The sequence below is a fragment of the Petromyzon marinus genome, chromosome 80, assembly GCF_048934315.1.
Source record: "Petromyzon marinus isolate PM22_M1 ecotype Great Lakes invasive population chromosome 80, UKy_Petmar_22M1.pri1.0, whole genome shotgun sequence".
NCBI classification, from domain to species: domain Eukaryota; kingdom Metazoa; phylum Chordata; class Hyperoartia; order Petromyzontiformes; family Petromyzontidae; genus Petromyzon; species Petromyzon marinus.
In genome coordinates, this window is record NC_133746.1 from 1 (window position 1) to 110,126 (window position 110,126).

General features: G+C 48.8%; 1 protein-coding gene across 1 annotated transcript; it reads left to right on the forward strand.

Annotated features, from left to right (window-relative positions):
- Positions 1-10,935: 10,935 nt before the first annotated feature.
- LOC116958614 (dynein axonemal heavy chain 1-like) lies at positions 10,936-53,641 on the forward strand (the record flags this gene model as incomplete). Its single annotated transcript, XM_076057273.1, has 7 exons — positions 10,936-11,214; positions 19,276-19,406; positions 22,382-22,526; positions 29,778-29,987; positions 34,924-35,215; positions 38,988-39,112; positions 48,978-53,641. Coding segments are annotated over 6 exons (1,179 nt in total), but the record flags the coding sequence as incomplete, so codon positions are not given.
- Between the last annotated feature and the right edge of the window lie 56,485 nt (positions 53,642-110,126).

Consider the following 110,126-nt stretch of genomic DNA (forward strand, 5'->3'; position numbering starts at 1 on the left):
CAACCCACCACCACCCACCCCCCACCCAACACCAACCCACCACACCCACACCCACTCACTCACCTACACACCCCCCACACCACACCACCCACACACCACCACACACCACCACCCCACACCACCCACCCACCACCCACCACCACCACACACCACCCACCACACACACCCACCACACACCACACACCACACCCACCACCACACCACACACACACACACCCACCACCACCACACCACCACACACCCAACCACCACCACACACCACCACCACACACACCACCACTCACCACAACACACCACTCACCCACCACACACCACCCACCACCCACACTCACTCACTACTCACCTACATCCACACACCTAACACTCACCCCTACCACTCTCACCACTCACCTACACACTCACTCACCTACACACATCACATCACTCACACACCACACACACACTCACACACCACACACACACACTCACCTACACCACTCACTCACACACACACACTCACTCACCTACACACCACTCACTCATCCATACACACTCACTCACTCACCTACACACTACTCACTCACCTACACACTCACTCACTCACCTACACACTCACTCACCTACACACTCACTCACTCACCTACACACTCACTCACTCACCTACACACTCACTCACCTTCACACTCACTCATTCACCTACACACTCACTCACTCACCTACACACTCACTCACTTACTCACCTACATACTCACTCACTCACCTACACACTCACTCACCTACACACTCACTCACCTACACACTCACTCACTCACCTACACACTCACTCGCTCACCTACACACTCACTCACTCACCTACACACTCACTCACACACCTACACACTCACCTACTCACTCACACACTCACCTACACACTCACTCACTCACCTACAAACTCACTCACTCACCTACACACTCACTCACTCACCTACACACTCACTCACCTACACACTCACTCACTCACCTACACACTCACTCACCTACACACTCACTCACCTACACACTCACTCACTCACCTACACACTCACTCACTCACCTACACACTCACACACCCACACACTCACTCACCTGTGACGTGTATAGTAATGAGTGTATAGTGTTTAGTAATGTGTGTAGTGTATAGTAATGTGTGTGTAGTGTATAGTAATGTGTGTGTGTAGTGTATAGTGTAGTGTATAGTGTAGTGTATAATAGTGTATAGTGTAGTGTATAGTTATGTGGGTGTATAGTGTAGTGTATAGTGTAGTTTATAGTAGTGTAATAGTGTAGTGTATAGTAGTGTATAGTGTAGTGTAGTGTGTAGTGTATAGTGTAGTGTATAGTAATGAGTGTGTGTGTGTAGTGTATAGTGTAGTGTATAGTAATGTATAGTATATTGTATAGTGTAGTGTAGTAGTGTATAGTGTAGTATAGTGTATAGTAATGTGTGTGTGTAGTGTATAGTGTAGTGTATAGTGTAGTGTATAGTAATGTGTGTGTGTGTGCGTGTAGTGTATAGTGTAGTGTATAGTGTAGTGTATAGTGTAGTGTATAGTAGTGTATAGTAGTGTATAGTGGAGTGTATAATAGTGTATAGTAATGAGTGAGTGTGTGTGTGTATAGTGTAGTGTATAGTAATGAGTGTATAGTGTAGTATATAGTGTAGTGTATAGTAATTTGTGTGTGTGTGTAGTGTATAGTGTATAGTAATGAGTGTGTGTAGTGTATAGTGTAGTATATAGTAGTGTATAGTGTAGTATATAGTAATGAGTGTATAGTGTAGTGTAGTAGTGTATAGTGTAGTGTATAGTAGTGTAGTGTATAGTGTAGTGTATAGTAGTGTAGTGTATAGTATAGTAGTGTAGTGTATAGTGTAGTAGTGTATAGTGTAGTGTATAGTGTAGTGTATAGTGTAGTGTATAGTGTAGTGTATAGTGTAGTGTGTAGTGTATAGTGTATAGTAATGTGTGTGTGTATAGTGTAGTGTATAGTGTAGTGTATAGTAATGAGTGTGTATAGTGTAGTATATAGTGTAGTGTATAGTAGTGTGTAGTGTAGTATATAGTAATGTGTGTGCGTGTGTAGTGTATAGTGTATAGTAATAAGTGAGTGTAGTGTATAGTGTATTGTAATGAGTGTGTGTGTAGAGTATAGTGTAGTGTATAGTGTATAGTAATCTGTGTGTGTAGTGTATAGTGTATAGTAATGAGTGAGTGTAGTGTATAGTGTATAGTAATGTGTGTGTGTGTAGTGTATAGTGTAGTGTATAGTGTATAGTAATCTGTGTGTGTGTAGTGTATAGTGTATAGTAATTTGTAGTGTATAGTAATGTGTAGTGTATAGTGTAGTGTATAGTGTATAGTAATTTGTGTGTGTAGTGCAGTGTATAGTGTATAGTAATGTGTGAGTGTAGTTTATAGTGTATAGTAATGAGTGAGTGTAGTATATAGTGTAGTGTATAGTGTAGTGTATAGTGTATAGTAATGTGAGTGTGTAGTGTATAGTGTATAGTAATGAGTGAGTGTAGCGTATAGTGTATAGTAATGAGTGTGTGTAGTCTATAGTGTAGTGTGTAGTGTATAGTAATCTGTGTGTGTAGTGTATAGTGTATAGTAATGTGTGAGTGTAGTGTATAGTGTATAGTAATGAGTGTGTGTGTAGTGTATAGTAACATGTGTGTGTGTAGTGTATAGTGTATAGTAATGTGAGTGTGTGTGTGTGTGTAGTGTATAGTGTATAGTAACGTGAGTGTATAGTGTAGTGTATAGTGTATAGTAATGAGTTTGTGTGTGTAGTGTATAGTGTATAGTAATGAGTGTGTGTGTACTGTATAATAGTGTAGTGTATAGTGTATAGTAATGAGTGTGTGTGTGTAGTGTATAGTAATGTGTGTGTGTGTAGTGTATAGTGTAGTGTATAGTAATGAGTGTGTGTGTGTATAGTGTATAGTAACGTGAGTGTGTGTGTGTAGTGTATAATAGTGTAGTGTATAGTGTATAGTAATGTGTAGTGTATAGTGTAGTGTATAGTGTATAGTAACATGAGTGTGGTGTATAGTGTAGTGTATAGTGTATAGTAATGAGTGTAGTGTATAATAGTGTAGTGTATAGTGTATAGTAACGTGAGTTTGTGTGTGTAGTGTATAGTGTATAGTAATGATTGTATAGTGTAGTGTATAGTGTATAGTAATGAGTGTATAATGTAGTGTATAGTGTATAGTAATGTGTAGTGTATAGTGTATAGTAACGTGAGTGTGTGTGTGTAGTGTATAGTGTATAGTAACATGAATGTGTGTGTAGTGTATAATAGTGTAGTGTATAGTGTATAGTAACGTGAGTGTAGTGTATAGTGTAGTGTATAGTAACATGAGTGTAGTGTATAGTGTAGTGTATAGTGTATAGTAACGTGAGTGTAGTGTATAGTGTATAATAACGTGAGTGTAGTGTATAGTGTAGTGTATAGTAATGAGTGTAGTGTATAGTGTAGTGTATAGTGTATAGTAACGTGTGTGTGTAGTGTATAGTATAGTGTAGTGTATAGTGTAGTGTATAGTGTAGTGTATAGTGTAGTGTGTAGTGTATAGTGTATAGTAATGTGTGTGTGTATAGTGTAGTGTATAGTGTAGTGTATAGTAATGAGTGTGTATAGTGTAGTATATAGTGTAGTGTATAGTAGTGTGTAGTGTAGTATATAGTAATGTGTGTGCGTGTGTAGTGTATAGTGTATAGTAATAAGTGAGTGTAGTGTATAGTGTATTGTAATGAGTGTGTGTGTAGAGTATAGTGTAGTGTATAGTGTATAGTAATCTGTGTGTGTAGTGTATAGTGTATAGTAATGAGTGAGTGTAGTGTATAGTGTATAGTAATGTGTGTGTGTGTAGTGTATAGTGTAGTGTATAGTGTATAGTAATCTGTGTGTGTGTAGTGTATAGTGTATAGTAATTTGTAGTGTATAGTAATGTGTAGTGTATAGTGTAGTGTATAGTGTATAGTAATTTGTGTGTGTAGTGCAGTGTATAGTGTATAGTAATGTGTGAGTGTAGTTTATAGTGTATAGTAATGAGTGAGTGTAGTATATAGTGTAGTGTATAGTGTAGTGTATAGTGTATAGTAATGTGAGTGTGTAGTGTATAGTGTATAGTAATGAGTGAGTGTAGCGTATAGTGTATAGTAATGAGTGTGTGTAGTCTATAGTGTAGTGTGTAGTGTATAGTAATCTGTGTGTGTAGTGTATAGTGTATAGTAATGTGTGAGTGTAGTGTATAGTGTATAGTAATGAGTGTGTGTGTAGTGTATAGTAACATGTGTGTGTGTAGTGTATAGTGTATAGTAATGTGAGTGTGTGTGTGTGTGTAGTGTATAGTGTATAGTAACGTGAGTGTATAGTGTAGTGTATAGTGTATAGTAATGAGTTTGTGTGTGTAGTGTATAGTGTATAGTAATGAGTGTGTGTGTACTGTATAATAGTGTAGTGTATAGTGTATAGTAATGAGTGTGTGTGTGTAGTGTATAGTAATGTGTGTGTGTGTAGTGTATAGTGTAGTGTATAGTAATGAGTGTGTGTGTGTATAGTGTATAGTAACGTGAGTGTGTGTGTGTAGTGTATAATAGTGTAGTGTATAGTGTATAGTAATGTGTAGTGTATAGTGTAGTGTATAGTGTATAGTAACATGAGTGTGGTGTATAGTGTAGTGTATAGTGTATAGTAATGAGTGTAGTGTATAATAGTGTAGTGTATAGTGTATAGTAACGTGAGTTTGTGTGTGTAGTGTATAGTGTATAGTAATGATTGTATAGTGTAGTGTATAGTGTATAGTAATGAGTGTATAATGTAGTGTATAGTGTATAGTAATGTGTAGTGTATAGTGTATAGTAACGTGAGTGTGTGTGTGTAGTGTATAGTGTATAGTAACATGAATGTGTGTGTAGTGTATAATAGTGTAGTGTATAGTGTATAGTAACGTGAGTGTAGTGTATAGTGTAGTGTATAGTAACATGAGTGTAGTGTATAGTGTAGTGTATAGTGTATAGTAACGTGAGTGTAGTGTATAGTGTATAATAACGTGAGTGTAGTGTATAGTGTAGTGTATAGTAATGAGTGTAGTGTATAGTGTAGTGTATAGTGTATAGTAACGTGTGTGTGTAGTGTATAGTATAGTGTAGTGTATAGTGTATAGTAACGTGTGTGTGTGTGTAGTGTATAGTGTATAGTATAGTGTATAGTGTAGTGTATAGTGTATAGTAACGTGTAGTGTATAGTGTAGTGTATAGTAACGTGTGTGTGTAGTATATAGTGTATAGTAATGAGTGTGAGTGTAGTGTATAGTGTTTATTAATTTGTAGTGTATAGTCTATAGTAATGTTTAGTGTATAGTGTAGTGTATAGTGTATAGTAACGTGAGTGTAGTGTATAGTAGTGTATAGTGTATAGTAATGTGTAGTGTATAGTGTAGTGTATAGTAATCTGTGTGTGTAGTGTATAGTGTAGTGTATAGTGTATAGTCATGAGTGTAATTTGTAGTGTATAGTGTATAGTAACGTGAGTGTAGTGTATAGTGTATACTAATGTGTAGTGTATAGTGTAGTGTATAGTGTATAGTAACGTGAGTGTAGTGTATAGTGTATTGTAACGTGAGTGTGTGTGTGTAGTGTATAGTGTATAGTATAGTGTAGTGTATAGTAACGTGAGTGTGTAGTGTATAGTGTATAGTAATGTGTAGTGTATAGTGTAGTGTATAGTGTATAGTAACGTGAGTGTGTGTGTGTAGTGTATAGTGTATAGTAATGAGTGTGTGTGTAGTGTATAATAGTGTAGTGTATAGTGTATAGTAACGTGAGTGTAGTGTATAGTGTAGTGTATAGTAACATGAGTGTGTGTAGTGTATAGTGTATAGTATAGTGTATAGTGTAGTGTATAGTGTATAGTAACGAGTGTGTGTGTGTAGTGTATAGTGTATAATATAGTGTATAGTGTAGTGTATAGTGTATAGTAACATGAGTGTAGTGTATAGTGTATAGTAATGAGTGTATAGTGTAGTGTGTAGTGTATAGTAACGTGTGTGTGTGTGTAGTGTATAGTGTAGTGTATAGTGTATAGTAATGTGTAGTGTATAGTGTAGTGTATAGTGTATAGTAACGTGAGTGAGTGTGTGTAGTGTATAGTGTATAGTAACGTGAGTGTAGTGTATAGTGTATAGTAACGTGAGTGTGTGTAGTGTATAGTGTATAGTATAGTGTATAGTGTAGTGTATAGTAACGAGTGTGTATGTGTAGTGTATAGTGTATAGTATAGTGTATAGTGTAGTGTATAGTGTATAGTAACGAGTGTGTGTGTGTAGTGTATAGTGTATAGTATAGTGTATAGTGTAGTGTTTAGTAACATGAGTGTGTGTGTGTAGTGTATAGTGTATTGTATAGTGTATAGTGTAGTGTATAGTGTATAGTAACGAGTGTGTGTGTGTAGTGTATAGTGTATAGTAATGTGTAGTGTATAGTGTATAGTAACGTGTGTGTGTGTAGTGTATAGTGTAGTGTATAGTGTAGTGTATAGTGTAGTGTATAGTGTAGTGTATAGTAATTTGTAGTGTATAGTGTAGTGTATAGTGTAATGTAATGAGTGTGTGTGTGTAGTGTATAATAGTGTAGTGTATAGTGTATAGTAATGAGTGTGTGTAGTGTATAGTGTATAGTAATGTGAGTGTGTGTGTGTAGTGTATAGTGTAGTGTATAGTGTATAGTAATCTGTGTGTGTAGTGTATAGTGTATAGTAATGAGTGAGTATAGTGTATAGTAATGTGTGTGTGTGTAGTGTATAGTGTAGTGTATAGTGTATAGTAATCTGTGTGTGTAGTGTATTGTGTATAGTAATGTGTGAGTGTAGTGTATAGTGTATAGTAATGAGTGTGTGTGTAGTGTATACTAGTGTAGTGTATAGTGTATAGTAACGTGAGTGTGTGTGTGTGTAGTGTATAGTGTATAGTATAGTGTAGTGTATAGTGTATAGTAATGAGTGTGTGTGTAGTGTATAGTGTAGTGTATAGTGTATAGTAACGAGTGTGTGTGTGTGTGTAGTGTATAGTGTATAGTAACGTGTAGTGTATAGTGTAGTGTATAGTGTATAGTAACGAGTGTGTGTGTGTAGTGTATAGTGTATAGTAACGTGTAGTGTATAGTGTAGTGTATAGTGTATAGTAACGTGAGTGTATAGTGTAGTGTATAGTGTAGTGTATAGTGTATAGTAACGAGTGTGTGTGTGTAGTGTATTCTAGTGTAGTGTATAGTGTATAGTAACGTGAGTGTAGTGTATAGTGTAGTGTATAGTAACGAGTGTGTGTGTGTAGTGTATAGTGTATAGTAACGAGTGTGTGTGTGTAGTGTATAGTGTATAGTATAGTGTAGTGTATAGTGTATAGTAATGTGTGTGTGTGTGTAGTATATAGTGTATAGTAATGTGTAGTGTATAGTGTAGTGTATAGTGTATAGTAATGAGTGTGTGTGTGTAGTGTATAGTGTAGTGTATAGTGTAGTGTATAGTGTATAGTAACGTGTGTGTGTAGTGTATAGTAATGTGTATAGTGTATAGTGTAGTGTATAGTGTAGTGTATAGTAACGTGAGTGTGTGTGTAGTGTATAGTGTATAGTAACGTGAGTGTGTGTGTGTAGTGTATAGTATAGTGTATAGTGTAGTGTATAGTGTATAGTAGTGTAGTGTATAGTGTATAGTAACGTGAGTGTGTGTGTGTAGTGTATAGTATAGTGTATAGTGTAGTGTATAGTGTATAGTAGTGTAGTGTATAGTGTATAGTAACGAGTGTGTGTGTAGTGTATAGTGTAGTGTATAGTGTATAGTAACGTGTATAGTGTATAGTATAGTGTATAGTGTAGTGTATAGTGTATAGTAGTGTAGTGTATAGTGTATAGTAACGAGTGTGTGTGTAGTGTATAGTGTAGTGTATAGTGTATAGTAACGAGTGTGTGTGTAGTGTATAGTGTAGTGTATAGTGTATAGTAACGTGTATAGTGTATAGTATAGTGTATAATAGTGTAGTGTATAGTGTATAGTATAGTGTAGTGTATAGTGTATAGTAACGTGAGTGTAGTGTATAGTGTATAGTAACGTGAGTGTAGTGTATAGTGTATAGTAACGAGTGTGTGTGTGTAGTGTATAGTGTATAGTAACGTGAGTGTGTGTGTAGTGTATAGTGTATAGTAACGAGTGTGTGTGTGTAGTGTATAGTGTATAGTAACGTGAGTGTGTGTATAGTGTAGTGTATAGTGTATAGTAGTGTAGTGTATAGTGTAGTGTATAGTAGTGTAGTGTATAGTGTATAGTAACGTGAGTGTGTGTGTGTGAGTGTGTGTGTGTGTAGTGTATAGTGTATACTAGTGTAGTGTATAGTAATGAGTGTGTGTGTGTAGTGTATAGTGTAGTGTATAGTGTAGTGTATAATAGTGTAGTGTATAGTGTATAGTATAGTGTATAGTAACGTGAGTGTGTGTATAGTGTAGTGTATAGTGTATAGTAATGTGTAGTGTATAGTGTATAGTAACGTGTGTGTGTAGTGTATAGTGTATAGTAACGAGTGTGTGTGTGTAGTGTATAGTGTAGTGTATAGTGTATAGTAACGAGTGTGTGTGTGTAGTCTATAGTGTATAGTAACGAGTGTGTGTGTGTAGTGTATAGTGTATAGTATAGTGTAGTGTATAGTGTATAGTAATGTGTGTGTGTGTGTAGTATATAGTGTATAGTAATGTGTAGTGTGTAGTGTATAGTGTAGTGTATAGTGTATAGTAATGAGTGTGTGTGTGTAGTGTATAGTGTATAGTGTAGTGTATAGTGTAGTGTATAGTGTATAGTAACGTGTGTGTGTAGTGTATAGTAATGTGTATAGTGTATAGTATAGTGTAGTGTATAGTGTATAGTAACGTGTGTGTGTAGTGTATAGTGTATAGTATAGTGTAGTGTATAGTAACGTGTGTGTGTAGTGTATAGTGTATAGTATAGTGTAGTGTATAGTGTATAGTAACGAGTGTGTGTGTGTGTGTGTAGTGTATAGTGTAGTGTATAGTGTATAGTAACGTGAGTGTGTGTGTGTAGTGTATAATAGTGTAGTGTATAGTAGTGTAGTGTATAGTGTATAGTAACATGAGTGTGTGTGTGTGTAGTGTATAGTGTATAGTATAGTGTATAGTGTAGTGTATAGTGTATAGTAACGTGAGTGTGTGTGTGTAGTGTATACTAGTGTAGTGTATAGTGTAGTGTATAGTGTATAGTAATGAGTGTGTGTGTAGTGTATAGTGTAGTGTAAAGTGTAGTGTATAGTGTATAGTATAGTGTAGTGTATAGTAACGAGTGTGTGTGTGTAGTGTATAGTGTAGTGTATAGTGTATAGTAACGTGTGTGTGTGTGTAGTGTATAGTGTAGTGTATAGTGTAGTGTATAGTGTATAGTAACGAGTGTGTGTGTGTGTAGTGTATAGTGTATAGTGTAGTGTATAGTGTATATTAACGAGTGTGTGTGTGTGTAGTGTATAATAGTGTAGTGTATAGTGTATAGTAACGTGAGTGTAGTGTATAGTGTAGTGTATAGTGTAGTGTATAGTGTATAGTAACATGAGTGTGTGTGTAGTGTATAGTGTATAGTATAGTGTAGTGTATAGTGTATAGTAACGTGTGTGTGTGTGTAGTGTATAGTGTAGTGTATAGTGTAGTGTATAGTGTATAGTAACGAGTGTGTGTGTGTGTACTGTATAGTGTATAGTGTAGTGTATAGTGTATAGTAACGTGTGTGTGTGTGTATAGTGTATAGTGTAGTGTATAGTGTATAGTAGTGTATAGTGTAGTGTATAGTGTAGTGTATAGTGTATAGTGTAGTGTATAGTGTATAGTAACGTGAGTGAGTGTGTGTATAGTGTATAGTGTAGTGTATAGTGTATAGTAACGAGTGTATGTGTGTGTGTGTGTAGTGTATAGTGTATAGTGTAGTGTATAGTAACGAGTGTGTGTGTGTAGTGTATAGTGTATAGTATAGTGTAGTGTATAGTGTATAGTAACGTGTGTGTGTAGTGTATAGTGTAGTGTATAGTGTAGTGTATAGTGTATAGTAACGTGTGAGTGTGTGTGTGTGTAGTGTATAATATTGTAGTGTATAGTGTATAGTAACACGAGTGTGTGTGTGTATAGTGTAGTGTATAGTGTATAGTAACGTGAGTGTGTGTGTGTAGTGTATAGTGTAGTGTATAGTGTAGTGTATAGTGTAGTGTATAGTGTATAGTAACGTGTGTGTAGTGTATAGTGTAGTGTATAGTGTATAGTAATGTGTAGTGTATAGTGTATAGTAACGTGAGTGTGTGTGTAGTGTATAGTGTATAGTAACGTGAGTGTGTGTGTAGTGTATAGTGTATAGTAACGTGAGTGTGTGTGTAGTGTATAGTGTATAGTAACGTGAGTGTGTGTGTAGTGTATAGTGTATAGTAACGTGAGTGTGTGTGTAGTGTATAGTGTATAGTAACGTGAGTGTGTGTAGTAGTGTATAGTGTATAGTAACGTGAGTGTGTAGTGTATAGTGTAGTGTATAGTGTAGTGTATAGTGTATAGTAACGAGTGAGTGTGTGTGTGTGTAGTGTATAATAGTGTAGTGTATAGTGTATAGTATAGTGTAGTGTATAGTGTATAGTAACGAGTGTGTGTGTGTAGTGTATAGTGTATAGTATAGTGTATAGTGTAGTGTATAGTGTATACTAGTGTAGTGTATAGTGTATAGTAACGAGTGTGTGTGTGTAGTGTATAGTGTATAGTAGTGTAGTGTATAGTGTATAGTAACGAGTGTGTGTGTGTAGTGTATAGTGTAGTGTATAGTGTAGTGTATAGTGTATAGTAACATGAGTGTGTGTGTGTAGTGTATAATAGTGTAGTGTATAGTGTATAGTAGTGTAGTGTATAGTGTATAGTAACGAGTGTGTGTGTGAGTGTGCAGGGCTACTTGCAGTACGCCCGCAGCCTGCCGCTCAGCGACTCCCCGGCTGTGTTTGGCCTCCACCCCAACGCCAGTGTGGCCCTGGCCCGGAGCGACACGGCGGCCTTGCTCGTGGCGCTGCTACGGACGCAGCCGCAGGAAGCAGCCGGCGCCGGTGGTGCCGGTGGCGGTGGTGGTGGTGCCGGTGGTGGTGCCGGTGGTGGTGGTGGCGGTGGTGGTGGCGGTGGTGCCAGGTCACGCGACGAGGTGACGCAGACTGTACACTGCACACTACGCTGTACACTACACTGCACTATACACTACTATACACTACACTATACACTACACTACTATACACTACACTACTATACACTACACTATACACTACATTATACACTGTACACTACACTATACACTACACTGTACACTACACTGTACACTACACTGCACACTACGCTGTACACTACGCTGTACACTACGCTGTACGCTACACTGTACACTACGCTGTACGCTACACTGCATGCTACACTGTACACTACACTGTACGCTACGCTGTACACTACGCTGTACGCTACACTGTACGCTACGCTGTACGCTACGCTGTACACTACACTACACTATACACTGTACGCTACGCTGTACACTACACTACTATACACTACACTGTACACTACACTATACTGCACACTACACTGTACACTACACTGTACACCACACTGTACACTACACTGTACACTACACTATACACTGTACACTACGCTGTACGCTACGCTGTACACTACGCTGTACACTACACTGTACACTACGCTGTACACTACACTGTACACTGTACACTACGCTGTACACTACACTGTACACTACACTATACACTGTACACTACGCTGTACACTACACTGTACACTACACTATACACTGTACACTACGCTGTACACTACGCTGTACGCTACGCTGTACACTACACTGTACACTACGCTGTACACTACGCTGTACACTACACTGTACACTACGCTGTACACTACGCTGTATACTACGCTGTACACTACACTACTGTACACTACACTGCACACTACACTGTACACTACACTGCACACTACACTGTACACCACACTGTACACTACACTGTACACTACGCTGTACACTACGCTGTACACTACACTGTACACTACGCTGTACACCACACTGTACACTACGCTGCACGCTACACTGTACACCACACTGTACACTACACTGTACGCTACGCTGTACACTACGCTGTACACTACACTGTACACTACGCTGTACACCACACTGTACACTACACTGTACACTACACTGCACACCACACTGTACACTACACTGTACACTACGCTGTACACTACGCCGTACACTACACTGTACGCTACGCTGTACACTACACTGTACACTACACTATACACTACACTATACACTGTACACTACATTACACTGTACACTACACTACTATACACTACACTGCACACTACACTACTACACTGTACACTACACTATACACTACACTACACTATACACTACACGTTACACTACACTACGTTACACTACACTACTATACACTACACTGTACACTACACTACTATACACTACACTGTACACTACACTATACACTACACGTTACACTACACTACTATACACTACACTGTACACTACACTATACACTACACTGTACACTACACATCTATACACTACACTACACTATACACGACACTATACACTACACTGTACACCACACTATACACTACACGTTACACTACACTACTATACACTACACTGTACACTACACTAAACACTACACTGTACACTACACATCTATACACTACACTACACTATACACGACACTATACACTACACTGTACACCACACTATACACTACACGTTACACTACACTACTATACACTACACTGTACACTACACTATACACTACACTGTACACTACACATCTATACACTACACTACACTATACACGACACTATACACTACACTGTACACCACACTATACACTATACACTACACTATACACTATACTATACACTACACTATACACTACACTACTATACACTACACTACTATACACTACACTACTATACTGAGACGACTGGCTGGTGCACCACCTGTGCCCCCTACTGTGCCAACCTGCTGTGCTTTAGCCACCCGGCGCTCCGCTCGTTGTTGTGAGCGTCACTCCTCCACCCTCCATTGTTGTTGGAGGACGACTGCCTCCAACTGCCCAGTAGCGTCCTTCACGAGCCTCCTCCACAGAGGTCGATCTTGACACCGCTTGTACCAGTCATCAGCAAGTCCACTCAGCTCCACGTCCTCCTGTACCACGTCACTCCATCTCTTCTTTAGCCCATGCCGCTCCCGTTTAGCCCCCTCAATCCGGCCGAACAAAAGCTGTTTCGGGCATGCGGTGGCTGGGCATGCGGGCTACATGACCCAGCCAACGCAGCCTTGCCTGCCGGAGGAGCTCACCGATGGGACCTTGTCCAGATCCTTCAAGGATTTGTGAGCTCCTCACACAATCCAGCCTGGTTAAACCCAGGATGAATCGTAGGCAGGCCAGCCTAAATGTTTCTAACCGGCGAAGATGTTCCATTAGGGGGGTTCACGTTTCACAAGCGTAGAGAAGGGAGGGAATGACCGTGGCCGAGAAGACCTGAAGCTTAGTGCGGAGCGACAGACCAGGTAGCTTCCACACAGCATTACGCAACCGATGAAAATATATTGCTGGTCGACTGATTCGGAGTGAGACCTCTGCTGTTAAACTGGAGCCAGTCATAAGCACACTGCCCAGGTATGGGAAACTCTCCACTCTCTCCACAACTGCCCCATCACCGATTGGGAGTTGTGGGGGTGGAGTGTCCAATGCTAAATAAATATCCAGGCAGGTGCTTCGTTTTGGTGGGGCTGATGATAAGGCCCCACCTCTTAGTGGCACACTCCAGGTTCAGCAGCAGCGCCTCCAACTCCTCCTCTGAGTGAGCAGCAATTACCAGATCATCGGCATACATAACGTGGTTGACCATTAGGGAACCATCCCTTGACTGTACCCTAGCATCGATCAGCCTCCCATTATATCAATAATTTTATTGTTTTATATTTTTATCATTTCATTGTTTCCCTTCTACGTGGCGGTGACTTTACCGAAAGAACCAAGAATAATAATTTTATTGTTTTATATTTTTATTATTTTATTGTTTCCCTTCTACGTGGCGGTGACTTTACCGAAAGGATCAAGAATAATAATTTTATTGTTTTATATTTCGATTTAAAGCTTTCGTGACTGCAATGATTCATCTTCTTTGGTTCTTTCGGTAAAGTCACGTAGAATGAGAATAAAATAATAAATTGATAAAATAAAATAACAATAATATTCTCACGACGTTTCGGCCACAACACAAGCGGCCTTCATCAGGTGAAGGGAGCGAGACTGTCTGGTAGGACAGCGCTGGAGTGAGAGAGCCACGTTCAGATCACGGCTTTTAAGCTGTGTGAGAGGAACAAAGAGCCTTGACGAAGGAATTAGCATAAAATTTAGCATTGAAAAGGCTGAATGATTAGCTTGTGACTGGTCACAGAAATAGCTATGTTAAAAGTTAAAGCATACACATCCGCAGAGGCACCCATTGTTAAAAGGAATTAGCATAGAATTTAGCATTGAAATAGCTAAATTAAGGCATTCGCTTGTAACTGCTACAGAAATAGTTACGTTGAAGTCAGAGCATACACATTCACCGATGCACTTAGTACAAATCAAAACAGGAGAATTTAGCATTGAAATAACTAGGCGAATTTAGCATGGAAATAACTGGGTGATTTGCTAGTGACTGGTCACAGAAATGACTACAAATCTGAGCTATTCACAGTACTATATAGTGAACCAATAAAAACTAAAATATAAATTACCTTCATGTTATCAATAAACTCTATATTCTCCAATCAGCTAAGCTACCAACCATAAGTCGTTATATAACACAATGCTATATGGCGAAAAAATGGGTGGATTCTTACCCTCAAATTTCCGTACCACGGATAGCTACGGGCCCCGTTCAGACGGACGAGTTCGTCCATGGTCGGAACAGCGGAGGGGGAGAGAGACAGCTGCGAAGCCCTAGTATACTCCATGTTGTAAACCATACCATTAACCGTGGTGTGAGAGGTATTAAGAGGCAATGCTGGCGAAAGAGCTGCGGTCTGAAGGTCATCGTAAAATTACAATTAATTAAGAACAGAAATGATTTAACACATCTTTCCAGTGGTTACTGAGCCTAAATCCATCTTCTCGGTTGAAATTGTCTCTGTGCTTGTATATGTGAATGGCCTCATGAACGAATCTCTCATGGTAGCCAGTTGGTTTGCAAAGAACCTCCGTCTTGGAGAAGTCAATGTCATGTGAGCCCACTGAATTGTAACAGTGATCTGCCACGGCAGAGGAGTTCGTCTTACCGTGTTTCAAGTCTGCTTTATGTTCGCGGATGCGATCCGAGATATGTCTTTTGGTTTCTCCAATGTAGCTACTACCACAGAGGCACTTTAGTTTGTAAACGCCCGGGTACTGTATGTCTGGAAGAGCATCTTTTACAGATGGAACTAAATCACGGATTTTGTGTACTGTGTTGAATCGGACCTGGATCTTGTGTTTATTCAGGATTTTGGAGATCTTTTTAGTGACCCCTGCAATGTAGGGTAAGGTGATGGTTTTGAGTGGCTCCACAAGAGGATCCTTCTTCATGACTGGAGTGATGGCTTTGCGGATTGTGTAGTCGGAGTAGCCATTAGCCCTGAGAGCCTGGTGTACGTGTTTGAGTTCACTGGTAATGTGTTCCTGGTCGGAAATGCATTGGGCTCTATGGTATAGAGTCTTGATGAGGCAGTTCTTCTGGGATGGATGGTGGTGGGAATCCGGTTTCAAGTAAGCATCTGTATGGGTAGCTTTCCTGTAGACAGAGTGGCTCATTGAACCATCATGTCTCCTTTTAATTAAGACATCCAGAAAGGGTAGTTTGCCATCTTTTTCGACCTCCATGGTAAATCTGATGGCTGGGTGTATGGAATTGATGTGGTCGCGGAATTGGTCTAGAGCAGGCTGGCCATGTGGCCAGATGACAAAGGTGTCATCAACGTACCTCTTCCATAAGGTCGGGCGTAGAGTGGCAGTCTGGATGGCGTCAGTTTCAAATTTTTCCATGAATACGTTGGCTACAACCGGAGATAGGGGGGAGCCCATTGGGGTGCCCTCAGTTTGTTTGTAGAAAGTTCCATTCCAGGTGAAGTATGTGTTGGTTAAGCAATGTCTCACCAGGGGGGGTACATCAGTATGCAGTCCTTGATGAACCAGGTCTTCAATGATAGCGATGGTGTCAGGTACCGGGACTTTGGTGAACAAGGACACCACATCAAAACTGACAAGCAGGTCGTTTGGGGACAGGGAAATGTCTTTGATTGTCGATACCAGGTGAGTAGAATTTAGTACCGCAGAGGTGGTTTTTCCAGTGAAAGGTCGCAGTATATCAGCCAGAAAACGTGCCAGTTTGTAGGTGGGGGAGCTGATAGTAGAGACGATGGGACGAAGGGGTGTATCTTCTTTGTGTATCTTTGGAAGGCCATATAATCTTGGTGGTCTGGCAGCAGAGGGTTTCAACAAGAACTGTTTGTTCTCATCAATTAATGCTGTTGAATCAGAGATAATTTTGTTCGTTTTGGTGACCAGGCTGTTGGTGGGATCTCTTTTTATTTTTGTATAGCTGCCATCGTTGAGTAGTTCTTGAATTTTGTTGTTATATTCTGTTTTGTCCATGATGACAGTGGCATTGCCTTTGTCAGCTGAGAGAACGACAATATCATCCCTCTTTTTTAATTGAGATAATTCAAAACGTTCGTCTTTGCTGATGTTGCTAGGTGGCAACTTAGCGTTTTTGAGGGTTGCAGCGATTTCAGATCTTGCTACGTCTGCAGAGATGTGACTCAAGCCCTTGAGTGCAACGTCGACATGGGCAATGATATCATTAACCGGTAAGTGTCTCGGTGTGACAGCAAAGTTTAGACCTTTAGCTAAAACGGATTTCAGACCATCAGAAATGGAACTGTTACTGCGATTAATTACGACTTTGTTGACGTCTATCTTTTCGGTGTGTGGATCCGATTTTTTGCTGGAGAGGTGATTGAATTTGGAAATCAAATTGTCCCTACATTTGTTCGACATAGTGGCAGCCGAAGAGGTAGTCATATTGTCTACATGTTCCCAATCCGATGTAGACATTGTTGCTGTCAATTTTAAGTGTGATTTGTAGAGTGTCTTGTCTAACTGATCGAGTTCGGTGCGTGTAAGTCTGATTTTTTCCGAGATAAGAGCGAAGCTAGTTCTAGCTAGAATTCGTTTTGCATTGAGAGAAGTTGCAACAGCAGAGGTTAGTGTAAATGCGGTTGGTATTACCTTAGAGTCGCGGCATCTCTTCAGAAAGGTGAGAGACTCGATTAGTTGAGCCTTCTTATCCCGAAGTCTGTTGAATGATCTTAAGGATGTGTGGAATCCCTCCCCGTAGAGGCGGTTAAATTTCGATTTAAAGCTTTCGTGACTGCAATGATTCATCTTCTTTGGTTCTTTCGGTAAAGTCACGTCTCGCTCCCTTCACCTGATGAAGGCCGCTTGTGTTGTGGCCGAAACGTCGTGAGAATATTATTGTTATTTTATTTTATCAATTTATTATTTTATTCTCATTCTACGTGACTTTACCGAAAGAACCAAAGAAGATGATAAAATAAAATAACACAATAATATTCTCACGACGTTTCGGCCACAACACAAGCGGCCTTCATCAGGTGAAGGGACGAGACTGTCTGGTAGGACAGCGCTGGAGTGAAAGAGCCACGTTCAGATCACGGCCTTTAAGCTGTGTGAGAGGAACAAAGCGTCTTGACAAAGGAATTAGCATATAATTTAGCATTTAAATGGCTGAATGATTAGCTTGTGACTGGTCACAGAAATAGCTATGTTAAAAGTTAAAGCATACACATCCGCAGAGGCACCCATTGTTAAAGGAATTAGCATAGAATTTAGCATTGAAATAGCTAAGTTAAGGCATACACATCCGCAGAGGCACCCCTTGACAATGGAATTAGCATAGAATTTAGCATTGAAATAGCTGAGTGATTAGCTTGTAACTGCTACAGAAATAGCTACGTTAAAGTCAGAGCATACACATTCACCGAGGCACTTAGTACAAATCAAACAGGAGAATTTAGCATTGAAATAACTAGGCGAATTTAGCATTGAAATAACTGAGTGATTAGCTAGTGACTGGTCACAGAAATGACTACACATCTGAGCTATTCACAGTACTATATAGTGAACCAATAAAAACTAAAATATAAATTACCTTCATGTCATCAATAAACTCTATCTCTCTGTGTGTGTATCTCTCTGTGTGTGTCTGTGTGTGTGCGTGTCTCTGTGTGTGTATCTCTCTGTGTGTGTCTCTCTGTGCGTGTCTGTGTGTGCGCGTGTCTCTGTGTGTTTATCTCTCTGCGTGTGTCTGTGTGTGCGCGTGTCTCTGTGTGTGTATCTCTCTGTGTGTGTCTGTGTGTGTGCGTGTCTCTGTGTGTGTATCTCTCTGTGTGTGTCTGTGTGTGCGCGTGTCTCTGTGTGTGTATCTCTCTGTGTGTGTCTGTGTGTGCGCGTGTCTCTGTGTGTATCTCTCTGCGCGTGTATCTCTCTGTGTGCGTGTGTCTGTGTGTGCGTGTGTCTGTGTGTATCTCTCTGTGTGTGTATCTCTCTGCATGTGTCTGTGTGTGTATCTCTCTGTGTGTATCTCTCTGTGTGTGTCTCTCTGTGTGTGTGTGTCTGTGTGTGCGCGTGTCTCTGTGTGTATCTCTCTGTGTGTATCTCTCTGTGTGTCTGTGTGTGTGCGTGTCTGTGTGTGCGCGTGTCTCTGTGTGTATCTCTCTGCGTGTGTCTCTTTGTGTATCTCTCTGTGTGTGTCTGTGTGTGCGCGTGTCTCTGTGTGTATCTCTCTGCGCGTGTCTGTGTGTGCGCGTGTCTCTGTGTGTGTATCTCTCTGTGTGTCTGTGTGTGTGCGCGTGTCTGTGTGTGTGTATCTCTCTGTGTGCGTGTCTCTGTGTGTGTATCTCTCTGTGTGCGTGTCTCTGTCTGTGTATCTCTCTGTGTGTGTATCTCTCTGCGTGTGTCTGTGTATCTCTCTGTGTGTATCTCTCTGCGTGTGTCTGCGTGTGTATCTCTCTGCGTGTGTCTGTGTGTGTATCTCTCTGTGCGTGTCTGTGTGTGTGCGCGTGTCTGTGTGTGTGCGCGTGTCTCCGCAGGTGGTGGAGGAGGTGGCGAGGCACGTGCTCCACGAGCTCCCGGAGCCGCTGGCCGAGCGCGAGCTCATGGAGAGGTTTCCCGTCCGCTACGACGAGTCCATGAACTCGGTGCTGGTACAGGAGGTGCTGCGGTGAGTCGCGACCGGGGCCGAAGCTACCCCAGGGCAGCCCCCTAGCAGGGCTGTGGAGGGTCGTGGGTGCCGCGGTGGCTATGAGATGTGAACTACTACCTCGCCTGGTATGCAGGAGGCCGTGGGTTCGATCCCAACCCTGTAGATGCCTGCTGTGTATAGTTGTTGTGGCTATGAGATGTGGGCTACTACCTTGCCTGGTTTACAGGAGGCCGTGGGTTCGATCCCGACCCTGACGACACCTGTTGTATAGTTGTGGTGGCTATGAGATGTGGGCTACTACCTTGCATGGTTTACAGGAGGCCGTGGGTTCAATCCCGACCCTGTAGATGCCTGCTGTGTATAGTTGTGGTGGCTATGAGATGTGAACTACTACCTTGCCTGCTATCCGGGAGGCCGTGGGTTCGATCCCGACCCTGTAAGATGCCTGCTGTATAGTTGTTGTGGCTATGAGATGTGGGCTACTACCTCGCCTGCTATGCAGGAGGCCGTGGGTTCGATCCCGACCCTGTAGATGCCTGTTGTATAGTTGTGGTGGTGGCTATGAGATGTGAACTACCTCGCCTGGTATACAGGAGGCCGTGGGTTCGATCCCGACCCTGTAGATGCCTGCTGTATAGTTGTGGTGGCTATGAGATGTGAACTACTACCTCGCCTGGTATGCAGGAGGCCGTGGGTTCGATCCCAACCCTGTAGATGCCTGTTGTATAGTTGTTGTGGCTATGAGATGTGAACTACTACCTCGCCTGGTATGCAGGAGGCCGTGGGTTCGATCCCAACCCTGTAGATGCCTGTTGTATAGTTGTTGTGGCTATGAGATGTGAACTACTACCTCGCCTGGTATATGGGAGGCCGTGGGTTCGATCCCGACCCTGACGACACCTGTTGTATAGTTGTTGTGGCTATGAGATGTGGGCTACTTCCTCGCCTGGTATACAGGAGGCCGTGGGTTCGATCCCGACCCTGTAGATGCCTGTTGTGTATAGTTGTGGTGGTGGCTATGAGATGTGGGCTACTACCTCGCCTGCTATGCAGGAGGCCGTGGGTTCGATCCCGACCCTGACGACACCTGCTGTATAGTTGTTGTGGCTATGAGATGTGAACTACTACATCGCCTGCTATCCGGGAGGCCGTGGGTTCGATCCCGACCCTGTAAGATGCCTGTTGTATAGTTGTTGTGGCTATGAGATGTGGGCTACTACCTCGCCTGCTATACAGGAGGTCGTGGGTTCGATCCCGACCCTGTAGATGCCTGTTGTATAGTTGTTGTGGCTATGAGATGTGAACTACTACCTCGCCTGCTATGCAGGAGGCCGTGGGTTCATTCCCGACCCTGACGACACCTGTTGTATAGTTGTTGTGGCTATGAGATGTGAACTACTACCTCGCCTGGTATACAGGAGGCCGTGGGTTCGATCCCGACCCTGTAGATGCCTGCTGTATAGTTGTTGTGGCTATGAGATGTGGGCTACTACCTCGCCTGGTATGCGGGAGGCCGTGGGTTCGATCCCGACCCTGTAGATGCCTGCTGTATAGTTGTGGTGGCTATGAGATGTGAACTACTTCCTCGCCTGCTATACAGGAGGCCGTGGGTTCGATCCCGACCCTGTAGATGCCTGCTGTATAGTTGTGGTGGCTATGAGATGTGAACTACTACCTCGCCTGGTATGCGGGAGGCCGTGGGTTCGATCCCGACCCTGACAACGCCTTGCTACAGCCTGCAGGACCCGTGTCTCCCCGTGTCTCCTCGTGTCTTCCTGCGTCTCTCTGTGTCTCCCTGTGTCTTCCTGTGTCTCCCTGTGTCTCCCTGTGTCTCCCCGTGTCTCATCCCCGCGTCTCCCCGTGTCTCCCTGTCTCCCCGTGTCTCCCCGTGTCTCATCCCCGCTTCTCCCCGTGTCTCCCTGTGTCTCCACGTGTCAACCTGTGTCTCCCCGTGTCTCATCCCCGCGTCTCCCCGTGTCTCCCCGTGCCTCCCTGTGTCTCATCCCCGCGTCTCTCCGTGTCTCCCTGTCTCCCCGTGTCTCATCCCCGCGTCTCCCCGTGTCTCCCCATGCCTCCCCGTGTCTCATCCCCGCGTCTCCCCGTGTCTCCCTGTCTCCCCGTGTCTCCCCGCGTCTCCCCGTGTCTCCTCGTGTCTACCTGTGTCTCCCTGTGTCTCCCCGTGTCTCCCTGTGTCTCCCTGTGTCTCCCCGTGTCTCATCCCCGCGTCTCCCCGTGTCTCACCGTGTCTCCCTGTGTCGCCCTGTGTCTCCCCGTGTCTCCCGGTGTCTCCCTGTGTCTCTCTGTGTCTCCCCGTGTCTCCCCGTGTCTCCCTGTGTCTCCCTGTGTCTCCCCGTGTCTCATCTCCGCGTCTGCCCGTGTCTCCCCATGTCTCATCCGCGCGTCTCCCCACGTCTCATCCCCATGTCTCCCCGCGTCTCCCCGTGTCTCATCCCCGCGTCTCCCCACGTCTCCGTGTGTCTCTGTGTGTCTCTGTGTGTCTCCGTACAGCTTCAACCGGCTGCTGGAGGTGGTGCTCAGCAGCCTGCAGGCCCTGTTGTGCGCCCTGCAGGGCCTCGTGGTGATGTCCCCCGTGACTCCCCGTGTCTCCCCGTGTCTCTGTGTGTCACCCCGTGTCTCTGTGTCACCCCGTGTCTCTGTGTGTCTCCGTGTGTCTCTGTGTGTCTCCTCGTGTCTCCGTGTGTCTCCGTGTGTCTCTGTGTGTCTCCCCGTGTCTCTGTGTGTCTCTGTGTGTCTCTGTGTGTCTCTGTGTGTCTCCCCGTGTCTCTGTGTGTCTCGGTGTGTCTCCGTGTGTCTCTGTGTGCAGCTACAACCGGCTGCTGGAGGCGGTGCGCTGCAGCCTACAGGCCCTGCTGCGTGCTCTGCCGTGTCTCATCCCCGTGTCTCCCCGTGTCTCTGTGTGTCTCCCCGTGTCTCCCCGTGTCTCCCCGTGTCTCCCCGTGTCTCTGTGTGTCTCTGTGTCTCCCCCTGTGTAGCTACAACCGGCTGCTGGAGGCGGTGCGCTGCAGCCTACAGGCCCTGCTGCGCGCCCTGCAGGGCCTCGTGGTGATGTCCGCCGAGCTCGAGTTGATGGCTCACAGCCTCTACAGCAACGCCGTGCCGGCACTGTGGCAGGCCAAGGTGGGACACTACGGAGACACTACAGGGACACTACAGGGACACTACAGGGACACTACAGGGACACTACAGGGACACTACAGAGACACTACGGAGACACTACGGAGACACTACAGAGACACTACAGAGACACTACAGGGACACTACAGAGACACTACAGGGACACTACAGAGACACTACAGGGACACTACAGGGACACTACAGAGACACTACAGGGACACTACAGAGACACTACAGGGACACTACAGAGACACTACAGGGACACTACGGAGACACTACAGAGACACTACAGAGACACTACAGGGACACTACAGAGACACTACAGGGACACTACAGAGACACTACAGGGACACTACAGGGACACTACAGAGACACTACAGGGACACTACGGAGACACTACAGGGACACTACAGGGACACTACAGGGACACTACAGGGACACTACAGGGACACTACAGGGACACTACAGAGACACCACAGGGACACTACAGAGACACTACAGAGACACTACAGGGACACTACAGGGACACTACAGAGACACTACAGGGACACTACGGAGACACTACAGAGACACTACAGAGACACTACAGGGACACTACAGAGACACTACAGGGACACTACAGAGACACTACAGGGACACTACAGGGACACTATAGATACACTACAGGGACACTACAGGGACACTACAGAGACACTACAGGGACACTACAGAGACACTACAGGGACACTACAGAGACACTACAGGGACACTACAGAGACACTACAGAGACACTACAGAGACACTACAGAGACACTACAGGGACACTACAGGGACACTACAGAGACACTACAGAGACACTACAGAGACACTACAGGGACACTACAGAGACACTACAGAGACACTACAGAGACACTACAGAGACACCACAGAGACACTACAGAGACACTACGGAGACACTACAGGGACACTACAGGGACACTACAGGGACACTACAGAGACACTACAGGGACACTATAGATACACTACAGGGACACTACAGGGACACTACAGAGACACTACAGGGACACTACAGAGACACTACAGGGACACTACAGAGACACTACAGGGACACTACAGAGACACTACAGAGACACTACAGAGACACTACAGAGACACTACAGGGACACTACAGGGACACTACAGAGACACTACAGAGACACTACAGAGACACTACAGGGACACTACAGAGACACTACAGAGACACTACAGAGACACTACAGAGACACCACAGAGACACTACAGAGACACTACGGAGACACTACAGGGACACTACAGGGACACTACAGGGACACTACAGAGACACTACAGGGACACTACAGAGACACTACAGAGACACTACAGGGACACTACAGGGACACCACAGAGACACTACAGAGACACCACAGAGACACTACAGAGACACCACAGAGACACCACAGAGACACTACAGAGACACCACAGAGACACTACAGGGACACTACGGAGACACCACAGAGACACTACAGAGACACTACAGAGACACTACAGGGACACTACAGAGACACTACAGAGACACTACAGGGACACCACAGGGACACCACAGAGACACTACAGAGACACTACAGGGACACTACAGAGACACTACAGAGACACTACAGGGACACTACAGAGACACTACAGAGACACTACAGAGACACTATAGATACACTACAGGGACACTACAGGGACACTACAGAGACACTACAGGGACACTACAGAGACACTACAGGGACACTACAGAGACACTACAGGGACACTACAGAGACACTACAGAGACACTACAGAGACACTACAGAGACACTACAGGGACACTACAGGGACACTACAGAGACACTACAGAGACACTACAGAGACACTACAGGGACACTACAGAGACACTACAGAGACACTACAGAGACACTACAGAGACACCACAGAGACACTACAGAGACACTACGGAGACACTACAGGGACACTACAGGGACACTACAGGGACACTACAGAGACACTACAGAGACACTACAGAGACACTACAGGGACACTACAGGGACACTACAGAGACACTACAGGGACACTACAGGGACACTACAGAGACACCACAGAGACACCACAGAGACACTACAGAGACACTACAGGGACACTACAGAGACACTACAGAGACACTACAGGGACACTACAGAGACATAGATACACTACAGAGACACTACAGGGACACTACAGGGACACTACAGAGACACTACAGAGACACTACAGGGACACTACAGAGACACTACAGAGACACTACAGAGACACTACAGGGACACTACAGGGACACTACAGAGACACCACAGAGACATCACAGGGACACTACAGGGACACTACAGAGACACTACAGAGACACTACAGAGACACTACAGGGACACTACAGAGACACTACAGAGACACTACAGAGACACTACAGAGACACCACAGAGACACTACAGGGACACTACAGGGACACTACAGAGACACTACAGAGACACTACAGAGACACTACAGGGACACTACAGAGACACTACAGGGACACTACAGAGACACTACAGAGACACTACAGGGACACTACAGGGACACCACAGAGACACTACAGAGACACCACAGAGACACTACAGAGACACCACAGAGACACCACAGAGACACTACAGAGACACCACAGAGACACTACAGGGACACTACGGAGACACCACAGAGACACTACAGAGACACTACAGAGACACTACAGGGACACTACAGAGACACTACAGAGACACTACAGGGACACCACAGGGACACCACAGAGACACTACAGAGACACTACAGGGACACTACAGAGACACTACAGAGACACTACAGGGACACTACAGAGACACTACAGAGACACTACAGGGACACTACGGAGACATAGATACACTACAGAGACACTACAGAGACACCACAGGGACACCACAGAGACACCACAGGGACACTACAGAGACACCACAGAGACACTACAGAGACACTACAGAGACACTACAGGGACACCACAGAGACACTACAGGGACACTACAGAGACACCACAGAGACACCACAGAGACACTACAGGGACACTACAGAGACACTACAGGGACACTACAGAGACACCACAGAGACACCACACAGACACCACAGAGACACTACAGGGACACTACAGAGACACCACAGGGACACTACAGAGACACCACAGGGACACCACAGGGACACCACAGGGACACTACAGAGACACTACAGGGACACTACAGAGACACTACAGAGACACCACAGGGACACTACAGAGACACCACAGGGACACCACAGGGACACCACAGGGACACTACAGAGACACTACAGGGACACTACAGAGACACTACAGAGATACCACAGGGACACCACAGGGACACTACAGAGACACTACAGGGACACTACAGAGACACTACAGAGATACCACAGAGACACTACAGAGACACCACAGGGACACTACAGAGACACTACAGAGACACTACAGGGACACTACAGAGACACTACAGAGACACCACAGGGACACTACAGAGACACTATAGAGACACTACAGAGACACTACAGAGACACTACAGAGACACTACAGGGACACTACAGAGACACTACAGAGACACTACAGAGACACTACAGAGACACTACAGAGACACCACAGGGACACTATAGAGACACTACAGAGACACTACAGGGACACTACAGGGACACCACAGGGACACTACAGAGACACTACAGGGACACTACAGAGACACTACAGAGACACTACAGAGACATAGAGACACTACAGAGACACTACAGAGACACCGCAGAGACACTACAGAGACACCACAGAGACACTACAGAGATACCACAGAGACACTACAGGGACACTACAGAGACACTACAGAGACACTACAGGGACACTACAGAGACACTACAGGGACACTACAGGGACACTACAGAGACACTACAGAGACACTACAGGGACACTACAGAGACACCACAGAGACACCACAGGAACACTACAGAGACACTACAGAGACACCACAGAGACACCACAGAGACACTACAGGGACACTACAGAGACACTACAGGGACACTACAGAGACACCACAGAGACACCACAGGAACACTACAGAGACACTACAGAGACACTACAGGGACACTACAGAGACACCACAGAGACACTACAGGGACACTACAGGGACACCACAGAGACACTACAGAGACATAGAGACACTACAGAGACACTACAGAGACACTACAGAGACACTACAGAGACACTACAGGGACACTACAGAGACACTACAGGGACACTACAGGGACACTACAGGGACACTACAGGAACACAACAGGGACACTACAGAGACACCACAGAGACACTACAGGGACACTACAGAGACACTACAGGGACACCACAGAGACACTACAGGGACACTACAGAGACACCACAGAGACACCACAGAGACACTACAGGGACACTACAGGGACACTACAGAGACACCACAGAGACACTACAGAGACACTACAGGGACACTACAGGGACACTACAGAGACACTACAGAGACACCACAGAGACACTACAGAGACACTACAGGGACACTACAGGGACACTACAGAGACACCACAGAGACACTACAGAGACACTACAGGGACACTACAGGGACACTACAGAGACACTACAGGGACACTACAGAGATACTACAGAGACACTACAGAGACACTACAGAGACATAGAGACACTACAGAGACACCACAGAGACACTACAGAGACACTACAGGGACACTACAGGGACACTACAGAGACACCACAGAGACACTACAGAGACACTACAGGGACACTACAGGGACACTACAGAGACACTACAGGGACACTACAGGGACACTACAGAGACACTACAGAGACACTACAGGGACACTACAGGGACACTACAGAGACACTACAGGGACACTACAGGGACACAACAGGGACACTACAGAGACACCACAGAGACACTACAGGGACACTACAGAGACACTAGAGAGACACTACAGGGACACCACAGAGACACTACAAGGACACTACAGAGACACCACAGAGACACCACAGAGACACTACAGGGACACTACAGGGACACTACAGAGACACCACAGAGACACTACAGAGACACTACAGGGACACTACAGGGACACTACAGAGACACTACAGAGACACCACAGAGACACTACAGAGACACTACAGGGACACTACAGGGACACTACAGAGACACCACAGAGACACCACAGAGACACTACAGGGACACTACAGGGACACTACAGAGACACTACAGGGACACTACAGGGACACTACAGAGACACTACAGAGACACTACAGAGACATAGAGACACTACAGAGACACCACAGAGACACTACAGAGACACTACAGGGACACTACAGGGACACTACAGAGACACCACAGAGACACTACAGAGACACTACAGGGACACTACAGGGACACTACAGAGACACCACAGAGACACTACAGAGACACTACAGGGACACTACAGGGACACTACAGAGACACTACAGGGACACTACAGGGACACTACAGAGACACTACAGAGACACTACAGGGACACTACAGGGACACTACAGAGACACTACAGGGACACTACAGGGACACTACAGAGACACTACAGAGACACTACAGAGACATAGAGACACTACAGAGACACCACAGAGACACTACAGAGACACTACAGGGACACTACAGGGACACTACAGAGACACCACAGAGACACTACAGAGACACTACAGGGACACTACAGGGACACTACAGAGACACCACAGAGACACTACAGAGACACTACAGGGACACTACAGGGACACTACAGAGACACTACAGGGACACTACAGGGACACTACAGAGACACTACAGAGACACTACAGGGACACTACAGGGACACTACAGAGACACTACAGGGACACTACAGGGACACAACAGGGACACTACAGAGACACCACAGAGACACTACAGGGACACTACAGAGACACTAGAGAGACACTACAGGGACACCACAGAGACACTACAAGGACACTACAGAGACACCACAGAGACACCACAGAGACACTACAGGGACACTACAGGGACACTACAGAGACACCACAGAGACACTACAGAGACACTACAGGGACACTACAGGGACACTACAGAGACACTACAGAGACACCACAGAGACACTACAGAGACACTACAGGGACACTACAGGGACACTACAGAGACACCACAGAGACACCACAGAGACACTACAGGGACACTACAGGGACACTACAGAGACACTACAGGGACACTACAGGGACACTACAGAGACACTACAGAGACACTACAGAGACATAGAGACACTACAGAGACACCACAGAGACACTACAGAGACACTACAGGGACACTACAGGGACACTACAGAGACACCACAGAGACACTACAGAGACACTACAGGGACACTACAGGGACACTACAGAGACACTACAGGGACACTACAGAGACACTACAGAGACACTACAGGGACACTACAGGGACACTACAGAGACACTACAGGGACACCACGGAGACACCACGGAGACACGGAGACACAGGGACATGGGGACATAGAGACAAAGAGACACTACGGGGACACCACAGAGACACAGAGACACTAAGGAGACACAGAGATACAGAGACACCACGGGGAGACAGAGACATGGGGATGTGGAGACACGGTGGTGATGGTGGTGATGGTGGTGGTGGTGATGGTGATGGTAGTGTGACGCTGGTGGTGTGACGCTGGTGGTGTGATGATGACGATGATGACGGTGATGACGCTGGTGGTGGTGTGACGCTGGTGGTGTGACGCTGGTGGTGTGACGGTGACGGTGATGACGCTGGTGGTGTGACGGTGACGGTGATGACGCTGGTGGTGTGACGGTGACGGTGATGACGCTGGTGGTGTGACGCTGACGGTGATGACGCTGGTGGTGTGACGGTGACGGTGATGACGCTGGTGGTGTGACGCTGGTGGTGTGACGCTGGTGGTGGTAGTGACGCTGGTGGTGTGACGGTGATGATGTCGATGATGACGGTGATGTCGCTGGTGGTGTGACGCTGGTGGTGTGACGGTGACGCTGGTGATGATGACGGTGATGACGCTGGTGGTGTGACGGTGACGCTGGTGATGATGACGGTGATGACGCTGGTGGTGTGACGCTGGTGGTGGTGACGGCGATGATGATGATGGTGATGACGCTGGTGGTGGTGTGACGCTGGTGCCGGTGGTGCCACCCTGCAGGCCTACCCCTCCCTGAAGCCACTGGCTGCTTGGCTGTGTGAGCTGTGTCGCCGCGTCGACTTCGTGGGCCGCTGGGCGGCCTCCGACGGCCCTCCGGCCTCCTTCTGGATCGGGGGACTCTTCTTTCCGCAGGCCTTCCTGACGGGCACCCTACAGAACCACGCCCGCCGCACCGGCACGCCCATCGACACCCTCTCATTCACATTCCAGGTCACTCCGTGGGTCTCTGTGTGTGTCTGTGGGTGTCTGGGGTGTCTGTGGGTGTCTGTGGGTGTCTGTGTGGGTGTCTGTGGGTGTCTGGGGTGTCTGTGAGTGTCTGTGGGTGTCTGTGGGTGTGTGTGGGTCTCTGTGTGGGTCTCTGTGAGTGTCTTTGTGGTGAGTCTGTGGGTGTCTGTGTGGGTGTCTGTGGGTCTCTGTGGGTGTCTGTGGGTCTCTGTGTGTGTCTGTGGGTTTCTGTGGGTCTCTGTGTGGGTGTCTGTGAGTGTCTGTGGGTGTCTGTGTGGGTGTCTGTGGGTCTCTGTGGGTGTCTGTGGGTCTCTGTGTGGGTCTCTGTGAGTGTCTTTGTGGTGAATCTGTGGGTGTCTGTGGGTCTCTATGAGTGTCTATGGGTGTCTATGAGTGTCTCTGTAGGTCTCTATTAGTGTCTATGGGTCTCTATGGGTGTCTATGGGTCTCTATGAGTGTCTATGGGTCTCTATGGGTGTCTATGGGTCTCTATGGGTGTCTATGGGTCTCTATGGGTGTCTATGGGTCTCTATGAGTGTCTGTGGGTGTCTGTGGGTGTCTGTGGGTCTCTGTGGGTCTTTGTGGGTGTCTGTGGGTGTCTGTGGGTGTCTGTGTGGGTCTCTGTGGGTCTCTGTGGGTGTCTGTGGGTGTCTGTGTGTGTCTGTGAGTGTCTGTGGGTCTCTGTGGGTCTCTATGAGTGTCTATGGGTGTCTATGGGTCTCTATGAGTGTCTATGGGTCTCTATGGGTGTCTATGGGTCTCTATGAGTGTCTATGGGTCTCTATGGGTGTCTATGGGTCTCTATGAGTGTCTATGGGTCTCTGTGGGTCTCTATGAGTGTCTATGGGTGTCTATGAGTGTCTATGGGTCTCTATGGGTGTCTATGGGTCTCTGTGGGTCTCTGTGGGTCTCTATGAGTGTCTATGGGTCTCTGTGGGTCTCTGTGGGTCTCTATGAGTGTCTATGGGTCTCTGTGGGTCTCTATGAGTGTCTATGGGTGTCTCTGTGGGTCTCTGTGGGTCTCTATGGGTCTCTATGGGTGTCTATGGGTCTCTGTGGGTCTCTATGAGTGTCTATGGGTCTCTGTGGGTCTCTATGGGTGTCTATGGGTGTCTCTGTGGGTCTCTGTGGGTCTCTATGGGTCTCTATGGGTGTCTATGGGTCTCTGTGGGTCTCTATGAGTGTCTATGGGTCTCTATGAGTGTCTATAGGTCTCTATGAGTGTCTATGGGTGTCTGTGGGTCTCTATGGGTGTCTATGGGTGTCTCTGTGGGTCTCTGTGGGTCTCTATGGGTCTCTATGGGTGTCTATGGGTCTCTGTGGGTCTCTATGGGTGTCTATGGGTCTCTGTGGGTCTCTATGAGTGTCTATGGGTCTCTGTGGGTCTCTATGGGTCTCTATGGGTCTCTGTGGGTGTCTGTGGGTCTCTATGGGTCTCTGTAGGTCTCTATGGGTCTCTGTGGGTCTCTATGAGTGTCTATGGGTCTCTATGAGTGTCTATGGGTGTCTGTGTGAGGTGAGTCTGTGTGTGTGTGAAGTGAGTCTGTGGGTGTCTATGTGGTGGTGAGTCTGTGGGTCTCTGTGGGTGTCTGTGGGTGTCTGTGTGGTGAGTCTATGGGTGTCTCTGGGTCTCTATGGGTGTCTATGGGTCTCTGTAGGTCTCTGTGGGTCTCTGTAGGTCTCTATGGGTGTCTATGGGTCTCTATGGGTGTCTATGGGTCTCTATGGGTGTCTATGGGTCTCTATGGGTGTCTATGGGTCTCTATGGGTCTCTGTAGGTCTCTGTGGGTCTCTGTAGGTCTCTATGAGTGTCTATGGGTCTCTGTGGGTCTCTGTGGGTCTCTATGAGTGTCTGTGGGTCTCTATGGGTGTCTATGGGTCTCTATGAGTGTCTATGCGTCTCTATGAGTGTCAATGGGTCTCTATGAGTGTCTATGGGTCTCTATGGGTGTCTATGGGTCTCTATGAGTGTCTATGGGTCTCTATGGGTCTCTATGGGTGTCTATGGGTCTCTATGGGTCTCTATGAGTGTCAATGGGTCTCTATGAGTGTCTATGGGTCTCTATGGGTGTCTATGGGTCTCTATGGGTCTCTATGAGTGTCTATGGGTCTCTATGGGTGTCTATGGGTGTCTGTGAGTCTCTGTGGGTGTCTGTGAGTGTCTTTGTGGTGAGTCTGTGGGTGTCTGTGGGTGTCTGTGAGTCTCTGTGTGGGTGTCTGTGGGTGTCTGTGAGTGTCTGTGGGTGTCTGTGAGTGTCTGTGAGTCTCTGTGTGGGTGTCTGTGGGTGTCTGTGAGTGTCTGTGGGTCTCTGTGGGTGTCTGTGGGTGTCTGTGAGTCTCTGTGTGGGTGTCTGTGGGTGTCTGTGAGTGTCTGTGGGTCTCTGTGGGTGTCTGTGGGTCTCTGTGGGTGTCTGTGTGGTGAGTCTGTGGGTGTCTGTGAGTGTCTGTGGGTGTCTGTGGGTGTCTATGGGTGTCTTTCTGGGTGTCTCTGTGGGTCTCTGTGGGTCTCTATGAGTGTCTATGGGTGTCTTTGTGGGTGTCTCTTTGGATGTCTGTGGGTGTCTATGGGTGTCTATGGGTCTCTGTGGGTCTCTATGGGTGTCTATGGGTCTCTGTGGGTCTCTGTGGGTCTCTGTGGGTCTCTATGAGTGTCTATGGGTCTCTGTGGGTCTCTATGGGTGTCTATGGGTCTCTGTGGGTCTCTATGGGTGTCTATGGGTCTCTGTGGGTCTCTGTGGGTCTCTGTGGGTCTCTATGAGTGTCTATGGGTCTCTGTGGGTCTCTATGGGTGTCTATGGGTCTCTGTGGGTCTCTATGAGTGTCTATGGATCTCTATGGGTGTATGTGGATCTCTATGGGTGTGTGTGGGACTCTTTGGGTGTCTGTGGGTCTCTGTGGATCACTGTGGGTCTCTAGCCACCTCAAATATCCAACAGGCATCCTTAGGATTAGGATCGAACCCACGACCACCTGCGTACCAGGTGAGGTAGTTAACATCTACCCTCGGGGAGAGAGACAGAGACACGCAAACTCCAAATTTTCAACGGGCATACTCACGGACGGGATTGAACCGTGCAACCTCACGCGTTTCAGGCGAGGTAGTCAACATTTCATCGTGGTATTGATTGAGCTGACGACCTCCTGCATACACGTTGAGGGAGTTAACATCTCGTCAAAGCCGGGATCGAACCCACGACCTCCCACATACCAGGCGAGGTAGTTAACATCTCATCAGGGTCTTGATCAAACCCACGACCTCCTGTCTACCAGGCGAGGTAGTCAGCATCACGGCAGTGTCGGGATAGAACCCACGACCTCCCGCGTACCGGGCGAGGTAGTCAACATCTCATCAGGGTTGGGATGAAACCCACGACCTTCTGCATACCAGGCGAGGTGGTTAACATCTCATCAATGCCGGGATCAAACCCACGATCTCCCGCGTACCGGGCGAGGTAGTTAACATCTCATCAGGGTCTTGATCGAACCCACGATCTCCCGCGAACCGGGCGAGGTAGTGAACATCTCATCAGGGTCGGGATAGAACCCACGACCTTCTGCATACCAGGCGAGGTGGTTAACATCTCATCAGGGTTGGGATGAAACCCACGATCTCCTGCACACCAGGCGAGGTAGTTAACATCTCATCAGGATCTTGATCAAACCCACGATCTCCCGCATACCGGGCAAGGTAGTTAACATCTCATCAGGGTCTTGATCGAACCCACGACCTTCTGCGTACCGAGCGAGGTAGTTAACATCTCATCAGGGTTGGAATCAAATCCACGACCTCCTGCGTACCGGGCGAGGTAGTTAACATCTCATCAGGGTCTTGATCGAACCCACGACCTTCTGCGTACCGGGCGAGGTAGTTAACATCTCATCAGGGTTGGAATCAAACCCACGACCTCCTGCGTACCAGGCGAGGTAGTTAACATCTCATCAGGGTCTTGATCAAACCCACGACCTCCCGCGTACCAGGCGAGGTAGTGAACATCTCATCAGGGTTGGGATCGAACCCACGACCTCCCGCGTACCGGGCGAGGTAGTTAACATCTCATCAGGGTCTTGATCAAACTCACGACCTTCTGCGTACCGGGCGAGGTGGTTAACATCTCATCATAGCCGGGATCGAACCCACGACCTCTCACGTACCAGGCGAGGTAGTTAACATCTCATCAAGGTCTTGATCAAACCCACGACCTTCTGCGTACTGGGCGAGGTAGTGAACATCTCATCAGGGTCTTGATCAAACCCACGACCTTCTGTGTACCGGGCGAGGTAGTGAACATCTCATCAGGGTCGGGATCGAACTCACGATCACCTGCATACCAGGCGAGGTGGTTAACATCTCATCAGGGTTGGGATGAAACCCACGATCTCCCGCGTACCGGGCGAGGTAGCGAACATCTCATCAGGGTTGGAATCTAACCCACGATCTCCTGCACACAAGGCGAGGTAGTGAACATCTCATCAGGGTCTTGATGGAACGCGCGACCTCCCGCGTGCCGGGCGAGGTAGCGAACATCTCATCAATGCCGTGATGTAACCCGCGACCTCCCGCGCACCAGGCGAGGTAGTGAACATCTCATCAGGGTCTTGATGGAACCCGCGACCTCCCGCGTACCAGGCGAGGTAGTTAACATCTCATCAGTCGGGATCAAACCCGGGATGGAACCCGCGACCTCCCGCGTACCGGGCGAGGTAGCGAACATCTCATCAGGGTCTTGATGTAACCCACGACCTCCCGCGTACCGGGCGAGGTAGTTAACATCTCATCAGGGTCGGGATCGAACCCGGGATGGAACCCGCGACCTCCCGCGTACCGGGCGAGGTAGCGAACATCTCATCAGGGTTGGAATCAAACCCACAACCTCCCGCGTACCGGGCGAGGTAGCGAACATCTGTCGCTGTCCCCCCCAAGGTGATGCGCGAGTCGGCCGAGGCCCTGGTGCGGCCGCCAAGCTCCGGCTGCTTCGTCTGGGGCCTCTTCCTGGAGGGCGCCCGCTGGGACTCTCCCAGCGGCCTCCTGGCCGAGTCACTGCCTCGGCAGTTGCACACCGCCATGGCCGTACTGTGGCTCAGGCCTAGTGAGCACCGCCGGCAGCAGCAGCAGCAGCAGCAGCTGCAGGGAGGGCTCAGCGGCGATGGCGGTGATGGCGACGCAGAAGCTGGAGTCTACCGCTGCCCCGTCTACAAGACACTGGCACGAGCCGGTGAGCGGGGAGAACGGTGGTGGTGGTGGTGGTGAGGGTGGTGGTGGTGGTGATGGTGGTGGTGGTGAGGGTGGTGGTGGTGGTGAGGGTGGTGGTGATGGTGATGGTGGTGGTGAGGGTGGTGGTGGTGGTGGTGAGGGTGGTGGTGGTGAGGGTGGTGGTGGTGAGGGTGGTGGTGGTGATGGTGGTGAGGGTGGTGGTGATGGTGGTGGTGGGGGTGGTGATGTTGATGGTGATGATGGTGGTGGTGAGGGTGGTGGTGATGGTGGTGGTGGTGATGGTGGTGGTGATGGTGGTGGTGGTGGTGGCGGTGTTGGTGCTGGTGGTGATGGTGGTGGTGGTGAGGGTGGTGATGGTGGTGGTGGTGGTGGTGATGGTGGTGGTGTTGGTGGTGATGTTGATGGTGATGATGATGGTGGCGATGATGATGGTGGTGGCGGTGATTGTGGTGGTGGTGGTAATGGTGGTGATAGTAGTGGTGGTGGTGATGATGATGATGCTAGTGGTGATGATGATGGTGCTAGTGGTGGTGATGATGATGATGGTGCTAGTGGTGGTGATAGTCTGGTGGTGAAAGTGGTGGTGACAATCCGCTTATTGCCACTACAGCAGCTAAATGGGGGCTCTGGATGGGTGCACGGGGCTGGTAATCCCTCCACCTTCAACCTATCACTAAACCACGTGTTACAAATCTAACCAAACTTGTGCCGGAGGCCCCGGGGGGACAGGCGTCTCTGACGTCTCCTGGCCAACCCCAAATTGGCGGAGCCAGGAGATTGAATCTCTACCCTCGGGGCTCCTCCAGAAACAGCAAAAAGCCACTTCGTGTGGCCACGTGGAATGTTCGAACGCTCACTGCGGATGAGAGGTTCCTCTGTCGGGAGCTGGACCGGTACCGCCTAGACCTCTGTGGTATTCAGGAGGTGTGGGAAGCTGTAAGCCCCAGTGTGGGAAGCTGTAAGCCCCAGGCTACTTTGGGCTCGCCTTCCCGTCAACCGGAGGCGAGGAATGGTGGTCATGGTTACTTATGCCCCCACCGAAGATGAACATCCGTGGAGGGATGCAGGCAAAGCCGATGAGTCAGATGCCTTCTATGACCTCCTGTCACTGGTGCTGGCTAAAGTGGCCCCTCGGGATAGAGTCATCTCGTTGGGTGACTTCAATGCCCGAGTTGGTCATGATGCTGGCACCTGGTCTGGAGTGATTGGAGGGCATGGGCCAGATCAGCTCAATAACAACGGTAGGAGGCTGCTAGATTTTTGTGCAGCCCATGGGCTTGTAATTACCAACACGCTGTTCCGGCATCGGCACGTCATCTACGCATCATGGATGCATGCCGGGTCCAAGCAAGAACATCTGCTGGACTACATAGCGACGGAACAGTGGATACTGGACCCTGTAGTTGATTGTGTGAGGAGTTAACAAATCCTTGAAATATCTGGACACAGTCTAATCGGTGAGCTCCTCCGGCAGGCAAGGCTGCGCTGGTTGGTAGCCAGCATGCCCAGCTACCGCATGCCCGAAGCAGCTTCTGTTTGGCCACATTGAGGGGGCTGAACGGGCACGACATGGGCTGAAGAAGAGATGGGATGATGGTTGAGTTAGTGCGTGGGTGAGTTAGTGCGTGGGCGAGTTAGTGAGTGGGCGAGTTAGTGAGTGGGTGGGTGAGTGAGTGGGTGAGTTAGTGCGTGGGTGAGTTAGTGAGTGGGTGAGTGAGTGAGTGAGTGGGCGAGTTAGTGCGTGGGTGAGTTAGTGAGTGGGCGAGTTAGTGAGTGGGTGAGTTAGTGAGTGAGCAAGTTAGTGATTGGGTGAGTTAGTGCTTGGGTGAGTGAGTGAGTGAGTGGGCGAGTTAGTGCGTGGGTGAGTTAGTGAGTGGGTGAGTGAGTGAGTGAGTGGGCGAATTAGTGCGTGGGTGAGTTAGTGAGTGGGCGAGTTAGTGCGTGGGTGAGTTAGTGAGTGGGTGAGTTAGTGAGTGGGTGAGTTAGTGAGTGGGCGAGTTAGTGCGTGAGCGAGTTAGTGAGTGGGTGAGTTAGTGAGTGGGCAAGTTAGTGCGTGGGTGAGTTAGTGCGTGAGCGAGTTAGTGAGTGGGTGAGTTAGTGAGTGGGTGAGTTAGTGAGTGAGCGAGTTAGTGATTGGGTGAGTTAGTGCTTGGGTGAGTGAGTGAGTGAGTGGGCGAGTTAGTGCGTGGGTGAGTTAGTGAGTGGGTGAGTGAGTGAGTGAGTGGGCGAATTAGTGCGTGGGTGAGTTAGTGAGTGGGCGAGTTAGTGCGTGGGTGAGTTAGTGAGTGGGTGAGTTAGTGAGTGGGTGAGTTAGTGAGTGGGTGAGTTAGTGAGTGGGCGAGTTAGTGCGTGAGCGAGTTAGTGAGTGGGTGAGTTAGTGAGTGGGTGAGTTAGTGAGTGGGTGAGTGAGTGAGTGGGCGAGTTAGTGCGTGGGTGAGTTAGTGAGTGGGTGAGTTAGTGAGTGGGCGAGTTAGTGCGTGGGTGAGTTAGTGCGTGGGTGAGTTAGTGAGTGAGCGAGTTAGTGAGTGAGCGAGTTAGTGAGTGAGCGAGTTAGTGAGTGGGTGAGTTAGTGAGTGAGCGAGTTAGTGCGTGGGTGAGTTAGTGAGTGGGTGAGTTAGTGAGTGAGCGAGTTAGTGCGTGGGTGAGTTAGTGCGTGGGCGAGTTAGTGAGTGGGCGAGTTAGTGCGTGGGTGAGTTAGTGCGTGGGCGAGTTAGTGCGTGGGCGAGTTAGTGCGTGGGTGAGTTAGTGCGTGGGCGAGTTAGTGAGTGGGCGAGTTAGTGCGTGGGTGAGTTAGTGCGTGGGCGAGTTAGTGAGTGGGTGAGTTAGTGAGTGGGTGAGTTAGTGAGTGGGTGAGTTAGTGAGTGAGCGAGTTAGTGCGTGGGTGAGTTAGTGAGTGAGCGAGTTAGTGAGTGGGTGAGTTAGTGAGTGGGTGAGTTAGTGAGTGAGCAAGTTAGTGATTGGGTGAGTTAGTGCGTGGGTGAGTTAGTGAGTGGGTGAGTGAGTGAGTGGGTGAGTTAGTGAGTGGGTGAGTGAGTGAGTGAGTGGGTGAGTTAGTGAGTGGGTGAGTTAGTGAGCAAGTTAGTGAGTGGGCGAGTTAGTGAGTGGGTGGGTGAGTGAGTGGGTGAGTTAGTGAGTGAGCGAGTTAGTGCATGGGTGAGTTAGTGAGTGGTTGAGTTAGTGAGTGGGTGAGTGAGTGAGTGGGCGAGTTAGTTAGATGGTGATGATAATGGTGACGATGATGGTGATAATGGTGATGATGGTGATGATGGTGATGATAATGTTGACGATGATGGTGATAATGGTGATGATGGTGATGATGATGGTGATGACGATGGCGATGGTGATGGTGATGATGATGGTGATGATGGTGATGACGATGATGGTGATGATGGTGATTATGATGATAATGGTGGTGATGGTGATGATGATGGTGATGACGATGATGGTGATGATGGTGATTATGATGATAATGGTGATGATGGTGATGATGATGATGGTGATGATGGTGATGATGATGGTGGTGATGATAGTGATGGTGATGATGGTGATGACGATGGTGATGATGATGATGGTGATGATGATGGTGGTGATGATAGTGATGGTGATGATGGTGATGACAATGATGGTGATGACGATGGTGATGATGGTGATGATGGTGATGATGATAATGGTGATGATGGTAATGATGATGGTGGTGATGATAGTGATGGTGATGATGGTGATGGTGATGACAATGACAATGTTGACAATGATGATGGTGATGATGGTTCCAGGAACCCTGTCCACCACCGGCCACTCCACCAACTTCGTGCTGGCTATCGACCTGCCGAGTGACCGCAGGCAGAGCCACTGGGTCAAGCGTGGAGTTGCCTTGCTGTGTGCACTCGACTACTAACAGGTACTCACAGGTACCAACAGGTACTCACAGGTACCAACAGGTACTATAGTGGTCAAGCGTGGAGTTGCCTTGCTGTGTGCACTCGACTACTAACAGGTACTCACAGGTACCAACAGGTACTCACAGGTACCAACAGGTACTATAGTGGTCAAGCGTGGAGTTGCCTTGCTGTGTGCACTCGACTACTAACAGGTACTCACAGGTACCAACAGGTACTCACAGGTACCAACAGGTACTATAGTGGTCAAGCGTGGAGTTGCCTTGCTGTGTGCACTCGACTACTAACAGGTACTACAGTGGTACCAGCAGGTACCAGCAGGTACTACAGTGGTCAAGCGTGGAGTTGCCTTGCTGTGTGCACTCGACTACTAACAGGTACTCACAGGTACTACAGTGGTACCAACAGGTACTATAGTGGTAGTACAGGTACTATAGTGGTACTAACAGGTACTATAGTGGTCAAGCGTGGAGTTGCCTTGCTGTGTGCACTCGACTACTAACAGGTACTACAGTGGTACTAACAGGTACTACAGTGGTACCAGCAGGTACTACAGTGGTAGTACAGGTACCAGCAGGTACTATAGTGGTACAGCAGGTACTACAGTGGTACAGCAGGTACTATAGTGGTAGTACAGGTACTACAGTGGTACCAGCAGGTACTACAGTGGTCAAGCGTGGAGTTGCCTTGCTGTGTGCACTCGACTACTAACAGGTACTACAGTGGTACTAACAGGTACTATAGTGGTACCAGCAGGTACTACAGTGGTCAAGCGTGGAGTTGCCTTGCTGTGTGCACTCGACTACTAACAGGTACTCACAGGTACCAACAGGTACTATAGTGGTCAAGCGTGGAGTTGCCTTGCTGTGTGCACTCGACTACTAACAGGTACTACAGTGGTACCAGCAGGTACTATAGTGGTACCAGCAGGTACTATAGTGGGAACCAACAGGTACTACAGTGGTACTAACAGGTACTATAGTGGTCAAGCGTGGAGTTGCCTTGTTGTGTGCACTCGACTACTGACCAGCTACTAACAGGTACTACAGTGGTACCAGCAGGTACTATAGTGGTACCAGCAGGTACTACAGTGGTCAAGCGTGGAGCTGCCTTGCTGTGTGCACTCGACTACTAACAGGTACTACAGTGGTACCAGCAGGTACCAGCAGGTACTACAGTGGTCAAGCGTGGAGTTGCCTTGCTGTGTGCACTTGACTACTAACAGGTACTCACAGGTACTACAGTGGTACCAACAGGTACTATAGTGGTAGTACAGGTACTACAGTGGTACTAACAGGTACTATAGTGGTCAAGCGTGGAGTTGCCTTGCTGTGTGCACTCGACTACTAACAGGTACTCACAGGTACTATAGTGGTACCAACAGGTACTATAGTGGTAGTACAGGTACTACAGTGGTACTAACAGGTACTATAGTGGTCAAGCGTGGAGTTGCCTTGCTGTGTGCACTCGACTACTGAGCAGGTACTAACAGGTACTATAGTGGTACCAGCAGGTACCAGCAGGGCCTACAGTGGTACCAGCAGGTACTATAGTGGTAGTACAGGTACTACAGTGGTACCAGCAGGTACTATAGTGGTACCAACAGGTACTACAGTGGTCAAGCGTGGAGTTGCCTTGCTGTGTACACTCGACTACTAACAGGTACCAGCAGGTACTACAGTGGTACCAGCAGGTACCAGCAGGGCCTACAGTGGTACCAGCAGGTACTATAGTGGTAGTACAGGTACTACAGTGGTACCAACAGGTACTACAGTGGTACTACAGGTACTACAGTGGTCAAGCGTGGAGCTGCCTTGCTGTGTACACTCGACTACTAACAGGTACTACAGTGGTAGTACAGGTACTATAGTGGTACTAACAGGTACTATAGTGGTACTAACAGGTACTATAGTGGTACCAACAGGTACTATAGTGGTCAAGCGTGGAGCTGCCTTGCTGTGTACACTCGACTACTGAGCAGGTACTACAGTGGTACTAACAGGTACCAACAGGTACTACAGTGGTACCAGCAGGTACCAGCAGGTACTAACAGGTACTATAGTGGTACCAGCAGGTACTATAGTGGTACCAGCAGGTACTATAGTGGTCCTACAGTGGTACTAACAGGTCCTACAGTGGTACTAACAGGTACTAACAGGTACTATAGTGGTACCAGCAGGTACTATAGTGGTACCAACAGGTACCAACAGGGCCTACAGTGGTCAAGCGTGGAGTTGCCTTGCTGTGTGCACTCGACTACCAACAGGTACTATAGTGGTACTAACAGGTACTATAGTGGTACTAACAGGTACTATAGTGGTACTAACAGGTACTACAGTGGTACCAACAGGTTCTACAGTGGTACTAACAGGTACTACAGTGGTACCAACAGGGCCTACAGTGGTAGTACAGGTACTACAGTGGTACTAACAGGTCCTACAGTGGTACTGCAGGTACTATAGTGGTACTAACAGGTACTACAGTGGTACCAACAGGTACCAACAGGGCCTACAGTGGTAGTACAGTGGTACTGCAGGTACCAACAGGTTCTACAGTGGTACCAGCAGGTACTACAGTGGTACCAGCAGGTACTACAGTGGTACGAACAGGTTCTACAGTGGTACCAGCAGGTACTACAGTGGTACCAACAGGTCCTACAGTGGTACTGACAGGTCCTATAGTGGTACTAACAGGTACCAACAGGTCCTATAGTGGTACTAACAGGTACTACAGTGGTACTGACAGGTCCTATAGTGGTACTAACAGGTACCAACAGGTCCTACAGTGGTACTGCAGGTCCTACAGTGGTACTGCAGGTACTACAGTGGTACCAGCAGGTACTATAGTGGTACCAGCAGGTACTACAGTGGTACTAACAGGTACTACAGTGGTAGTACAGGTACTACAGTGGTACTAACAGGTACTATAGTGGGACCAACAGGTACTATAGTGGTACCAGCAGGTACTACAGTGGTACCAGCAGGTACTATAGTGGTACCAGCAGGTACTATAGTGGTACTAACAGGTCCTACAGTGGTACCAGCAGGTCCTATAGTGGTACTAACAGGTCCTACAGTGGTACTGCAGGTACTAACAGGTCCTACAGTGGTACCAACAGGTACCAGCAGGTACTACAGTGGTACTACCAGGTCCTACAGTGGTACCAACAGGTCCTACAGTGGTACTGACAGGTCCTATAGTGGTACCAGCAGGTACTACAGTGGTACTACCAGGTCCTACAGTGGTACTAACAGGTACCAACAGGTCCTACAGTGGTACCAACAGGTACTACAGTGGTACTAACAGGTCCTATAGTGGTACTACCAGGTACCAACAGGTCCTACAGTGGTACTAACAAGTCCTATAGTGGTACTAACAGGTCCTACCTCGCCTGGCCTACAGGAGGTCGTGGCTTAGACCCTGACACCAGAGTGGCTAGGAGATGTTGACTACCTCGCCTGGTCTACAGGAGGTCGTGGCTTAGACCCTGACACCACAATGGCTATGAGATGTTGACTACCTCGCCTGGTCTACAGGAGGTCGTGGCTTAGACCCTGACACCACAATGGCTATGAGATGTTGACTACCTCGCCTGGTCTACAGGAGGTCGTAGCTTAGACCCTGACACCACAGTGGCTATGAGATGTTGACTACCTCGCCTGGTCTACAGGAGGTCGTGGCTTAGACCCTGACACCTCAGTGGCTACGAGATGTTGACTACCTCGCCTGGTGTGCAGGAGGTCGTGAGTTCGATCCAGGTCCTCAGTATGTCTGCTGGTTGTGTATTTGGAGTCTACGTCTCTCTCTCTCACTCATCATCAACATCACGGTGGCTATGAGATGTTGACTACCTCGCCTGGTCTACAGGAGGTCGTGGCTTAGACCTTGACATCACAGTGGCTATAAGATGTTGACTACCTCGCCTGGTGTGCAGGAGGTCGTGGCTTAGACCCTGACATCACAGTGGCTAGCGAGATGTTGTCTACCTCGCCTGGTCTACAGGAGGTCGTGGCTTAGACCCTGACACCACAATGGCTATGAGATGTTGACTACCTCGCCTGGTCTACAGGAGGTCGTGGCTTAGACCTTGACATCACAGTGGCTATGAGATGTTGACTACCTCGCCTGGTCTACAGGAGGTCGTGGCTTAGACCCTGAGACCACAGTGGCTAGGAGATGTTGACTACCTCGCCTGGTCTACAGGAGGTCGTGGCTTAGACCCTGACACCACAATGGCTATGAGATGTTGACTACCTCGCCTGGTCTACAGGATGTCGCGAGTTCCATCCAGGCCCTCACTATGTCTGCTGGTTGTGTATTTGGAGTCTGCGTCTCTCTCTCTCACTCATCATCAACATCACGGTGGCTATGAGATGTTGACTACCTCGCCTGGTGTGCAGGAGGTCGCTGTTGCTGCTGCTGTATATTTGGAGTCTGCGTCTCTCTCTCTCTCACTCATCATCAACATCACGGTGGCTAGCGAGATGTTGACTACCTCGCCTGGTGTGCAGGAGGTCGTGGCTTAGACCCTGACACCACAGTGACTATGAGATGTTGACTACCTCGCCTGGTGTGCAGGAGGTCGTGGCTTAGAGCCTGACACCACAGTGGCTAGGAGATGTTGACTACCTCGCCTGGTGTGCAGGAGGTCGTGGCTTAGAGCCTGACACCACAGTGGCTAGGAGATGTTGACTACCTCGCCTGGTGTGCAGGAGGTCGTGGCTTAGAGCCTGACACCACAGTGGCTATGAGATGTTGTCTACCTCGCCTGGTCTACAGGAGGTCGTGGCTTAGACCCTGAGACCACAGTGGCTAGGAGATGTTGACTACCTCGCCTGGTCTACAGGAGGTCGTGGCTTAGTCCCTGACACCACAGTGGCTAGGAGATGTTGACTACCTCGCCTGGTCTACAGGAGGTCGTGGCTTAGACCCTGACACCCACAGTGGCTAGCGAGATGTTGACTACCTCGCCTGGTCTACAGGAGGTCGTGGCTTAGAGCCTGACACCACAGTGGCTAGGAGATGTTGACTACCTCGCCTGGTATGCAGGAGGTCGTGGCTTAGACCCTGACATCACAGTGGCTAGGAGATGTTGACCACCTCGCCTGGTGTGCAGGAGGTCTCTGCTTAGACCCTGACAACACAGTGGCTAGCGAGATGTTGACTACCTCGCCTGGTCTACAGGAGGTCGTGGCTTAGACCCTGACACCACAGTGGCTATGAGATGTTGACTACCTCGCTTGGTCTACAGGAGGTCGTGAGTTCGATCCAGGCCCTCAGTATGTCTGCTGGTTGTGTATTTGGAGTCTACGTCTCTCTCTCTCACTCATCATCAACATCACGGTGGCTATGAGATGTTGACTACCTCGCCTGGTCTACAGGAGGTCGTGAGTTCCATCCAGGCCCTCAGTATGTCTGCTGGTTGTGTATTTGGAGTCTACGTCTCTCTCTCTCACTCATCATCAACATCACGGTGGCTATGAGATGTTGACTTCCTCGCCTGGTGTGCAGGAGGTCGCTGCTGCTGCTGCTGTAGATTTGGAGTCTGCGTCTCTCTCTCTCACTCATCATCAACATCACGGTGGCTAGCGAGATGTTGACTACCTCGCCTGGTATACAGGAGGTCGTGGCTTAGACCCTGACACCACAATGGCTATGAGATGTTGACTACCTCGCCTGGTCTACAGGAGGTCGTGGCTTAGACTCTGACACCACAGTGGCTATGAGATGTTAACTACCTCGCCTGGTGTGCAGGAGGTCGTGGCTTAGACTCTGACACCACAGTGGCTAGGGGATGTTGACTACCTCGCCTGGTATACAGGAGGTCGTGGCTTAGACTCTGACACCACAGTGGCTAGGGGATGTTGACTACCTCGCCTGGTGTGCAGGAGGTCGTGGCTTAGAACCTGACACCACAGTGGCTAGGGGATGTTGACTACCTCGCCTGGTGTGCAGGAGGTCGTGGCTTAGACCCTGACACCACAATGGCTAGGAGATGTTGACTACCTCGCCTGGTCTACAGGAGGTCGTGGCTTAGACCCTGACACCACGGTGGCTATGAGATGTTGACTACCTCGCCTGGTCTGCAGGAGGTCGTGGCTTAGACTCTGACACCACAGTGGCTAGGGGATGTTGACTACCTCGCCTGGTATGCAGGAGGTCGTGGCTTAGACCCTAACACCACAGTGGCTAGCGAGATGTTGACTACCTCGCCTGGTCTACAGGAGGTCGTGGCTTAGTCCCTGACACCACAGTGGCTATGAGATGTTGACTACCTCGCCTGGTCTGCAGGAGGTCGTGGCTTAGACCCTAACACCACAGTGGCTAGCGAGATGTTGACTACCTCGCCTGGTCTACAGGAGGTCGTGGCTTAGACCCTGACACCACGGTGGCTAGGAGATGTTGACTACCTCGCCTGGTGTGCAGGAGGTCGTGAGTTCGATCCAGGCTCTCACTATGTCTGCTGGTTGTGTATTTGGACTCTACGTCTCTCTCTCTCTCACTCATCATCAACACCACAGTGGCTAGGAGATGTTGACTACCTCGCCTGGTATACAGGAGGTCGTGGCTTAGACCCTGACACCACAATGGCTATGAGATGTTGACTACCTCGCCTGGTGTGCAGGAGGTCGTGACTTAGACCCTGACACCACAGTGGCTACGAGATGTTGACTACCTCGCCTGGTGTGCAGGAGGTCGTGAGTTCGATCCAGGTCCTCAGTATGTCTGCTGGTTGTGTATTTGGAGCCTACGTCTCTCTCTCTCTCACTCATCGTCAACATCACGGTGGCTATGAGATGTTGACTACCTCGCCTGGCTACAGGAGGTCGCTGTTGCTGCTGCTGTATATTTGGAGTCTGCGTCTCTCTCTCTCACTCATCATCAACATCACAGTGGCTAGGAGATGTTGACTACCTCGCCTGGTATACAGGAGGTCGTGGCTTAGACCCTGACACCACAGTGGCTAGCGAGATGTTGACTACCTCGCCTGGTCTACAGGAGGTCGTGGCTTAGACCCTGACACCACAGTGGCTAGGAGATGTTGACTACCTCGCCTGGTCTACAGGAGGTCGTGAGTTCGATCCAGGTCCTCAGTATGTCTGCTGGTTGTGTATTTGGAGTCTACGTCTCTCTCTCTCTCACTCATCATCAACATCACGGTGGCTAGCGAGATGTTGACTCCCTCGCCTGGTGTGCAGGAGGTCGCTGCTGCTGCTGCTGTAGATTTGGAGTCTGCGTCTCTCTCTCTCACTCATCATCAACATCACAGTGGCTAGGAGATGTTGACTACCTCGCCTGGTCTACAGGAGGTCGTGGCTTAGATCCTGACACCACAGTGGCTAGGAGATGTTGACTACCTCGCCTGGTCTACAGGAGGTCGTGGCTTAGTCCCTGACACCACAGTGGCTAGGAGATGTTGACTACCTCGCCTGGTCTACAGGAGGTCGTGGCTTAGACCCTGACACCACGTTGGCTATGAGATGTTGACTACCTCGCCTGGTCTACAGGAGGTCGTGGCTTAGATCCTGACACCACAGTGGCTAGGGGATGTTGACTACCTCGCCTGGTGTGCAGGAGGTCGTGGCTTAGACCCTGACACCAGAGTGGCTAGCGAGATGTTGACTACCTCGCCTGGTCTACAGGAGGTCGTGAGTTCCATCCAGGCCCTCAGTATGTCTGCTGGTTGTGTATTTGGACTCTACGTCTCTCTCTCTCTCACTCATCATCAACATCACGGTGGCTAGCGAGATGTTGACTCCCTCGCCTGGTGTGCAGGAGGTCGCTGCTGCTGCTGCTGCTGCTGTAGATTTGGAGTCTGCGTCTCTCTCTCTCACTCATCATCAACATCACGGTGGCTAGCGAGATGTTGACTACCTCGCCTGGTCTGCAGGAGGTCGTGGCTTAGCCCCTCGCACCACAGTGGCTATGAGATGTTGACTACCTCGCCTGGTCTACAGGAGGTCGTGGGTTAGACCCTGACACCACGGTGGCTAGCGAGATGTTGACTACCTCGCCTGGTGTGTAGGAGGTCGTGGCTTAGACCCTGACACCACAATGGCTATGAGATGTTGACTACCTCGCCTGGTATACAGGAGGTCGTGGCTTAGATCCTGACACCACAGTGACTAGGAGATGTTGACTACCTCGCCTGGTGTGCAGGAGGTCGTGAGTTCGATCCAGGTCCTCAGTATGTCTGCTGGTTGTGTATTTGGAGTCTACGTCTCTCTCTCTCACTCATCATCAACATCACGGTGGCTATGAGATGTTGACTACCTCGCCTGGTATACAGGAGGTCGTGGCTTAGATCCTGACACCACAGTGACTAGGAGATGTTGACTACCTCGCCTGGTGTGCAGGAGGTCGTGAGTTCGATCCAGGCTCTCACTATGTCTGCTGGTTGTGTATTTGGAGTCTACGTCTCTCTCTCTCTCACTCATCATCAACATCACTGTGGTTATGAGATGTTGACTACCTCGCCTGGTGTGCAGGAGGTCGCTGTTGCTGCTGCTGTATATTTGGAGTCTGCGTCTCTCTCTCTCACTCATCATCAACATCACAGTGGCTAGGAGATGTTGACTACCTCGCCTGGTATACAGGAGGTCGTGGCTTAGACCCTGACACCACAGTGGCTAGCGAGATGTTGACTACCTCGCCTGGTCTACAGGAGGTCGTGGCTTAGACCCTGACACCACAGTGGCTAGGAGATGTTGACTCCCTCGCCTGGTCTACAGGAGGTCGTGAGTTCGATCCAGGTCCTCAGTATGTCTGCTGGTTGTGTATTTGGAGTCTACGTCTCTCTCTCTCTCACTCATCATCAACATCACGGTGGCTAGCGAGATGTTGACTACCTCGCCTGGTCTGCAGGAGGTCGTGGCTTAGCCCCTCGCACCACAGTGGCTATGAGATGTTGGCTACCTCGCCTGGTGTGCAGGAGGTCGCTGCTGCTGCTGCTGTAGATTTGGAGTCTGCGTCTCTCTCTCTCACTCATCATCAACATCACGGTGGCTAGCGAGATGTTGACTACCTCGCCTGGTGTGCAGGAGGTCGTGGCTTAGACCCTGACACCACAGTGGCTAGCGAGATGTTGACTACCTCGCCTGGTGTGCAGGAGGTCGTGGCTTAGACCCTGACACCACAGTGGCTAGCGAGATGTTGACTACCTCGCCTGGTGTGCAGGAGGTCGTGGCTTAGACCCTGACACCACGTTGGCTAGGAGATGTTGACTACCTCGCCTGGTGTGCAGGAGGTCGTGGCTTAGACCCTGACACCACTAGCGAGATGTTGACTACCTCGCCTGGTCTACAGGAGGTCGTGGCTTAGACCCTGACACCACGTTGGCTAGGAGATGTTGACTACCTCGCCTGGTGTGCAGGAGGTCGTGGCTTAGACCCTGACACCACTAGCGAGATGTTGACTACCTCGCCTGGTCTACAGGAGGTCGTGGCTTAGACCCTGACACCACGTTGGCTAGGAGATGTTGACTACCTCGCCTGGTGTGCAGGAGGTCGTGGCTTAGACCCTGACACCACTAGCGAGATGTTGACTACCTCGCCTGGTCTACAGGAGGTCGTGGCTTAGACCCTGATACCACAGTGGCTATGAGATGTTGACTACCTCGCCAGGTATACAGGAGGTCGCCACTGCTGCTGCTGCTGCTGCTGCCGCTCCTGTTATTTCCCAAGCGCCGACGATGACGTCAGCCGCTCTGTGAGCTGCTGACGTCATTGTTGTGATGGCGAGGGGAGGGCTTCACAGCCGAGCACGTGGTGCAATAAACACACACACAGAGTTGAATAGTTTAATAAGTGTGTGTGAGTGTGAGTGAGTGTGAGTTTTATATCTGAATCTCCCCGTCTCTCTCCCTAGGGTGAAGACCTCTCCCATCCCCCCATCCCACTCCTCCCTCCCCTCCCTCCTCAACCTGGGATCTCACAGCAGCGATCGTCATCATCGTCATCATCGTCATCATCGTCATCGTCATCATCGTCATCATCATCGTCGTCGTCATCATCGTCATCATCATCATAATCGTCATCGTCATCATCATCATAATCGTCATCATCATCGTCATCATCGTCATCATAATCATCGTCATCATCGTCATCATCGTCGTCATCGTCATCGTCATCATCATCATCATCATTGTCATCATCATCGTCATCATAATCATCATCATAATCATCATCATAATCATCATCATCGTCATCGTCATCATGGCTTCCCACTCGCCGTCCTCCCGTGACTGGCCCCGTCCCGGGCGCTTCGTCTTCGTTGTGTCACTGAAGGAGTCCGTGGGGTTCTGTGACGCTCCACGCCACTGCTGTTACAACGAGCGCTTACAACAACAACAACAACGTCATGATCAATATCACACAACAACAACAACAACGTCATGATCAATATCACACAACAACGTGATGATCTATATAACACAAATACATGATGATCAATATCACACAACAACATGATGATCTATATAACACAAATACATTATCAATATCACACAACAACAACAACAACGTCATGATCAATATCACACAACAACAACGTCATGATCAATATCACACAACAACAACATGATGATCATTATAGCACAACAACAACGTGATGATCAATATAACACAACAACAACATGATGATCAATATAACACAACAACAACATGATCAATATAACACAACAACAACATGATGATCAATATAACACAACAACCTGATGATCAATATAACACAACAACATGATCAATATAACACAACAACATGATGATCAATATAACACAACAACATGATCAATATAACACAACAACAACATGATGATCAATATAACACAACAACAACATGATCAATATAACACAACAACAACATGATCAATATAACACAACAACAACATGATGATCAATATAACACAACAACAACATGATGATCAATATAACACAACAACATGATCAATATAACACAACAACAACATGATGATCAATATAACACAACAACATGATGATCAATATAACACAACAACATGATGATGAATATAACACAACAACATGATCAATATAACACAACAACATGATCAATATAACACAACAACAACAAGATGATCAATATAACACAACAACAACGTGATGATCAATATAACACAACAACATGATCAATATAACACAACATTATCAATATAACACAACAACGTGATCAATATAACACAACATTATCAATATAACACAACAACAACATGATCAATATAACACAACATGATGATCAATATAACACAACAACAACATGATCAATATAACACAACAACAACATGATGATCAATATAACACAACAACAACATGATCAATATAACACAACAACAACATGATGATCAATATAACACAACAACATGATGATCAATATAACACAACAACAACATGATGATCAATATAACACAACAACAACATGATGATCATTATAACACAACAACAACATGATCAATATAACACAACAACATGATGATCAATATCACACAACAACAACATGATGATCAATATAACACAACAACATGATGATCAATATAACACAACAACAACATGATCAATATAACACAACAACAACGTGATGATCAATATAACACAACAACAACATGATGATCAATATAACACAACAACGTGATGATCAATATAACACAACAACATGATCAATATAACACAACAACAACATGATGATCAATATAACACAAATACATGATGATCAATATAACACAACGTCATGATCAATATAACACAACAACATGATGATCAATATAACACAACAACAACATGATGATCAATATAACACAACAACATGATCAATATAACACAACAACGTGATCAATATAACACAACAACATGATGATCAATATAACACAACAACAACATGATGATCTAAATAACACAACAACAACATGATCAATATAACACAACAACATGATGATCAATATCACACAACAACATGATGATCAATATAACACAACAACGTGATGATCAATATAACACAACAACATGATGATCAATATAACACAACAACAACATGATGATCAATATAACACAACAACATGATCAATATAACAACAACATGATGATCAATATAACACAACAACAACATGATCAATATAACACAACAACAACATGATGATCAATATAACACAACATGATGATCAATATAACACAACAACAACATGATGATCAATATAACACAACAACATGATGATCAATATAACACAACAACAACATGATCAATATAACAACAACATGATGATCAATATAACACAACAACATGATGATCAATATAACACAACAACAACATGATGATCAATATAACACAACAACAACATGATGATCAATATAACACAACAACATGATGATCAATATAACACAACAACAACATGATCAATATAACACAACAACATGATGATCAATATAACACAACAACATGATCAATATAACACAACAACATGATGATCAATATAACACAACATGATCAATATAACACAACAACATGATGATCAATATAACACAACAACAACATGATGATCAATATAACACAACAACAACATGATGATCAATATAACACAACAACAACATGATGATCAATATAACACAACAACAACATGATGATCAATATAACACAACAACATGATGATCAATATAACACAACAACATGATGATCAATATAACACAACAACAACATGATCAATATAACACAACAACATGATCAATATAACACAACAACATGATCAATATAACACAACAACATGATCAATATAACACAACAACAACATGATGATCAATATAACACAACAACATGATGATCAATATAACACAACAACAACATGATCAATATAACACAACAACATGATCAATATAACACAACAACAACATGATGATCAATATAACACAACAACATGATGATCAATATAACACAACAACAACATGATGATCAATATAACACAACAACATGATGATCAATATAACACAACAACATGATCAATATAACAACAACAACATGATCAATATAACACAACAACAACATGATGATCAATATAACACAACAACAAGATGATCAATATAACACAACAACATGATCAATATAACACAACAACAACATGATGATCAATATAACACAACAACATGATCAATATAACACAACAACAACATGATGATCAATATAACACAACATGATCAATATAACACAACAACATGATGATCAATATAACACAACAACAACATGATGATCAATATAACACAACAACAACATGATGATCAATATAACACAACAACATGATGATCAATATAACACAACAACATGATCAATATAACACAACAACATGATCAATATAACACAACAACATGATGATCAATATAACACAACAACAACATGATGATCAATATAACACAACAACGTGATGATCAATATAACACAACAACATGATGATCAATATAACACAACAACATGATGATCAATATAACACAACATGATCAATATAACACAACAACAACATGATGATCAATATAACACAACAACATGATGATCAATATAACACAACAACATGATGATCAATATAACACAACAACAACATGATGATCAATATAACACAACAACATGATCAATATAACAACAACATGATGATCAATATAACACCAACAACATGATCAATATAACACAACAACAACATGATGATCAATATAACACAACAACAACGTGATGATCAATATAACACAACAACATGATGATCAATATAACACAACAACATGATCAATATAACACAACAACAACATGATGATCAATATAACACAACATGATCAATATAACACAACAACATGATGATCAATATAACACAACATGATCAATATAACACAACAACATGATGATCAATATAACACAACAACAACATGATGATCAATATAACACAACAACATGATGATCAATATAACACAACAACAACATGATGATCATTATAACACAACAACATGATGATCAATATAACACAACAACAACATGATGATCAATATCACACAACAACATGATGATCTATATAACACAAATACATTATCAATATAACACAACAACATTATAAATATAACACAACAACAACGTGATGATCATTATAACACAACAACATGATCAATATAACACAACATGAATGTAACACAACAACAACATGAATGTAACACAACAACAACATGAATGTAACACAACAACAACATGAATGTAACACAACAACAACAACATGAATGTAACACAACAACAACAACATGAATGTAACACAACAACATGAATGTAACACAACAACAACAACATGAATGTAACACAACAACAACATGAATGTAACACAACAACAACAACATGAATGTAACACAACAACATGAATGTAACACAACAACAACAACATGAATGTAACACAACAACATGAATGTAACACAACAACAACATGAATGTAACACAACAACAACATGAATGTAACACAACAACAACATGAATGTAACACAACAACACGATTAATAAACAACATAAAACGATAACATTGCCCGTTGTTGTTGTTGTGATTCATGATTAAACTTCCCCTGCCCCTTTCATCCACCGCGGTGACGTCTCATCACCTACAGGAGAGTGATAAGCCGTGTGGTGGTACAGGAAAGTGATCAGCTGTGTGGTGATACAGGAGAGTGATCAGCTGTGTGGTGATACAGGAGAGTGATCAGCTGTGTGGTGATACAGGAGAGTGATCAGCCATGCAGTGATACAGGAGAATGATCAGCTGTGTGGTGATACAGGAGATTGATCAGCTGTGCAGTGATACAGGAGAGTGAGTTTAACACGTAGGCTTTCGCGACCAATATTATTCATAATAAAGGTTCTTGGGTTAGATCGCGTTTATTTATAAATGTGTCGTAACCCTCCACCACCCGACACGGCCAATCAGCAAAAAAAGTGTCACGTTGACAAAGACAAATAATTCACTACTTCAGCCCACCGGTGTGTTGAAGAGTTAATCCACATTTACAGTTTGAGTACGACGTTTCGCTGGTAAATACTTCCAGCATCATCGGGCAATTCGCCAGAATGGTAAAGCCCTCGCTTGCTCCCGGTTTTATATAGGGCAGCAGGGTGACGTCATCACTTAACTCATCAGGTGCAGTGATTAGAGGCGGAGGGGGGGGTGTAATGTAATTATATAATCGATTAGTAATCAGTCATTGGTTATGATTAGTAATGAGTTGTAGATTAGTAATTCTTTAAATCAAAATGTAATGTGTATTATTTAATAATACGCTTCCAGGCCGCACTAAGCCGGTAGCTGTCAGAGCGATTAAAGTTATTCTTGTTCCTCTCAATTTCAATGGATTCTCTAATTAGTCTTTGCCAGTAATAATTAGTTTTACATACCACTGCAACATTGTCAAAATCAATTGAGTGTCCTTGTTGACAAGCATGTTCTGCCACTGCCGACAGTTGTGTTTGAGATAATTTAATATTTCTCTGATGTTCTTTTAGTCTTACGCTGATGTTACGTCCCGTCTGCCCAATGTAGCAGCTGCCACATGAACAATTAATCCGATATACACCTTCTGTTGATAGTTTAGGTAATGCGTCTTTAGTGCAAGATACTAGTTTTTGAATTTTGTGTACTGTACCAAATCTTACTGTAATGTTTTGCTTTTGCAAAACACGGGCTAATTTGTCAGTTACTCCTGAGATATATGGAATTTTTGTTGTTTTAACAATCTGGTCGCTTTCAGTAGTATTGCTTTGCGATCGTGACTCTATGGACTACCAAAGATCCATAAAATCGGCATCCCATTACGACCCATAGTCAGTACAATTGGCTCTGCCACATACCAATTAGCAAAATATATAACCAAACAAATACAGCCCTACATCGGTAAGACATCTTCATTCATAAAAAAATTCAGAACATCTTGTGAATGTGATTAAAGATATTAAACTTACTCCTGATGATATTCTGGTAAGTTTTGATGTGATTTCTCTATTCACTAAGGTTCCAGTGGACGAATCGCTTAAATTACTTGATACACTAGTAAAGAATACCGGTTTACAAAAAGATATTCCGAAACTTGCTGGCCATTGTTTAAATAACACTTACTTCTTATGGAGAGGGGATTTCTTTAAACAAAAGTAAGGAGCAGCAATGGGTTCTCCTTTATCCCCTGCTATAGCAAATTTGTACATGGAAAACTTTGAAATAAGAGCACTTGCCTCGAGCACATTAAAACCATCCTTTTGGTTTAGGTATGTGGATGACACTTTGGTTGTCTGGCCACATGGTAAAGATACACTTAATGATTTTCTAAATCATCTCAATGCACAAAACCCGGACATCCAGTTCACCATGGAAATGGAGGTGAATAACACACTCCCATTCCTAGATATTTTGCTTGGACATGGCCTAAACGGTAAAATAACACACAGCGTTTACAGAAAGCAAACGCACACTGATGCCTATCTGAATGCAGAATCACATCATCATCCAGCTCAAAAATCCTCTCTTATCAAGACGCTCGTACATCGGGCGAAAACAGTGTCAGATGGTGAGAGTCTAGTGAGAGAGATTAAACACGTTAAAGACGCACTACGACAGAATGGCTACAATAATGCTCAAATTAACAGAGCACTGAATGCCAAATCACGATCGCAAAGCAATACTACTGAAAGCGACCAGATTGTTAAAACAACAAAAATTCCATATATCTCAGGAGTAACTGACAAATTAGCCCGTGTTTTGCAAAAGCAAAACATTACAGTAAGATTTGGTACAGTACACAAAATTCAAAAACTAGTATCTTGCACTAAAGACGCATTACCTAAACTATCAACAGAAGGTGTATATCGGATTAATTGTTCATGTGGCAGCTGCTACATTGGGCAGACGGGACGTAACATCAGCGTAAGACTAAAAGAACATCAGAGAAATATTAAATTATCTCAAACACAACTGTCGGCAGTGGCAGAACATGCTTGTCAACAAGGACACTCAATTGATTTTGACAATGTTGCAGTGGTATGTAAAACTAATTATTACTGGCAAAGACTATTAGAGAATCCATTGAAATTGAGAGGAACAAGAATAACTTTAATCGCTCTGACAGCTACCGGCTTAGTGCGGCCTGGAAGCGTATTATTAAATAATACACATTACATTTTGATTTAAAGAATTACTAATCTACAACTCATTACTAATCATAACCAATGACTGATTACTAATCGATTATATAATTACATTACACCCCCCCCTCCGCCTCTAATCACTGCACCTGATGAGTTAAGTGATGACGTCACCCTGCTGCCCTATATAAAACCGGGAGCAAGCGAGGGCTTTACCATTCTGGCGAATTGCCCGATGATGCTGGAAGTATTTACCAGCGAAACGTCGTACTCAAACTGTAAATGTGGATTAACTCTTCAACACACCGGTGGGCTGAAGTAGTGAATTATTTGTCTTTGTCAACGTGACACTTTTTTTGCTGATTGGCCGTGTCGGGTGGTGGAGGGTTACGACACATTTATAAATAAACGCGATCTAACCCAAGAACCTTTATTATGAATAATATTGGTCGCGAAAGCCTACGTGTTAAACTGACTAACCTCTATGGGGAGGATACTTTTCTTAAAACCAGAAAATTGGAGAAGCTTCGCATTAAGCGGATGAAATTGATATCTTCACTGGCGTTCCTCAAAAGGTGCAGAGATTCAAAGGTAATACCAAACGCAGTTAAAATAACACATCACATAAAGTCTTCTAAAGCTAACCAAATACTACACAAAGCTAGCGAATTATTATTAATAGAGAGAATACAGCACAATAGGAGTGAATTATCTTACATTTCGGAATCGCTAAAGCAGTTACACTTAGATATAAGCAATAGTGTATCTATGCATTATTGGAATATAATCGATAACATAACACAACAATCGGCTGATAATGTGTTTAAACTAACAAAAACTAACCAAATTAATAAATTTTCTAGACTACATAATAAACAAATCCCTACTGAAAGCCAAAAATGTAAAAACAAAACTGTACTGAACTTGACCAACACTGTATTAACCGGTGACATGGTCTCTATCCTTTCTAAAGGCCTTAACTTTGCCGTTACCCCACGCACAATTCCAGTGGATGAGATAATTGCTGAGGTAGAATCAGCAGTTAGACTCCTTCCACATAATGAGGCAGAGATGACTAGACATGAGGTTGCTAAAATAATTGAGAATAGCAAAGTTCCAAAAGTAAATATTAGCTCTAACGAGGCAAAAGCCTTAAGAGAGCTGCGTGTAAATAAGGATATCCAAATCCTAGCAGCTGATAAAGGCCGCACTACTGTAGTGATGTCACGAGCCGATTATGATAATAAAATTAGAAATTTACTAGAGGAAAGTACCTACATTAAAATTAAACGAGATCCCACTAATACTTTAGAACGTAAGACCACTGCAATAATTGCAAATTCATTAATCCCTAAAAATGAGCAATACCTAATTAAGCCAAGGGCCTCAAAACCACCTAGACTCTGGACTACCAAAGATCCATAAAATCGGCATCCCATTACGACCCATAGTCAGTACAATTGGCTCTGCCACATACCAATTAGCAAAATATATAACCAAACAAATACAGCCCTACATCGGTAAGACATCTTCATTCATAAAAAATTCAGAACATCTTGTGAATGTGATTAAAGATATTAAACTTACTCCTGATGATATTCTGGTAAGTTTTGATGTGATTTCTCTATTCACTAAGGTTCCAGTGGACGAATCGCTTAAATTACTTGATACACTAGTAAAGAATACCGGTTTACAAAAAGATATTCCGAAACTTGCTGGCCATTGTTTAAATAACACTTACTTCTTATGGAGAGGGGATTTCTTTAAACAAAAGGAAGGAGCAGCAATGGGTTCTCCTTTATCCCCTGCTATAGCAAATTTGTACATGGAAAACTTTGAAATAAGAGCACTTGCCTCGAGCACATTAAAACCATCCTTTTGGTTTAGGTATGTGGATGACACTTTGGTTGTCTGGCCACATGGTAAAGATACACTTAATGATTTTCTAAATCATCTCAATGCACAAAACCCGGCCATCCAGTTCACCATGGAAATGGAGGTGAATAACACACTCCCATTCCTAGATATTTTGCTTGGACATGGCCTAAACGGTAAAATAACACACAGCGTTTACAGAAAGCAAACGCACACTGATGCCTATCTGAATGCAGAATCACATCATCATCCAGCTCAAAAATCCTCTCTTATCAAGACGCTCGTACATCGGGCGAAAACAGTGTCAGATGGTGAGAGTCTAGTGAGAGAGATTAAACACGTTAAAGACGCACTACGACAGAATGGCTACAATAATGCTCAAATTAACAGAGCACTGAATGCCAAATCACGATCGCAAAGCAATACTACTGAAAGCGACCAGATTGTTAAAACAATAAAAATTCCATATATCTCAGGAGTAACTGACAAATTAGCCCGTGTTTTGCAAAAGCAAAACATTACAGTAAGATTTGGTACAGTACACAAAATTCAAAAACTAGTATCTTGCACTAAAGACGCATTACCTAAACTATCAACAGAAGGTGTATATCGGATTAATTGTTCATGTGGCAGCTGCTACATTGGGCAGACGGGACGTAACATCAGCGTAAGACTAAAAGAACATCAGAGAAATATTAAATTATCTCAAACACAACTGTCGGCAGTGGCAGAACATGCTTGTCAACAAGGACACTCAATTGATTTTGACAATGTTGCAGTGGTATGTAAAACTAATTATTACTGGCAAAGACTAATTAGAGAATCCATTGAAATTGAGAGGAACAAGAATAACTTTAATCGCTCTGACAGCTACCGGCTTAGTGCGGCCTGGAAGCGTATTATTAAATAATACACATTACATTTTGATTTAAAGAATTACTAATCTACAACTCATTACTAATCATAACCAATGACTGATTACTAATCGATTATATAATTACATTACACCCCCCCCTCCGCCTCTAATCACTGCACCTGATGAGTTAAGTGATGACGTCACCCTGCTGCCCTATATAAAACCGGGAGCAAGCGAGGGCTTTACCATTCTGGCGAATTGCCCGATGATGCTGGAAGTATTTACCAGCGAAACGTCGTACTCAAACTGTAAATGTGGATTAACTCTTCAACACACCGGTGGGCTGAAGTAGTGAATTATTTGTCTTTGTCAACGTGACACTTTTTTTGCTGATTGGCCGTGTCGGGTGGTGGAGGGTTACGACACATTTATAAATAAACGCGATCTAACCCAAGAACCTTTATTATGAATACAGGAGAGTGATCAGCTGTGCAGTGATACAGGAGAGTGATCAGCTGTGCGGTGCTACAGGATAGTGATCAGCTGTGTGGTGATACAGGAGATTGATCAGCTGTGCAGTGATACAGGAGAGTGATCAGCTGTGCAGTGATACAGGAGAGTGATCAGCTGTGCGGTGGTACAGGAGAGTGATCAGCTGTGCAGTGACACAGGAGAGTGATCAGCTGTGCGGTGGTACAGGAGAGTGATCAGCTGTGCAGTGATACAGGAGAGTGATCAGCTGTGTGATGGTACAGGAGATTGATCAGCTTTGTGGTGGTACAGGAGAGTGATCAGCTGTCTGGTGGTACAGGATAGTGATCAGCTGTCTGGTGGTACAGGATAGTGATCAGCTGTGTGGTGATACAGGAGATTGATCAGTTGTGCGGTGATACAGGAGAGTGATCAGCTGTCTGGTGGTACAGGATAGTGATCAGCCATGCAGTGATACAGGAGATTGATCAGCCATGCAGTGATACAGGAGAGTGATCAGTTTGCTTGTTTCTCTCTCCACGTGGCGAGGATTGGGAAGACCCTTGCCACGAATCAACCAACCAACCATCACCGACACTCCACTCATCCTCACAGCAGCAGGAGAAACAGCAGCGGCTTCTGGGTGGCTGTTGAACAAAGACAGTCACCACATCACTTCGCTGCTTTCAGATACTAGATCCACTACTATACACTACACTATACACTACACTATACACTACTATACACTACACTATACACTATACACTACACTATACACTACACTATACATTACACTACTATACACTACACTACTATACTACTACAGTATACACTACACTATACACTCCACTATACACTACACTATACACTACACTACTACACACTACTATACACTACTATACACTACACTATACACTACACTAAACACTACACTATACACTACACTACTATACACTACACTATACACTACACTACTATACACTACACTATACACTACACTATACACTACACTATACACTACTATACACTACTATACACTGCACATTACACTACTATACACTACACTATACATTACTATACACTACACTATACACGACACTACTATACACTGCACTACACTATACACTACACTACTATACACTACACTATACATTACACTACTATACACTACACTACTATACTACTACAGTATACACTACACCATACACTCCACTATACATTACACTATACATTACACTACCACACACTACATTAATATACTACTACACTATACACTACACTACTATACACTACACTATACACTACACTATACATTACACTACTATATGCTACACTACTATACATTACTACTACTATACACTACACTATACACTATACTACTATACACTACACTATACATTACACTACTATACACTACTATACACTACACTATACATTATACTACTATACACTACACTATACACTACACTACTATACACTACACTACTATACACTACACTACTATACACTGCACTACTATACACTACACTACTATACGCTACACTACTATACACTACACTATACACTACACTAATATACACTACGATACACTACAATACTATACACTACACTATACGCTACACTACTACACACTACACTATACACTACACTACTATACACTACACTATACACTACACTATATGCTACACTACTATACACTACACTATACAATACACTATTATACACTACACTACACTAATATACACTACACTATACGCTACACTACTATACACTACACTATACAATACACTACTATACACTACACTATACACTACACTACGATACACTGCCCATAGACTAACACTGCCCATAGACTAACACTGCCCATAGACTAACACTGCCCATAGACTAACACTACCCATAGACTAACACTGCCCATAGACTAACACTACCCATAGACTAACACTGCACATAGACTAACACTACCCATAGACTAACACTACCCATAGACTAACACTGCCCATAGACTAACACTACCCATAGACTAACACTGCCCATAGACTAACACTGCCCATAGACTAACACTACCCATAGACTAACACTGCCCATAGACTAACACTGGACCCATAGACTAACACTGCCCATAGACTAACACTGCCCATAGACTAACACTGCCCATAGACTAACACTGCCCATAGACTAACACTACCCATAGACTAACACTGCCCATAGACTAACACTACCCATAGACTAACACTACCCATAGACTAACACTGCCCATAGACTAACACTACCCATAGACTAACACTGCCCATAGACTAACACTGCCCATAGACTAACAGTACCCATAGACTAACACTGCCCATAGACTAACACTGGACCCATAGACTAACACTGCCCATAGACTAACACTGCCCATAGACTAACATTGCCCATAGACTAACACTGCCCATAGACTAACACTGGACCCATAGACTAACACTGCCCATAGACTAACACTGCCCATAGACTAACACTACCCATAGACTAACATTGCCCATAGACTAACACTGCCCATAGACTAACACTGGACCCATAGACTAACACTGCCCATAGACTAACACTGCCCATAGACTAACACTGCCCATAGACTAACACTGCCCATAGAATAACACTACCCATAGACTAACACTACCCATAGACTAACACTGGACCCATAGACTAACTCTGCCCATAGACTAACACTGCCCATAGACTAACACTGCCCATAGACTAACACTGCCCATAGACTAACATTGCCCATAGACTAACACTGCCCATAGACTAACACTGGACCCATAGACTAACACTGCCCATAGACTAACACTGCCCATAGACTAACACTGCCCATAGAGTAACACTACCCATAGACTAACACTACCCATAGACTAACACTGGACCCATAGACTAACACTACCCATAGACTAACACTGCCCATAGACTAACACTGCCCATAGACTAACACTGCCCATAGACTGACACTGCCCATAGACTAACACTGCCCATAGACTAACACTGCCCATAGACTAACACTGCCCATAGACTGACACTGCCCATAGACTAACACTGCCCATAGACTGACACTGCCCATAGACTAACACTGCCCATAGACTAACACTGCCCATAGACTGACACTGCCCATAGACTAACACTGCCCATAGACTGACACTGCCCATAGACTAACACTGCCCATAGACTGACACTGCCCATAGACTAACACTGCCCATAGACTAACATTGCCCATAGACTAACACTGCCCATAGACTAACACTGCCCATAGACTAACACTACCCATAGACTGACACTGCCCATAGACTAACACTGCCCATAGACTAACACTGCCCATAGACTAACATTGCCCATAGACTAACACTGCCCATAGACTAACACTACCCCATAGACTAACACTGCCCATAGACTAACACTGCCCATAGACTAACACTACCCATAGACTAACACTACCCATAGACTAACATTGCCCATAGACTAACACTACCCATAGACTAACACTGCCCATAGACTAACACTGGAACCATAGACTAACACTGCCCATAGACTAACACTGCCCATAGACTAACACTGCCCATAGACTAACACTGCCCATAGACTAACACTGGAACCATAGACTAACACTGCCCATAGACTAACACTGCGCATAGACTAACACTGCCCATAGACTAACACTGCCCATAGACTAACACTGCCCATACACTAACACTGGAACCATAGACTAACACTGCCCATAGTCTAACACTGCCCATAGACTAACACTGCCCATACACTAACACTGGAACCATAGACTAACACTGCCCATAGTCTAACACTGCCCATAGACTAACACTGTTCCATAACCTGCTGCACCTAGCCGGGCTCAGCAGTCAACCCACACACCCTGCACACACCCCACACACACACCACACACACCCTGCACACACACACACCCTGCACACACGCACACACGCACACCCCATACACGCACACCCTGCACACACGCACACACACACACCCCACACACACGCACACCCCACACACACGCACACACACCACACACACACCCCACACACACACACACACCCCACACACACGCACACCCCCACACACACACCACACACACACACTGCACACACACACACACACCCTGCACACACGCACACACACACCCCACACACACACACTCCACACACACGCACACCCCCACACACACACCACACACTGCACACACACACACCCTGCACACACGCACACACACACCCCACACACACACACCCCACACACACGCACACCCCCACACACACACCACACACACACACTGCACACACACACACCCTGCACACACGCACACACACACCCCACACACGCACACCCCACACACACACACTGCACACACATACACCCCACACACACCCCACACACACCCTACACACCCTACACACCCTACACACACCCCACACACACACACACCCTACACACACCCTACACACCCCACACACACACACCCTACACACCCTACACACACCCCACACACACCCTACACACCCCACACACCCCACACACACACACCCTACACACCCCACACACCCTACACACACCACACACACACCCCCTACACACCTTACACACACCCCACACACACACCCTACACACCCCACACACACACCCTACACACCCTACACACCCCACACACACACCCTACACACACCCTACACACACCCCACACACACACACACCCTACACACACCCTACACACCCCACACACACACACCCTACACACCCTACACACACCCCACACACACCCTACACACCCCACACACACCCCACACACACACACACCCTACACACACCACACACCCTACACACCCCACACACACACACACCCCACACACCCCCACACACCCTACACACCCCACACACACACACACCCCACACACACACACCCCCCACACACCCCCACACACCCCACACACCCCCACACACACACCCTACACACCCCACACACACACCCTACACACCCTACACACCCCACACACACACCCTACACACACCCTACACACACCCCACACACACACACACCCTACACACACCCTACACACCCCACACACACACACCCTACACACCCTACACACACCCCACACACACCCTACACACCCCACACACACCCCACACACACACACACCCTACACACACCACACACCCTACACACCCCACACACACACACACCCCACACACACCCCCCACACACCCCCACACACCCCACACACCCCCACACACACACCCTACACACCCCACACACACACCCTACACACCCTACACACCCCACACACACCCCACACACACACACCCTACACACCCTACACACACCCCACACACACACACACCCTACACACACCCTACACACCCCACACACACACACCCTACACACCCTACACACACCCCACACACCCCCTACACACCCTACACACCCCACACACACACCCTACACACCCTACACACCCCACACACACACCCTACACACACCCTACACACACCCCACACACACACACACCCTACACACACCCTACACACACCACACACACACCCTACACACCACACACACCCCACACACACACACCCCACACACACACCCTACACACCCACACACACACCCCACACACACACCCTACACACCCTACACACCCCACACACACACCCTACACACACCCTACACACACCCTACACACACCACACACACACCCTACACACCACACACACCCCACACACACACACCCCACACACACACCCTACACACCCACACACACACCCCACACACACACCCTACACACCCTACACACCCCACACACACACCCTACACACACCACACACACACCCTACACACCCTACACACCCCACACACACCCTACACACCCCACACACACCCTACACACACCCCACACACACACACACCCCACACACCCCCACTCACACACACACCCTACACACCCCACACACACACACCACACACACCCCACACACACCCCACACACCCCACACACACCACACACACCCCACACACACCACACACACACCACACACACCCCACACACACCCCACACACCCTACACACCCCACACACCCCACACACACCACACACACCCTACACACACACACACACACCACACACACACACCCTACACACCACACACACACCACACACACACCACACACACACCCTACACACCACACACACCACACACACCCTACACACACCACACACACCACACACACACACCACACACACCACACACACACCCTACACACACACACACCCTACACACCACACACACACCACACACACACCACACACACACCCTACACACCACACACACCACACACACCCTACACACACCACACACACACCCTACACACATACACACCCTACACACCCCACACACCCTACACACCCTACACACCCCACACCACACACCCTACACCCCCTACACACCCTACACACCCTACACACACCCTACACCCCCCACACACACCCTACACACCCTACACACCCTACACACACACACACACCCTACACACCCCACACCACACACCCTACACCCCCTACACACCCTACACACCCCACACACACCCTACACACACACACACACCCTACACACCCTACACACACCCCACACACACACACCCTACACACACCCCACACACACACCCTACACACCCCACGTAGAGCCCGCCGCTGGGGGCGGGCGGGCGGGGCGGGGTCACGTGACCGCCGTGGTTTTCCGTCCAGGAGCCCCTGATGGGATCGTCACTCAGAGCTGGGATCCGAACATCGAAAAGTGCGGGGAAATCCGAGCCCTCCGATTGGACGGGAGGCCGAGATAGGTGGGGGAGGGGTTGGGAGAGAAACGTCGGAATTCCTTCGTTGCAGTGTGGGATAAAGGAAGGAATGGGGGTGGGGTGGGAATTCACGTGATGAGTCTGTGGGTCTCTGTGGGTGTCTGTGTGTGGTGAGTCTGTGGGTCTCTGTGTGGTGAGTTTGTGGGTCTCTGTGTGTGATGAGTCTGTGGGTCTCTGTGTGTGTCTGTGTGTGGTGAGTCTGTGGGTCTCTGTGTGATGAGTCTGTGGGTCTCTGTGTGTGTCTGTGTGAGGTGAGTCTCTGCATGTCACTGGGGTTTTAGTGTGGGTGTCTGTGTGTGGTGAGTCTGTGGGTCTCTGTGTGAGTCTGTATGAGGTGAGTCTGTGGGTCTCTGTGTGTGTCTGTATGGTGAGTCTGTGTTTCTCTGTGTGAGGTGAGTCTGTGAGTCTGTGGGTGTCTGTGTGAGGTGAGTGTGGGTGTCTGTGTGTGGTGGAGTCTGTGGGTCTCTGTGTGAGATGAGTTTGTGGGTCTCTGTAGTGAGTGTGTGGGTCTCTGTGTGAAGTTAGTTTGTGGGTCTCTATGTGAGGTGAGTTTGGGTCTCTGTGTGAGGTGAGTCTGTGGGTCTCTGTGTGTGTCTGTGGGTGGTGAGTTTGTGGGTCTCTGTGTGAAGTGAGTTTGTGGGTCTCTGTGTGAGGTGAGTTTGGGTCTCTGTGTGAGGTGAGTCTGTGGGTCTCTGTGTGTGTCTGTGGGTGGTGAGTTTGTGGGTCTCTGTGTGAAGTGAGTTTGTGGGTCTCTGTGTGAGGTGAGTTTGTGGGTCTCTATTTGAGGTTGGAGTCCTTCAAAGCGTCGAAATCAGCGGGGGAGTTGGAGCCGGCCGTTCGATTTCGTCCGTGTGACGAGCTTCAACGCGGCCGGGCAAGGCCCTCTACGGGGACGGCCTTCGACAGCTTCCGGCGTAGCGGCAGAGTGGAAATCAGCGTAAGTAAGAGAGAGGGAGAGAGAGAGGGAGAGAGAGAGAGGGAGGGCGGTGAGTTTGGGCTAATTAATCAGAGGGTAGAAATCGGAGCGCCAGGCGGGATGAAACAGATCTTCTTTCGTGTCCTTAGTTTTTTTCGGTAAAGTCACCACCACGTTGAAGGGAAACAACAAAATAATAAAATATATATAAAACATTTTGATTTAAAGCTTTCGTGACTGCAAGGATTCATCTTCTTTGGTTCTTTCGGTAAAGTCACCACCACCACCACCACGTAGAATGAGATTAAAATAATAAATTGATAAAATAAAATAACACAACAATAATATTCTCACGACGTTTCGGCCACAACACAAGCGGCCTTCATCAGGTGAAGGGACGAGACTGTCTGGTAGGACAGCGCTGGAGTGAAAGAGCCACGTTCAGATCACGGCCTTTAAGCTTAGAGTCGCAGTCACGAAAGCTTTAAATCGAAATTTAACCGCCTCTACGGGGAGGGATTCCACACATCCTTAAGATCATTCAACAGACTTCGGGATAAGAAGGCTCAACTAATCGAGTCTCTCACCTTTCTGAAGAGATGCCGCGACTCTAAGCTTAAAAGCCGTGATCTGAACGTGGCTCTTTCACTCCAGCGCTGTCCTACCAGACAGTCTCGTCCCCTTCACCTGATGAAGGCCGCTTGTGTCGCGGCCGAAACGTCGTGAGAATTTTTGTTATTGCTTTATATATATTTTATTATTTTGTTGTTTCCCTTCAACGTGGTGGTGACTTTACCGAAAAAAAACTAAGAATATGAATGACTGCAAGTCACGAAAGCTTTAAATCAAAATTTATACGGTATTGTTATGGGTATGACGTAAGTATACCGATTCTAGATTGAAAGCTTTCGTGACTGCTAGGATCCATCATACTCATTGGTTCTATTGGGTAAAGTCACGTAGGTGAAAATGAAACAACAACAAAAAAATCACACGACGTTTCGGCCACAACACAAGCAGCCTTCATCAGGTGAAGGGGACGAGACCGTCTTCCACTCCAGCGCTGTCCTACCAGACAGTCTCGCCCCTTCACCTGATGAAGGCCGCTTGTGTCGCGGCCGAAACGTCGTGAGAATTTTTGTTATTGTTTTATATATATATTTTATTATTTTGTTGTTTCCCTTCAACGTGGTGGTGACTTTACCGAAAAAAAACTAAGAATATGAATTACTGCAAGTCACGAAAGCTTTAAATCAAAATTTATACGGTATTGTTATGGGTATGACGTAAGTATACCGATTCTAGATTGAAAGCTTTCGTGACTGCTAGGATCCATCATACTCTTTGGTTCTATTGGGTAAAGTCACGTAGGTGAAAATGAAACAACAACAACAAAATCACACGACGTTTCGGCCACAACACAAGCGGCCTTCATCAGGTGAAGGGGACGAGACCGTCTTCCACTCCAGCGCTGTCCTCCAGACAGTCTCGTCCCTTCACCTGATGAAGGCCGCTTGTGTCGCGGCCGAAACGTCGTGAGAATTTTTGTTATTCTTTTATATATACTTTTTATTATTTTGTTGTTTCCCTTCAACGTGGTGGTGACTTTACCGAAAAAAAACTAAGAATATGAATTACTGCAAGTCACGAAAGCTTTCAATCGTAAAAAAAGAAGCGATAAATAGAGGCCAGGATCGCCGACGGATAGGCCCAGTCAGGGGTCCGCTGGCCCACTGCAATCACGCGTAGCTTAGCGGGTTACCCACGGCGGCCAGGGAACGGATGGATGGAGGAGTTTTTATTTTGCGTGAACTCAATTACGAAACGACGCGTCAGAAATCATCGCGTGAAAGGATTCGGCCTTCAACAGGCAGCGAAGCGTTTAGGCGCGGGCCAAATTAACGAACCGCACGAACGCGAACGACACAAAAACGTGTCGTGGCTCCCGGTCAAAGTGCGCCATCTAATGGGGAAACGGAGGCATTGCAGGAGAAACGCGGTAGGACCAACACCTCGGCCGTGCCAGATCATTGTTATAATTCAGTAGGCTCACATGCCATTGACTTTTCCAAGACGGAGGTTCTTTGTAAGCCATCTGGCTTCCGTGAGAGATTCGTTCATGAGGCTATCCACATATACGAACACAGAGACAATTTCGAACCGAGAAGATGGATTCTGGCTTAGCAATCATTGGAAAGATTTGATAAACCATTTCAGGTCTTAATTGATTGTTCACGCTTACAGTGGCTTTCAGACAGCATACATTATTAAAAATTTCGTCTCCCCCCTCCTCTTTTCAGAATATAGATGGACTAGTCCTTCTAAATAAACTGCAAAATCGTTGCGCGTGGCGCTAACGTTTTTATAAATAAATAAATGCGCCGTTTAAAAATAAAAATAAATTTATGCGAACCAACACACCTGAAGATGACCGTTTGAGTTATGGTCGAAACGTCGTGAGATTTTTTTTTATTGTTTTATATATATTTATATATTATTTTGTTGTTTCCCTTCAACGTGGTGGTGACTTTACCGAAAAAAAAAACTAAGAATATGAATTACTGCAAGTCACGAAAGCTTTAAATCAAAATGTAATATTTGGACGAGTTCGGTGGGCCGGATTTTTTGTTTTTGTGTTTTTTTGTTGTTTTGCCCGCGTCTGGTGCGGTTGTCTGGAGTCCCGCTAGCAACGCGTGGCCGCTCGGACGCCCTTTAAAATCGGGACGGAGCGACTCCCTCCAATCAGCGGGGCGCGCGCACGGCGGACACGCCCCCCCCCCCTTGCCCTCTGACCCCGACCCCAAGCTCCCTCGCGCGCGATTGGTGTACGGAGCCGGGCGGGTAGCGGAGTCGGAATCGTTGGCGCCCGGGCGCGAGACGAGGTTTCGCTTTGCTTCGCTTTGCGAGCGAGCGAGCGAGCCAGCCGCTGAGCCCGCGTGGCGCGGCGGGGGTGGTGGTGGTGGTGGGATTGCGACGGAAGAGTCGGTGGGGCAGCTAGCGGCCCGCACAACTTGACCAGATTTCCCCTGCTATTCGCCGCGTTACCGAAATTCCAGCGAAATTCTACCAAAAACCAGGGCCTTGAAGATGCGACAGTGACTGGATAGGCCGCTTCCCTTCGATTGCGCATTTTCTGGCCTTGTGGATAACCAGTTTGGCGTCGTTCATGATGAAGTTTGTGTCAACCCCTCTGTATATTCTTGGTTCTTTCGGTATGAAGTCACGTAGAAGGGAAACAATAACATAATAAAAATATATTCTTGGTTCTTTCGGTATAAAGTCACCACGTAGAAGGGAAACAATAAAATAATAAAAATATATTGGTTCTTTCGGTAAAGTCACCACGTAGAAGGGAAACAAAATAATAAAAATATATTATTGGTTCTTTCGGTAAAGTCACCACGTAGAAGGGAAACAATAAAATAATAAAAATATATTCTTGGTTCTTTCGGTAAGGTCACGTAGAAGGGAAACAATAAAATAATAAAAATATATTATTGGTTCTTTCGATAAAGTCACCACGTAGAAGGGAAACAATAAAATAATAAAAATATATTCTTGGTTCTTTCGGTAAGGTCACGTAGAAGGGAAACAATAACAATAAAAAATATATTATTGGTTCTCTGTGTCTCTCCCCATGTCTCTGTCTCTCTCCCCGTGTCTCTGTCTCTCTCTCCCCGTGTCTCTGTCTCTCTCCCCGTGTCTCTGTCTCTCTCCCCGTGTCTCTCTCCCCATGTCTTTGTGTCTCTCCGTGTCTCTCTCCCCGTGTCTCTGTGTCTCTCTCCCCGTGTCTCTGTGGTCTCTCTCCCCGTGTCTCCCCGTGGCTCTGTGTGTCTCTCCCCGTGTCTCTGTGTCTCTCTCTCCCTGTGTCTGTCTCTCTCCCCGTGTCTCCGTCTCTCTCTCTCCCCGTGTTTGTGTCTCTCCCCGTGTCTCTCTCCCCGTGTCTCTGTGTCTCTCTCTCCGTGTCTCTGTGTCCCTCTCCCCGTGTCTCTGTCTCTCTCTCCCCGTGTCTCTGTGTCTCTCCCCGTGTCTCTGTCTCTCTCTCCCCGTGTCTCCGTGTCTCTCTCCCCGTGTCTCCGTGTCTCTCTCCCCGTGTTTCTGTGTCTCTCTCCCCGTGTCTCTGTGTCTCTCTCCCCGTGTCTCTGCGTCTCTCTCCCCGTGTCTCTGTGTCTCTCTCCCCGTGTCTCTGTGTCTCTCTCCCCGTGTCTCTGTCTCTCTCTCCCCGTGTCTCTGTGTCTCTCTCCCCGTGTCTATGTGTGTCTCTCCCCGTGTCTCTGTGTGTCTCTCCCCGTGTCTCTCTCCCCGTCTCTCTCTCCCCGTGTCTCTGTGTCTCTCTCCCCGTGTCTCTCTCCCCGTGTCTCTGCGTCTCTCTCCCCGTGTCTCTGTGTCTCTCTCCCCGTGTCTCTGTGTCTCTCTCCCCGTGTCTCTGTCTCTCTCTCCCCGTGTCTCTGTGTCTCTCTCCCCGTGTCTCTGTGTCTCTCTCCCCGTGTCTCTGTGTCTCTCTCCCCGTGTCTTTCTCCCCGTGTCTCTCTCCCCGTGTCTCTGTGTCTCTCTCCCCGTGTCTCTCTCCCCGTGTCTCTGTGTCTCTCTCCCGTGTCTCTGTGTCTCTCTCCCGTGTCTCTGTGTCTCTCCCCGTGTCTCTGTGTCTCTCTCCCCGTGTCTGTGTCTCTCCCCGTGTCTCTCTCCCCGTGTCTCTGTGTCTCTCTCCCCGTGTCTCTCCCCGTGTCTCTGTGTCTCTCTCCCGTGTCTCTGTGTCTCTCCCCGTGTCTCTGTCTCTCTCCCCGTGTCTCTGTGTCTCTCTCCCCGTGTGGCTCTCCCCGTGTCTATCTCCCCGTGTCTCTGTCTCTCTCCCCCCGTGTCTCTGTGTCTCTCTCCCCGTGTCTCTGTCCCCGTGTCTCCCCGTGTCTCTGTCCCCGTGTCTCCCCGTGTCTCTGTCCCCGTGTCTCCCCGTGTCTCTGTCCCTCTCTCCCCGTGTCTCTGTGTCTCTCTCCCCGTGTCTCTGTGTCTCTCTCCCAGTGTCTCTGTGTCTCTCTCCCCGTGTCTCTGTGTCTCTCCCCGTGTCTCTCTCCCCGTGTCTCTGTCTCTCTCTCCCCGTGTCTCTGTGTCTCTCTCCCCGTGTCTCTCTCACCGTCCTGAACCAATCACCAGCGGGCGGAACTAAATTCATCCGGAACCTAAAAAATCGCGCCGACGTTGCAGCTACGCCGCGTTTCCTGCGGACTCGGACCCTTGACTCTGGGACAAGATGGCGGCCCGCTGTGAGTAGTGACCCCGCGACTTTAACTCAGGGAACGACTCAGGGAGAGACTCAGGGAACGACTCAGAGACTCACGGAGAGATTCAGGGAGAGACTCAGAGAGAGACTCAGGGAGAGACTCAGGGAGAGACTCAGAGAGAGACTCAGAGAACGACTCAGAGACTCACGGAGAGACTCAGGGAACGACTCAGAGAACGACTCAGAGAGAGACTCAGAGAGAGACTCAGGGAACGACTCAGGGAACGACTCAGAGACTCACGGAGAGATTCAGGGAGAGACTCAGAGAGAGACTCAGGGAGAGACTCAGGGAGAGACTCAGAGAGAGACTCAGAGAACGACTCAGAGACTCACGGAGAGACTCAGGGAACGACTCAGAGAACGACTCAGAGAGAGACTCAGAGAGAGACTCAGGGAACGACTCAGAGAACGACTCAGAGACTCACGGAGGGACTCGGGGAGAGACTCAGGGAGAGACTCAGGGAGAGACTCAGAGAACGACTCAGAGACTCACGGAGAGACTCAGGGAGAGACTCAGGGAGAGACTCAGAGAACGACTCAGAGACTCAGGGAGAGACTCAGGGAGAGACTCAGGGAACGACTCAGAGAACGACTCAGAGACTCACGGAGGGACTCGGGGAGAGACTCAGGGAGAGACTCAGGGAGAGACTCAGAGAACGACTCAGAGACTCACGGAGAGACTCACGGAGAGACTCAGGGAGAGACTCAGGGAGAGACTCAGGGAGAGACTCAGGGAACGACTCAGAGAACGACTCGGACTCACGGAGAGACTCACGGAGAGACTCACGGAGAGACTCAGAGAGAGACTCAGGGAACGACTCAGGGAACGACTCGGGGAACGACTCAGAGAGAGACTCAGAGAACGATTCAGCGAACGACTCAGAGAGAGACTCAGAGAACGATTCAGAGACTCACGGAGAGACTCAGGGAACGACTCAGGGAGAGACTCAGATAACGACTCAGAGAGAAACTCAGGGAACGACTCAGAGAACGACTCAGAGAGAGAGACTGAGGGAACGACTCTGAGGACAACACGACCACACCACAGAGACACACGACAGTTACCTAATCACGCAGTCACACAAACACCAGATCACAGTCACACAGATCACAGTCACACAGAGATCACAGTCACACAGAGATCACAGTCACACAGTCACACAGATCACAGTCACACAGAGATCACAGTCACACAGAGATCACAGTCACACAGTCACACAGAGATCACAGTCACACAGAGATCACAGTCACACAGAGATCACAGTCACACAGTCACACAGAGATCACAGTCACACAGTCACACAGAGATCACAGTCACACAGAGATCACAGTCACACAGAGATCACAGTCACACAGAGACCACAGTCAGTCACACAGTCAGTCACACAGTCAGTCACACAGTCACACAGTCAGTCACACAGTCACACAGAGACCACAGTCACACAGAGATCACAGTCAGTCACACAGTCACACCGATCACAGTCACACAGAGACCACAGTCACACAGAGACCACAGTCACACAGAGATCACAGTCACACAGTCACACAGAGATCAAAGTCACACAGAGATCACAGTCACACAGTGACACAGAGATCACAGTAACACAGAGACCACAGTCACACAGAGACCACAGTCAGTCACACAGTCAGACAGTCAGTCACACAGAGACCACAGTCACACAGAGATCACAGTCAGTCACACAGTCACACCGATCACAGTCACACAGAGACCACAGTCAGTCACACAGTCACACAGAGACCACAGTCACACAGAGATCACAGTCAGTCACACAGTCACACAAAGATCACAGTCACACAGAGACCACAGTCAGTCACACAGAGTGACCGCAGTCAGTCACACAGAGACCACAGCCACACAGAGACCACAGTCACACAGTCACGCAGAGACCACAGTCACAGAGTGACCACAGTCAGTCACACAGTCACACAGAGACCACAGTCACACAGAGACCACAGTCACACAGAGACCACAGTCACACAGAGATCACAGTCACACAGTTACACAGAGACCACAGTCAGTCACACAGTGACCACAGTCACACAGAGACCACAGTCACACAGAGACCACAGTCAGTCACACAGAGACCACAGTCAGTCACACAGTCACACAGAGACCACAGTCAGTCACACAGTCACACAGAGACCACAGTCACACAGAGATCACAGTCACACAGTCACACAGAGATCACAGTCACACAGAGACCACAGTCAATCACACAGTCACACAGTCAGTCATACAGTCACACAGAGACCACAGTCAGTCACACAGTCACACAGAGACCACAGTCACACAGAGACCACAGTCACACAGAGACCACAGTCAGTAACACAGTCAGTCACACAGTCACACAGAGACCACAGTCACACAGAGACCACAGTCAGTCACACAGAGACCACAGTCAGTGACACAGTCACACAGAGACCACAGTCACACAGTCACACAGCGACCACAGTCAGTCACACAGTCACACAGAGACCACAGTCAGTGACACAGTCACACAGAGACCACAGTCACACAGTCACACAGCGACCACAGTCAGTCACACAGTCACACAGAGACCACAGTCAGTGACACAGTCACACAGAGACCACAGTCACACAGTCACACAGAGATCACAGTCACACAGAGATCACAGTCACACAGAGACCACAGTCAGTCACACAGTCACACAGAGACCACAGTCACACAGAGACCACAGTCACACAAAGATCACAGTCAGTCACACAGAGACCACAGTCAGTCACACAGAGACCACAGTCACACAGAGATCACAGTCACACAGAGACCACAGTCAGACACACAGTCACACAGAGATCACAGTCAGTCACACAGTCACACAGAGACCACAGTCACACAGAGACTACAGTCACACAGAGATCACAGTCAGTCACACAGTCACACAGAGACCACAGTCAGTCACACCGTCACACAGAGACCACAGTCAGTCACACAGTCACACAGAGACCACAGTCAGTCACACAGTCACACAGAGACCACAGTCACACAGAGACTACAGTCACACAGAGATCACAGTCACACAGAGACCACAGTCAGTCACACAGTCACACAGAGACCACAGTCAGTCACACAGACCACAGTCACACAGTCAGTCACACAGTCACACAGAGACCACAGTCACACAGAGACCACAGTCACACAGAGATCACAGTCACACAGAGACCACAGTCACACAGAGACCACAGTCACACAGAGACCACAGTCACACAGAGACCACAGTCACACAGTCAGTCACACAGTCACACAGAGATCACAGTCAGTCACACAGTCACACAGAGACCACAGTCACACAGAGACCACAGTCAGTCACACAGTCACACAGAGACCACAGTCACACAGAGACCACAGTCACACAGTCACACAGAGACCACAGTCACACAGAGACCACAGTCACACCATCACACAGAGACCACAGTCAGCCACACAGTCACACGGTCACACAGTCACACAGAGACCACAGTCACACAGTCAGTCACACAGTCACACAGAGACCACAGTCACACAGTCACACAGAGACCACAGTCAGTCACACAGAGACGACAGTCACACAGAGACCACAGTCAGTCACATAGTCAGTCACACAGTCAGTCACACAGTCACACAGTCAGTCACACAGTCACACAGTCAGTCACACAGTCAGTCACACAGTCAGTCACACAGTCAGTCACACAGTCACACAGTCAGTCACACAGTCACACAGTCAGTCACACAGTCAGTCACACAGTCAGTCACACAGTCAGTCACACAGTCACACAGTCAGTCACACAGTCACACAGTCAGTCACACAGTCAGTCACACAGTCACACAGTCAGTCACACAGTCACACAGAGACCACAGTCACACAGAGATCACAGTCAGTCACACAGTCACACCGATCACAGTCACACAGAGACCACAGTCACACAGAGACCACAGTCACACAGAGATCACAGTCACACAGTCACACAGAGATCAAAGTCACACAGAGATCACAGTCACACAGTGACACAGAGATCACAGTAACACAGAGACCACAGTCACACAGAGACCACAGTCAGTCACACAGTCAGACAGTCAGTCACACAGAGACCACAGTCACACAGAGATCACAGTCAGTCACACAGTCACACCGATCACAGTCACACAGAGACCACAGTCAGTCACACAGTCACACAGAGACCACAGTCACACAGAGATCACAGTCAGTCACACAGTCACACAAAGATCACAGTCACACAGAGACCACAGTCAGTCACACAGAGTGACCGCAGTCAGTCACACAGAGACCACAGCCACACAGAGACCACAGTCACACAGTCACACAGAGACCACAGTCAGTCACACAGAGACGACAGTCACACAGAGACCACAGTCAGTCACATAGTCAGTCACACAGTCAGTCACACAGTCACACAGTCAGTCACACAGTCACACAGTCAGTCACACAGTCAGTCACACAGTCAGTCACACAGTCACACAGAGACCACAGTCACACAGAGATCACAGTCAGTCACACAGTCACACCGATCACAGTCACACAGAGACCACAGTCACACAGAGACCACAGTCACACAGAGATCACAGTCACACAGTCACACAGAGATCAAAGTCACACAGAGATCACAGTCACACAGTGACACAGAGATCACAGTAACACAGAGACCACAGTCACACAGAGACCACAGTCAGTCACACAGTCACACAGAGACCACAGTCAGTGACACAGTCACACAGAGACCACAGTCACACAGTCACACAGAGATCACAGTCACACAGAGATCACAGTCACACAGAGACCACAGTCAGTCACACAGAGACCACAGTCACACAGAGACCACAGTCACACAAAGATCACAGTCAGTCACACAGAGACCACAGTCAGTCACACAGAGACCACAGTCACACAGAGATCACAGTCACACAGAGACCACAGTCAGACACACAGTCACACAGAGATCACAGTCAGTCACACAGTCACACAGAGACCACAGTCACACAGAGACTACAGTCACACAGAGATCACAGTCAGTCACACAGTCACACAGAGACCACAGTCAGTCACACCGTCACACAGAGACCACAGTCAGTCACACAGTCACACAGAGACCACAGTCAGTCACACAGTCACACAGAGACCACAGTCACACAGAGACTACAGTCACACAGAGATCACAGTCACACAGAGACCACAGTCAGTCACACAGTCACACAGAGACCACAGTCAGTCACACAGACCACAGTCACACAGTCAGTCACACAGTCACACAGAGACCACAGTCACACAGAGACCACAGTCACACAGAGATCACAGTCACACAGAGACCACAGTCACACAGAGACCACAGTCACACAGAGACCACAGTCACACAGAGACCACAGTCACACAGTCAGTCACACAGTCACACAGAGATCACAGTCAGTCACACAGTCACACAGAGACCACAGTCACACAGAGACCACAGTCAGTCACACAGTCACACAGAGACCACAGTCACACAGAGACCACAGTCACACAGTCACACAGAGACCACAGTCACACAGAGACCACAGTCACACCATCACACAGAGACCACAGTCAGCCACACAGTCACACGGTCACACAGTCACACAGAGACCACAGTCACACAGTCACACAGTCAGTCACACAGTCACACAGAGACCACAGTCACACAGTCACACAGAGACCACAGTCAGTCACACAGAGACGACAGTCACACAGAGACCACAGTCAGTCACATAGTCAGTCACACAGTCAGTCACACAGTCACACAGTCAGTCACACAGTCACACAGTCAGTCACACAGTCAGTCACACAGTCACACAGTCAGTCACACAGTCACACAGAGACCACAGTCACACAGAGATCACAGTCAGTCACACAGTCACACCGATCACAGTCACACAGAGACCACAGTCACACAGAGACCACAGTCACACAGAGATCACAGTCACACAGTCACACAGAGATCAAAGTCACACAGAGATCACAGTCACACAGTGACACAGAGATCACAGTAACACAGAGACCACAGTCACACAGAGACCACAGTCAGTCACACAGTCAGACAGTCAGTCACACAGAGACCACAGTCACACAGAGATCACAGTCAGTCACACAGTCACACCGATCACAGTCACACAGAGACCACAGTCAGTCACACAGTCACACAGAGACCACAGTCACACAGAGATCACAGTCAGTCACACAGTCACACAAAGATCACAGTCACACAGAGACCACAGTCAGTCACACAGAGTGACCGCAGTCAGTCACACAGAGACCACAGCCACACAGAGACCACAGTCACACAGTCACGCAGAGACCACAGTCACAGAGTGACCACAGTCAGTCACACAGTCACACAGAGACCACAGTCACACAGAGACCACAGTCACACAGAGACCACAGTCACACAGAGATCACAGTCACACAGTTACACAGAGACCACAGTCAGTCACACAGTGACCACAGTCACACAGAGACCACAGTCACACAGAGACCACAGTCAGTCACACAGAGACCACAGTCAGTCACACAGTCACACAGAGACCACAGTCAGTCACACAGTCACACAGAGACCACAGTCACACAGAGATCACAGTCACACAGTCACACAGAGATCACAGTCACACAGAGACCACAGTCAATCACACAGTCACACAGTCAGTCATACAGTCACACAGAGACCACAGTCAGTCACACAGTCACACAGAGACCACAGTCACACAGAGACCACAGTCACACAGAGACCACAGTCAGTAACACAGTCAGTCACACAGTCACACAGAGACCACAGTCACACAGAGACCACAGTCAGTCACACAGAGACCACAGTCAGTGACACAGTCACACAGAGACCACAGTCACACAGTCACACAGCGACCACAGTCAGTCACACAGTCACACAGAGACCACAGTCAGTGACACAGTCACACAGAGACCACAGTCACACAGTCACACAGCGACCACAGTCAGTCACACAGTCACACAGAGACCACAGTCAGTGACACAGTCACACAGAGACCACAGTCACACAGTCACACAGAGATCACAGTCACACAGAGATCACAGTCACACAGAGACCACAGTCAGTCACACAGTCACACAGAGACCACAGTCACACAGAGACCACAGTCACACAAAGATCACAGTCAGTCACACAGAGACCACAGTCAGTCACACAGAGACCACAGTCACACAGAGATCACAGTCACACAGAGACCACAGTCAGACACACAGTCACACAGAGATCACAGTCAGTCACACAGTCACACAGAGACCACAGTCACACAGAGACTACAGTCACACAGAGATCACAGTCAGTCACACAGTCACACAGAGACCACAGTCAGTCACACCGTCACACAGAGACCACAGTCAGTCACACAGTCACACAGAGACCACAGTCAGTCACACAGTCACACAGAGACCACAGTCACACAGAGACTACAGTCACACAGAGATCACAGTCACACAGAGACCACAGTCAGTCACACAGTCACACAGAGACCACAGTCAGTCACACAGACCACAGTCACACAGTCAGTCACACAGTCACACAGAGACCACAGTCACACAGAGACCACAGTCACACAGAGATCACAGTCACACAGAGACCACAGTCACACAGAGACCACAGTCACACAGAGACCACAGTCACACAGAGACCACAGTCACACAGTCAGTCACACAGTCACACAGAGATCACAGTCAGTCACACAGTCACACAGAGACCACAGTCACACAGAGACCACAGTCAGTCACACAGTCACACAGAGACCACAGTCACACAGAGACCACAGTCACACAGTCACACAGAGACCACAGTCACACAGAGACCACAGTCACACCATCACACAGAGACCACAGTCAGCCACACAGTCACACGGTCACACAGTCACACAGAGACCACAGTCACACAGTCACACAGTCAGTCACACAGTCACACAGAGACCACAGTCACACAGTCACACAGAGACCACAGTCAGTCACACAGAGACGACAGTCACACAGAGACCACAGTCAGTCACATAGTCAGTCACACAGTCAGTCACACAGTCACACAGTCAGTCACACAGTCACACAGTCAGTCACACAGTCAGTCACACAGTCACACAGTCACACAGTCAGTCACACAGTCAGTCACACAGTCACACAGTCAGTCACACAGTCAGTCACACAGTCACACAGTCAGTCACACAGTCAGTCACACAGTCACACAGTCAGTCACACAGTCACACAGTCAGTCACACAGTCACACAGTCAGTCACACAGTCACACAGTCACACAGTCAGTCACACAGTCACACAGTCGCACCCTAGCCACATCGTTAGCTCGGATGCCGACTCCACGGCTTCGCCTGCGTCCCTCATCCCAGTCGCCTTCATCGCCTCCCTCAGCTCTGCATCACCTCATCTCCCCGGCTCCCTGTCTCTCTCCGTCTCTCCTCTCCCCATCCTCGTCTCCCCCTGTGTCCCGCCACCTGTCCCTCCCCATAATCCCCGTGTCTCTGTCTCCGCGTGCTCCTCCCGTGCGTCTGTGTCTCCCCTCCAGTGCTCCGTGCCGTCCGTGCTGCTTCTGCCGCCTCCACCGCCTCTGCCGCCACCGCCGCCGCCGCCCCCTCGTCTCTGTGGTGAGAGGCGCTGCTGTCCGGCCACTCGGCGGCGGTGAACGTCGGGGCCGGTGGTAGGGGGGTGGTAGCGGCAAGGGGGTGGGCGTGGATGCCGATGCGTACACACGTGCGTACGTGTGTACGTGTGTACGTGTGTCCGGAAAAAAACAACAACAACAACAACAACATCAACATCCTGCCTCCTCGGTGGTTGCCGGACGTTAACTCCGCGTGGTGGTTAGCGAGCAACGCCGTGGAGGGAAGGCTTTCACCTCATGGCGCTTGCAGCCACCGCGGCGGCGGCCATTGGGGGGGGCCTCTGGACACGCGTTTTAGTACCACCAAAAGCACGTGTTGAAGGTCCAACTAAGCTCGTGCCGGAGGCCCCGGGGGGTGGGACACAGGCGTCCGTGACGTCTCCTGGCCACACCCCGTTTGGCAGAGCCGGGAGACTGAATCCTTACCCACGGGGTTCCTCCAGAAATAGCAAAAAAAAGTCACTGCGGGTGGCCACGTGGAATGTTCGAACGCTCGCTGTGGATGAGAGGTTCCTCTGTCGGTAGCTGGACCGGTACCGCCTGGATCTCTGCATTATTCAGGAGGTCTGGTGGACCGGCTCTGGCTCCAGTCACCATGAGGGGTGGGCAGTCCTCGACTCGAGGCAGAAGACTGACAAACAACAGGGAGTGGCTCTTCTTTCTGAACAAAAGAACGGAGGGAGCGTGGCGGTGAGGTGTGGGAAGCTGTAAGCCCCAGGCTACTGTGGGCTCGCCTTCCCGTCAATCAGAGGCGCGGTGAGGTGAGGTGGTGGTGGTGGTTACTTATACCCTCACCAAAGATGAACATCATTTGAGGGATGCAGGCAAGTCCGATGATTCAGATGCCTTCTATGACCTGTCACAGGTGCTAGCTAAAGTGGCCCCTCGGGTTAGAGACATCTTGTTGGGTGACTTTAATGCCGGAATGGGTCATGATGCCTGCACCTGGTCTGGAGTGATTGGAAGGAATGGACCAGATCAGCTCATTAACAACGGTAGGAGGCTGCTAAACTTCTGTTCACTCCATGGGCTTGTAATTACCAACACGCTGTTGTGGCATCTCCACATCCACACAACATCATGGATGCACGCCGGGTCCAAGCAAGAACATCTGGTGGACTACATAGTGATGGAACACCAGGACCTACCGTGGAACTGATCTGCCCACTGACCATCGGCTTGTCGTCTGTAAGATGCGCCTGCCATTCTTCCACTCCGGTGGTGATTGTACATCCAGGACCCCATTCAAACCCACAGCGGCCTGGTCTCAGCTAGCTGAAGAAGCTCTCTCTGGACCAATCGGTTTCAAAGACAATGCATATATTTATCAGAGTATGCTTTTTTGTTTGCATTCTGACATGATTCCTTGTTAAAGGTTTCAGTTTGGTGTTTTAACATCTGAACACAGCTGTTTTGTTGCCAGAAAAAAAGGGGAAAGCCTATTGTAGTTTGGTACTGGCGAGGGAGGTCCCATGATGATTGGAAGAAGTCGTCACCAACTGTGAGTGGCTCGCTGAATTACCATCTGGTGGGGAAGTACAAAAGGCGATCCAGAGCCTGAGACCAGAGATGACCTCCCAAGCGAAATGCTGACGGAGGGTGGTGTTTGTGCGCAGACTGCCCCATATGACAAAACAATAACAGACTGCACCACTGGACGGGTTCTGCAGGATTGGAAGGATGCCCTGGTGGTCCCCCTCTTTAAGAAGGGGGACCGTACAGACTGTAACAACTACAGGGGCATCTCACTCCTCAGTGTGCCGGGAAAGGTCCTGGCAAGGATTATTCAACATCGCCTCGCCAGGCACGCTGAGGAGAGGCTTGCGGAGCCCCAATGCGGTTTCAGGAAAGGGCGGCCCTGCACAGACGCCATATTCTCTGTCCGTCTGGTACAGCAGAGGTGTAGGGAATTCCAACAGGACCTCCATCTCTGCTTTATTGACCTGGTCAAGGCCTATGATACCATCAGTAGGCCTGGGCTCTGGGTTGTTCTTCGTGCTTTTGGAGTCCCCTACTCTCTGCTCACAATCAGTAAGGACCCTCATGATGGTGGGCGGAAGTTGGTAAAACTACGTGGCGATTCCCTGTTCACCTTGGTGTGCGAGAGGGATGCCCTCTGGCTCCCACATTGTGTAACCTTTTTTTCTGCCACGTAGTTCTATGGCCGTCCCGGAGGAATCTCCACCTGGTACAGATACAACGGGAGGCTGATCGGTGCCCGGTTGCGGTCAAGGGATGGCTCCGTGTTGGTCAATCGTGTTAAGTATGCCGATGATTTGGCGATCGCCGCTCACTTCGAAAAGGAATTGCAGGCGCTGCTGCTGAACCTGGAGCATCCCATTAAGAGGTGGGGCATTACTATCAGACCCACCAAAACTAAGCACCTGCCCGAGTATGTTGTGCCATGGAGCAGTTGTGGAGAGATTGGAGCATTTCCCATACCTGCGCAGCGTGCTTATGACCAGCTCCGGTTTGACAGCAGAGGTCTCACTCTGAATCAGTTGGACGGAATTATCTTTTCATCGGCTGCGCAACGCTGTCTGGAAGCTACCTGGTCTGTCGCTCCGCACTAAGCTTCAGGTCTTCTCGGGCCACGGTCATGCCCTCCCTTCTCTACGCTTGCGAAGCGTGGACCCAACCTAGTGGAACATCTTCACTAGTTATAAACATTTGGGCTTTCATGCCTACAATCCATCCTGGGTTTAACCATGCTGGATTGTGTGAGTAGCTCACAAATTCTTTAAAAATCTGGACAAAGTCCCATCGGTGAGCTCCTCCGGCGGGCAAGGCTGCGATGGCTGGGTCATGTCGCCCGCATGCCCAGCCACCGCATGCCTAAACAGCTTTTGTTCTGCCAGATAGAGGGAGCCAAACGGGCGCGGCACGGGCTAGAGAGGAGATGGAGTGACGCGGTACAGGAGGACGTGGAGCTGAGTGGACTTGCCGATGACTGGTACCAGCGGTGTCAAGATCGGCCTCTGTGGAGGAGGCTCGTGAAGGACGCTACTGGGCAGTTAGAGGCAGTCGCCCTCCAACAACAACGGAGGACGGAGGAGCGACGCTCACAACAACGAGCGGAGCGCCGGGTGGCTAAGGCACAGCAGGTTGGCACAGTAGGGGGCACAGGTGGTGCATCAGCCAGTCGTCTCAGTCAGTCGACCCGTGGCACCTGCTGGGTCTGCCCCGTGACCTCCTGCCAGCGGGCGTTCGACACTTCACGTGGCCTCAGGGTGCACCTAGCCTGGCACAAGCGTCGTGGTGACGTCACCGCCACCTAAGCTCGAAATGGTGGTTGTTGCGTGTGTGTCCGTGTGTCTGTGCGTGCGTGCGCGTACGCTTACGCGTACGCGCTTGTACACGCCGGCCTTCACAGTCGCTACTCGCTAACGGCACTTGCCCCAACAGTCTGTTGTAAGGGCTGCACGGGGGACCTTTATCTTTGTGCGCGTGCAGGCATGCGGCGGGCGTGCGTGGGGCTGGGTCGCTGGCGTCACTGCCCCCGGCCACCGTCCCCTCGAGCCGCGGGGAGTTTGTGGTGACTAAGCTGGACGACCTCGTTAACTGGGCCCGCAGGGTGGGCCACTCAACAACTCGCTACTATACACTATACACTACACTATACACTACACTATACACTACTACACACTAGTATAGTAGTGTGGTGACTAAGCTGGACGACCTCGTTAACTGGGCCCGCAGGGTGGGCCACTCAACAACTCGCTACTATACACTATACACTACACTATACACTACACTATACACTACTACACACTAGTATAGTAGTGTGGTGACTAAGCTGGACGACCTCGTTAACTGGGCCCGCAGGGTGGGCCACTCAACAACTACACTACTATACACTATACACTACACTATACACTACACTATACACTACTACACACTAGTATAGTAGTGTGGTGACTAAGCTGGACGACCTCGTTAACTGGGCCCGCAGGGTGGGCCACTCAACAACTCGCTACTATACACTATACACTACACTACTATACACTACACTATACACTACTACACACTAGTATAGTAGTGTAGTGTGGTGACTAAGCTGGACGACCTCGTTAACTGGGCCCGCAGGGTGGGCCACTCAACAACTCGCTACTACACTATACACTACACTATACACTACACTATACACTACTACACACTAGTAGTGTAGTGTGGTGACTAAGCTGGACGACCTCGTTAACTGGGCCCGCAGGGTGGGCCACTCAACAACTCGCTACTACACTACTATACACTACACTACTATACACTATACACTACACTACTATACACTACACTATACACTACACTATACACTACTACACACTAGTATAGTAGTGTGGTGACTAAGCTGGACGACCTCGTTAACTGGGCCCGCAGGGTGGGCCACTCAACAACTTGCTACTACACTATACACTACACTATACACTACTACACACTAGTATAGTAGTGTGGTGACTAAGCTGGACGACCTCGTTAACTGGGCCCGCAGGGTGGGCCACTCAACAACTCGCTACTACACTACTATACACTACACTACTATACACTATACACTACACTACTATACACTACACTATACACTACACTATACACTACTACACACTAGTATAGTAGTGTGGTGACTAAGCTGGACGACCTCGTTAACTGGGCCCGCAGGGTGGGCCACTCAACAACTCGCTACTACACTATACACTACACACTACACTATACACTACACTATACACTACACTATACACACTAGTATAGTAGTGTAGTGTGGTGACTAAGCTGGACGACCTCGTTAACTGGGCCCGCAGGGTGGGCCACTCAACAACTCGCTACTACACTATACACTACACTACTATACACTACACTATACACTACACTATACACTACACTACTATACACTATACACTACACTATACACTACTACACACTAGTATAGTAGTGTAGTGTGGTGACTAAGCTGGACGACCTCGTTAACTGGGCCCGCAGGGTGGGCCACTCAACAACTTGCTACTACACTATACACTACACTATACACTACACTGTACACTACACACTACACTATACACTACTACACACTAGTATAGTAGTGTGGTGACTAAGCTGGACGACCTCGTTAACTGGGCCCGCAGGGTGGGCCACTCAACAACTTGCTACTACACTATACACTACACTACACTATACACTACACACTACACTATACACTACTACACACTAGTATAGTAGTGTGGTGACTAAGCTGGACGACCTCGTTAACTGGGCCCGCAGGGTGGGCCACTCAACAACTCGCTACTATACACTACACTATACACTACACTATACACTACACTATACACTACACTATACACTACTATACACTAGTATAGTAGTGTAGTGTGGTGACTAAGCTGGACGACCTCGTTAACTGGGCCCGCAGGGTGGGCCACTCAACAACTCGCTACTATACACTATACACTACACTATATACTACACTATACACTACACTATACACTACACTACTACACACTACTATAGTAGTGTAGTGTGGTGACTAAGCTGGACGACCTCGTTAACTGGGCCCGCAGGGTGGGCCACTCAACAACTTGCTACTACACTATACACTACACTATACACTACACTATACACTACACACTACACTATACACTACTACACACTAGTATAGTAGTGTGGTGACTAAGCTGGACGACCTCGTTAACTGGGCCCGCAGGGTGGGCCACTCAACAACTCGCTACTATACACTACACTATACACTACACTATACACTACACTATACACTACACTATACACTACTATACACTAGTATAGTAGTGTGTAGTGTGGTGACTAAGCTGGACGACCTCGTTAACTGGGCCCGCAGGGTGGGCCACTCAACAACTCGCTACTACACTATACACTATACACTACACTATACACTACACTATACACTACACTATACACTACACTACTACACACTACTATAGTAGTGTAGTGTGGTGACTAAGCTGGACGACCTCGTTAACTGGGCCCGCAGGGTGGGCCACTCAACAACTCGCTACTACACTATACACTACACTATACACTACTACACACTAGTATAGTAGTGTAGTGTGGTGACTAAGCTGGACGACCTCGTTAACTGGGCCCGCAGGGTGGGCCACTCAACAACTCGCTACTATACACTATACACTACACTATACACTACACTACTATACACTATACACTACACTATACACTACACTATACACTACTATACACTACACTATACACTACACTACTATACACTACACTATACACTACACTACTATACACTACACTATACACTACACTACTATACACTACACTATACACTACTATACACTACACTACTACACTACACTATACACTACACTACTACACACTAGTATAGTAGTGTAGTGTGGTGACTAAGCTGGACGACCTCGTTAACTGGGCCCGCAGGGTGGGCCACTCAACAACTCGCTACTACACTATACACTACACTACTATACACTATACACTACACTATACACTACACTACTACACACTAGTATAGTAGTGTAGTGTGGTGACTAAGCTGGACGACCTCGTTAACTGGGCCCGCAGGGTGGGCCACTCAACAACTCGCTACTACACTATACACTACACTATACACTACACCACTATACACTACACTATACACTACACTATACACTACACTACTACACACTAGTATAGTAGTGTGGTGACTAAGCTGGACGACCTCGTTAACTGGGCCCGCAGGGTGGGCCACTCAACAACTCGCTACTACACTATACACTACACTATACACTACACTACTATACACTATACACTACACTATACACTACACTACACAAAACACTACACTATACACTACTACACACTACACTATACACTACACTATACACTACACTACTATACACTACACTATACACTACACTATACACTACACTATACACTACACTACACACTAGTATAGTAGTGTAGTGTGGTGACTAAGCTGGACGACCTCGTTAACTGGGCCCGCAGGGTGGGCCACTCACCAACTCGCTACTACACTATACACTACACTATACACTACACTACTATACACTATACACTACACTATACACTACTACTCACTAGTATAGTAGTGTAATGTGGTGACTAAGCTGGACGACCTCGTTAACTGGGCCCGCAGGGTGGGCCACTCAACAACTCGCTACTACACTATACACTACACTACTATACACTACACTACACACTACTATACACTACACTATACACTACACTACTATACACTACACTATACACTACACAATACACTACACTATACACTACACTATACACTACACTATACACTACACTATACACTACACTACTACACACTAGTATAGTAGTGTAGTGTGGTGACTAAGCTGGACGACCTCGTTAACTGGGCCCGCAGGGTGGGCCACTCAACAACTCGCTACTACACTATACACTACACTACTATACACTACACTACACACTACTATACACTACACTATACACTACACTACTATACACTACACTATACACTACTATACACTACACTACTACACTACACTATACACTACACTACTACACACTAGTATAGTAGTGTAGTGTGGTGACTAAGCTGGACGACCTCGTTAACTGGGCCCGCAGGGTGGGCCACTCAACAACTCGCTACTACACTACTATACACTATACACTACACTATACACTACACTATACACTACTACACACTAGTATAGTAGTGTAGTGTGGTGACTAAGCTGGACGACCTCGTTAACTGGGCCCGCAGGGTGGGCCACTCAACAACTCGCTACTATACACTATACACTACACTACTATACACTATACACTACACTATACACTACACTATACACTACACTATACACTACTACACACTAGTATAGTAGTGTGGTGACTAAGCTGGACGACCTCGTTAACTGGGCCCGCAGGGTGGGCCACTCAACAACTCGCTACTACACTATACACTACACTACTATACACTATACACTACACTATACACTACACTATACACTACTACACACTAGTATAGTAGTGTAGTGTGGTGACTAAGCTGGACGACCTCGTTAACTGGGCCCGCAGGGTGGGCCAGTCAACAACTCGCTACTACACTACACTATACACTACACTACTATACACTATACACTACACTATACACTACTACACACTAGTATAGTAGTGTAGTGTGGTGACTAAGCTGGACGACCTCGTTAACTGGGCCCGCAGGGTGGGCCACTCACCAACTTGTTACTGCACTACACTATACACTACACTACTATACACTATACACTACTACACACTACACTATACACTACACTATACACTACGCACTACACTATACACTACACTATACACTACACTACACTATACACTACACTATACACTACTACACACTAGTATAGTAGTGTGGTGACTAAGCTGGACGACCTCGTTAACTGGGCCCGCAGGGTGGGCCACTCAACAACTCGCTACTACACTACACTATACACTACACTATACACTACACTACTATACACTATACACTACTACACACTACACTATACACTACACTATACACTACACTATACACTACACTACTATACACTACACTATACACTACACTACTATACACTACTGCACTACTATACACTACACTATACACTACACTATACACTACTATACACTACACTACTACACACTACACTACTATACACTACACTACTATACACTACTACACTATTATACACTACACTATACACTACACTACTACACTACACTACACACTACACTACTATACACTACACTACTACACTACACTACTATACACTACACTACTACACACTACACTACTATACACTATACACTACTATACACTACACTACTATACACTACACTATACACTACACTATACACTACACTATACACTACACTACTATACACTACACTATACACTACACTACTATACACTACTGCACTACTATACACTACACTATACACTACACTATACACTACTATACACTACACTACTACACACTACACTACTATACACTACACTACTATACACTACTACACTATTATACACTACACTATACACTACACTACTACACTACACTACTATACACTACACTACTACACTACACTACTACACTACACTACTACACTACACACTACACTACTATACACTACACTACTACACACTACACTACTATACACTACACTACTATACACTACTACACACTACACTACTATACACTACACTACTATACACTACTACACTATTATACACTACACTATACACTACGCTACTACACTACACACTACACTACTATACACTACACTACTACACTACTATACTACACTACACTATACACTACACTACTATACACTACACTACTACACACTATACACTACACTACTATACACTACTACACACTACACTACTATACACTACACTACTACACACTACACTTCTATACACTACACTACTACACACTACACTACTATACACTACACTATACAATACACTATTATACACTACTATACACTACACTTCTATACACTACACTACTACACACTACACTACTATACACTACACTATACACTACACTATTATACACTACTATACACTACACTACTATACACTACACTACTACACACTACACTACTATACACTACGCAACTATACACTACACTACTATACTACACTACTATACACTACACTACTACGCACTACACTACTACACACTACTACACTACACTACTATACACTACACTACTACACTACTATACACTACTACACACTACACTACTACTATACACTACTATACACTACACTACTACGCACTACACTACTATACACTACACACTACACTACTATATACTACACTACTATACACTACACTACTACTATACACTACACTACTACACACTACTACACTACACTACTATACACTACACTACTACTATACACTACTATACACTACACTACTACACTATACACTACACTATACACTTCACTATACACTACTACACTACTATACACTACACTACTACACTACTATCCACTACACTATACACTACACACTACACTGCTACACTATACACTACTACACTATACACTACACTATACACTACACTATACACTGCACTACTACACTACACTACTATACACTACTACACTATACACTACTATACTATACACTACTACCTACACTACTATACACTACTACACTATACACTACTATACTATACACTACTACACTATACACTACACTATACACTACACTATACACTACTACACTACTACACTATACACTACACTATACACTACACTACTATACACTACACTACTATACACTACACTACTATACACTACACTATACACTACACTACTATACACTACACTACTATACACTACACTACTATACACTATACTATACACTACACTATACACTACTATACACTACACTACTATACACTACACTATACACTACACTACTATACACTACACGACTATACACTACACTACTATACACTATACTATACACTACACTATACACTACTATACACTACTACACTATACACTACACTATACACTACTATACACTACTACACTATACACTACACTATACACTACACTACTATACACTACACCACTATACACTACACTACACACTACACTACTATACACTACACTACTATACACTACACTACACACTACACTACTATACACTACACTACTATACACTACACTATACACTACACCACTATACACTACACTACTATACACTACACTATACACTACACCACTATACACTACACACAATCACTTCCTCCCCGGCTACTCAGTGTCTGTGTTGTGTGTTTTCTCCCGGCGCCGTTTCACGCTGTCCCTCATCATCAACCGCTCTGCACCTCCTCCGATTCGTTCCTCTCGGTCTACCCTGGCACCACCCCCGTAGCGAAACGAACAAGAGCACAAATTCTTCGCCCCGGTTGCCCCGTCCGAACGCCCGCAAAGCATTAAAAACATGAATTTTGAAACGGGGGTGCGGGAGCGGTCAGGTTTTGCCGTGCGGCTGGGTGTTTTGGCGCGGACTTGTCCGACCGCCATCGTTCCCCCGGGCGGGGAAATCATCGCGGGGCAAAGCGGGCGGTCGGGCGAGCTAGGCCGAGGCTTGCCGCCCGCCTCAAATGGCAGAGGAGGAGGAGGAGGAGGAAGTCGCCCCCCCTCCTCGCCCCCTGTGAGGTGCCGTCTGGCGGAGCCGGTCCCGGGCATCCGACCCCTAGGTCGACTCGGCCTCGGATCAGTAACGGGCGCGGTGCGTGTTAGTAAACACCGCCACCGGGGAGAGACAAAGGCGGCCGGGGCGCGGTGGTGCTGGCCACCCACACACCCACCTCCGTGTGCCGCAGTGCCGGCCTTCATAGGCGCTGCTCGCTAGCAGCACCTTGCCCCCTACAGCCTGCTGAGGCTACACGGGGGAGCTTTGTCTTCTGATTTTTGAATATGTACGTGTGTGTGTGTGCGTACGCGTGTACGTGTGTGTGCGTACGTACGTGTGTGTGTACGTTTGTACGTGTGTGTGTACGTTTATACGTGTGTGTGTGTACGTACGTTTGTACGTGTGTGTGTGCGTACGTGTGTGTGTACGTGTGTGTACGTTTGTACGTGTGTGTGTACGTGCGTGTGTGTGTGTGTACGTGTGTGTGCGTGTACGTTTATACGTGTGTGTGTGAGCGTACGTGTGTGTGTACGTTTGTACGTGTGTGTGTGTGTACGTGCGTGTGCGTGTGTACGTTTATACGTGTGTGTGCGTACGTGTGTGTGCGTACGTGTGTGTGTACGTTTGTACGTGTGTGTGTACGTGTGTGTGTGTACGTTTATACGTGTGTGCGTGTACGTGTGTGTGTGCGTGTGTGTGTGTGTACGTGTGTGTGTATGTTTATATGTGTGTGTGTGTACGTGCGTGTGCGTGTACGTGTGTGTACGTGTGTACGTGTGCGCGTGTACGTGTGTGTGCGTACGTGCGTGTGTACGTGCGTGTGTGTACGTGTGCGTGTGTGCGCGTGTGTGTACGTGTGTACGTGCGCGTGTGTGTGCGTGTGTGTACATTTCCCACAGAGCTCTCTGTGGCCCATGACGTTTGGACTGGCGTGCTGTGCGGTGGAGATGATGCACATGGCCGCCCCGCGCTACGACATGGACCGCTTTGGCGTGGTTTTCCGCGCGTCTCCGCGCCAGGCGGATGTCATGATCGTAGCCGGGACGCTCACCAACAAGATGGCGCCCGCCCTGCGCAAGGTACGCACAAGCAGGGGGGTGGTGGGACGGTGTCACGGGGAGGAGAGGCGCGGTGGGGGGGGAGAGAGGCACGGGGGGGAGAGACACGGGGGGGAGAGACGGAGGGAGAGATGGGGAGAGACACGGAGGGGAGAGACACGGGGAGACGCGGGGAGACGCGGGGGAGAGACACGGGGAGAGACACGGAGAGACACGGGGGGAGAGACGGAGAGACACGGAGGGAGAGACGGGGAGACGCGGGGAGAGACACGGGGAGAGAGACACGGGGAGAGGCACGAGGAGAGACACGGGGAGACACGGAGGGAGAGACACGGGGAGACGCGGGGAGAGACACGGGGGGAGAGACACGGAGGGGAGAGACACGGGGAGAGACACGGGGAGACGCGGGGGGAGAGACACGGGGAGAGACACGGGGAGACGCGGGGGGGAGACGCGGGGAGAGACACGGGGAGAGACACGGGGGGGAGACACACGGGGGGGAGAGACACGGGGAGAGACACGGAGAGACACGCGGGGAAAGACGCGGGGAGAGATGCGGGGAGAGACACGGGGAGACGCGGGGGGAGACGCGGGGAGAGACACGGGGAGAGACACGGGGGGGAGAGACACGGGGGGGAGAGACACGGGGGGGAGAGACACGGGGAGAGACACGGGGAGACACGCGGGGAAAGACGCGGGGAGAGATGCGGGGAGAGACACGGGGAGACGCAGGGAGAGACACGGGGAGACGCGGGGGGAGACACGGGGAGAGACACGGGGAGACGCGGGGGGAGACACGGGGAGAGACACGGGGAGACGCGGGGAGAGACACGGGGAGAGACACGGGGAGACGCGGGGGGAGACACGGGGAGAGACACGGGGAGACGCGGGGGGAGACACGGGGAGAGACACGGGGAGACGCGGGGAGAGACACGGGGAGAGACGGGGGGAGAGACACGGGGGGGAGAGACACGGGGAGAGACACGGGGGGAGAAACGGGGGTGAGAGACACGGGGAGAGACACGGGGAGACGCGGGGGAAGAGACACGGGGGGGAGAGACACGGGGAGAGATGGGGGGAGAGACACGGGGGGGAGAGACACGGGGAGAGACACGGAGAGACACGGGGGGAGAGACACGGGAGGGAGAGACACGGGGAGAGGCACGGGGAGAGACACGGGGAGAGACACGGGGAGAGACACGGGGAGAGACGCGGGGAGAGACACGGGGAGAGACACGGGGAGAGATGCGGGGAGAGACACGGGGAGAGACGCGTGGAGAGACACGGGGAGAGACGCGGGGAGAGATGCGGGGAGAGACACGGGGGGAGACGCGGGGAGAGACGCGGGGAGAGACACGGGGAGACGCGGGGAGAGACACGGGGAGAGAGACACGGGGAGAGACACGGGGGGGAGAGACACGGGGGGGAGAGACACGGGGGGAGAGACGGGGGGGGAGAGACACTGGGAGAGACATGGGGAGAGACGCGGGGAGAGACACGGGAGGGAGAGACACGGGGAGAGGCACGGGGAGAGACACGGGGAGAGACACGGGGAGAGACACGGGGAGAGACGCGAGGAGAGACACGGGGAGATGCGGGGGGAGAGACACGGGGAGAGACACGGGGAGAGACGCGGGGAGAGACGCAGGGAGAGACACGGGGAGAGACACGGGGAGAGACGCGGGGAGAGACACGGGGGGAGACGCGGGGAGAGACGCGGGGAGAGACGCGCAGGGAGAGACACGGGGAGAGACGCGGGGAGAGACACGGGGAGACGCGGGGGGAGAGACACGGGGAGACGCACGGGGAGAGACGCGGGGAGAGACACGGGGAGAGACGCGGGGGGAGACGCGCGGGGAGAGACGCGCAGGGAGAGACACGGGGAGAGACGCGGGGAGAGACGCGGGGAGAGACACGGGGAGAGACACGGGGGGGAGAGACACGGGGGAGAGAGACACGGGGAGAGACGCGGGGAGAGACATGGGGAGACACACGGGGGGGAGAGACGTGGGGAGAGACGCGGGGAGACACGGGGAGAGACACAGGGAGACACACGGGAGAGACACGGGGAGACACAGGGAGACACACAGGGAGACACACGGGGAGACACAGGGAGACACAGGTGGTGGTGACTGTGTGTGATTGTGATGATTGTGGGGATCGGTAGTGTAGCGGTTAGCGTGCTGCGCTATCAACCCACGATGTGAGTTCCATTCCTGCTCACAGGTCAACACCACCACCCGAGACAATTATCTGAACCAGTCCTGGGCCTCCCCTAGGTCGACTCGGCCTCAAACGAGTACCTTGTGGGGTGTGTAAACATCACCACTGGGGAGACAAAGGCGGTCGGGCGTGGTGCTGGCCACCCACCCCCTCCTGTGCCGTGCCGGCCTTCATAGGTGCTCGCTAACAGCACTTGCCCCTACAGTCTGTCAAGGCTATATGGGGGATCTTTGTATCTTTGTCTGTCTGTGTGTGTATCTGTGTCAGTGTGTGTCTGTGTTTGTATCTATGTGTGTATCTGTGTGTGTATCTGTGTGTGTGTCTTTGTGTGTGTGTCTGTGTGTGTATCTGTGTGTATCTATCTGTGTGTGTATCTGTGCATGTATCTGTGTGTCTGTGTTTTTATCTGTGTATCTGTGTGTGTATCTATCTGTGTGTGTGTCTGTGTGTGTATCTGTGTGTGTGTCTTTGTGTATCTGTGTCTGTGTGTGTATCTGTGTGTGTATCTGTGTGTGTATCTAACTGTGTGTGTATCTGTGTGTATCTATCTGTGTGTGTATCTGTGTCTGTGTGTATCTGTGTTTGTATATAACTGTGTGTGTATCTGTGTGTATCTATCTGTGTATCTGTGTCTGTCTGCAGGTTTATGATCAGATGCCTGAACCTCGCTGGGTTATCTCCATGGGAAGGTTAGTTTGTGAGTGTGTGTGTGTGAAAGTCTGTGTGTGTGTATCTTCCTGTTTTTGTGTGTTCATGGGAACAAGAGTGAGTGAGTAGGTGTGTGTGTGTGGGTGAGTGAGTATGTATGGGTGAGTGTATGAGTGGATGTGGGTGAGTGGTTATGTGAGTGTGTATGGGAGTGGGTGAGTGTATGTGTGTGGGTGAGTGGGTGAGTGGGTGTGTGGGTGAGTGTGTATGTATGGGAGTGGGTGAGTGTATGTGTGTGTGAGTGGGTGTGTGGGTGAGTGTGTATGTACGTGAGTGGATGAGTGGGTATGGGAGTGTGTGTGTGTATGTGTGGGTGAGTGGGTGTGTGGGTGAGTGTGTATGTATGGGAGTGGGTGAGTGTATGTGTGTGTGAGTGGGTGTGTGGGTGAGTGTGTATGTACGTGAGTGGATGAGTGGGTATGGGAGTGTGTGTGTGTATGTGTGGGTGAGTGGGTGTGTGGGTGAGTGTGTATGTATGGGAGTGGGTGAGTGTATGTGTGTGTGAGTGGGTGTGTGGGTGAGTGTGTGGGTGTGTGGGTGAGTGTGTATGTATGTATGTGAGTGGGTGAGTAGGTATGGGAGTGTGTGTGTGTGTATGTGTGGGTGAGTGGGTGTGTGGGTGAGTGTGAATGTGTGTGAGTGGGTGAGTGGGTATGGGAGTGTGTGAGTGTATGTGTGGGTGAGTGGGTGTGTGAGTGGGTGAGTGGGTGTGTGGGTAAGTGGATGAGTGGGTGCGTTGGTTTGTGAGCGGGGGTGTGGTTAAGTGGATGTGGTTGAGTGAGTGGGTGAGTGGATGTGTGGGTGAATGGGTGTGTGAGTGGATGTGTGGGTGAATGGTTGGTTGTGAGTGGATGTGTGGGTGAATGGGTGTGTGAGTGGATGTGTGGGTGAATGGTTGGTTGTGAGTGGATGTGTGGGTGAATGGGTGTGTGAGTGGATGTGTGGGTGAATGGGTGTGGGTTGGTAGGTATGTAAGTGGGTGTATGGGAATGTGAGTGAGTGTGTGGTATAGGCTGTGTGTGTGTGTGGTGTAGGCTGTGTGTGTGTGTGTGGTGTAGGCTGTGTGTGGTACAGGCTGTGTGTGTGGTACAGGCTGTGTGTGTGGTACAGGCTGTGTGTGTGTGTGTGGTGTAGGCTGTGTGTGTGTGTGTGGTGTAGGCTGTGTGTGTGTGTGTGGTACAGGCTGTGTGTGTGGTACAGGCTGTGTGTGTGGTACAGGCTGTGTGTGTGGTACAGGCTGTGTGTGTGTGGTGTAGGCTGTGTGTGTGGTACAGGCTGTGAGTGTGTGTGTGGTACAGGCTGTGTGTGTGGTACAGGCTGTGTGTGTGTGTGTGGTAGAGGCTGTGTGTGTGTGGTGCAGGCTGTGTGTGTGTGTGTGTGGTGTAGGCTGTGTGTGTGTGTGTGGTACAGGCTGTGTGTGTGGTACAGGCTGTGTGTGTGGTACAGGCTGTGTGTGTGTGTGTGGTAGAGGCTGTGTGTGTGTGGTGCAGGCTGTGTGTGTGGTGCAGGCTGTGTGTGTGTGTGTGGTACAGGCTGTGTGTGTGTGTGGTGTAGGCTGTGTGTGTGTGGTACAGGCTGTGTGTGTGTGTGGTACAGGCTGTGTGTGTGTGTGGTACAGGCTGTGTGTGTGTGTGGTACAGGCTGACTGTGTGTGTGGTGTAGGCTGAGTGTGTGTGTGGTGCAGGCTGAGTGTGTGTGTGGTGCAGGCTGTGTGTGTGTGTGTGGTACAGGCTGTGTGTGAGTGTGTGTGTGGTGCAGGCTGTGTGTGTGGTGCAGGCTGTGTGTGTGTGTGTGGTACAGGCTGTGTGTGTGGTACAGGTTGAGTGTGTGTGTGGTACAGGCTGTGTGTGTGTGTGTGGTACAGGCTGTGTGTGTGTGTGGTGTAGGCTGTGTGTGTGTGTGTGGTGTAGGCTGTGTGTGTGTGTTGTACAGGCTGTGTGTGTGTGTGGTATAGGCTGTGTGTGTGGTACAGGCTGTGTGTGAGTGTGTGGTACAGGCTGTGTGTGTGTGTGGTACAGGCTGTGTGTGTGGTGTAGGCTGTGTGTGTGGTGTAGGCTGTGTGTGTGTGTGGTGTAGGCTGTGTGTGTGTGTGTGTGGTACAGGCTGTGTGTGTGTGGTGCAGGCTGTGTGTGTGTGTGTGGTGTAGGCTGAGTGTGTGTGTGGTGCAGGCTGTGTGTGTGTGGTGCAGGCTGTGTGTGTGTGTGGTGCAGGCTGAGTGTGTGTGTGGTGTAGGCTGTGTGTGTGTGTGGTACAGGCTGAGTGTGTGTGTGGTACAGGCTGTGTGTGTGTGTGGTGTAGGCTGAGTGTGTGTGTGGTACAGGCTGTGTGTGTGTCTGGTACAGGCTGTGTGTGTGGTACAGGCTGTGTGTGTGTGTGGTGTAGGCTGTGTGTGTGTGTGGTACAGGCTGTGTGTGTGTGTGTGATGTAGGCTGAGTGTGTGTGTGTGGTACAGGCTGTGTGTGTGTGTGGTGTAGGCTGTGTGTGTGTGTGGTACAGGCTGTGTGTGTGTGTGTGATGTAGGCTGAGTGTGTGTGTGTGGTACAGGCTGTGTGTGTGTGTGGTACAGGCTGTGTGTGTGGTACAGGCTGTGTGTGTGTGTGGTACAGGCTGTGTGTGTGGTGTAGGCTGTGTGTGTGGTGTAGGCTGTGTGTGTGGTGTAGGCTGTGTGTGTGTGTGGTGTAGGCTGTGTGTGTGTGTGTGGTACAGGCTGTGTGTGTGTGGTGCAGGCTGTGTGTGTGTGTGTGGTGTAGGCTGAGTGTGTGTGTGGTGCAGGCTGTGTGTGTGTGGTGCAGGCTGTGTGTGTGTGGTGCAGGCTGAGTGTGTGTGTGGTGTAGGCTGTGTGTGTGTGTGGTACAGGCTGAGTGTGTGTGTGGTACAGGCTGTGTGTGTGTGTGGTGTAGGCTGAGTGTGTGTGTGGTACAGGCTGTGTGTGTGTCTGGTACAGGCTGTGTGTGTGGTACAGGCTGTGTGTGTGTGTGGTGTAGGCTGTGTGTGTGTGTGGTACAGGCTGTGTGTGTGTGTGATGTAGGCTGAGTGTGTGTGTGTGGTACAGGCTGTGTGTGTGTGTGGTGTAGGCTGTGTGTGTGTGTGGTACAGGCTGTGTGTGTGTGTGGTACAGGCTGTGTGTGTGTGTGGTACAGGCTGTGTGTGTGTGTGTGTGGTGTAGGCTGTGTGTGTGTGTGGTGTAGGCTGAGTGTGTGTGTGTGGTACAGGCTGTGTGTGTGGTACAGGCTGAGTGTGTGTGTGGTACAGGCTGTGTGTGTGGTACAGGCTGTGTGTGTGTGTGGTGTAGGCTGTGTGTGTGTGTGGTACAGGCTGTGTGTGTGTGTGTGATGTAGGCTGAGTGTGTGTGTGTGGTACAGGCTGTGTGTGTGTGTGGTGTAGGCTGTGTGTGTGTGTGGTACAGGCTGTGTGTGTGTGTGTGATGTAGGCTGAGTGTGTGTGTGTGGTACAGGCTGTGTGTGTGTGTGGTACAGGCTGTGTGTGTGTGTGGTACAGGCTGTGTGTGTGTGTGGTACAGGCTGTGTGTGTGTGTGGTACAGGCTGTGTGTGTGTGTGGTGTAGGCTGTGTGTGTGTGTGGTACAGGCTGTGTGTGTGTGTGGTACAGGCTGTGTGTGTGTGTGGTACAGGCTGTGTGTGTGTGTGGTACAGGCTGTGTGTGTGTGTGTGGTGTAGGCTGTGTGTGTGTGTGGTACAGGCTGTGTGTGTGTGTGCGGACCGTGGTGGTGTGAGTGGGGGCGGTGTGTGCACGTGGAAGGATCAGTCCGTGCGAGGGGCTGGTAACCCCTCCACCTGCCACTCGGTCTCCCAAGCAGCACGGTACAAACACCGAAATAATCTCGTGCTAGAGACCAGGGGGGCCGGTGTCCATGACGCCTTCTGGCCAAACTCCACCTGGTAGAGCCAGGAGACTGATCCCACCTCCTCTCCCCTCCTCTCAGGGTTCCTCCAGGAACAGCAGACCACTGAGATTGGCCACGTGGAATGTTGTCCACTCATTGCGGAGTAGAGGCTGCCACTACTCAGCGATGATATTGGGTAGGCGGAGTGATTGCGGTAGTGAGCTTTGGCTCGTGCAGCTGCAATTGGCTGCATTGGGGCATGCAGTCTGAAACCTCCCCAGAGACCCGCTCCTATTTGCCTAGAGCATCCAACACTGGAGGAGGAGCCGGCTTGCCGCAGCCCTTCCTCGGGCTGCGGGTTTGCCGAGGAGACGGAATCCGCCCCGGTAGCCCGCAATCACGAATCGCTCTTTAACTCAATGAAGAAAAAAAAAGTGACCTGCAGTGCCTCGCCTATCACCATCGTTATCACCATCGTTAAGGGAATGAAAGGTAATCCGATCTCGACGACCCCCCGCCCCCCCGGAAACAGGGCTGCATGTTTGTGGAGCGTTCACGTGAGGTATTGGGGGGAGGGGAATTCCCTCAGCCCGTGCTAGGGCTGCCGTTGCCTCAAATATTGGTAGGAGTGGCCCCACCCCCTTCTGAGTGGTTGGCTTGAGGTGCCATCTGTGGAGGAAGTCCTGAGACCAGGAAAAGCGACGGGCAGTGACGATCTCCCAAGCGAAATGCTGAGGGAGGGTGGCTTTTGTGCGCAGACTGCCCTACTTGACATCATAACAACAGTTTGGACTACTGGATGGGTTCCGCAGGATCGGAAGGATGCCCTGGTGGTCCCCCTCTTTAAGAAGGGGGACCGCGCAGACTGTAACAACTACAGGGGCATCTCACTCCTCAGTGTGAGGCCGGGAAAGGTCCTGGCAAGGATTATTCAACATCGCCTCGCCAGGCACGCTGAGGAGAGGCTTGCGGAGCCCCAATGCGGTTTCAGGAAAGGGCGGTCCTGCACGGATGCCATATTCTCTGTCCGTATGCTACAACAGAGGTGTCGGGAAATTCCAACAAGACCTGCATCTCTGCTTTATTTACCTGGTCCATGCTTATGACACCATCAACAGGCCAGGGCTGTGTGGAAGTTCTTGGTGCTTTCTGAGTTCCTGATTCTGCTCACGATCATTAAGGACCTTCATGATGGTGAGCGGGTCCGGGTAAAGCTACGTGGCCAGGAGTCAGAGCCATTCCCTGTTCACTTTGGGGTGCGACAGGGATGTCCTCTGGCTCCCACATTACTTAACATCATCTTTGAGTAGCTTTCCACGGCTGTACCACAGGAATTTCCATCTGGTGCAGATACAATGGGAGGCTGACCGATGCCCGGGTGCGGTCGAGGGATGGCTCCCTATTGCTCAACCACGTTATGTATGCCGATGATCTGGTGATTGCTGCTCACTCAGAGGAGTTAAAAGCGCTGCTGCTGAGACTGGAGCGTGCCACTAAGAGGTGGGGCCTTACCATCAGCCCCACCAAAACTAAGCACCTGCCTGGGTATTTTGTACCATCGGGCACTCCACCCCCACAACTCCCAATCGGTGATGGGGCAGTTGTGGAGAGAGTGGAGAGTTTCCCATACCTGGGCAGTGTGCTAATGACCGGCTCCAGTTTAACAGCAGAGGTCTCACTCCGAATCAGTCGAGCGGCAATATCTTTTCATCGGTTGCGTAACGCTGTGTGGAAGCTACCTGGTCTGTCGCTCCGCACTAAGCTTCAGGTCTTCTCGGCCACGGTCATTCCCTCCCTTCTCTACGCTTGCGAAATGTGGACCCCCCCTAATGCAACATCTTCGTCGGTTAGAAATTATTCAGGCTTGCCTGCCTACAATCCATCCTGGGTTTAACCTGCAGGCTGGATTGTGTGAGGAGCTCACAAATCCTTGAAAGATCTGGGCACATTACCATCAGTGAGCTCCCACAGAAAAGGCTGCATCGGCTGGGCCATGTAGCCCGCATGCCCAGCCACCGCATGCCTAAAGCAGCTTGTTTATGGCCAGATAAGAGTGGGCTTAATGGGCACGGCACGGACTGGAGAAGCGATGGAGTGATGCGGTACGGGAGGACGTGGAGCTGAGTGGACTTGCCGATGACCGGTACCAGCGGTGTCAAGATCGGCCTCTGTGCAGGAGGCTCGTGAAGGACGCTACTGGGCAGTTGGAGGCAGTCGCCCTCCAACAACAACGGAGGGCGGAGGAGCGACGCTCAGAACGACGAGCGGAGCGCCGGGTGGCTAAAGCACAGCAGGTTGGCACAGTAGGGGGCACAGGTGGTGCATCAGCCAGTCATCTCAGTCAGTCGACCCGTGGCACCTGCTGGGTCTGCCCCTTGACCTCCTGCCAGCGGGCGTTCGACACTTCACGTGGCCTCACGGTGCACATAGCCTGGCACAAACGTCGTGGTGACGTCACCGCCACTTAGTGGCGAATGGCGGTTGTTGTTGTTGTTGTGATTGGTTGCCTATATCTGTATGTATACATCCGTGTGTGTGTGTGTGTATATGTCTGTCTTTGTGTGCTGGTGTAGCTGTGCCAATGGAGGCGGCTACTACCACTACTCCTACTCCGTGGTGCGTGGCTGTGACCGCATTGTCCCCGTTGACATCTACGTGCCCGGTGAGGCTCCTGGCACACACGCACACGCACACACGCACACACGCACACACACGCACACACATACGCACGCACGCACGCACACGCACACGCACACACACGCACACACACACACACACACGCACACACACACACACGCACACACCACAAGCACACGCACGCACGCACACACACGCACCCACACAGACGTACACACACACACACACGCACGCACACACGCACACACACACGCACACACACGCACACACACACACACACGCACACAGACGTACACACACACGCACGCACACACGCACGCACACACACGCACACACACACACACACCCACGCAGACGTACACACACACACACACGCACACACACACACCAAACAACAACCGCCATTCGCCACTAAGTGGCGGTGACGTCACCACGACGCTTGTGCCAGGCTATGTGCACCTTGAGGCCACGTGAAGTGTCGAACGCCCGCTGGCAGGAGGTCACTGGACAGCCCCTGTTGCCACGGTTTGCCTGACTGAGATGACTGGCCGATGCACCACCTGTGCCCCATACTGTGCCAACAATGTTCGAACACACGCACACACACACACGCACACACGCACACACACACGCACGCACACACACACACGCACACACGCACACACACGCACACACACACATACCACACGCGCACCACAAGCGTGTGTGTGTACGTGGTGCGTGTGGGTGGGTGTGTGTGCGTGTGTGCGTGTGTGTGTGTGTGTACGTGGTGTGTGTACGTGTGGTGCGTGTGTACGTGTGTACGTGGTGCGTGTGTACGTGTGTACGTGCGGTGCGTGTGTACGTGGTGCGTGTAGTACGTGTGGTGTGTGTGTACGTGTGGTGTGTGTACGTGGTGCGTGTGTACGTGTAGTGTGTGTACGTGGTGCGTGTGGTGCGTGTGGTGCGTGTGGTGCGTGTGGTGCGTGTGTACGTGTGTACGTGTGGTGTGTGTATGTGTGGTGCGTGTGTACGTGTGGTGTGTGTGTACGTGTGGTGCGTGTACGTGGTGCGTGTGTACGTGTGTGTGTACGTGTGGTGTGTGTGTGTACGTGTGGTGTGTGTGTACGCGTGGTGTGTGTACGCGTGGTGCGTGTGTACGCGTGGTGTGTGTGTACGTGTGTACGTGTGGTGTGTATGTACGTGTGTACGTGTGTGTACGTGGTGCGTGTGTACGTGTGTACATGTGTGTACGTGTAGTGTGTGTACGTGGTGCGTGTGTGCGTGTGGTGCGTGTGTACGTGGTGTGTGTACGTGGTGTGTGTACGTGGTGTGTGTGTGTGCGTGTGGTGCGTGTGGTGCGTGTGTACGTGTGTACTTGGTGTGTGTGTGCGAGTGGTGTGTGTGTACGTGTGTACGTGTGGTGCGTGTGTACGTGTTGTGCGTGTGGTGTGTGTGTACGTGTGGTGCGTGTGTACGTGTGGTGTGTGTGTACGTGTAGTGTGTGTACGTGGTGTGTGTGTGCGTGTGGTGCGTGTGTACGTGTGGTGTGCGTGTGTACGTGTGTACGTGTGTACGTGTGGTGTGTATGTGTGTACGTGTGTGTGTACGTGTGGTGTGTACCTGTGTACGTGTGTACGTATGTGTACGTGTAGTGTGTGTACGTGGTGTGTGTGTGCGTGTGGTGCGTGTGTACGTGTGGTGCGTGTGTACGTGTGGTGCGTGTGGTGTGTGTGCGTGTGGTGCGTGTGTACGTGTGTACGTGGTGTGTGTAGTACGTGTGGTGTCTGTGTACGTGGTGCGTGTGTACGTGTGGTGCGTGTGTACGTGTGCACGTGGTGTGTGTGTGCGAGTGGTGTGTGGTGTACGCGTGGTGTGTGGTGTACGTGTGGTGTGTGTGTACGTGGTGTGTGTGTACGTGTGGTGTGTGTACGTGTGTACGTGTGGTGTGTGTGTGTACGTGTGGTGCGTGTGAGTGTGTACGTGTGGTGCGTGTGTGCGCGTGTGTACGTGTGTACGTGGTGTGTGTGTACGTGTGGTGTGTGTGTACGTGGTGTGTGTGTGTACTTGGTGTGTGTGTACGTGTGTACGTGTGGTGTACGTGTGGTGCGTGTGTACGTGTGGTGCGTGTGTACGTGTGGTGTGTGGTGTACGTGTGGTGCGTGTGTACGTGTGTGTGTACGTGGTGTGTGTGTACGTGTGGTGTACGCGTGGTGTGTGTGTACGTGTGTACGCGTGGTGCGTGTGTACGTGGTGTGTGTGTACGTGTGGTGTGTGTACGTGGTGTGTGTGTACGTGTGGTGTACGCGTGGTGTGTGTGTACGTGTGGTGTGTGTACGTGTGTACGTGGTGTGTGTGTGTACGTGTGGTGTGTGTGTACGTGGTGTGTGTGTGTACGTGTGGTGTGTGTGTACGTGGTGTGTGTGTGTACGTGTGGTGTGTGTGTACGTGGTGTGTGTGTGTACGTGTGGTGTGTGTGTACGTGGTGTGTGTGTACGTGTGGTGTACGTGGTGTGTGTGTGTACGTGTGGTGTGTGTACGCGTGGTGTGTGTGTACGTGTGGTGTGTGTACGTGTGTACGTGGTGTGTGTGTGTACGTGTGGTGTGTGTGTACGTGGTGTGTGTGTGTACGTGGTGTGTGTGTGTACGTGTGGTGTGTGTGTACGTGGTGTGTGTGTGTACGTGTGGTGTGTGTGTACGTGGTGTGTGTGTACGTGGTGTGTGTGTGTACGTGTGGTGTGTGTGTACGTGGTGTGTGTGTACGTGGTGTGTGTGTGTACGTGTGGTGTGTGTGTACGTGGTGTGTGTGTGTACGTGTGGTGCGTGTGGTGTGTGTGTACGTGTGGTGCGTGTGTACGTGGTGTGTGTGTACGTGTGGTGTACGTGGTGTGTGTGTGTACGTGTGTACGTGTGGTGTGTACGTGGTGTGTGTGTGTATGTGTGTACGCGTGGTGCGTGTGTACGTGGTGTGTGTGTACGTGTGGTGTACGTGGTGTGTGTGTGTACGTGTGTACGTGTGGTGTGTGTACGTGTGTGTGTACGTGTGGTGTACGCGTGGTGTGTGTGTACGTGTGGTGTGTGTGTACGTGGTGTGTGTGTACGTGTGGTGTACGTGGTGTGTGTGTGTACGTGTGTACGTGTGGTGTGTGTACGTGTGTGTGTGTACGCGTGGTGTGTGTGTACGTGTGTACGTGTGGTGTACGCGTGGTGCGTGTGTATGTGGTGCGTGTGAGTGTCCGTGTACGTGGGCAGCGGCCACGCTCCACTACGAACCCCCCGGCGAACCACCCCCCCCCCCCCCCCGGGGTTCGATTCCCGCTCACGGCCAACACCATTGGTGACGGCTCTCTGAACCGGCCCCGGGCCTCCCCTAGGTCGGCTCAGCCTCAAATGAGCGCCTGGTGCGGTGTGTTGACATCGCTGCTGGGCGGCCGGGCGTGGTGCCGTCCACGCAACCCCCGGGGCCGGTAGCCCTCGCTAGCGGCGCTCGGTAGCGGTGCTCGGTAGCGGTGCTCGCTAGCTAGCGGAGCTAGCGGAGCTAGCTAGCGGCGCTCGGTAGCGCCGCTAGCTAGCGGCGCTAGCGGAGCTAGCTAGCGGCGCTCGGTAGCGGCGCTAGCTAGCGGCGCTCGCTAGCTAGCTAGCTAGCGGCGCTCGGTAGCGGCGCTCGGTAGCGGCGCTCGGTAGCGCCGCTCAGTAGCGGTGCTCGCTAGCTAGCGGAGCTAGCGGAGCTAGCGGTGCTAGCTAGCTAGCGGAGCTAGCGGAGCTAGCGGTGCTCGCTAGCTAGCGGCGCTCGCCCCCCGACAGCCTGTTAAGTCTCCACGGGGGCATCTTGGTGACCTTTGCTGTGGTCCCCGGCCTGCAGGATGCCCTCCCACCGCGGAGGCTCTCCTCTACGGAGTGCTGCAGTTGCAGAAGAAAATCAAGAGGCAGAAAGTGATCCAGATGTGGTATCGGAAGTAGGCAGCCGCCGCCGCCGCCGCCGCTGCCGCCACCATCACCACCACCATCACCACCACCATCACCACCACCATCACCACCACCATCACCACCACCATCACCACCATCACCATCACCACCACCATCACCACCGCTACCACCGCCACCACCGCCACCACCACCACCGCCATCACCACCACCATCACCACCACCACCACCACTGCTACCACCACCATCACCATCACCACCACCACCATCACCACCACCACCACCATCACCACCACCACCACTGCTACCACCACCATCACCATCACCACCACCACCATCACCACCACCATCACCACCACCATCACCACCACCACCACTGCTACCACCACCACCACTGCCACCAGGACTGCCAGAATCGCCGCGTCTGCTGCTTGCTGTGGTTTTGGCTCGCGATTAGCACGGTCGGCTACGTGGAGGTTCAACGCACAGACACACAGACACACAGACATGCAACACACAGACACACAACACACAGACACACAGACACACAGACATGCAACACACAGACACACAGACACACAACACAGACACACAGACACACAACACACAGACACACAGACACACAGACATGCAACACACAGACACACAGACACACAGACATGCAACACACAGACACACACACATGCAACACAGACACACAGACACACAACACACAGACACACAGACACACAACACACAGACACACAGACACACACACATGCAACACACAGACACACAAACACACAGACACACACACATGCAACACACAGACACACAGACATGCAACACACAGACACACAACACACGACACACAGACACACACACATGCAACACACAGACATCAACATACATGTAACGTACATACATGGCGTCCGCGTGTTCCCCGTGGGTCGAGTTTCGGTTTGTCCGTGTGTACTAGTGTGTGTGTACTAGTGTGTGTGTACTAGTGTGTGTGTGTACTAGTGTGTGTACTAGTGTGTGTGTGTACTAGTGTGTGTACTAGTGTGTGCTAGTGTGTGTGTGTACTAGTGTGTGTGTACTAGTGTGTGTGTACTAGTGTGTGTACTAGTGTGTGTGTGTACTAGTGTGTGTGTGTACTAGTGTGTGTACTAGTGTGTGTGTACTAGTGTGTGTGTACTAGTGTGTGTGTGTACTAGTGTGTGTACTAGTGTGTGTGTGTACTAGTGTGTGCTAGTGTGTGTGTGTGCTAGTGTGTGTGTGTACTAGTGTGTGTGTACTAGTGTGTGTGTACTAGTGTGTGTGTGTACTAGTGTGTGTGTGTACTAGTGTGTGTGTGTGTACTAGTGTGTGTGTACTAGTGTGTGTACTAGTGTGTGTGTACTAGTGTGTGTGTGTACTAGTGTGTGTGTGTACTAGTGTGTGTGTACTAGTGTGTGTACTAGTGTGTGTACTAGTGTGTGTGTATTAGTGTGTGTACTAGTGTGTGTGTACTAGAGTGTGTGTACTAGTGTGTGTGTGTACTAGTGTGTGTGTGTACTAGTGAGTGTGTGTACTAGTGTGTGTACGTGTGTGTGTACTAGTGTGTGTGTACTAGTGTGTGTGTACTAGTGTGTGTGTACTAGTGTGTGTGTGTACTAGTGTGTGTGTACTAGTGTGTGTACTAGTGTGTGTACTAGTGTGTGTACTAGTGTGTGTGTACTAGTGTGTGTGTACTAGTGTGTGTACTAGTGTGTGTGTGTACTAGTGTGTGTGTGCTAGTGTGTGTGTGTGTACTAGTGTGTGTACGTGTGTGCTAGTGTGTGTGTGTACTAGTGTGTGTGTGCTAGTGTGTGTGTGTACTAGTGTACACACACATAGTGTAGCGGTTAGCGCGCTGCGCTATGAACCTGGCGACCCGGGTTCGATTCCCGCTCACGGCCAACACCAGTGACGATTATCTGAACCGGTCCCGGGCCTCCCCTAGGTCGACTCAGCCTCAAATGAGTACCTGGTGCGGTGTGTAAACATCGCCACTAGGGAGACAAAGGCGGTCGGGCGTGGTGCTGGCCACCCACCCCCTCGTGTACCGTTCCGGCCTTCATAGGTGCTCGCTAATAGCACTTGCCCCTACAGTCTGTTAAGGCTATATGGGGGATCTTTGTCTCTGTACTAGTGTGTGTGTGTGTATGTGTGTGTACTAGTGTGTACTAGTGTGTGTGTACTAGTGTGTGTGTACTAGTGTGTGTGTACTAGTGTGTGTGTACTAGTGTGTGTGTACTAGTGTGTGTGTACTAGTGCGCTAAGAACCTGGCCACCCGGGTTCGAGTCCCGCTCACGGCCGACACCGGTGATCGAGATCGTCTGAACCCGGTCCTGGGCCTCCCCCTAGGTCGACTCGGCCTCAAAACGAGCGCCTGATGTAGCGGCGGTGTGTGGTAGTAAACATCGCCGCCTGGGGGAGAGACAAAGACGGCCGGGCGTGGTGGTGGTGGTGGTGGTGCTGGCCACCCACCCCCTCGTGTGCCACAGTTGCCGGAGTTCACGGGCGCTGCTGGCTACTCGCTACTCACAGCACTTGCCCCAACAGTCTGTGGGAGGCTACAGGGGGGAGCTTTGTCTTTGCCGCGTGGTGTGAATCTCTGGCCCCCCTCTCTCCCCTCTCTCCTCCCTCTCTCTCTCTCTGCGCGCGCGCACAAAATAAACCACAAACAGCCCCTGGGGGCGAACGTTAGCTGGACGTTGGGTCGTTGTTTGGTCGGTGAGCGATTTGTTACTCCCCTTTAAGGTCCCCCGCCATAGACACAGCCCAGCGCGAGGGGGAGGGGGGGCACGTGATGAGAGAGAGGGGGGGGGCACGTGACGAGAGAGAGGGGGGGGGCACGTGACGAGAGAGGGGGGGCACGTGACGAGAGGGGGGCACGTGACGAGAGAGGGCCACGTGACGAAAGAGGGAGGCACGTGACGAGAGAGAGGGGGGGGGCACGTGAAGAGAGAGGGGGGGCACGTGACGAGAGAGGGGGGGCACGTGACGAGAGAGAGGAGGGGTGCACGTGACGAGAGAGAGGGGGGGGCACGTGATGAGAGAGAGGGGGGGGCACGTGATGAGAGAGAGGGGGGGCACGTGACGAGAGAGAGGGGGGGCACGTGACGAGAGAGAGAGGGGGGGCACGTGACGAGAGAGAGGGGGGGGCACGTGATGAGAGAGAGGGGGGGGCACGTGACGAGAGAGAGGGGGGGGCACGTGACGAGAGAGAGGGGGGGGGCACGTGACGAGAGAGAGGGGGGGGCACGTGACGAGAGAGAGGGGGGGGGCACGTGACGAGAGAGAGGGGGGGCACGTGACGAGAGAGAGGGGGGGCACGTGACGAGAGAGAGGGGGGCACGTGACGAGAGAGAGGGGGGGGGCACGTGACGAGA